At 39.1% G+C, this 144179-nt stretch overlaps 10 protein-coding genes, 1 long non-coding RNA gene and 1 pseudogene across 12 annotated transcripts; 11 read left to right on the top strand and 1 right to left on the bottom strand.

Moving 5' to 3' along the window:
- The first annotated feature begins 10562 nt into the window (after positions 1-10562).
- On the top strand, positions 10563-12252 carry LOC103974587 (2-oxoglutarate-dependent dioxygenase 11-like). The gene is made up of 4 exons (XM_065134042.1): positions 10563-10952; positions 11026-11273; positions 11369-11693; positions 11871-12252. Exons 1-4 carry the CDS (start codon positions 10698-10700, stop codon positions 12108-12110), a joined length of 1068 nt encoding a protein of 355 aa, XP_064990114.1. The 5' UTR covers positions 10563-10697; the 3' UTR covers positions 12111-12252.
- Positions 12253-16471: 4219 nt separating this feature from the next.
- LOC103970389 (GATA transcription factor 4) lies at positions 16472-18022 on the top strand. Its single transcript, XM_009384152.3, has 2 exons — positions 16472-16998; positions 17088-18022. The coding sequence occupies exons 1-2, from the start codon at positions 16654-16656 to the stop codon at positions 17745-17747; spliced, it is 1005 nt and encodes a 334-aa protein (XP_009382427.2). The 5' UTR covers positions 16472-16653; the 3' UTR covers positions 17748-18022.
- Positions 18023-25573: 7551 nt separating this feature from the next.
- On the top strand, positions 25574-63759 carry LOC103970388 (uncharacterized). Of its 2 annotated transcripts, none has more exons than XM_009384151.3 (51): positions 25574-25872; positions 26788-27082; positions 27185-27413; positions 27513-27852; positions 27989-28102; positions 28173-28301; positions 28381-28557; positions 28644-28835; positions 32560-32697; positions 32812-32937; positions 33047-33291; positions 36632-36735; positions 39925-40019; positions 40094-40333; positions 40724-40891; positions 41079-41175; positions 41366-41463; positions 41559-41704; positions 41811-41919; positions 42005-42151; positions 43125-43172; positions 43252-43380; positions 43556-43792; positions 43890-44066; positions 44592-44677; positions 44772-44877; positions 44979-45074; positions 45285-45437; positions 49706-49888; positions 49977-50218; positions 50304-50430; positions 50511-50633; positions 52461-52505; positions 52586-52663; positions 52738-52854; positions 53924-54050; positions 54279-54382; positions 54472-54597; positions 54696-54782; positions 57038-57184; positions 57263-57364; positions 57474-57521; positions 57609-57752; positions 57832-57893; positions 59496-59649; positions 59733-59924; positions 60036-60140; positions 60357-60488; positions 61527-61775; positions 63137-63238; positions 63332-63759. In XM_009384151.3, the coding sequence occupies exons 1-51, from the start codon at positions 25774-25776 to the stop codon at positions 63479-63481; spliced, it is 7266 nt and encodes a 2421-aa protein (XP_009382426.2). In that variant the 5' UTR covers positions 25574-25773; the 3' UTR covers positions 63482-63759. The 2 variants fall into 2 exon arrangements, with proteins under 2 accessions (XP_009382426.2, XP_009382425.2); XM_009384150.3 differs by having other exon boundaries at positions 25575-25872; positions 40679-40891.
- Positions 63760-64526: 767 nt separating this feature from the next.
- Positions 64527-68505, top strand: LOC135627215 (transcription factor UNE10-like; annotated as a pseudogene).
- A 1098-nt stretch (positions 68506-69603) lies between these two features.
- On the top strand, positions 69604-72902 carry LOC135627146 (WAT1-related protein At5g47470-like). Its single transcript, XM_065133138.1, has 7 exons — positions 69604-70002; positions 70079-70144; positions 70330-70446; positions 70930-71173; positions 71561-71722; positions 71813-71964; positions 72040-72902. Exons 1-7 carry the CDS (start codon positions 69803-69805, stop codon positions 72182-72184), a joined length of 1086 nt encoding a protein of 361 aa, XP_064989210.1. The 5' UTR covers positions 69604-69802; the 3' UTR covers positions 72185-72902.
- A 1748-nt stretch (positions 72903-74650) lies between these two features.
- LOC135626794 (peroxisome biogenesis protein 19-2-like) lies at positions 74651-80062 on the top strand. Its single transcript, XM_065132432.1, has 5 exons — positions 74651-74810; positions 74917-74962; positions 75032-75368; positions 77543-77859; positions 79847-80062. The coding sequence occupies exons 1-5, from the start codon at positions 74768-74770 to the stop codon at positions 79890-79892; spliced, it is 789 nt and encodes a 262-aa protein (XP_064988504.1). The 5' UTR covers positions 74651-74767; the 3' UTR covers positions 79893-80062.
- Positions 80063-93340: 13278 nt separating this feature from the next.
- Positions 93341-99011, top strand: LOC135627773 (putative glucuronosyltransferase PGSIP8). Its single transcript, XM_065134039.1, has 5 exons — positions 93341-93915; positions 94778-95036; positions 97410-97611; positions 97748-97895; positions 98122-99011. Exons 1-5 carry the CDS (start codon positions 93605-93607, stop codon positions 98663-98665), a joined length of 1464 nt encoding a protein of 487 aa, XP_064990111.1. The 5' UTR covers positions 93341-93604; the 3' UTR covers positions 98666-99011.
- Positions 99012-102316: 3305 nt separating this feature from the next.
- LOC108951742 (uncharacterized) lies at positions 102317-104618 on the top strand. Its single transcript, XR_001976276.2, has 3 exons — positions 102317-102511; positions 103510-103646; positions 103888-104618. It is a non-coding gene; the product is annotated as an uncharacterized LOC108951742 (long non-coding RNA).
- Positions 104619-107519: 2901 nt separating this feature from the next.
- Positions 107520-109614, top strand: LOC103970384 (probable aspartyl protease At4g16563). Its single transcript, XM_009384146.3, has one exon. It carries the CDS (start codon positions 107823-107825, stop codon positions 109332-109334), a length of 1512 nt encoding a protein of 503 aa, XP_009382421.2. The 5' UTR covers positions 107520-107822; the 3' UTR covers positions 109335-109614.
- Positions 109615-113656: 4042 nt separating this feature from the next.
- On the top strand, positions 113657-122692 carry LOC135627142 (vesicle-associated protein 1-1-like). The gene is made up of 8 exons (XM_065133134.1): positions 113657-113900; positions 114030-114100; positions 114238-114319; positions 114402-114517; positions 114615-114779; positions 114867-114914; positions 120797-120874; positions 122299-122692. The coding sequence occupies exons 1-8, from the start codon at positions 113849-113851 to the stop codon at positions 122404-122406; spliced, it is 720 nt and encodes a 239-aa protein (XP_064989206.1). The 5' UTR covers positions 113657-113848; the 3' UTR covers positions 122407-122692.
- Positions 122693-123135: 443 nt separating this feature from the next.
- On the bottom strand, positions 123136-129093 carry LOC135627143 (uncharacterized). The gene is made up of 2 exons (XM_065133135.1): positions 127138-129093; positions 123136-123376 (listed from the first exon to the last, which is right to left on the bottom strand). The coding sequence occupies exons 1-2, from the start codon at positions 127800-127802 to the stop codon at positions 123367-123369; spliced, it is 675 nt and encodes a 224-aa protein (XP_064989207.1). The 5' UTR covers positions 127803-129093; the 3' UTR covers positions 123136-123366.
- A 2479-nt stretch (positions 129094-131572) lies between these two features.
- On the top strand, positions 131573-134672 carry LOC103970380 (putative glycerol-3-phosphate transporter 1). Its single transcript, XM_009384143.3, has 3 exons — positions 131573-131732; positions 132441-133537; positions 133637-134672. The coding sequence occupies exons 2-3, from the start codon at positions 132541-132543 to the stop codon at positions 134188-134190; spliced, it is 1551 nt and encodes a 516-aa protein (XP_009382418.2). The 5' UTR covers positions 131573-131732; positions 132441-132540; the 3' UTR covers positions 134191-134672.
- Positions 134673-144179: the final 9507 nt, after the last annotated feature.

Genomic DNA, 144179 nt, shown 5'->3' with positions numbered 1-144179 from the left:
TATGCTGATGCGGACTTCGCTGGCTGTAAACTAGACAGAAAAAGCACATCAGGATCATGTCAATTTTTAGGACATGCCCTTGTATCCTGGTCATCTAAGAAACAAAACTCGGTTGCCCTATCAACAACCGAAGCTGAATACATTGCAGCAAGTGCATGCTGTGCACAAGTTGTATGGATGAAAAACACTTTAGAAGATTACAAAGTGATTCTTAAAGATATTCCCATTAAATGTGATAACACGAGTGCAATATGCTTAACTAAAAATCCTATACAACACTCAAGAACAAAACACATTGATATTAGACATCACTTTATACGTGATCATGTCACTAATCATGACGTGACCATAGAGTTTATTGATACCAAACATCAACTGGCTGATATCTTCACAAAACCCCTATGTGAAGAACAATTTAATTACATAAGAAGAGAATTAGGTATGTTGATGTGTCCAAATACTTAAACTAGTTAAAATTATTCTTCGGATGTTATTACATGCCTTGACAACGCTTGATCAAACAACATGTTGCAAATATTTTTTACCAAATGCATGTAAAAAGTTCATTTTTCGGGTTGTATGCTAAAAATGGGATGTTCCCGTACTCTCTTATGAAAACTCCTTGGAAAATGACTTTCCTCCGTCAAGCAAAAACAATAAAGTGATATATGTGTCATGACTTCCTTTATTTGCTTGATAATGCTATCATGCTTTTTGTTGATGACAAAGGGGGAGAAAAATATGAATTGATAAACACTATGTCATAGCTGAACTGTCATAATTATATCTATGTCATAGTTGCAAATACTTGAGTGATGCTATAAACAATGTTATGCCATCCTTGCATCACCATGAGATATGTGGAGAAAAATATGAATTGATATACACTATGTCATAGCTGAACTGCAATAATCATATCTATGTCATAGTTGTAAATACTTAAGTGATGCTATAAACAATGTTATGCCATCCTTGCATCACCAAGAGATATGTGAACATGTACTATAGTTTGCATCATATCCTGATATGATATTGTGAAGAAAATGCAAACTTACTAGAAAAATCTCAAATGTAAGCATCATGTAAATAGTCCTTCGTAGCTTTATATGATTGCATGATGATTGGTTACAAACACTATCATACAAACTTGTTGATGTATGTCATGTCTTGACATAATTCTTGAAGAGATACATCATGATAGGCATCATGATGGGAGCATTGATAAGTTTAACTGATCTAACTTATCAATGCGTCACTTGAATTCTTAGGTCTTGAATTCAAGGTTGACTTATCTCAACTATGGCATATAGATAGGGGGAGTTAAGGATAACTCCTTTATCAATTGATTGTCATCATCAAAAAGGGGGAGATTGTTGAATCTCGGATTTTGATGATGAAGTCAATTGTCATTTGTTATCTAATCTATGTGTTGAGATAAGTGTGCAGGATTAACTACGATGAGATTAAGACAAGCAGCAGGAGTTGCCCCGGAGTCAAGATCATGATCACGTTGGGAGTTCGGGAGTTCGACGGAAGTTCGGACGGTCGTCGGAGGTTCAGAGAGAACAGATCCGAGAAGTCCAGAATCTTGCCAAGCGAAGCTCGTCGGAACTCGCCAAGTGGATCGTCGCAAAGTCCAGGAGTATGCCGGATGTCCGCAGAAGGATCACCGAGGGTTGTCGGATGATCGACGGAAGTTGGCCGGAAACTCGCCGGAAGAAGCGATTGACGCATCGGAGCAAGCTGCAGAAGTTGTCTTAGAGATAATCGTAGTTAGCACGATGATTAAGCAGGAAAATGGGAGGTGAACCCATTAGCTTAATCTTGGGGCAATTGGGCCCCTGAAAAGATTCAAGTGGGTCGAATGGAGTGAACCATTCGGACCCTGATTGCACCAGGAGGTGCAACCGCCCCAGCCAGGAGGTGCAACCGCCTGGGCTGAGGGGTTGAGAGGTGCAACCGCCCCAGCCAGGAGGTGCAACCGCCTGGGCTGAGGGGTTGAGAGGTGCAACCGCCCCAGCCAGGAGGTGCAACCGCCTGGGCTGAGGGGCTGGGAGGTGCAACCGCCCCAGCCAGGAGGTGCAACCGCCAGGGCTGCACGGCTGGGAGGTGCAACCGCTCCAGCCAAGAGGTTGCACCGCCAGAGCTCAAGTTCCGAGCTCTGCCAGGCGATGCAACCACCAAGCTCAGTCTTCGAGCTTTGGCAGAGTGGTGCATCAGCCTGAGCTCAGTCTCGAGCTTTGCAAGGTGATGAATTCACCAAGCTCAGTCTTCGAGCTATGGCAGAATGGTGCATCAGCTTGAGCTCAGTTTGAAGCTCTGCCAAGTGATGCAACCACCGAGCTCAGATTTCGAGCTCTGCCAGGTGATGCAACCACCAAGCTCAGTCTTCGAGCTCTGCCAGGTGATGCAACCATCGAGCTCAGTCTTCGAGCTCTGGCAGAGAAGAAGCAATCGGCAGAGCTCAGTCTTCGAGCTCTGCCAGGCGGTGCCACCTCTCCAGTCGAGAGGTGCAACCGCCTGATCCCAGAAATTCTGGGATTAGATCGATTTGATCGTTTTGAGCTCGAATTTTGAACTGGGTTGGGGCCTATAAATACCCCACCCATTCAGCACTGAAAAGGCACAGACCTATACCAAAATTGTGATCTTTTCTGTGATTCTAAAGAGCTCAAACGTGTTGTAAAGCCTTGAGTCTCCTCCTTCTGTTCTTCAAGTTTTCAACTGTAAAGTGAGGAGAGAAAGGTCTGTAAAGGTTGTCTCCTAAGCCTGTCAAAAGGAGAGAAACTGTAAGAGGGAAGTTTGGCCTTCGCCCATTGAAGGAAGGCAGCTAGTTGACGTCGGCAACCTCACCGGTAGAGGAAGCCAAAAGTGGAGTAGGTCAAGGCTGACCGAACCACTATAAATCTCTGGTTTGCGTTTAATTTCGAGCACTTTATCATTACTGCAAACCTCCCTCATCACTACTGCTCTCTGCGCTTTCACGAACAAGTTCTAAGTGCTGTTCTTCCAAATCTGGATTCAGACGTAAACTCGTATTTTCGTACATTACAGTTTACGTTTACGTTTGATTCTGCAGAACTGTTTTCTGCGCTTTTACGAACGAGCTTCCTTGCAGTTTACGCTTGCATTTTAATCCTATTAATAACTGCAATCTGTCCTCTACGATTTTACGAACGAGTTTCAACATTTAGACGTAAAACTGCATTCGGACGTAAATCGGCTTTCTTCGCTCAATCATCAGATTTCAGTTTACGTTTACGTCTTGATTTCAACTGCATACTGCCTTCTGCGAATATACAAACGAGTTTCAAAGTTTAGACGTAAATCTGCGTCTAGACGTAAAACTGCGTTTAGACGTAAAACTGCGTTTAGACGTAAATCTGCGTTTAGACGTAAAACTACGTTTAGACGTAAAACTGCGTTTAGACGTAAATCTGCGTTTAGACGTAAAACTGCGTTTAGACGTAAAACTGCGTTTAGACGTAAAACTGAGTTTAGACGTAAATCTGCACTTAGACGCAATCTGCGCTTAGACGCAAAACTGCGCTTAGACGCAATCTGCGCTTAGACGCAAACTGCACTTAGATACAAACTGAGAATTTGCTTTTGCATCATAATCGTTTTTGAACGAACGCAGCTTTTTGTTTTTAAATTATTATAAGATTTCCGCTGCACTAATTCACCCCCCCCCCTCTTAGTGCTCTTGATCCTAACACTATGAACTATAACCAATCTATCATTTGATGTGGAAGGTTGAGATTCTATATGATCATGTGCGGAAACTATGTTCCTGAAATGATCACTCCCACTAATCACATCATCCTCAAGAAATTTAGCGTTTCTTGATTCCACAATCCTAGTTGTGTGAGATGGACAATAGAACCTATAACCTTTGGACTTTTCGACATATCCAATGAAATACCCACTAATAGTCCTCGGGTCCAGTTTCTTCTCTTGTGGATTATATATCCTGACTTCAGATAGACATCCCCAAACGCGCATATGTCACAAACTCGGTTTCCAACCTTTCTATAGTTCAAATGGTGTCTTTTGGGCAGTCTTTGTTGGAACTCGGTTTAATATATACACAGCCGTTTTTAATGCTTCAGTCCACAAGAACTTAGGAAGATTGGAGTTGCTAAGTATACTCCGCACCATGTCCAATAATGTTCGGTTTCTTCTTTCTACAACACCATTCTGGTCTGGAGAACCAGGCATAGTGTATTGGGCAATAATCCCATGTTCTTGAAGAAACTTAGCAAAAGGACCAAGTGCTTGTCCATTTTCAGTATATCTACCATAATATTCTCCACCCCTATCTGATCTCACAATTTTAATTTGCTTACCACATTGGTTCTCAACTTCAGCCTTAAAGACTTTGAAGGCATCCAATGCTTCATTTTTATTATGAAGCAAATATATATACATATATCGTGAGTAATCATCTATAAAGGAGATGAAGTATTTCTGACCATGTATGTCCATGTCTGGACAACATATATCAGTATGAATTATTTCTAATGAGTCTGAACTCCTATTAGCACCCCTTTTGGACTTATTGGTTTGTTTTCCTTTAATACAGTCCACACAAGTCTTAAAATTAGTAAAATCAAGAGTACTAAGTACCCCATCTTTAACTAATCTTTTAATTCTCTCTATGGAGATATGTCCTAATCTCCGATGCCATAATATAGAGGAGTCCTTATTAATATTACACCTCTTAATGCCAGCGTGAACATGCATTGAACCTTGAGTATTATCATTTTGTAATAAAATACGGTAAAGACCGTCAAACAAAATACCATTCCCAACACAATCAGATTTATATAATAAACGAAATGATGTGTCTTTAAAATTAAAGGAATATCCAAATGGTACGAGTCTGGAAACAGAAATTAAGTTTCGTGAGAAACTTGGTACATAAAAGGTTCTTTCCAATTTTAAAACAAAACCACTACTTAAAGTTAAAATGCATGTTCCAATTGCTTCCACATGTGAGCCCACCTTATTTCCTGATAAGATGCTTTGCTCACTTCCCACTGGCTTCCTTAGGTTTTGCATACCCTACAAAGAGTTTGCAATATGGATTGTTGATCCAGAGTCAATCCACCAGGTGTTAATATTAGCATTAACCATATTAGATTCATAACATACATATGAGGTTGGTTTACCTTTCTTTTCAAGCCATTGTTGGAATTTCGTACATTCCTTCTTCATGTGTCCCTTTCTTTTACAAAAGAAACACCTTGCTTCTTTCTTGATATCAGCTTGGGGTGGTATTTTACCTTTTCCCTACTGATAAGCTTTTTGATTGGCTTGATGTTTGTCAGTTTTGTTCTTCCCTCGAGTGGTTACCATCAATGCACTCTCACCCAATTCCATTACTAGCCTCTCTTCTTCTTGAACACACATGGTCATTAATTTATTAATTGACCATTTGTCCTTATGTGTATTGTATGAAATTTTAAAAGGGCTATATTGAGGTGGAAGGGTGTTCAGAATATAGTGCACCAGGAAGGATTCTGACATATTAACCTCAAGTTTCTTAAGTTGAGCCGTAATATCTCGAAATTGCATTATGTGCTCACGCACACCCTTTATGTTGGTGAGTCTAAGGGATGAAAATTTCATTATAAGGGTGCTTGCTAGTGCCTTATCCGAAGTGATGAATTATTCATCGATAGGCTTTAGCAAGTCTCGGACATTTTCATGCTGGTCAACAGAACCACGTATGCCAGCAGTTATCTTAGTTTTGATAAACATCACGCTGAGCCGATTGGATCGCTCTCATCGCTCATATAACGCGATCTCAGTTAGAGTGCTGGTATTAGTGACTACAGGTGGTTCGTCTTTTTTAATAGCATAATCAATATCCATCCACCCTAAATGGAGGAGAACTCTCTCCTTCCATATCTTATAGTTATCACCACTAAGTTCGGGAATATCACATCGAATATCAGAGAAATTAACAGTTTGAGAAACTGCATAAAATCAAACATGATTATGTCAAAATTTGAAGCTTAATAGACTAAATTACATGTTTTACCAATGTGAAACATGTCAAAAATATGAATCTCGTGACATAAAAATTGCCTGTGAGCTAAATTCTTAATTCAAATATATTTATATGGTCTTTATGATAAAACTATCAAATTATATTCCAATTCATAATCCCTGTGGGTAAATTATGAAAATAATCTAATATTTTATCCTGATTAATTATATTAAATATAATAAAAGATCCTATGGGATAACAATTATTATACGAAATATAATCAATCACAATATGATGTCTAATTACTTATGTGATCCTTATTTTAACTTTATATATAATTTTAATTAATTAAGGATGCTGTGCCTAATTCTTAATTAATTAAGATTATATGGATCACTAGACATTTTAAACATAAAAAATTTGCTCATAAACAGAATTTAATATAACTAAATATGCATACATAATATGAGCATTTTACCGACTAAAAATGTTGAAAATGATATTTCCTCATGATTTTCAACAAAATATATCAACTAAGTTTCCAAGAAGAAATCAAAATCAAATCATTTTCATGGCATAAAAATGAAAACTTTTTCATATCAAGGCAGAGGTCATTCGGCTCTGATACCAAATGGAAGAAATTTTAATGAAGCCAACTTGTGTTTCTAAATCATTGTAATAGAAACACACTAAAACTAATGCGGAAACGAAATAGCATACCTTCAGCGATTGTCGCCAAGAATTTCTGCAGAGGTTTCTTCTTGAACTTTGGTTCTTCTCGGCTCAGAACTCTCGCTTTAGATGGTGTAGGAAAGCCTTTCGCTTCAAAAAGATGATTGAGCCAAGGGACCAAAATCCTCATGTATATATAGATGTTCTCCCATCAAGAACATTTATCATCACCAACTCATAACGTTCAAGAATTAATTCAAATTTGTAACGTTTGAACCATAATGAAGAACTTAATGATATTAAATATTTAATTTAATAATAACGGTTTCATGCATAAAGAATAAGAAACCGAAATCATTAAAACCATAATAAATGAAGAAATTCTGAATTAAGAATCTGTTACATTATTATTAAATAAGATATTTAATAATAACCGTTACAGTGATAACTACAATCGATTGCTGAAACTGTCTGCTTGTGTAGATCAATAACGACTGGACTATGACTCGAAGAAACTGCAGAGCTATGTGAAGGAGAAATCCTTCTTGATCTCAGAAAGAGGAGCTCTTGCTGACTGGATCAGTCCTGCTATCCTTAGCTCCATGGTTGCGCTAAAAGACCCATCTAAGTAATTGTGTGTCCTGATCTGACATCACTCGTCCTTGTTGCCTTCTCCTTCCCTTCCCCTTCACATCTTTTCAATGAGACACAGTCGATTTGCAGTATAAACAGATGAATGTGTAATTATTATTACTCCCAGCTGCAACCTTTTACTGTTAAAATAGCTACTAGGGTTAGATCATCATACACCATTAGTATGTCTAGGGAACATGAACTTGTTGGAACATTGCATGATGTGATTGCTGTACTATCCGCAAGAAAAGCATGCGTGTAGACTATTCTTAGATCATCGTGCATCAAAGGTTGGATGCACGACTAAATAACTCAGGGTCTCGGATCGCATCGATGTCCAATCTCATTCATGTTAGTTTGTCTTATATGATTTAAAATATAGACACATAATTCTTACAAAGATTATCCATTTATATGGTGAGATAAAAATATATTTCTTCATGGCATGGAATGCTTGATCAATAATTTGGTGCGTTTTCTGTAGCAAGCGTCGGGTAAATATTTAATAATAATAATAATTTTATTTGACCAAGTATCTCTCTTGGCCAATTTCCTTTGTTGCACGATACATCTCAGAACCATCGATTCAACACATCCACCAATCCAAGGTCCGAGTACTGTGACAGCAATAGCATATATACATAATACGGAGAGAAGATATGGGAGTGTTGTCAACCACTAAGTGCAAATTTCTAAAGTAAGTGGGAAACAACACGAATACGATAAAACTTATACAACCATAAAATATTCCTGTAGAAGGCAACTATGTTCCTGTAGAAGGCAGCAGAAAGAAATTTCTTACGCAAGGAGACTGTCTTAATATTTTGATACGTTGTCATCAGCTGATGTGACAGAGTTATGGCCTATAATATTGGTTGGATCAGTACATTTCTAAGTAGCCATGCAGCGGAAAGACAATGTCTCATTTTCCACTCATCCCTTTGTAGTTTGATGTATGCTATTGGTACAAAAAGTTGACAGCAAATTACTACAATTTTAAAGTACATTGTAAACTCAAAGTCTCACTGGCGACTCTATCTGCATAAGCTACTGTTACAAAAAGGTCACAGCCAACTACTACAGTTGTCTTCAGGGGTTGGACGATGGCTGATGAGAAGACTGAATCCACTACAAATTGATGGCTGATGGTACTACCGTCAGAACTTTGATTTGTGGCCCATTAGTAGTACTGTTAATATTCTAAAATTTTAAAAAATTAAACTTTTAATTCTATTCTCGAAGTCTTTTAAGATTTATAAATATTTCACTTATACTTACTTCATAGAGTACAAATTCTTTAAGTATAAAATGATTGTAAACTCTTTTTTTTTAAATATTTATCTTTTTTTTTTTTAAGTTTAGAAGTGATTCTAAGTATTTTAAGAAGAGAAAAGCTATAAGAATAGTTAATCTTTACTCGTTAGAAAGAATATCGGTAATGAAAATCGATAACGTCGAAAGTAAAGAAATCGAAAACAAATATAGATCGGGAAGACTGAACAACTGTAAATCAATTTGCATCCCTTCTTTTGCCTCGCATGCAGTGTATGATTTTTCTTTGCTCTTCTTATATGTCCTTCTTCTGGTTGCAATCGAACAGCTGATTGTTTAATCATTATTACTCCCAGCTGCTACCTTTTACTGTTAATATAGCTAATAGGATTAGATCATCGTACACCATAGTGTGTCTGGGGTAGGGAAGATGAACTTGTTGGAATCTTGCACGATGATGATTTATGTGGTGTGTGATTGCTGTCCTATCCGCAAGAAAAGCATGTTTGCATCCAAGATTGGATGCACGACTTAACAGCTCAAGTTCTTGGAACGCACTGTTGTCCAATCTCATTTTTGTTAGTCTGTCTTATATGATTTAAAATCTAGACATACAATTCACACGAAGATTATCCATTCATATGATGATATAAAATATATTTCTTTTAACACGGAATGCTTATCAATAACTAGCTGCATATTCTGTAGCAAGCGTCACCGACAAGAAGCCAGACACTCGAATTGATAGAAATGAGAGAGGAATTTATTTAATGATAAGAATTTTATTTGACCTACTATCTCTCTTGTCCAATGATATTTCTGGGGTGACGCATGATGTCTTTTTTTTTCTATTTTTTAATGTAAGTGAAGAAGATGAAAGTTTAATGCAGGATGAATTCTTGAGCGTCCAATTTCCTTTGTTGCACGTTACATCTCAGAACCATCGATTCAACACATCCACTGTCTCAATATTTTGATACGTTGTCATCAGCTGATGTAGCAGAGTCATTGTCACATCTCGAATTTATAAAAATAATAATAAATCTGTAATTTATTATCCATAATTTACATAATATACTCTCTCATTTTCTTTTCATTCTTATTCGTTTTGAATTCAAATCATTATCTTTACAATAGTAAATATTCTATTAGCTAAAAAATTGACATCTTCTTCTTAGGGTCACAAGTCAATTCCACCCAAGTTTCAAATCAATTACACAATAGTAGATTATTCTGAAAATAAATATAAAATAAATATATATCAACAACCACATATGGTAGGAACCTCAGAAAAATTATAAAAATAATCTTCAATATTCATGAAAAAAAATATATATAAATAATTAAATATGAAAATATATCTATTCATCATAAAACTTATGCATTAGAAAAATGATGATAATTTCTTACATAATAAACAAAATCATGCATCAGCCACATACAACAAATACATAATAACAAAGGCGTACATCACCCAATGGTGCACTCTCCCAACAGTGGATGGTGAGACATATTCCACGGGATATATTCCTCCCGAAAGCGGATGAAGATAATCCATATCGCACTCCCAATAACGGATGGAGTGGTATCCCTAACCCGCCCAAGTGGGGACACATTCCTCCCAACAGCGAATGTAGGAACCGTCTAACCATCATGTCTGACGGCTCGCTAATCCCACACACTTGGATCAATAGAAATGAGAGAGACATTTATTTAGTGATAAGAATTTTTATAAAGATAAGTTACAAAAATAAGACTCCAATTCTTACTTTTATTTTTTATAATGAATCATCAAATTTTTACTAAGTTAGCTGATACTTTTAAAAGAAATTTTTTTCCTAAGTTAGCTGTTACAAAAAGGTCGCAGTGAACTACTAGAGTTTTCTTCGGTGGTAGGACGATGGCTGATGAGAAGACTGAGTCAACTACAAAGAGATAAGCTTCTTGGTAAGCTTATTGGTAGACAGTAATGGTGGGCAGATTAGTGGCTGAGAAGCAAGACAACTAAGCGAACCTTCTCTCTCTATAATTGTTGTCGAAGCTGCTACTTGCCCAAACCAGCCGAGCTGAGAGGTGTCAGTCTTCGTAAGCGGTGTCTGTGCGCGCTTGCTTGCTTCGCGAGATGGCCAAACCGAGCTTTCAGCGTCTGGGAACGTCCATTGACGTACCGAACGTCCAAGCTCTTGCAGCTTCCATCGCAAACCCGGCTGACGTCCCTCCTCGATACGTCAGGCCGGAAGCCAAGGCTGTTCCCGTCGTTAGCGACGGCCACAGCGAGCTTCCGGTCATCGATTTCTCCAGGCTCCTCCATCACCGTTTCTCTCGGGAAGAGTCTGCTAAGCTCCACCACGCCTGTGCAGACTGGGGCTTCTTCCAGGTCAGTCGATCTACGGATCGAAACCGTGTGATCCATAGCTGCAACATAACAAATCGTTGATGCTGACTAACAGTTGATAAATCACGGAGTTCCCGATCAAGTGATGGAGAACATGAAGGCTGATATAGTAGAATTCTTTAAGCTTCCCTTGGAAGAGAAGAAGGCATTTGCGCAGTTGCCGAACAGCTTGGAAGGTTACGGCCAAGCCTTCGTCGTGTCTGACGACCAAGAGCTGGACTGGGCGGACATGCTGTACCTCATAACTCGACCACTCCAGTCGAGGAACATCGATCTCTGGCCAGCTCAACCTCTCACTTTCAGGTTTATCTCGACTTCTTGTGCTGTCATCTACTCAGCGGTTCAGCTACGTACTTATTACGTACATGACGTCCTTTGCTGCCGCTTCATGCCGTCAGAGACTCTCTCTCTTGCTACTCCATGGAGCTGAAGGGCGTGGCAGGATCTTTGCTGGAGGTGATGGAGAAGAATCTGGGGGTCGCACCGGAGGAGTTCTCTACTATATTTCAGGACCAACCGCAGGGAGTGAGGATCAACTATTATCCCCCTTGTCCAAGAGCTGACGAGGTGTTGGGCCTCTCGCCACACACGGACGGCAGCGGCTTGACGTTGCTCCTACAGGTGAACGACGTTGAAGGACTCCATATCAGGAAGGGGGGGAATTGGTTCCCGGTGAAGCCACTCCCCGGCGCTCTCATCGCTAACATCGGTGATATCATCGAGGTCATTAACTCGACTCAAACTAGTCAGAATCAACATATAGCAAAAGTGCGATACTAATTCAATTCAAAAAAATTATTTATCTCAATATTTACTAATGTAAAATTATTATTATTATTATTTTTAATCTCTTCTTACGTATAAATATTTTCTAACAAAAACAAAAGACTTTCGGAATAGATATTGAGCAACGGCGTATACAAAAGCATCGAGCATCGGGCGATGATAAACGCCAAGGAAGAGCGCCTCTCAATCGCTACCTTCCATGGGCCAAGAGAAGATTCGGTGATTGGTCCTCTTGCAGAGATCGCGAAGGGATACAAGCCAAAGTATGTGTCGATGAGCTACAAAGAGTTCATGAAAGCTTACTTCTCCACAAAACTGGAAGGGAGGAGACTTATGGAAAGCCTCAAGTTATAAAAGTCTCTGATGTTAGAAAGTTCATGGTGTGTTGCTTGAACTTAATAATAAGTATGTTTTGGGATAATGTTATCTACTTTATCGAAGCATCAAATAAACATGTGTACATGAATCTTTGTATATTTAAAGTGTGTTGATTTCATATTAGGTTCTTCTCTTAATTTCTTTAGTAACATCATCATCCATCAAAACTTGGTCTAAGCTATAAAAAAACTTAACATGAGAAACACTCTAACAAAAATAATTACTTGATGACTTTAACACTTATTGATAGAGATGAAATTGTTATTAATTTACAGATTCCTCATACCCCACACACACTCTCTTTCTCTCTTGAGCTCGATCATTTCAAGAATGACCAAACCCCTATACGATAAGAATGATCTAGTCATCTAGCATCGGATGTCAAGCCAAGAGAAGATAGAGATTTCTTTCATCCAACCACGACAAACGTGGCTTTGCGAGAGATATTATCTCAAAAGCTTCCCTTGTGTGAGGAGAGGTGATGGTTTCTCATAATCATGAATCATGACATGTTAGTCTCGACAGCAAACATGAAATAAAATATGAAGTAAATATTTGATGGTAAAAATATATTATATTTTAATAAAAAAAATATATTGATGATCAATCATTATTCGACACCTAATCATCATGTAAAGGACATATAATTACCATGTGGAGATTGGTCCGATGGAAAAGGCTCATATCATTATTCACTTATCTATCTCCATTGACAAAAGTCCAAAAGAGATCATTTGAGCTTGTCTCTCTTTTGTGGTCCATGTAGACAAAATATAAAAGAAGACATTGAGATAATTAAAGGCCGCTTCTTAGTAAACTAAGTATAAAAACTAATCCCTAACATTATATCGAGGTCTCTCTTCCCGAAAAAAAAGCTCATATCCATTAAGTCCTCGATCATTAACTTAAGCATCAAAAGAATTAGATCGAAAATTTCTCATGACATCAATCTTAGTGCAGATAATGCCCTAAAAGATTGACCCTCTATCTCAAAATAATGTCAGAATTTCTTCAAAACCATTAAAAAGCCATCGTGGACTTTTGAATGTTCTTAAATTCAAAACTAAGGGTCCATAATTCTACATTACAACTTATAAAAAAAACTTCAAATATATTTAAAACATCGATTTGTACGATTGCACCATCACTTCTATTTATCTATTTTTAATACCATCGACATGATGGGATTTATTATTCATATTATATCCATTAATTTTATTTTCTAATTATTTCTTTGATAAAACTAAAATACTAAATATTCTCTTATACGTATAATCCTCATAGTTATCCATCATAAATTATAAAGGGGAGTAGGAAAATGACGGATATGACGGGAAGGGTTCTTCTTTCAGCTAGTTGATACAATATATAAATAGTATTTTATGATCATTTTCTTTTGTAGTTGCTAAGGAACACTTTGAATAAGTGTTACCTTTATCTTCAAAAGAGACTATTTTTATGATTTCAATCATAATCTTCAATCACAAATGATAAGAAATAAATAAACAAATACTGACTAATTTTAACTGTTGAATTAAAATCAAACGATAAGAACTGTGACTTTGATAATAATATTCTAACATAGAATATAAATAAATAAATAAATATCGGGCATAACATCCAATACACCAAACCCATCCAAGAAAAGATGGGGGCATGTCGGCCCAATACATGTCAAAGGGCCGAGCCGAAACTACAGCCCAATTCATGAGAGGTCAAACGATAACTAGGGTCGGATCTCAATCAGTAACAATGAGGATCCGATCCAAAATTAGAGCCGGACTTCCGACCAAAACCCGATACCGGATCCATCATCGAGATCCGATATCAACCGAGCGCCAGATCGATGACGTCGTCCCCGCTGCACCAAACTTCGTCTCTCTCTCTCTCTCTCGTTCTCTCTCTGACTAATTGCTTTGCTTGTGCAAATTCATCTTATATCAGAGTCTTAACATTTATATCCTTAATCTAGAGGGAGACTATAGTTTCGATCTGAGAACAGTTTTGACTTGAAATCATTGTTTTCTCAAGCAATGAAGATGTTACTTGGATTAAGAGATCAGGGTTGCTGAACTTGTACACATTTGCTCTGAAAGTTGTCGTTGAAATGTGTGGCAACAGCTCGTTCATTAACATTTCTTGTGGTTTCGCTTAAGCAGGACGGTCAAACCTTAGAGTAAAACGCAAGGATTTCAACGCTGGTGGACCATCGAGGAGCGGCGACGCTAAGCTTAGAAACGAGCTTAACGCTTGTCTTCTTCCTGTTCAATTATGTCTTCCCCATGACCTCGATCTGGAGAAATGGGGTTTTGACTTCGATCCGAGACCCAAACACGCACGACCATGTGCCGAGAGGAGGGATTGGCGGAGAAGCTCCTGGAACCTCGCGTGCTCGGTGGCTCCTTGCGATGAGCTCTCGCTTTGCTCATTGAACACATGAACTTGCAACAACAGCATCCGGTTCTTCTCCTTGCTCAGGTTTTAGATGCTATGGATGCAAGCAAGATTTAGGAAGGGGAGTTCTGGATGCTCCTCAGGCGTTGCTTTGCCACCAATTGTGCGTGCTGCTGTCTTGTGAGTGTTGTTTGGTGTCAAGCCACCGCTGGACGCATGCAAAGGCATGTGGTCCGAAGTTGACCTCATCCTCGGGCACACGTGGAATGCTTACGTTGGATGCACGCTTCGCCCCCACATGCGACTTCCCCCAAGGGCCTCAGCCAACTCCATCGGAATGTACCCCACGGACACCTGCCCTGTGGTTGGAGGCAACCATGTGGCCCCCAGATGAAACAACATTAAATGTCCCTTCTCCCATAGAATAAAAAAACGAAGCTGGTAAAACTTCGTCACGTGCAAGTCATATGAGTCAGCACGAGGGAGCACGTGCATGATTCCGTCTCCCTCCTCGGGATCCCCGTACGCCTCGCGTGATTCAATGCCCTTCTTTTGGCAGATTCGAGATGCGTCGTTTATGAGAGGAGAGAGAGGGAGCCGAAGACACCCAAAGGCACAGCTGGCCCCGCTTGGCTCGTCAACGACGAGCGAGGCAGCGGGACCCAACAGCAAGCATCGCATGTGGGTACGCGACCGGGGGTCTGGTGGCTCCTGTGTCTAGCCCGAGCACCCGGGCAGGGAAACACTGCCTTCTTATTGGTCAGCGCCTCATATGTCGGCCGACAGGTTTCCACGCGGCAGTCGCCTGTTAGCCTCCTCTCACCCGAACGAGATGACTGGAGTCATTTACAGGGCGCATTGCTTCGGTTGACGCAATGCTTGCATCCCAATTGTACAGGCGATCAGGTAAAACGATTCTTTCATCCTTCGTTCATCTCGGAACGCACAAGTGAATTGTCAGCGTACATTTGCGAATCATCCACTCTATTGAGATGTTGGGATTCGTTTCGGACGTGTACGGTTGCTCGATTATTATCCCTGGAGATTTCGTTAGCTGCTGTACGCCTGAAGTCAGCAGAAAACAAGGACGAGGCCGCAGGCGACCGGTAATTTAGACTGAAGGAGAACAGTAATAGGAAAAGTGACTACGGATAAACTTCGCTGTCATTTACTCATTAATGCAGCCAGCCGGGTGTAGAGTAATGATGTGTGAGCCCAGCAAGTAGCTCATAAAAAGACAGCATAATGACAGTTGGTTGGCGTTTCTGTGTTAACACGGTAAATAAATTTGGAACCTACGGCGAAGTGACATAAGAAGCTCCAAGAAAATTTTTCCTAGGGAGGTCCACGAAAAACATGGTGTGCAGTTTCCACCAGCGGCCTACTCTGACATGAGTGAGCCTACGAAAAAGCAAAAGTTACTCCCTCGCAGGCTCAAACGGGGAGAGCATCTGGGAGGAGATGATGAACCCGCCCTGGACCGATACCATTGTCACGGTGCTCTTCTCTCTCTTCAATGTGAGGAGGACTGTACTGGTTCATCACCCGAGTGGGGGGAATCACGATCCTCACGAGTCTGCTGATTGATCTCGCCGTGAGCAGTTCCCTCAGGAGAGGTAAACGCATCTATTAAACAATGGTTTTACTCACTGGGTGAGCATCGATCACGTCATACATGCACCGAAGTCACCGGGTAAGCTAGCAAAGGGGGGATGACGGTGAAAAAATATGCATTGGCCTCGAAATGGGTGAACTATATATTCCAGCTCTTGCGTACTCTAGATTCTAAAAGACGAGGCCGGATTAACATATGCCCCAATCACATGGGCGAAGGAAGGATGGATTTACGCGAGAGAGAGTTGAATGACGGACGAATGGCTTCAGAGGGAGGGGAGAGTGGTAGAATATAAAGAAAGCAGGGCGTGGGGGGTGGGGGAGGGGGAGGGGTAAAGGATGAGGACGTGAGGATGGATCGGGTGCAGAGAGCACATGAGCCACGTTGGTGTCAATGTCTTCCATAATGCAAGTGCCTCGTCGCTTGTATAATGCCCTTGTTTCGTTTCCATCATCGCCACCAACACCATCGTAGGAAGCGGAGCGGAAGCAGCGTCCTTTCTTTGCATTAATGGCGTGGGAGTGGGAGAGGACGCTGGGTATGGAGTTGGGAATGGGGATGGGAGATACTTCCTCTACTACGTCAGCTGCTGTTGCGCAACCGGAAGGTGCTGCTTCTTCTCCGGCGTATCTATCTGGTGCTCCAGCCGCCGCTGACACCGTCCGCGTCGACGACGTCCTCGACTTCTCCGGTCACCACATCTTCCCCGACTTCGGCACCACCGCCGCAACCGACGTCCAATTCTTCGCACCGACTAACCCCTTCTCCGCCGACGCAAGCCAGCCATTGCCTGCAGAAACGAACTCCTCGTCCGATTTCCAATGTCTCCAAGCTTCTTTCGACTTCTATATTCCGGTAATTAAGCACTGGTACAATTCCCCAAAGATGTTCGTTTCTCCCTTTGCCTAATGTTTGAGGTTGGGTTTGTTTCTCCTTGGTTGCAGCGCGAAGAGGAAGCAGAGCTGGAATGGCTTTCGCAGTTTGTAGAGGACTCGTTCTCGGACGTCCCTTGCCAGTATACCAGCCTCGCCGCCCCCTCCGACGACAGCCACCCCCGCGTGGACCAATGCATCAGCAGTCGCGCTGCTAGAAGCAAGCGGTCCAGGACCAGCAACCCTTCCGCTGTTTGGTCCTCGTTAACACCGCCGCCGCAGCCATCGCCGTCTTCCTCATCCTCGTCCTCTGATCTCCCGTCTTCGCTACCAACTTCGATTGGTGCTAAGAGCATTAGCAGTAGTGGTAGTAGAGGAAAGAAAAGTGGAGGAGGAGAGGGAGGTGGGGAGGGAGGAGGGGTGCGGCGGTGTACGCACTGCGCGTCAGAGAAGACGCCGCAGTGGCGGACGGGGCCGCTGGGGCCGAAGACGCTGTGCAACGCGTGCGGGGTGAGGTACAAGTCCGGGCGGCTCGTGCCGGAGTACCGGCCCGCGGCGAGCCCGACCTTCGTGCTCACCCAGCACTCCAACTCTCACCGCAAGGTCATGGAGCTCCGCCGCCAGAAGGAGTTCCTCTGCCTCCGCCACGAGAACCAACCGTCCCCTTCTTCCGCCGCCGCCGCCGCTGCAACGAGGCCGGAGCTCCTCCTCGATGACTACAGCGTCTGCTGACACCACAGCCCGCTGCCCCCGTCTCCGCTGTTGCTACTTCTTTAGAATCTTTCGTCTAAAAATCAAGACTGCGTTCATCGAACGGTTGGAATTCTAATGGCACGGCACGTGATGCTAGCTGGAAGAGAAGAAGGAACCTTCTCTGGCACGTTATGTATGATACTGGTAGGAGGGCACAGACGAGGGCTACGGGTTGTAACATGTAACTTGTATTGCAACTAGTTTCAACGTTGTGATGATTGCTTTTTGGATGAATGAATAAAAGTTATCATTCAGATTACCATGTCCAACTCCGAAACTATTCCATAACTATTTATGTAACATTTAAAGCAAAAGAGAGACTCAGCAGAGGAATAAGATGTCACCTCTAAATTGTTACATATATGCTATTTCCCATCACCATAGTATTAGGGAAAGACTGACAATTACAGATGCAGTAAGATCTCCTTAGGACTACCCAAAAAAAATTTATCTCCATGAGTTGAACATGTAGATTATTAATGTTGGTTTGTGATATATTAGATAAACGTAGACCATGTGATGCGTTAATTCATTATGGGATAAAAAAGTTGGAATATTTAGGTTTTAGAGGTTAAAAGAAGGGCCCAGTGTAGCATATTTAGGACATAGATGATGGTGGAGGTAGAACCTGCCGACACACGCTCTATGCCACGACAACCAAACCTTAATGAGTTAGATCCCACTTATATTTAAGATGGGGTCATCGGAAAAGTATGTTGGACTTGAGTTTAGGGTGCGTGTTGGTAGGTTTTGCCGACATGTCTAACATGACATCTTGTACCACATAGAGAGGAAACTAATTTTTTATTTTTATTAGGATAGATTTTGATTATCCGAATTGATTTGCATCTAATCTAATTTTTTTCCCCAGTCAACCTAAAAATGAAGTTTGTCAAGTGAAATGAAGTTTGTGGAGCGGTATCCTTAAGTCTTATAAAATTACATAACAAGTACTTCCAATAATATCCCTTCAAAACTTAAGCCAATCAAAAAATTGAACAAATCAAACTTAGGCCATTCAGAACGTTGAAACGTTCTCGATACTCCTTGTATAGTAAGGATTAAGAACAATTATGCCTGATCATTATGTAGTTCATGGAGACATGGAGTCCGGCTATAACTATTATTAACTTGTGCTAAACATAAGATTATACTATCCTTCTCCGTATGGCATTCATCGGGTATAGTTATTTAGCTTCACTTTATAAACAATAAATGTGATGCTAAATAATCAGTCAACTGGCTCTAACATGTCGACCAGCCAAGTAACTATAATATGTCAATCAAGTAAAACCTAATGGTCGATTGTGTGAAGCTATGTGTCTTTCACATGTCTTCAATGTGTCAACCTCACGAAGCCCACTCATTAATTTCGTCAAACTAATATACCCTCTACAAGGTATTAATGTGTAGAGGATATATTAACCTGACGTGCCCTCGACAAGGTGTCAACCACATGAAGCCCACTCATCAATTGATCATGTGGAGTCGTCTCGTCCACCATATGGATTCGTCGAATCGAACCCGACAACTCCATTGTGTTGACGTATCACGTCCGTCATTATTCTCGTAACACCTTAAAAAGAGAGGTCTCGAGAGTTCAAGATTTGTATGTACATTAATTAACACAGATATTGGTTAGTGGACAATCTACCAAAACCAACTTCTCAATAAATTGTTTTTTTAATACCTGACAGAAAGCTAACGAAACTCACATTCTGAGTTGAGCTGCACATAAGAGGTATAAGATCTCAATTGAGATGACAAGGCTCTATCCCCATCATAAGCCTATGACTCCTATGAGATTGGTTCCCAACAGGATTTTGTAGGTGTAGATGGACTTCAGCGACTAGACAACCTAGTGGAGCAGTTTTCTTGACGAAGGGCTGTCTCATATGGTAAAGCTCCCTACAGTCCACCTATGATTGTCTTGAAAAGAAAAATACTAGGAGGATCAAAGGACTAGCATACAGTACAATTCGTAAAGTTTTCTTTTTTCGAAGTACAATTCGTAAAGTTCAATCTCATGAAAGTGCATGCAATATCCCAAGCAGCAATTTCAGTACATGGCCTGTGATAAAGTACGCAAAATAGGAAACCAAAATTGATCGTGCCTATAGCATTTAGTATTACTCAGCAGGTGAAATCACTGTGACCATATGCGAGGAAGTGAAATATGCATATGATAATGAAAAATATGACCATGTCAGTCATGAAAGAATATGTTAAGTTGAGAGTAATTATAACAAAGGTGAAATCTGGATCACTGTGAGTCATGCTGACAAAGGTGAGACTAAACATAAAAAACAAATATGGCCATGTCAGTCATGAAAGTAAAGTTTCACTTGTATGGGTTGTTGACAAATAATGTAATTTAGTAATCTTTGCTAAGAATATGCTAAGTTCCACTGAGGACTTCTAATCAAGACTTCCATTTATATGAGAGTGCAAGACTGATAAACTGACCAAGCAAAATTATTGTGAGTATATACATTCAAAGAATGAAGTGTAAATATACAAATTCAACCAGGCAAATTTTCTCAACAAAGTTAAGGATGCAGGTACTTACCACACCAACCTGGCATAGTACAGCACCATGCTATACTGTGTGATGTCAATCCATGCCAGTACATATTGCTTGTTGTGTTAGGGCAAATGTCTTCAAGCCTGCCCAATTTAAAGTCACATAAATGTTAAGGTAATCCATAAAAAGTTGAATCACAAGTAATGATTCAAACAAGATGCAAAGGTAGATTTTAACCATTTCTAAAGTAGCAGTAAAGAAGTATTCCAATATCTAGATTTAATAGTTTCTTTAATGCTTAACATAAGTCTTTTTGTAAATTATCATTGAAAACAATGGTACCAGCTCTTGTTTGAGTTTATGATACCACACATTTCAGTTCATCTACATATGTTAAGAGGAATTAAATTTGTTGGCCTCAGTGGAACAAAGTGAGAGCCAATTGTAGGAAAAAACAGCATCTTCTCTTTTTTTTCTTTTTGAAAAAGCAGCATCTTAGAAACAAAAGAAAGGAAGATATGATTCTGAGGTGGGATACACAGCAGACACACCATTGCTTCTAAAGAACCATGGCTTTATAGGAGTTGCAATATCATTCTCAAATAATGCCCAGGCAAATCCAAAAACTTTAACCTTCAGTCCTAATGGAAGGAGTCAAAGCATATCCTATACCATTTGTCGCAGACTTAGCTTTTTAAAAGCTATGACATTGGACGTTCATTTGCCTATGTCCTATATAAAGAAACCAGCCGAACTCACAAGGTCACAGTTGCAAGGCGAAGTACCTTTGTTATTGCATTATAACAATTTGGAAACAATAAGCAATGGCACACAGGCTATGCATACAAATTGGAAATTTTACTAGGTAAATGAAAATTTTACAACTCGATATAGTCACCTACAGTCTATGCTATTTGATTACTGTAGCCAGTCCAAATTACAGCAACAAGCCTAATATTAACTAGGATTTGATATTCATCCAGATTAACCAAAGCAACTTCTAAACGGCATTCAAGATTTCATCTCTTTCTGACTCTTATCCAAGTAAGAAAGGCCACCTTGAATGTTTAAATCAACCTACTAAAAGATTATCAAAATTAAACATCCAGCACTTTGTTTCAGAAAATTTCATATACTGGAAATTCTTGGTATGTTCTCTTCTGACACAATATCTATGAATGTAAAATTCACCGAGCATTAACATGCAACACATCTGAATGTGGTTTTATTAGTTAGGAGAGAATAAATTGTACTAGTTTAACATTCTTGAAGACCAACAAAATAGCATCCATGAGCATTAACAATAACAATGAATCTCTAAAGAACATGACATAACCAAAAAATTTCTATCTGCAACATGATGATAGCTTAGGTGTAAACACTTGATGCCAGAGCACAAGAAGTCCTCCACATCATCCTGAGGAAAAGGCTGAGAAAGCTAATCAATTATGCTTCTCTCTGATAAGACACCTTCTCCTACATCAAAAAAGAAAGACACAAACCTAAGGAATCAAGACACTAACAAACGACAATAGGGGGGAAATGTGCATTTTGCAAAAGTTAAGTTTTCTCACATGCAATTTTGTGATCACCATGCTTTATTAATGGGAACAAAATAATGCAATGAAGTTGAACAAAAGCTCATTGGAATTGGACAGTTTGATAATCCTTCTGAGATTTAATCTCAATATGTATTGAGTGAACTGATTTAAATTTACTCAATGTCGACAACTATGCTTACCTTTTGCTTGAGAGAACCAGGATAAATGATCAAATTTGGTTTTTACGAAAAAATAGTTATGATATTGCTTCAGAAATACAAAAACAGAAAGAAGCCTCCCAATACTGTGACCTCAAATCAACAATATCAGGAGTGCATTCTTAAGATTTTCATGGACTGCACCATAGGAAAAAAAAAGAATGTAAAACACAAAAATACATATTAAATTTTCATATATAGATCCATGAAAATGACAACTTACCTTTTGGGATACTTGTAACCCACATATTTTACTGTAATTATGATAATTGATTCAAGAAAAAAACCTAGCGAAAGGCTTTCCTATTTTGAAACAAACTCATGAGTTACCACAAAATAGGATCCTCCCCAAAATTCTAATTCCAATGGAAATACCAATTGCTTAACCTTGGTAAAAGACCATCCTCGAGTATTGATTTTGAATATTCTATAAACATGACACTTCAAAGAATATTTGTTATGAAAATACATCACAAACCTTTTTTTTCCATGATTGGAAGCTAAACAAGGAGTCTCTAGTCTACCTCAATCGCATGATGCCTTCAGTGCAAAAGGCAAAAAAAGCAAAATGCGTCAATAAAATGTGTTCCCACAAAAAGAAAACAAGAATCTTGTCAAGAAAGCATAATGAATTTGTAGTAATCACAGTGTACATGATGCGTCATTCACAAATCATATTGACACGTCAGAAAGATCAGCAATTCTAGCTTCCATAACTGTGTTAAGGTGTAAAGAACATACAACCTGATACTTATAATATATAAAGCACTCAGCTGGCCATAAAAGCACTTACGTATGGTTATGCAGATAGAAGAGCTTTAACAGAGATGGCAGAAGTTCATCATGATGATTGCCAATGGTGCATCTTTTGGTCAGGTGCATGTGGTGGACAAAGAGTTAGCAGGTTGTGTGATGTTTGCTGAGATGTTGTAGCCTATATATGGAGTTTCCAGGAATTTAGAATTAACAATTAAAAGAAGGAAAAATTACAAATACTTGTACTGTGCATATTTTGAGCGTTCACAAATTAGTGACAAGTTTTCAAAAAAAGTACCCAAACAGAAAGAATTTAAAACATATAAAAAAAGTAGAGAAATTAAAATCTTCCGAAAAGGAATTGTCATGCGCCAATGCAAATCGAAGATCGTTACGATTGGCCATCTATCAATCTTATAATGCGTCCATTGCAGTTTCAGCTATACTTTCTTAACGGTCACGATTTCATCGAACTAAGTCAGACGGAGCAGGACAGGTGCATTCTAATGCAATAAGACGACCAGATGCGGCAACCCAGCAAGAAATCCTCGAATACCTTACTGGAACAACATTGAGATTAACGCGCAATCTCAGATCAAGAAACCTTGCAAGTAAAGGCGTGTCACCTTACCATCAACTTCCCAGAGACCATCTCTTCGGGGAATGCCGATCATCCAAAATCTCCATCGTACCTGCACCAGTATTGTAGAAACTGATGGGTAAAAATGAGAGAAAGCAAGCAGGAAGAAGATCAGGGTTTGGGATCGGAACCAACTGCGGCATTGGGAGGAAGCGCTGAAGACGGAAGCAGAGGCCACAGCGGCTTCACCAAGGGTCCGGATCCGGGCCGAGTGCTGATTGGCGGTGCGCCCGAGACGGCTTCCTCCTCATCGGCGGAGCCCAGGCGGAGGCGGGTGAGGGCGTGCATGTCCGCTTCTGTTCGATCGGCGAAACATCTTTGGGTTCCGTCCCATGTATACCGCCGGGCGATGCTTAATGGGCATCATTGTCAGGGGTGATTCGACCCTGAGACCATGTGCGGTGGCATCACTGAATGCGCCATTGACATAAATGAGGACAATACTTATAATTCATGATTGATGGGAGATAAGGAGGTGAATTGGACTCAAGGATTTTGATTCATATATCAAATATCCCCATTTATTAATATTGAATGTTACTAGGAATATTTTTCTTGAAATGCTTGTGAACTTTTATTTTTTTGATACTATGATGTATTCATGGCATTCATTTTATTGGTTTTGGGAAGTAATATATAGTCTTTTTTCTAATTTTTTTTATTAAGTATATTGGAAATCATATTAATAGAGTCTACTTCAGCACAACTCTCCAGCTCTTAAGAATATATACATTTTTTTTTTGTTTCTTCCATCATTTTGTCATTTCAAAATGTCGCGACCAATAAGATATAAGAAAATAATTAATCAAAATAGATTTAGTATAAGAAGAAAAATTCAAATCTCGAGAATAAAAGAATTTTCTTGTCTGATCATTAATTTTGTAAGTTGATTTTTTGTCTTTTTAAATTGACTATGTTAATACTAATAGATATATAAACGAAAAAGATAAAATGAACAACAAATTGATATTAGGAAGATTTAGTTAAGTATGTTAAAATTTGTCTTTTACATATTTACATGTATAGAGTTATATTAGTCTTCTGAGAGTTAAGACTTTTAGTTTGTGTATAAGTTGTTATCCATCAAGTATTCATTTTTTGGATTTAATCTATATAGTATTTGAGTTTTTTTTATTTGAAGAGAAAAAAATATATAAATTACTTCGATAAAATTCTTAGTGAATTAACATATGTTGCATGAATATATATATATATATATATATATATATATATATGAAGAACTAAAGCTTAGTCATTGAATCATTTGAGTCGTACTTCTATAAATCATTGGGTGAAGAAAAAGGATCGTAGGGATGTAATGATCTTTTTAGCGTAAGAATATATATATATATATATATATATATATATATATATTGATTCAACAAGATAAATAACATGTATAAAGCCAATAATGTAGTGGGATTTCAATGTAAAATATAGTAGGAGTACCATAATAAAACATGATGGATTATAGCATATCTAAATCTCATTTATCATCGTTAGGGGGTCCTTATAATTTAATATGAGTCTATCTAATACGTATAACAAAAACATAAGTTTTTGGGAGATATTTAAGAAAAATAAAATAAAATCATAAGTAAACTATATTTGAATATCCTTTGACCGAGCTTTTAGATACTTTCACTTATGGGCAAATTAATATTTACATTATGATTGGATTATGCTAGCAAAAAATACACTATTATGTATCATACCCAATAGATCAAACTTTCAGACCCAATTTGTCAAATTCGTTAGAGTCTTAGATATCAATTTATTGTATATTTGAGTCTATTTAACCCACTTAGATTATGTCATACTCATACTCGATGGTAGATAGTAACTCCTATTTTTTTTCTTGCTTGAGTTCTTGATAACATCATTAGAACGCTTTGAATATGCCTCAATTATGATATATATATGTATATATATTATTTTGCTGAGCAATTATATATATATATATATATAAAACGAGGCTTGACATATATAATTGATTCATAAGTTCTCCGTGAATGACCAATAGGAAGCCTCTTAAAAAGCGATGGTCACCGACACCCAAGGGACACCGGAGTGAGCATATCTCGTTTGGCATTTTATATCCCACCCCATCCCCATTAAAAGGGAGGTCGTCGCGAAACCTCTGATTCTCCGACTCTTGGAAGCCAAAAGCCATCTCCCCGTGTTTCCATCACCGAACACCCGACGCTCTCGCCTCTCTCGCTCTCTCCTCCCTTTGTCTCCCGACTCGAAACCCTCGCCCTTCTCGCCATCTCGAGCGGGGCAGAAACCCTAGTCCGGTTCCGCTGCCGTCGCCGCCTCCGCCGCGATGCTTCCCTTCTCTTCCACCGTCGCTGGAGAGATCCGGCTTCTGCTGCAGAGCGTGAACGACTCCAACTTCGATTCGATCTATCGCGAGCTCTGCCAGGTTCGAGAAACTCCGATCTTTCTAATTTCTTACGATTTTGTTGTTGCGCGCGTTGGTTTCTTCGTCCTGCCCGAGATGGTATTTGGTGAATAGCATCCTCCTTCCCTTCCAATGTGTCCGTAGCGAACTGATCGGAAGTCAGGCTGCATGCTCGTGCTTCATGGTTGTATATTAGCCCTCTTTCGCCTTTGATGGGCGGAGTGTACTGTGTTGCATGAAAACCCTAGCCTGGTGTTCTTTTTTTTATACTTCTCTGATATATTTTTCCTCGACGTGCCTCTCTGCTTTTGTGCTGCGAGGGTTTCCCTAATTCAGAACAGTTCGGATGGTTGTGTCAATCCGGTACTTGGGGGTTGTACGTGGTGAGGGAAAGTTACCTCCGGAAAAACAAATATCGATTGAACCTAATATTTACCCAATGGATACACTCTGATCATGGTAGGACTTCATTTGTGCCGATTTGGCACTTGTTGGTAACTACATTTTGAATTAGGAGAGCTTGGGGAAATGATAGCGATTATGTTTACGGCAAAAACAATCTTCTTCTGTGATGCTTCAGGTTGTTGTGGTGTTCAACTTCCTATTTTATGTGCAATATGTACGAAGCCTCTATGAAGTTCTTGATCATGTGTACTAAAATGAATTGAAATTGACGGAGAACTTGCCTCTGCATGCAGTTGTATGTTTTAGTTATTTTGTGTTTCTCAACATACAGCGTGAAACAAGTAGTACTTTGCTCAAAGTTTTAGGTTTTGTTTGTCGATGTGCATTGTTGTGCGGTTAACTTTATTTCTGGCAGATGCCTCCTTTTAGCCTGGAATCTGATAGTATGCCTGTTCATACAATGACATTCCAATTTCATTGTTTTTTATTGGCACTGTTTGCTCATGCATTGTTATCAATCTGTCTTTACAGTTTGTCGATTACGGAAGTGAAGTCAGCACTTTGTTGCTCCGGAGATGTTTGGATCAAATAATAGTTAAAGACGGGGAGACTTCACAACTGAAATGGGATCTTGTAACTGCAGTTGTAAGATATTTGCTGGACAGACCAAATTTTAGCACAAATCTTTGTGAAGCTTTGGATGGTATGCCAATAAGTGAAGGGTTCTTAGGAGATATTTCAAACACATTAGGTTTTTCAGTAACTGAGAAAATTGGTATTGGACTTGCTTTGTCGGATTGTGAAAATCCTGATCTGAGGATGAGAGGTAAGTTTGGTAATAACATTGGTTATGCTATTCTTTCTATTTTATTCCAGCAATGTTGTTTGTCTCCATTCTTGGTGTTTCAACTGCTTTCATGTTTTCTAGGGCAAAATTTTTGCATTGCTCAGATCGAGGAATTGTGTGCAAATCCATCGTCAATTTTAAATAGTGATCAAATTCAGGATATTGTTATGTTCCTCTATCGAACTGAAGGCCTTTCAAAGCACATGGATTCTTTTACCAAAATTTTATCTCTGCTCCAATTGAAAGGGTGCTCTTTCTTCTTATCAGCCCCATTGCTGACAAATGATATCAATGCAGCTAACAATTTGAGGTGGTTATGAATAGGTCTAGTGAAGTCTGTATTCATGCCTACTCCTTGTGACTCAAATTTCTTTTTATTCATTCGTACTTTCTTTTTATCTCTTTACAGGCATTTGGATCTATTTTCTGGATGCTCTGATAATGATTTTGATGCTGTATTAGCTGAAATTGAAAAGGAAATGAGCATGGCTGACATAGTGACAGAATTGGGGTATGGATGCACAGCTGACGCTTCGCATTGTAAAGAGATACTATCTCAATTTCAACCACTCAATGAAGTTACAGTTTCTAAGTTAATAGGCACAATTGTCCGGACTCATAGTGGTCTTGAGGATCCTCTCAACATTCATGCAACATTTTGTTCAGCTCTTGGTAGCAGCTTAACTAGTGATTCTTCATCATTGAACTCATGGGATTTTAATGTCCTTGTTGACACGATTAAGCAACTTGTGAGCCTAAATCTCTCTCTCTCTCTCTCTCCCTCTCTCTCTCTCTCTATTTCAGCTTAGGTTGTTATGCAGTAAGGCTAATAAAAAATTTGTAGGTAGTAATAAATATTTACCTCATAATTCAACTTATATGCAGGCTCCAAAGACAAATTGGGTGCTTGTCATGGAAAAACTTGACCATGAGGGTTTTCTACTTCCTGATGAAACTGCATTTTCACATCTAATGTCCATTTACAGGAGTGCGTGCCAGGTATTCTTAGGTTTGTGTATTTAAAACAGTTGCTTTTGATAGTATACTAACCCTTAAGTGTATTGCTCAGGATCCTTTTCCTCTCCATGCTATTTGTGGCTCTGTCTGGAAGAATGCAGAAGGCCAACTTTCTCTTTTGAGATATGCAGTGTCAGCCCCAACTGATGTGTTCACATTTGCGCATTGTTCAAGACAACTGGTATTCCTTAATAGATACTATTGTTTTATATTTGCAACTTAAATTGCTGCTGCATAATTGATGTGTTTTTTTATTTTAGATGTATGGTGATCTAGCACATTTCAAGCATGGAAATCAGGCATGGTGTTGTTTAGATCTTTTGGATGTTTTATGCCAGCTTGCAGAAAGAGGCCATGCCAGCTTGGTGCGACTCATACTAGATTTCCCTCTTAGTCAATGTCCAGAGGTTCTACTTATTGGAGTTGCCCACATTAATGTATGATTCCCAATACTTCCTGAGTATCTACTATCGGTGGTGTTTCTTTTTTAAATGAAGCTGATCGTTTATTTTTCTCTCTACAGACTGCGTACAATCTCATCCAGTATGAAGTATCTTCTTCAGTGTTTCCTGTAATACTAAAAGATTCTTCAAGGAACAACATTTTTCATCATCTCTGGTGTATAAATCCTAACCTGGTCCTTCGAGGATTTATAGAAACCCAGATTGATTCCAACAACCTTTTGAGGATTGTGGATATCTGTCAAGATCTGAAGGTAATATGTTCCAGCATTCAAAACATTATCTTTACTGGAATTGAATATTTATTTGATTTGCAACATATGTTGCATATAATAAATCCTTTCTAATTGAATGAGCTGGCGAGGTTTGAGCTACTGTTTTTATTTCAGTAGTTGAACATTATGGCTCCATATTTTGGGTCTGCATCAGTATTTTCCTTGTTGGTTTATTTTAATAGCTTTTATACTGATCATCTAGAGATATGATATCTGTGGAAATATTTGATGTTGTTAAAGTTCCATAATGGTTTCTTCATGTTGGCCAGAGGCTAGAGCTATTCAAATAGTAGATGGTTGATTGCTTTCTTATCTATATCGATGACAGATGAGGGGAATCTATTTAATATATTTAGACATCCATAGGGTACATCTCGATGCATCAACTTGACAAGGTTGTCGGTAAAATAAATGGTTCAAGGAGAGTTGATAGAAAAGTTTTAGGTAACTTGTCAATGAAAGAGTTTTAGTTACTCTTGTTTTTACTGATGATATTGTGCTTACGATATCTAAATGGTGGGAAAAGCTAAATGAAATTAATTTTGGAACTTTTGACTTAATGTTGTTTGTTCTTTGTTGTTTTTGGACGAGGAGGGTGAGTGGATAGAATTTGATAATTTTGATTGATGTATCAGCATCTACAGGCAGATATATGGAGATCAATCTTTAAATGTGCTAACTAAAAGATGATGTTCCTACCTGAAACTATTATTTTCTGTATGTTCCCCATTGTCTATACATTTTTTGAACATAATTAAAACTTAAGCCATTTTCACATTTCATGTTTACAATGGGTTGAAAAAATTTGATTTGATTTTGCATATTTTATTTTTGAAAGCATGCTACACAACTTGTGCTGTCCTTTTGACTCTGTCCTGCCTGGATAAAGGAGAATGGTTGTGTACTTCAGTTACATAGCTGACGTTTGACATCCCATATGAGGACGTATATGTTAGTTTATATATATGTAGTTTTTTCCTGATTGAGGGAGCGAGTTAAGGATAGTATCCATGTACCAGTAAACCAAGGTCTTTTTGCCTTTTATTTTCTAAATTTCTTAGTGAATATGATATTCTAAACTATTATGTCAGATTGTCTGTACTCTGTGTAATGCTTCACTGTTCATATGGTGTGATAACTTTGTTTTGCCTTTTAGCCATATAAGGTATGTGCCATTATATGAATCACACTGGCTCTTACTGCTTACAATGGGAAGACCTCAATTGGTTTTAGTGACTACATTGAACATGTGATTTGGCCTGTTTTAGGACTATCCAACCTAGTGCATGTAAGACTGGACTTGTGATCTAGAAAAAAAATAACTTGGTATAGCTCTAGTTGTTTTTTGAGTGTTTCAATTTACTAAAAATTTTACTAATCTACCTAGTAGCTAGTTGGACAACCAGATTTAATGATGGCTGATGCACCAAACAGGGACCTCGTAGGTGCCCTTTCTCCTGATATTTTTTTTAGTTTTGTGCCCCTTTTCTTGTTTTTTAGTTTTATTCTTTGTTCAACAACAAAGTTTTCTATCTCCTTTTTGTGATTTTAGATTAAGAGATCTATGAATGTGTTGAATGTAGATTTTTTTTTGTGGAGTCAAATGATGTGTGGATATTCTCATTTAAAACTTTTTTAGGAATTTAAATTCATTGAACTTATAATTACCTTTGCTGATATGTGATATTAAGTCGTTTACATGATAGACCTTCCTAGTATATGTTATTTGCCGATGATATTGTTTTAGTTGATGAGGGCCTAAGTAGATTCAATTGTAAACTTGAGCTATGGAGGTAATTTTTAGAAACTAAAGGTTTTAGATTAAGTAAGACTAAGACTGAATATATGAGATACAATTTTAGTAATTCTAATAATAGACAGGAGAATATAGTTAAGTTGGATGGACGAGAAATTTCTTTAAGTAAAAGTGGAGCGTTAGGAGTCTTGTGTGATTATCAGATACCTTTGAGATTAAAAGAAAAATTTGATAAGATAGTTGTGAGATTAACAATGCTTTATGGATTTGAGTATTGAGCAGTTATGAAATAACATATATAAAAAGCTTATATTGTTGAGATGAGAATATTAAGATGGATGTGCGAAGTGACTAAGAAAGATAGGAAAAGAGATACTTTTATTTGTGAACAACTAGGTATCGCCTTGATAGAGGATAATATGAGAGAAAATCGTTTAAGTTATTATGAGTATGTACTTAGGAGACCTCCCGATGCAATAGTCAGAAGAGATGAAATGATTAATGTTAGTGGTACAAGGAGAGATAGAGGAAGATCTAAAAAGACTTTAATAGAAACTATAAATAAAGATTTAAGTACTCTAAGCTTAACTAAACATATGAATTTTTATAGATCTCAATGACAACAATGGATCTATGTAGCTGATCCCAAATAGTTGGGATTATGGCTTTGCTATTGTTGTGTATGTGATACTAAGTAAATGCTTTCACAAATTCTAATTCAGTTTGATGGATGGGATTTTTCCATGTTCAAATTGTGATCCTTTGAAATGTCCTTTTTTTTGTGAATTGATATTCAAGGGTGGGGCTTGGGTTGGTGGATTCAAATATTCCTTCTCCTAGATGCATCAGGTTTTATCAATCTTATCTCTATTGGATTGGGTTGGATTAGATGTAATTTAGGTGTTACTTTATCTGTTATGGTGTCTTTAATCCGACGATGTGATTACCAATACGAGTTCTCATCCAGGCCAAGTAAAACTTAAAATCTGTTTGAATGATATTGGGTTTTCTTGGTTGGGACTAGAAATGAAGAAGGTTGTTATCAGTTGGCTTTTGGAAGGGTGGACTTTGGATGACTATGGTTGGATTCTTTTTTTGTTCTTTCATATCTCTACCCCACGCTAATGGCAACTTTTGCTTTAGCTTGGTCACATTCACTCTTTGCATACCAAGAGGTGATAATCCAGGATCTTACCTTTTAGAGGTTGCACCATGTATCTCAAGCAATTTTTCTGGATTTTCAAATTCGGTGATTATTTGCAACTGCATTGATAAATTAGCAACAGCCTGTTATGACTGTTGAGAAGAGGAGAAAGGGAAAGAGATAATGATGGGGGAAGACACTATTTGGCTAGAAGGGTTAGGGCATCTTGTATTTCCTATATGATATGTGATTGAACCTGTTTTTGTCAGTTTGTCCAAACCCGATTGTAACTTAATCCAGTTTGACTTCCATCAAAACAAGGCTTACTAAGCTAGGAAATTTAGCTCAAGCTTGAAGAAGAAGAGCTTGGTTTTGGCTTAGTGCTTTAGTTGCAAGTTAATCTTCCTTTCCAATGCGCTACATGTTTTGTAAATTCACTCATCCATGTTTCCACTATTTTTTCACGTATGCTAATATTTTAATTTTCTTTTCTGGCAAATATAGTGATCTGCAGAAAATTGGTGTTTGATCTTAGAAAAATGCTTTAAGGACTTAGAAACTGCTAGTTTTATGTTGTGGACTGACAATATATCATTTATTTTGGAGAGAGGGATTACTGATGTAGGGATTAAGATAATTTGCTTTTGGAATTCGTGCTTGCTACTTTTTAGGTATGTTCATGCATGCTTTGATGCATGCATGACGTACATTTCCCAGATTATCAAATTTTTGTTTATCTTGCTTTTTCTGCTTGCAGTAGTTTGTTTTTTATACATGTGAACTTATCCATTTTTCCATGACAGATCCTATCATCAGTGTTGGCTACAACTCCCTTTGCTTTTAGCATTAGACTGGCTGCCATTGCTTCTAGGAAAGATCATATGAATCTTGAGAATTGGTTGAATGAAAATTTGAGTGTATATAAAGATGTTTTTTTTGAGGTAACAAACCTGCCTTTTCTTATTCTTACACGTTCTAGTAAATGTCATAGGTTGTTAAAAGTCTTTCATTCTTGTTGCACGAGCTGTTGAGGTTAAGGAGTTTCATGATCCCAGGATTGTCTGAAGTTCTTAAAAGAGGTACTTGGCGATGGAACCAATGATGTATCAGATGGTTCTCTTCCACAGTCTCGACCAGCTGTTCTGAATGCCTACCGTGAGACATGCTCTGTATTTTTCAAGGTTCATTATGGACTTCTGTATTTCTATCAGCCATTGATATATATGATGCATTTTCTTGGGAGATGTTGCAAAAAATTAATGCAGGTAAAAAATTCATGTCATTATTCAGGTTCTTCAGGCCCATTCCGGACAGCTTGTTTCTCACCAGCTTTTTGAGGAAATGAAGAAGCTGCATATCTCATCTCCTCCAAAGACTCAAAATGCTGGAACAGTGGGTGGAGCAGTTTCAGAGGGCATCTCTGATGATATAGAGTCTGAAGCAAACGCTTACTTCCATCAAATGTTCGCTGGACAATTGTCCGTTGAGGCAATGGTTCAGATGCTTGCACGTTATAAAGAATCTTCTGACAAAAGGTCTGTCATTTTGATTTTTTTTTTTTTTTTCTGAATATGATTTTCATTCTGATTAAGCTTTTCATTTTATCTCCTTTTAGCATTTGTGGGTTGTTCAGTGATTATTCCAATTTGGGTTGTTTTTCCTGTAATTTGGTTGGTCCAGTTTTAACTTTAAGGAATTCCTGAATTACCATATTTGTTACATAATGTATTGTTATCATCTAATTTTGTGTTAAAACTTAAAATACATGATAATGTTAGGCTTACTGTCATGACCCAGTCCTATAGCGCTAGTTTGTTGTAATCCAATATATGAGCTTTTAACCACATGACTTAAATTGCTTACGTTGAGTTTGCTAGTGGTTGGCCCATTTGCTCATATATTCCATCATATGAATCTTCATGCTTTTGATGTGGGCCTGCTTTGTGGCATCATGTTCTCCTTCGTTTAGAGACTCAACGTCCTCATCAACGTCTAATACATAACCTAGAAACATTCCCTATTAGATGGCATGGTCACAAGCTCCATGTCATGATGTGCCTCTTGTATTATCTATGGATAGCCCTTTCTTTCTTGGAGTTGGTAGGTTTCTTTGGGACGAGCTGTCGTGTACCTTTTGATAAGCCCATTAGCTTAGTAAATTGGACATACAACCTTAAAGCACATTTCCGGAAATGTTTCCAGGTGTTCCTTGTGAGATTGTCTTAACCTTAAGCCCGATCATAATCTCTCTCCCGCTTTTGATGTGTGACTAAACAAGCTATTTATGTAAGTGTAAATGCCACTCCCTTATTTTTACGCCCAACAATAATTAGATCATCAAAGAGAACATGGTTGATTTGTCTCAGTAAGCAATAAAATGTTGGATGATCTTGATTTCGCTATCAATTCTTTACATAGATACTAGTAGTTTATCATGGCATGGTACTCCAAATAATCGTCACTTATATGTGAGTTGCTATTTTACATTGATTGACACACTTCAATTCAAGGGAAAATAATTTAATTGGTCTATTCTGCCTCAAGTATGACCAAGAGATAAGTTGTGGACGTCTAGATCTTGAAAATTTGATACTAGACCCTAGTGAAAAAGAGTTCTCCATAGGACCCACCTTAGTAGTGTTAATTGATCTTGTTTAAAAATCCAAACCATTTGATTTAGGGCGTGAACACTTTTTGATGACATAATATATCAACATTAAAATCCAAATATCATAGATTCTTGCTTTTAAGTGGAACTTGCTTTGCTAAGTGTTGCACATCTTGTGTTTCATCTTCTGTGCCTAGTTTTCACAATATCTTGAATCTTGGTCTCCTAGTTCATCTTGCATCTTCTATGACTTGTCATTCACTTGCACCAACATAAGTCTGTCTCCTCTTAGCATCCCTGATTATCAACACAATACTTGCTCTACAAACCAAGAGGTTTTTTGTTGACAGAATAGTTTCAAAAAGGCTAGATGGAAATTGGAACCAAAGATTGCAATTTTGGTCCGTACCGGTGTATCGAGCCTTGCTAGGTACGGTACGTACTCAGTTGTATTGACAATATGCCCAAAATCATCAGAAAAAAACCTCCAAAAATACCTGTAAAATAGAAAAAAGTTAGATTAAGGTTTGTAAGTTAGAAATAAATATAAATTTAGTATAATTTTAGCAAAAATAATGTAATTAGAAAATAATTGTCATATATTTTTCAGGTTTTGAGAAGTAGCTTTGTGGTATGTTTCGGATCGTCTTTTCGTTAATATTGAATTATCTACAAAAAAAAATTTAGTTGTTAGATTATTTTTTATACAACTTAAATTTTAAGATTCAAATGAATTAAGTAATCGATCGATGGATATACTAGCTTCTGCCACCAAAAAGGACGGGACTCCACGGACGATGGATTGTAGTCCTCGATCATATGTATTTGTATATCAATATGATATGTTTGTTGGACCAAATCCTGAAATTGGTCCCACGACATATTGCACTGATACACCGTATGTTATTGGTGTATCAATGTGATGATGGTCATAGTTTGATTGTTGTGAACCACATGTGTCTGATGCGGCTCCTGAGGCAAGGGCAAATGTGGCATGTTTTGGCCTCTTAATCCTCCCAAATTAGTCTCCTAAATTTGATCCAATCTATAAATCGTAGCTCTGTCGAGTTTAGACGAGTGAAAATGTGAGAATAAGAGAGAGATGTGAGTGAAAAAGAGTCTTAGAGAGTTTAAGAGATTGAGAGAGTAAAATGAGTTGAAAGAGGAGGGAGGAAAGGGTTTAAAAACCCTTTTCTACGCATCAAATGGTCAAATTGATCGTTTGAAATAGGGCAATCTTAGCCCTTGATTGGTAACGGTCGAAATCGTATCATTATCGATTGGTACAGGTCGGTAACGATCAGATTTTAACTATTACCGCCTGGTACAAACCTCGTATCGCCCGTATTGGTCAAGTGATCAGTATCGCTCAGTAGAGGGTGGTCCGCGTATCGGTATCCTATCGGATTGGCACGTACTGCTCATATCCGACCGTATGCATCGGTACAACAAACCCTGGTTTGAACACTATGGTGTCTAATGTCTAATCCCTAAAAACCCACAAGGCTACCAGGAATGTTAGAGGATCTGATCAGTTGTTTTTCAGATCAAATCTGAAAAGCAAGCCTCATGTATTCTTGAGCAACAAGTATACAGATCATCTTTCTCAACTTGAGCAAGAGAAAGAGTATGATGAGTGTGTGCACATGCGACAGATTATACTTACCTAAAGGTCTGATGAATGCCCATATTGTTGATATCTGAATTGTTTAGATTCCTTATGAAAATGATACACATGTCCTAGTATAAAGCATTTGTCCTGATAAATTCACAAGTACTTTATCATGCTTCTTTGGAACCTCTCAACAAGTTCTAGTTCATCAGATGGATCTCAAGCTTTTACTATGTATTAATGCTTCACTGGAGAAGGCACAACCCCATGACATATTCACATGGAGAAGGAATTTGCCAACACAGCATGTCCAAGAACATTATCGTTTCATGTTAGAGAAGCGTATTGTTACATCATTTTCGTCTATCTTCTGTATTGTTTTCATGTGTGAAATGCTTCAGATCCAGCTACATTTTGAAATCTACTAGATTACTAGTGTTTCTTTTTTCATTTGTGGCAGGTTTTCTTTTAAGAATAACAAGTTGTAAAATTCGAACTATGGTTGTCACCGGCCATTTTTTGGAATATCTGAGAATTCCAAGTGATTGCCTTAATTTTCCTTGCTAATGGTTACATTGTTGAGATCTCTTTACCTCTTTGTTTTTTCTTAAGATGCTGATTGATGAATATTCTTTACTTGTTCAATTAAATTCAGGGAACAGATGGTTTTTGAATGTATCATTGCAAACCTGTTTGAAGAGTACAAGTTCTTTCCCAAGTATCCTGACAGGCAATTAAAATTAGTTGCAGTGCTATTTGGTGAGAGTTTATTAATTGTCTGTTGCATTGGTTTTTCTTTTGATATTTATTCTTGTTCTAGAGTGTCTCTTTAACTCTTATTTCCTTTTTGCCAGGCTACCTATGAAATCTCGTTGTTCTTGACAAATGTTTGCATTGTCGCTTAAATTTTGATAGATTTCACTTGTGATGAAAGTTTAATACAAGATACAACTATATAGTTATTCTTTTCTGTTGTGGTTGTAGATTTCCTTTCTTTTTCATCATCATCATCATTTTCTTCTCTTTCTTTCCTTAGTGGTATCTTTGAGGGATAGTATTTTGCACACATCTTTCTCTTTGTCTGTTCACACTTAGAATGGAGTGTGATACATGTTTCTTCTGTGATGTTCTCGGATTCATTTGTGAGAAATCCTCTTTCTCTTATCTATCTTGTTATAAAACAGTTTAGTTATTCAACTGTAACTTATAATTAAAAAAGCATACTAACAGGTATTTTCAACATATGGGAGGTATCTAGTGATAAGGTGGTTAGATTCACGTGTTATGGCCACTAGCTAAAAAGAAATTTGAAGGCTTCGTCCCTCAACATTGTTAATTTTGGTGGTTATTAGGAAAGTTGAACCATTTCTCACTACCAAATTAAAGAAGTGGTTGGGTTTAAACATGCCATATTACATTAAGATTTAAGATGGTGCCTTGAAACAATTCTTGTTAGTGGCCTCAGCATGTGAACCGATTATTGTTAAGGGCCATAGTTTTTGTATAGAATAGGCAACCTTGTTTTGATATACCTAACTTAATAGTGAGACTGGATATACCTATTTTTATACTGAGGTGACCTTTAGTCCCTCAGGAAATAGCTCATGCAATGAACATCTTATCTAATTACTTGTTTATGAATTACATGCGTTATGTAGTGCTGCTACATGTGCAGTATCTAGGTAGGAATGTTAATACTATATCAAATAGCGAGAAGTTGGATGGTAACTGAAAATTTAGTGGCCAACAATTTTGTTTTAAATAGATCAACCAATATTTTATCTGGATTTGAAGGATCCAACCAGTATGGTCAAAAGGTGCTAGGCGATAAAATGTGCTAAGGTGTCCAAATGCTCGAGGTACTAGGTGCTCATTCGAGTGATGCAAGTCTCTACAACAATAACAACAGCAGCAACAAACCATAAGTTCCAACCATTTGGGGTTGGCTATATGGATCTTTTGCTGCCATTTAGATATATAAAAGCCATAGTTTAGTTAAGAGTATTTAAATCTGTGTATAGTTACTATTAAAAATCTTTTTAGGTTTTCCTCTTCCTCGTCTTGTACCACTAATGTTAATCATTTTTTGATGTGAGGCTCTCACATATATAATAATTTATAAAAAATATAATTAAGGATTATGAGGAGCGAGAGGGCATTTAGATCTATAAAAGCCATATGTTTAGTTAAAATTATTTAAATCTTTATTTATACTTACTATTACAAGTCTTTTTAGGTTTTTCTCTTCCTCGTCTCGTATTACTAATGCTAATCAATTTTTGATGTGAGGCTCTCACATATATAACAATTTATAAAAAATATAATTAAGGATTATGAGGAGCGAGAGGGCATTGTCGTGGTCTTGAGAGGGGGGTTGCTGTTGATTGGGAGGGCAGCATGGAGCTATTGAAAAGGATGAGGGAGAGGGGTTTCAAGGAGGCTCGATAGGGATGCGGAGGAGGCGATGACGGAGGAAGCTGATGCCTTGCAATGTGCTTGCAAAGCAGTAGCAGGAAATAAGAGCCTGAAAGGAACAAGAGCTAAGGAAGGAGTTCTGCAGCTTCCTTGTGCTCTTCCACATGAGAGAAAACCATAATTTATGTAATGTACAATATTCAATTTACAATCGAAGGAATCAATTTTTGGTTGTCGTGTTCACTGGATCAACATTTGGTGCAGTGTTATTCTATTGGTTGCAAACTTTGGAGTGTATTAACTAGAAGATAGGCTGTTATGCTAGATGATGTGATAGCTTCGGTACTACCATTCTTCTCAACTGAGATGCAAATCCTTCAAAATTGTAATCAACAGTTGGTTGTAGAATTGCAATTGTACAATCAATTTTAACTGGAGGACTTACTCAGCTGAATAAAGAAGTAATGATGTTCTGAATTCTGTTATCAAGATCCACGTTATTTTGGTATGGAACGACAATGTGTTGAACATAGAACAAGCATCCATAAATGTGATCCAAGTGAAGATGCGACCATGCCAAATTTGTAATTTGCTGTTTGGTGCCATTACCCTACATGCTCAGGTTTCAATATTGGTAGGAGGCCCGATCAATATGGGACAATTTTAGGGGCTAGAGAAAAAGACAGAAGAGGAGGAAGAGAGCGAGGAGGCATACCAGGAGGGGGACATATAGCAATAGTTGGTAGCAGTTATGTCCCAAGGTGGTAACAATGACCCTGTGAGCAGGGATTGTTACAAAGAGAAAGAGTGGTGATGATATTAAAGGGAAAAAACAATAAAAAAAAGTAGTGACAGATGCCAGAAATAAGAAAGATTCTGGTACTGGATCTACTTGGTATGTAGGCTGTCTGGCCTATGGATTCACAGATTTTGCATTGGATCTGTGCCACAGATTATTTGACCCACAGGTGATTAAAATTCAACAATGGAAATCTAAAGAAGAAAAATGGGCTTACTGCTTGGTTCATAGGGTTTCTGGGTGGTAAGTCCTGTACCACACGTGGATTCCTCAAAATTGGATAGTTCACTTGCAGGTTCGTGCTTGGACCGGTAAATACCAGCCAGTACACACTAGACTTAGTGAACCCTTGGTTTTGTATATGTTTTCGTGATATTTGTGCATGATACTCTTGTAACAGAGGCAACACAAATGCAGACGATATGACTAATAAACTAGCATTTCAGCCTCTACCTTACGAATCTTCTGGTTTAGGAGGCCTTGTTTCTTGTCACCTTTTTGTTATGCCATATTTTTTTATCTGGTAGACTTTTGGTTTCCTTATATGTGGTGCTTGTTGTAAAACATGACATGATTGCTGCAACTTTAGATTATGCTTGCCCAGGTGTTTGCCATATGGGCTCAGAAATAGTGTTCAATTTTTGACCATCAAGTGAACACTTTAAAAATGCTGTGTTCTTTCTTTACCTCAGTCTGTTCATAATCTTTTTTTTTGGTGTTCCCTATATGCGTAGGTTCTCTAATAAAGCACCAACTTGTGACTCATCTTGCGCTTGGTATTGCTTTGCGTGGGGTTCTTGATGCATTGCGGAAATCGGTGGATTCAAAAGTTCGTAAATTTTGTTTGAAGTTTCCTTTGTTTCCGTTGATCTTAGAACATAATGTGAGGTCTGTTTGGTTCAGATGTTTATGTTTGGTACCAAGGCCTTGGAGCAGTTCATGGATCGTCTTGTTGAGTGGCCACAATATTGCAATCATATATTACAGATATCTCATTTGCGTGGAACACATGCTGAGTTGGTTTCTTTTATTGAGAGGGAACTAACAAGAATTTCTTCTAGTCAGTCAGAGTCAAATAGTGTTAATGCAATGCCTGTTGATCAGCAACAAGGTTCGGGAACTGCTGCTACTGAAAGCGTGGAGGTATGTCCTGGGAGACCCCTATATGGCAACTTTAAGATTTCTTAAGGGCATCATCCTAGTTGCACATAATACAGGGAATTGGATATTGTGATTCAGTACTTTTTTTTTTGTGGCTCTTCTACTTTATGATGTCTCACCATGTTACTGCTAATTAGATGTCTTAGAGCTCAAAGACCTGAGTTATGGAAGGGGGAAAATTTTCTATTAAGTGTTAAGAAATATATATTATAATCTTGGATTCTGTTGCTTGCTATTATATTGCTTGCCATCCCTTTAAAATTTGATGTCTCCAGTTAAGGCAACTGGATTTCACTTCTCTGTTGAGCTTCTTGATTGTTTGCTCAGGCATCTGAAGCATCATGGCATTTGATGAGTTCCACTTCTACGCAGTTGGGACAGCAGTTTTCCTCTTTACAGCTTCAACAGAGGCATCAGGGTTTCCTCGGTGAAAGGACTAAAGCCTCTACCATGTCTGTCAGTTATACGAAACCGCTTCTATCCCATACTGGGCAATCTTCATTTCTATCTGGATCTGTTGAATCTGTCACAAATCAGAAGGTATTGTTTCTGTTCTTGTGATGGTCTTATAGGAGTGAGCTTGTTGTCTTCTGAATCGATTGGAAGCTGGAAAGATGGCTGACTATATACTGTTATTACTTTGTTTTATATCTACTGTCTTTCTTTAATGTTCTTTAACCCTTCCCACATCATTATGTTTGTCCTCATCATGGGAACTATTTTACAGCCTTTGCAAACCACATCATCGCACCATACTGCCACTGTGACAACTACTGTATCATCATCTCCTGGTTTTCTTCGTGCTCGAAGTGCAACACCTGCAGGTAAAATGAATGAATGAATGCTATATTATAGAGTTTGTTCTTTTACTGGTTCCTTATTCTCATCTCATCCCTTTGGCTAATGATAGATGGTGCAATATTTTGGATATTGATGTCCTTTTGTCTTGTTTGTTCTTTTCCTGTTGTCCTAATGTATTTCTGTACTTGAATGTGGTGGGCATTCTTTCTCTAGGCATGCTTCGGCAACCTTCTTACAGCACAGGTTTTGGGGCTGCATTGAACATCGAAACACTTGTTGCGGCAGCAGAGAGAAGAGATACACCGATAGAAGTTAGTTTTGCATGTTCTTACATGCCTTTTCTTGTTATCTTTGTTCTTTATTGTTTCTTTGTGGGCTTCATATGTGTTTCATGTCTTTTGTTCAGGCTCCCTCATCAGAAACTCAAGACAAGATCTTATTTATGATTAACAACATTTCAACTTCAAACATGGATGCAAAAGCAAAAGAGTTTGGTGAGATTCTCAAGGAGCAATACTATCCTTGGTTTGCGCAGTATATGGTGATGAAAAGGTGGAAAATTTGTCTGATAACATCTTTTGGAATTTCATGCTTTCACATTGATCACCAGAACTTTGAGTTATTTTGTACGCCTGTTTAACTTATGTTTCTCTTGCAGAGCGAGCATCGAACCAAACTTTCATGACTTGTATCTGAAGTTCTTGGATAAAGTTAACTCAAAATCACTAAATAAGGAGATTGTTAAAGCTACTTACGAGAACTGCAAGGTTATTTTTTCTATATCTGTTTGTCGGTCTCATGCTGTTGTCTTAACATTAATTGCCTTACTTTTCTGACTATTTTTTCTTTTAGGTCTTGCTAAGATCTGATCTTATAAAATCAAGTTCTGAAGAACGTTCTTTGCTTAAAAATCTTGGTAGCTGGCTTGGGAAGTTCACAATCGGTAGGAATCAAGCATTGCGTGCCAGAGAAATTGATCCAAAAGCTTTGATAATAGAGGTACACCTTGTTATACTTTTCTGGCTATAAAACTACTTGATCATGTGGATTTGGCTGACTAAAGCTTTAACGTAGTTCCTGGGATGAGCAACATGGCGAGATATTAAAAATATTTGGATTTGACAGGATTATGGATGTCTATAAAAAAGGTTATTGTAGTATTGCTTTCGCATTGAAATATGATCATATTTAAGGATTGGTATTCAGGAAAAGAGAATGGAGTAAAGAAGGATGGGCAGTGTTATATGCTGTTATGTTATTACAGTAAGGATTTCCAAATTAGTGTTACAGGAGAAGCTTCGAGCATAAAACAAGAGGAAAGTTCACAAGACAGTAGAAACTCTAATCATGAATGGAGTCCCTTTTAGGTCTTATTTTTTCAGATAACTGTGGCAAACTGGTTGCTAGGTGCTACCTTCATATAGGTGCTTGGGGTCACTGGGGTATCATAGCATTTATAAGTAAGCAAAATTCGGGAATGAAGGTCAGGAAAAATTTATGAGGTTCTGCACTTCATTGCATTCAACTTGGACTATTATGCCATTGGATGGTCCAAGTTGTTTGTCAAATGGGTATCTGGCTCTCTGACTGATTCATTAAGTCCTGAAGTAGCCAAGGGACTAGTGGCCTGTCATGACTTCATGAGTGAAAGCTGGATATCTCGATGAACAGAATACAAGGATAAAAATCAAATGAATTCTCATTATGTTATTTTCATTGACTAAATTACCCAACTGAAAGATGATAGAATTCTGAAGATAAAAGATTTTAATCACTCAGTGTGCAATGTGTAATAACTCATTGATATTCCATGTGGAATGGGATAATTGACATTGTCTGGGGTGTGCATTGGGCCATTTCCTTGTTGCTAATTTTTATTAGTCAGCCCTTTTTCTTAATGTAATGAAGGTTGGTTCTTTGTTGCTTTGAAATATTCCTTGGTGGTCTTATGTGAATCATGTTCTCTTGCTAGGCATACGAGAAGGGGCTGATGATTGCTGTGATCCCATTTACTTCAAAGGTATGTATTCTTTTAATTTATTAGTTGCTTATGGTATTGTTGTGATATAGTTAATGTTAAGGGACTAATATTACTGTAGATTCTGGAACCATGCCAATCGAGTGTAGCTTATCTACCTCCCAATCCTTGGACTATGGGCATCCTCAGTTTGCTTGCTGAGATCTATAATCTACCAAACCTCAAAATGAACCTGAAATTTGACATAGAGGTAATTGTTATTTGTCCCTTACATTGTCTGATTTCATGTAACCGAGACTTTGTTTACGATGGTGAAAAAAGATCAATGTAGCTGATCCCAGGTAGTTGGGAAATTATGACTTTTTGTTGTTGTTGTTGTCATTGTTCTATAAAGGACCATTTCCACTTTCATTCTTGTTTTGCAGGTTTTATTTAAGAACCTTGGCGTAGATATGAAAGAAGTTAAACCAACTGCACTTCTAAAAGATAAGATTCGTGAAGTAGAGGGGAATCCAGATTTTTCAAACAAGGACATCACTGCAGCACAACCACCATTTGTTGAAGTTAATTCAGGATTATTGCCTGCATTGAATCATGTAGAGTTGCAAGCTGAGGTCAATAATTCACCTCATCCAACAAGCCATCCAAATGCATTGACTCAGGTCATTGGTCATTTTGCCCTTATGTTAACTTACATCATCGTTTGACATTTGTTCTTAATCAAGTTTTGTGTTTTTTCCTGCTGTTAATCTGGTGCAGTATGCTGCTGCTCCACATCTGGCTTCAAATTCCGTTTTGGAGGATGACAAAATGGGGGTTATAAACATGCCTGAACGTGTTCCATCTGCTCAGGGTTTGACTCAAGTTACACCATCTCCATCACCATCTCCTTCGCCATCACCATCTCCTTCACCATCACCTTTTTCTTTGAGCCAGGTCTATTCTTTTTTCCAAGTTCATCCACCCGATCCTCTACATAATCTTTTTCTTTTTTAATACAAATGTTTGAAATCTTTGATAACATGCTCACATAAGGTTTTTAGCACAACCTAGGGCTTTACTTGTGACTTGAATGCTAATTTTTGTTGACTTTGTATACTGGTTAGGGGTTGTTCTATCATTGTTAAGTTTCTTTTTCAAAATGAATATTAATTTATGAAGTTTTGAATGACTCAGTTAGTAACTCATTTTGGAAAAAGCAATCAAAAAATTATCTAATTTGATAATTACATGAAACTGCATTTTTTTGACTTAGAAATCAAGTTGTAAGTAATTTGTATTAATTGATGTAAAAATATTTTTTTAATTAATATAAAAAAGGCTGAATTATGAACAAGTTATTTTATTAATAAATTATTTGTTTTTTATTCCAAAGTTATATTACAACATTCTTAGTTTAATTTTTTTCCCTATGCTTCATAATTTTTTTTTGTGTTTGTATAATTGTTTCATCTTTTGCAGCTTCTGACAATAATTCCAAACTCTGACTCTTACATCAATATTAATCCGAAGCTTAGTTCCATGGGCTCACATTTGCAATTTCATAGGTACCTGCTTTTAGCCTAATCTTTTTATCGACAATAAATCACATTTTTTCCACACATGTTTCTTGTCCTGAATTGGTATATTTTATTCTTGTAGAATTATTCAAGTGGCAATGGATAGGGCCATTAGAGAAATTGTGTCTCCTGTTATTCAGCGAAGTGTGACAATAGCTAGCAGGACGACCAAGGAACTCGTGCTGAAGGTTATTTCAGTTTCTTATTTCTTTTGTTTAGCAGTAAACTGAAGGCTTTTCTGCATTTGAGCTGAACACTTGTTCTTTATTCTGTTTCTCTGTAATCCTAGGATTATGCTATGGAGACGGATGACGGTGTCATATCACGATCTGCCCATCTAATGGTCGGCACTTTAGCTGGAAGTTTGGCTCATGTAACTTGCAAGGTTGTTTCTTCGGTCATAAATCACGGGGCCACTGATTTCTATAGCTAGCTTTATTTTCTTAAATGGCATGCATGGATTGACTTGGGGCATTAGTTATGGCTATGTTAGGATGCATCGATTGACTTGAAATGTTTCTGTTTATGATAAGTCCTTTATGGTACTATTTTTTGGTTTAATTGACGTTGCTAATTTACATGCGGAGTTTATCAGGAACCTCTTCGGGTGGCCCTTTCAACTCATCTTAGAAGTCTTCTTCAAACTTTGAGTGTTACTACTGATCGTATTGACCAAATAGTTCAGATTCTTACAACCGATCATCTAGATCTTGGTTGTGCAGTAATTGAAAATGTGGCATCAGAGAAGGTACACAATTGATTTTTCTTCTTATACTTGATATTGATATATCATTTCCATACTGTGTAAGTTTTTTTCTGCATATCTTTGTTGGTTTTTGATCCTCGTAGTTGTTGCGGTGGATTGCTTGTACCTGCATCTACCCAAGCTGCTTAAGTTGGAATAGGATACCTGTTAATTTGGTTTAGGGCGTGTATGAGTGGGAAAATTAGGTGCCTGAGTTGTGTTTGGGATGGTTTGCATATTTGGATAATTAATTGGGTTCGTTCTGGTCAAATTTGCTGGTAATGTGCCCATTGTCAGTGCATAAATGGCAGGGGCTTCATTGTCTTGGGTGTCAATGCCTACCCGACCCACTAAAGCCAGATTAGTGTACTTGTTAATTCAGTGGCGTTTACATGTAGGAAAATAGGTACCCTAGTTAGTTACCTATGTAGTTGAATTTGGATGATGGTTGGGTGAACTTTATGGGGACTGCATTCTTTGCAGGTTGTTGAAGTTCAGGTCAAAATAAATTTAAGATACTAAACATTTATGAATTATTCTAATAGCATAAAGACCAGTGATTTAAAAAGCGCTAGGCGCCAAGGTCCAAAAACACCCGAGAGCGCTCACCCGAGCGAAGCGAGGCTCTAAAATATAAAAATATATAATATAATTAATAAATATAATTATTTAAAATTTTAAATAAAAATATGCTATTAAATTAAGAAAGTCCAAGATACAAAATCACAATGTCACATTAACAAAAAGTTTCAAATAAATGAAAATTAACAGTATTAAAATCAAAATAATATATTATTAATCTATTAACAGTATTGAAAATTAATCATTTCAAATAAACTTAATAATATTAACAGTATATAGTATACGTATACTGTTAAAAGGAAGTGTAAAGGGGTGCTGAGCCTGCTGACTGAGAAAAGAGGAAGCGACAGCGGCGACAGCGGCAGCGGTGAGCAGCGGGAGGTGCGAGCGGCGACAGCGGCAGCGACATCGACATCGACGAGCAACGGCAGCGGGAGCAGGAGCGGCGAGTAGCGGGAGGCACGAGCGGCGACAGCGACAGTGTTTGCTAGCAGCGATAGCGGCAGCGTTTGCGAGCAGTGACAGCGGCGAGCAGCGGGATCGGGATCGGGATCGGGATCCGGATCGGCAGCAGCGAGGGTTAAGGTTCGATTGTCACTTATATCAGTTTTAGTTGGTTCGATTGAACCAACTAACCATCATAGACCGAACCAGGACTGAACCGGACCTAAAATCCTGGTTCGGTCGCCTTGGTTAACCCGGGTGCTCGCCCGAAGCGCCCAGCGCCTGGGCTCGGGTGAGTGCCCTGGCGGTGCCTGTTTGAAGCGCGTCGCTTGGGAGATTAGCAAGGCGCTCGGGCCTCACCTCGCCTCTCCCGAGCGCCTAGGCGAGCTCCCAAGCGCCTTTTAAAATCGCTGATAAAGACCTAAACAAATTATGAATTTACTAGCATTGCATTCTTTGCAGGTCTAAACATTTATGAATTCTTCTAATAGCATAAGGACCTAAACAAATTTATTTTGGACTGAGCTGAACTTGAGCCTAGGTAATTTATAATATTCATTTAACAAATTCAACTAAAAATGAGCTTGATTATTGCTGAAACTAGCCCTATTATAAGCTTAATTCAAACTTGTGTTAAGTTTTAATTTCTTTTCTTGATTTAGGGCTGAACCTAATGATTTAGTGTTTTGCTCTTAATGTACCTTGATTAAAGATTTTTACCATATGCTTTATATCTTAACAGATGTTTGAGGATAGAAATCAGTTTCTTCTTACAATATATGAGTACATATATTAACAACATGTACTAAATAAATTTCATGTCAAGCCCATTGGACCGATGCTAATTGAGAATGGGCTATGCTCATGCTTGGGTTGGAATTGATTTGCAGTCCAGTGTTGGATTTTAAATATGATCAACTGACATATAAACTGTGATTAATCAAATATGAACTGATGCAAGATCTCGCTGTCCAGTTGCAACTCATTTTATGTCAGTCCTTGTCATTCATAATTATGGGTATTTTTTTGCTAATACAGCAAGTATACTTGTTTTCACTCTCATTGCAGTCTTATCAGGAAGTAATCCTGATGTTCATGTTATAATACTTGAGATTTAAGTATGATTTAATTGCAGAAGGCAGAGTTGATTTGCCCCTTGTTGTTATCATTGTATTAGAAAAGGTTTATTGGTTGGATAGAGCTTCAGTTTGATGTTTGGGTAAATGTGATTGTGTGGATTGGACTTACAAATCATATTAAAAAGCAAAGAAATGGCACTGTGCATGCAACTCTTGTCAATGCAAGGTTTGATGGGAGTCGATCTAACCAACCTTATCCTTGCAAACAAAGAGACTGTTTTTGTTCTTTGATCTCCGGACACTTGGTTATCGTGGTGTCCAATCTAAACATCATCAGCCTTATCGTGGCACTAATGCTCATGCTTTTAAGAGATCCTGATTGAATGAGTAAATTAAAATTTGAAATGAATCTAACATTTCAAAAAGATAAATATATCAGGAAGGAGTTGTCTTTATGCTCTCCACCTTAGCCCATTGTTAATGAGCGATATTGTTTCGTGTTGCATCCCAACGCATTCCATACAATGTGTCTTTAGTTCCACGTGTGTTGGTTGTGACTCATGCAACTAAGTCTCATGTGCCATGTTAGTTCAACATCATCACCAAGACCATATTCTTTGAATGCATTGTGATAACCCGAAGTGAACGCTAGTTGCTACTCCTCAAGCTGAACTTTGACAACTATAGTCGAAGGGCTGCCGACTTATTACGTAATAGTAGTTGGACAACAGTTTCATCCTCTTGTTTCTGTTCCTATTCATACAAGTCCAATGGTTGTTGCACAACTAGCAATGAAAGTGTGAATTGGTCAATGTACAGGAAAGGAAAAATAGCGTTGTGAGATCATATATAGCCTATAATAAATTCTTTTTTATGTTAAGCTAAAACTATTATCATTAGAATTCTCTAAATACATAGATTGCATAAGCCCCAAAGTTGGTTGGGATTAAAAGTTTAAAGTGTCATAGTTCCCAAGGCTCCTGCCTTTCTGGGGTGAGAGAGGGTCATTGTATTCTCTCCTCTGACAGCTGGAAAGCTGTTTTGGTGACTAGATTGCTAGGAAGCAATCTTACAACAACTAAATTCATGATGGGTACTCTTCTTTTTATATTTTTCTTCTATTTTCAGCAATAATATTATCTAGTTTTCCTTGGGTTGTTTCTCTAAGGGTCTCTACTTTATGCATGGAACTAGTGTTTGCTAGGAAGCATCAGTCCTACTAGTTTGGTATTAGATCACAACTCGATTGACATACCAGCAAACTTCTTAGATGTCAACCATGGGTCAAGAATCCTTCATCATTGTTCGTGTTGAGAAAAACAGGTATCATGATAAAGGATGTTTTTAATTCAAATAACCAAGTTTGAGAAGGATTTATTTTGATTTGATTGTCATGCACTCCTAAGCATATCAGTGAGGTTATATTACAATCATTGCTTCTAATAGAGCATCATGAGTGGTTTGAAAGCAATAGAATACAATTGATGCCCATACCACAAGTTATCATTGTAAGATTCAACCACTATAACACCAAGAGGCAGTGGCCGACCAGACGAATCATGTAGATATCAGGCCAGTTTATCAAATCATCCCATGGTGGTCTTAAGATTCTCTGAATCATAGGTGGGTTTAACGAAGGAAGCTTCTAGATGACCTTATCATCTGATTTTAAATTACTGTCCAACTCGGCCAGTTTCAAGAATCTTTTTCATGTCTTGAAACCCACCATCTGACATAGAAAGCTAAAAAAAAATATTCAAAAACTTTAATTCATGTTCTGGGAGAAAAAAATCTATTGTGTTTTTAAGGACTAAGTTCAGAAGTTTAGATTAGCTTCCATTTAAGAGATGATAAGCATATTCTGAGTGCAGGTTGGTGTATGTTCTTTCGTGGTAAATGTAGCCATTGTGGCTTTCCTTTATTCCACCTTTTTTGGAAAGTGGTTGAGCTAGTTACTTTTATTGGGTTATTTGAAATGCCAGGTCTGAGAGAAAAAAATTATGATATATGTGTGTGTGTGGCACATTGTATTACATGTATAATACTGGGTGCTTTTCTTTAATATGCTATCCCTTTGCCTAATGCGTATCTGATACATTGCTAACTGTTGAGCCCTCTTTAAAATATTAAGTTTTATTGATGACTACTGGATTTTATTTTTGGCAGGCTGTGGAGCTGATTGATGGAGAGATAGGTCCTGCATTTGCTGCTATAAGAAAACAAAGAGAAGCAGCTGGATCTGCATATTTTGATGCTGTTACCTATGCACAAGGTTCATTTTCACGTATGCCAGAGGCACTTCGTCCAAAACCTGGCCGTCTCTCCCTTTCACAACAGCGAGTCTATGATGTAAAAACAAATCACTATTCCTAAAATTGCTTATGTAGTAGCATCTTTTTTGTTATTTTTGTACTAGTGTATTTCATTTCTTTTGCAGGATTTTATCAAGAATATTTGGCAAAACCAATCTGGTCAGAATTCAACTGCTGTCTCTCTTGGTGTTCCTTGTATGGGTGGTTCTGTCAATAATTCTTCCCTGTCACGTGTGTATGGTTCAAGTTCTGCTCCCACTAGTTCCAATGTGTACTCCACTTCCCAAGTGGTTCCCTTCAGCTCAGTAGCTCCACCGTTGGACCTTATCTCAGAAGAAACGGAACGTGGTTCAGCGCAGCTTTTTAGGTTTAATTTGATAATGTTTTCTGTCAAGCAAAGTAATAGTTTTTTTTTAAATAATTGTACTAGCTGTTTTGTTTTTATCTTGTAGTGTCTCCCCAACTTATGGTGGGTCTAATGATAGTCTCGTCCAACATGGTGGTGAAATGAATTCAGTTGTAGCTCCTGCTGTTACTTCTCCTGATCTGCATATGGTTGATCCAGCAGTTGTGTCCAAAGTTAGTTTTGGAAGCTTCAGTATTAATTTCATTCTAAGAACAACAGTGTGCTGCTTATCTAAAAAATACATTTGTATCAGGATTTGACAGCTGTTGTGCCACCATCTCCAACACCTTCTATAGATCGTCTGGGAACTGTTTTACCTGAATCATTGCTGAGCACTGGAGATGCATTAGAGAAGTACCAGCAAGTTGCTCAGAAGGTGCAAATGCCTCTAACCTATCTTCATAAGCTACAAAACACTATTTCTGCTACAAGAAAATTTGCTTCAGGGATTTAGTTATTTGTTTGTTGCGTGGGGGAGGTTTATTGCCCAACTTACTACCCATTTATTCCTTTGGTAGTGACGTGGTATATTCATGATTGACTTTAATACACTAATTCGTCTCTGTTACTTAGAATTGATGTGAAGACCTGGACTGTTTAATTTGTATTCCGACAGATCATTTTTCCAAATTTAGGATGCCTGATTCTCAACTAGGGAAATCGGAAAAAACATATGTGCCTTTAATATCAACTCTAGTTAGAAGGGGAGTCATAATTTCAAAGATAATCATTTTTTTAGTGCTTATGATATTTTCAGAATTAACATAAAAATTCAACAATTTGACGTATCGACTAATTTAATGCTGGGTTTTGCACTGTACTTTGTATATTAGTTTTTTGGTAAAATAATAAGAAGCCTTAATTAGCATGGTCTGTATTGCACAACCTTAAAGTAATTTCTGTAAGAAGCGAAACATTCTCTTTTGAAATGCAGTTGTGTTTGTTTGACAATTTTTTATGTATACTACTTGAAGGAACAATTCAAGTCTTCAATTGACAACTTATTTTGCAGCAGTCCAACCAACCATGATTAGGATTATGATATCAATTGATGGCACATTATTGCAAGTATTGTTCAGTTTTCATTTTGCTAAAACAAATAAAAATGATAAAAATGCTTAAACTTACTAAACAACTTCTTAGGCTTAAAAGGCAAAGTGGCTGAACCCGAACTTGATCCAGACCCTAGTCTTGGAATTTTACCTTCCTAAAATTTAATTAAAGTAAATATGTAATAGGGCCTGGGAGAGGAATGAATTGTGTGCAGGACTTGATAGTGTAATTCCTGCACCATTTTCTGTCTAAACTCTGAATGGCATGGCATGTCTCAGGTGATATATGTGAGGCAAGATGTGATACTTAAATCTCAGATGGAAAACTGTGTTCATTTCATATTAACCATTATATTATCATCTCTAGTACCTATTGAATTTTGAAATGGTTAGAATTTTCTTTCTAAAGTAATGGGAGGTCTCAAGTTTTCTGTCTTTTAGCATTTATTTTTGCTCTGTATTTGCTTGCAAGGAATCTTGTGAAAAGTGCCTTGGAAGAATCTGTTTCTATGAATACTAAGGCTATTTTTTTCTAATGATTCTAATCGAAAAAATAGACCAATGTTGACATGACATGACAGTAAGAGAAAGGAAGTCAAAGGAAATAGAAGAATGTCTGGATTGGATCCAATATAAATAGGCTTTGTGTTTGGGTTTATCGAATGTAATTTGGTTTTATTATCAAGTTTGTCCTATAATCAGGTTTGTGTCTGGGCTTGGGTATGGTGGTTTATCATGCCATCCATCACATTTTTGTCCATACCTGAATTATACAACCTCTTGAGGAGGTTGGAAGAATGTGAGTTTTTGTCTTTTGATGTGTATGAGTTCACACATTCATGTTTTCGACATGCCATGAGATATGGGCTGATCTAAGAGGAATGTGTTTTGGGTTTCTTTGTTGTGTGTTGGTCTTTAAAATTGTTGCTGAAGGGTGATAGAACTTTTAATGTTTGGTGGTTTAATTTAGTTGCTCCTTAGAAGATGAATCCTATTTAACTTTTTGCTTCAACCTTTATTTAGCTTTTATTCATTTTTGGATCTTTTTCTGGCCAGCCTTACTTTCGGAAATATGATTTTAGTCATCAGCGCTTTAATGCTTCTGTGAGCAATTTTCCAATCATGATTTTAACTAAATAAAATACTTTCAGTTGGAGGCCATGATTTCTACCGATGCCAGAGACATTGAAATTCAGGTTAGACTGTCTTTTTTATTCGTTGTTTTAATGGAGTTGACACAAAGTGTAATACCTCTGGTATTCATTTTTGTATTCAGGGAGTTGTTGCTGAGGTGCCAGATATCATACTAAAATGTGAAAGCCGAGATGAAGCTGCGTTGGCTGTAGCTCAAAAGGTTAATTTTCACTTAAGTTTGTTATACAGCTGTTTTTAGGATGATAGCTTCTCATGATGTGTATCATGATTCAGGTTTTCAAGAGCCTCTATGAAAATGCATCAAATGCTCTTCACATCGCATCCCATCTTGCAATTCTAGCTGCTATACGAGATGTTTGCAAGCTTGTTGTCAAAGAATTAACGAGCTGGGTATATGCTTATCTAACTTATTAGTGTTTTGTTGATGAAAAAAAATCCATCTTAGGATAATTACTGTTTGTCATGATCAAATTCATTTGATTCCTCTTATTTAAGTATTGATATATTTGATTTCAGGTGAAGAGTATGCTGTCATTTTTTTGCATGTAGCTTATTTCAAATTTCGATCAATAATTTGCTGTTAGATGTGTTACAGATAATTTTTGTTAGGTTGAGGTCCAAGGTTTCACATAGGCACTCAACATTTTCTTTCTAGTTGAGTTATGACTAGTTTGCTATGCTTTGCCTTATCTTTTTTTTTTGTTTGTACTTTGCCTTATCTTTGCTGTTGCCAACATGGAATGGTGCCCTTTGGCAAATATATATAATGGTTTGAACAGCTGATTATTTGGCGAGATTAGGACCATAACTAGGAGGTTTTGCCTATCGGCTTGATCTTTAGTGACAATGCGTCTTGAGAGTTCATTGAATTTAGTTCATTTTTTATATTTGTGTTCTTATTACCGTGGACCTTGAACCTTGTTCTGAATAAGCTTTTTCAAATGATTTCAAGAACACTTTCTTTGCATATCATATATTGAATGCCCATCTGCACCCAAATCGTGGGCCTTTTAGGTTGGCATCAATAGGTTTGATGCTTCTCTGTGGCAAAGTTGGCTGACCAATTGCATAGTTAAAAAAGCTTTTTTATTCGGACTATTTATTTCGAGTTTTTTTATGACTTACACTTGTGCTGATAATATATTGTTGTGGATCATCCTGGGCCCCAGTAATATGATTTTTAGTATTATACTATTAATAACTATACATTTTATTGACAAGTTGTTTCATATTTTTATCAAAATGCAATCTTCAGAGTTCAGACTATTGGTGATGCGGCAATAAGCTTTATTTTTTGTTATACTGTGCTGTCTTGTATTCTTTGCATTTGATGTATTTTTTGGAACTGAGCATGATATATTCTTGATTACAATTTTCACTCTTTCTTACATTTACCTTTTAATTTATGCCTATGTTGACTATTTTGTTTTATGATGACATAGTCTTTCCCATTCCACAGGTAATTTACTCAGATGAGGAGCGAAAGTTTAATAAAGAAATCACTGTAGGCCTCATTCGTTCTGAGTTGCTGAACCTGGCAGAGTACAACATCCATTTGGCAAAACTTATAGATGGGGGAAGGAACAGTATGTCTCAAAATACTAGCATTCTCTTTGGGAGACCAGATAACATTTTACTATGGTGATGCTTGGGCACCAAATTTGGTTGTTGTTTACACATGAATTGTGTGATATATCAACTTCAGAGAATGTTTTTGTTGTTTTATGAGTTGGGATTTTATGGGTTTGATGTTTGGTGCCTAAAGCATTGCTCAATTCGATTATTGAGACTAAAAAGCTTATGTTCATTTACAGAGGCTGCCACTGAATTTGCCATATCCCTTGTGCAAACTTTAGTTGTTCAAGAACCTGGAGTAAGCATGTCAGAATTGTACAATCTCATTGATGCCTTGACAAAGGTACTTCTGTATTTCTTTTTTTTTTTAAAGTGATATATGACCCGACAAGCTCTGGTATGTTCTCTTAAATGTTACTTTTATACCTGCAGCTGGCAATGAAGCCTGGGTCGCCTGAGTCATTGCAACAGTTGGTTGAGATTGCTAGGAGTAATGTAAGCTCTCCTAATGTAGCTGCTAACAAAGAAGAGAAGACCAGACAATTCAAGGATAAGAAGGTAATTCTTTGGAAAAGATCCTGTGTTTGGTACAACTTCAACAAGACATGCATTTGCATCATCTGCAATTCAACATCTTAATCTTATATTATAAACAGGTTCTTTCTGGTCGTTCCTTGACAAACAAAGAAGAGCTTGATTCAAATGAGCCAGCACTTGCTGATCCTGCTGGTTTCCGAGATCAGGTTTTCTTATATAGATAAAATTATATTTTACTTGTTTATCATGTCTCTGCTTACTTATTCTTGTATTACAATTGTAAATGCAGTCAAAAGAAATAAAGAGTAATGTGAAATGTTGTCGACTTGGTGGCGTAAAAGTATTTTCGTTTCGATATGTAGGGTCTTCCGCTGTTGGTCCATGTTTATTTTCTCGTAATAAAGATATAGTAGTAATGGAAACTGGAAAGATTGGTTCATCTCATACTTCAATTTATGAATCATTAGCATTGTAGGCATTGTCTTTGTGATAAAACTTTTGAAAGATCATGCATTTCTTTTCTAACATGGTATTTAAACAAGGTCGATTTTTTAAGTGAAAAATTTAGGTACATTGCTCTTTTATATAACAACTGAAAGGTAGCTGAATATTTTTTGGACTTTATTTAACCTTATAACATGTTTTTTAAATGATAACTATATATATGTTTCTTATATATATAACATCTCCCATATTTTGGTAGGACTTGCTACATGTAGCTTTGAAATTATCTAAATGCTTTCTGGTCGTATCCCAGAGATCAAGGATGTGATTTATATACGTCTCTCAGTGTGTTTGTCTTTTGTATATTGTTGTGGCTATCAGATTCATCCTTTTTAAGTTCTTTTTCTGCGGTCATAAATAACTACTCTGATAAATAAATAAATAAGACACCAGTAGTTATTTAAGACTAAAAAATTATAACCGTCAATGAGTGATGTTGAAAAATGCAATAAGCAAAATTATATGTTCTCTAGCATCTGATAGTGTTTGATTCAGTTTTTTCACATCATTATGAATTTGTTAGATTCAAAAATGTACATATGCAGTATGACTTGTGATTACATATACTTTGTCAACATATCAAATTTTCTGTTAACATGATTGACGTGTACAAGTTGATTTATCCTGTATTTACTCTTTCTGAAGTGATCCATTATTTTGGCTTATATGTGTGTGTGTGTGTGTGTGTGTGTGTGTGTGTATATGTGTGTATGTATGTATATATATAGATAGATACTGTGCAAGCTTCAAATATTGCATGTCTTTTTTATCCATCCAACTTTTTTTGTGGGCTTTGTCATGCCTTTTATAAAATCAAATTTCTGCAGGATTGACCAATTGAACAGGGAACTCATGGATATGTTGTGTCAGAGTTATATGGTTTTCTTGGTGGTTTGAGTGTGATATTGGATTTCTTTCAATCAAAATCCAATCAATTTGAGTTTTTTTGGTTCAAGTAATATGAATTTAATGGGCAGCAAAGTGACAATGACTAATAGAAGAAACAAATCCGTGTTGTTGTGCTAATTGCTACTATATCTGGATACTGATATGAATGTCCTTTTTTCATTGACTTGTTTTTTTGTATGTGATTAAATGTGTTTAATTGTGGAGCAAGTTGTCCTTGACATTTGATTTGCATTATGCATGTATGTTTGATATTTTCATTGATTTTGTATATATATGCATACTAATAAATGTAATATGTATAAATAAATATTATGGTCCAAACTAGATTAATCTATGCATATTTGAGGTTATCTACTAACTGGTGCCATCCCAGATATCAAGGCAATTGTGTTTGATAAAAAAATAATATTTGTAATTGTGTACTTGCACATGCATAAATTCCCAATTAGTTGTAGGCCATTAGGTTTTTGTGCAGACTTAACGTGTAAGACATTGGTTTGTTTTCTTATGCATGTTTATTATGTTTGTCTTTTGCTGGCTCGTTTATACTTTTGACACAGTTTTCTAGGGTTTATTTTAAATTGCCTACCCATATTTTTTGTAGGTGATGTGCCTTTTCAAGTTTTTTCCCTTTGTTGTACTTCATTCTTTATTATTGTGTCTAATTTGCATTTGTGGGAAATATCTGAATGAACTTGCTTCTAGAACTGGAACATGTTTTTCTCATCATCAGGGATCTTCTGATTACCATAAACAATTCTTATGAAATCATGATTTTTTGACAAATACTAGGGGACATGTGAGATGCCTGACTACGTCGTTTCAATTTTCTTGTCAACATCTGTTTCAAGTTTTGATTCTGAACTCTGTTGATCATGGAGAAATCTTGTTTCATCTCTTTTAATACTATTATAAGATTCTGTAGGGGCTGTTGACATTTTAGGTCCATTAATTTACTTATCTTATTCATTTTTTAGTTTTTTGTTTCCCCAATTTCTATAAAGTGCTACTTCTATGTTGTTGCTGAAACACATTTAATATTATGCAGGTTGCTGCTTACTTTGCTGATTGGTGTCGGCTTTGTGAGCTTCCAGCAGCAAATGAGTCAACGTATACTCATTACATTTCCCAGTTGCAACAAAATGGTTTGCTAAAGGGCGATGACATTACAGATCGGTTTTTCCGTATTCTCATGGTAGTCTAAGCTTTCCACTTGTTCTGGTTTATGTTCTACAAGTAATTTGCTTTTGCTAATTCATATATCATCTTCTAGGAGCTTTCTGTTACATATTGTCAAGTTGTCCATGAACAACCACAGCAGCTATCATTTTTTTCAATTGATTCATATGCGAAACTTGTGGTTCTAATTTTAAAGGTACGTTAATTGCATTCTCATTTTGAACTGCATAAGCATGTTCCACCCAAATAACTGTGACTGGGTTTGATTTATTTTTTTCAAATTCACTTTTTGTTTTTTTTTCCAGTACTCGTCTGTGGATCAAGGAGCAACTAAAGCTGTTCTCCTTCCCAAGGTCAAGCCTAAGACTTAAGGAGTTACTCATATCTTTCTTTAATCACTAGTCATTTCTATTACATATATTCTACATTTTTGTGGACAGATTTTGTCAGTGACTATAAGAGTCATTCAGAAAGATGCAGAAGAGAAAAAACTCTCATTTAACCCAAGGCCTTACTTCAGGTTGTTTATTAATTGGCTTTTGGACTTGACTTCCCCTGATGTAGTCGATAGTGCCAACTTTCAGGTTTGTGCTATTCTTAATTGTTTTTTATATTCTTCTCTCAGTTCTTCCTGTTTATATGATGTTGATATGTAACATTCAGGTCTTGACTTCTTTTGCAAATGCGTTCCACGCGTTGCAGCCTTTAAAAGTTCCTGGTTGGAGGTTTGTCACTTTACCTTCTGTGTTATGGTTAATCAAATATCTGGAAACATAGATTTGTGTGTATCTCAGATTCTACAGTTCCCAATTAACTTAAAAATTATAAATATATGGTGCGTGATAAGTGCCACCACATCAAAGACCAGTGGTATGCTGTCCTTGGATGCATAGGTGCATGTCTATCACAATTGGCAAGGATATGCCCATGTATCCTCAGCCTAGCATACCATTGTCATTGGTTTCTGGGTGGAATGATGAAGAATGCCTCGGGGCATTGGGTGAGATATGTAGCATATGTAGGGTCACCATTTGTGTAGTCATTTTGTAGCTCCTGGTGGTATCTGTCAATGGTTCCTTGTTGCAATGCATATAGTGCCACAATATATTCATTGTTCTCAAAGTCTCGAACTGTGTCATCACCTCTCTAGAGAGTTAATACCAAGTGGATCTCCCAACTTGCATTCAACACCACTTGTACCAGTGGTGGGCTAAAGTCGGAAGTTGCATGTTGGACTTTGTTTTATTTTAAATCTCCATGCAGTTGAACAATTATTCAGTCGTAAATAGCTAACTTGTTGGATCACCTCCATCAAACTTTGGGAAGTATATCTTCAGTTGCCTGCAGGTGATATTGGTGTTCTTTTGGGCCTATTTTCGAAATGGAAGAGGCAAAAATTATGGAGAATATGTTGTCTGAATTTTGAAGTTCCTGTTGGTAAGGTGTGCAAAAGCTTGCAGGCAGTCATTAGGTACTATTGTCCATTGTCCTTTGCTCCTGTGTAGGATTCCTTAGGCCTGATTATATCATAAAGTGAATCTGGAGGTACTGGTGGTGGAAGGAAGTTGTTGGCATCAATCAAAGGGATCACTTTAGCTTTAAAGTTATTGTAGTTGCCAGATCTAGTGCTTTTCTACTCTTAGTGGGGCTTGTCAGTTAGGGGTAATTGTCAGCTTCATTTGACTGAAATCACCATGGTATAGTTGTGCCATACTTAGATGCATAGTTGCCACAGTGATGCAAATTATATATCACCTGTGGCAATTGATTGCCTCGCCATGTGGTGAGCTGGTTGAGAGAGCACACTGGAGAGTCACTAAGGGTGTTGTCTCTGTTGGTGTGCAGAATGGTTGATCATGCCAGAAAGGATCCTTCAATGCTGGTTCCTTATTTCATGAATGCCCTTCCACTTAATCTGAAAAATTAAGCCCTTATTTTTTTGCACAAGTTGACAGTTTACTATGTTCACTATAATGACTTGCTTTTGGAAAGGTGTTGATGAAACATGCAGCTGAAGCCTATAGATATACTTCAATCCTCTTTTTTGTTGCTTATCTAGTAGCAATTTTGGAAACATATTTTATTAGTGTTGTCCTTTTGTAAATTTTGATTATTGGTCATTGATGATCTTTTGTGATAATATATGAGATGCATATTTTCAGATTTCAATCAAATGATCTTTGGCTGTTCATAAAGTGCACACATGTCCTGGGCTTTGCTTTTTTTAATAACTCAATCTGATCAAATTAATAATTTGGTCATTCTTCTTGCTCTTTCATCTCTATGTTTTCTTTAAGATGATTCCAATCTGATAATTGTGCTTTTAGTTTTGCATGGCTTGAGTTGGTGAGTCATAGAAGCTTCATGCCAAAATTGCTTACATGCAATTCACCAAAAGGTTGGCCATTTTTCCAGCGCCTGCTTGTTGATTTATTCAAATTCATGGAGCCATACTTGAGAAATGCAGAGCTGTCTGAGCCGGTTTGTTTTCTTCGTGTTTTCATATCTGGGTTTCAACTAAACAATTTAAAGTAATGTAGTAATTTTCCTGTGTATTATTGTAGGTGCAATTTTTATATAAAGGAACTCTGAGGGTGCTCCTTGTTCTGCTGCATGACTTTCCTGAGTTCCTCTGTGACTATCACTTTAGTTTCTGTGATGTGATTCCTCCCAGTTGCATCCAGATGCGTAATGTTATTCTGAGTGCGTTTCCCCGTAATATGAGGCTTCCTGATCCATCCACTCCCAACTTAAAGGTCATTTTTGCCTCTTGCTGCATGAATTATTGCTTGATTTGGCAATATTGACTGTTTAAATGGAGGGTAAGAATGACGATCATGGATGTAATGCTGATTGTTTTTTTGCAGATCGATCTGCTTGCTGAAATCAGCCAACCACCTCGCATTCTATCTGACGTTGATGGTGCTCTAAAAGCCAAGCAAATAAAGGCTGAGATTGATGACTACCTTAAGGTAGTGGGTTCAATTGGCCCGGGCTTATTCTCATATACAACTACAAATTTGTTTTGACTAGATTACTTCCAAAATGTTGCTTTGTATTTTTAGCATACCAATTCATAATTTTAGCATAACCTTAAGTATAGCTTTTAATTTGTGATGTAATTTGTGAGTACGCTCGTACATCAACTTGATTGGTTTTCTCACCCTCTTCTTCATCTAATGCTGCAGACAGCTGAAGGATCTTCTTTTTTAAGTGAACTAAAGCAGAGATTGCTGCTTCCTCAGAGTGAAGCAAACCTGGCCGGGACTCGTTACAATGTACCTTTGATCAATTCGCTTGTGCTTTACATAGGAATGCAGGTAATGCTTTCCTTGCATTATCTCACTCCAAATTGAACTGATTCTTGGAATTGTCACTCTTAAGTCTTTAAAATGATAACTTTTGCAGTCTCTGTTGTGACAAAAAATGATGTTTATGTTTGAATTTTTGAGCATGCACCATTCTGAAGATGTTATTACATCAAGGATGTGTTTAGTAGAGTGGGTTATTCTGTACAAAATATAATAGAAGTTTGAATCTTAAAAGAATCGTAACATGTGATCAACTAAAACAAAATTAAAATAATCAAGTTGAATCTTATCACGGAAACTGTTGTTTCATCGATGGCACATGCTTGCTAGGATTCCAACGAAAAGGTAGGATTTGTTATTCAGTGCGGCTTTGAACTGGATTACAAGATTAATGTTTTTGTAATGGTCTAACAGCATAGTTGATTACTGTGATGATCAGCTGTGGTGTTTGCAGTCTGAATTTTGCATCGGTTTACTTGTTTGCACAAACAGCATAATTGCACACTCATTTCCTGTTAAAAAGATTAAAATAGCAAGTTCTATTTTTTACTAGGACTTTGTATATTTGGTCCCTGGTTTTTTCTGTGCACAAACCAGTGTTTTGCTAAAGAAGGTTAGGTTGTTCATTGTATTGAAGGTGTCTGCCAAGTGTAAAAGAACAAACAAGTGCAAATTGGTTTATGATTTATGTGATTGCTCTTTGTGGCAACGGATGTCTCAGGTTGACTGCTTGCATGTGAATAGTGACAGTTGGGACCTGGTGTTGCATTATTTGCTAACTGTTGCCTTAGTGAATTGTTATACTTCCATCTAAATTCCAGTGTTGTTCTTACTCCATATATTATGTAGGAGATAATAGAACAGAGATTATACTATATTTCTTAGTGACTGTTTTATGCAACAGGTTGTTTGATTGACTGTCGCTGCTTGCAAGTGAATAGGATGCCTTTTTAATATTCTATGAAGCATTTGTGTGCCTTTCACTTTCTGTTTTTCTTTGGTTTATACAGATAGCTACCAATGTAACATTCTGTTTTGATGATGCAGGCTATACAACTGTTGCAGAGCAAGTCTACTGCTCAGCATCCATCTACCCAACAAGTGAACCACAGCCCTCCAATGGATCTTTTCTTAGTTAGCACACCTATGGATATCTTCCAGAGTTTGATTAATAATCTAGATTCAGAAGGCCGCTACCTCTTTCTAAATGCAGTTGCTAATCAGCTGCGGTACCCTAACAACCACACTCATTACTTCTCCTTTGTCCTGCTATACTTATTTGCTGAGGCGAAACAGGTAAGATTTATTATTTCATCATCTTGTATCTCCATCTCATTTATGTCAAATAGATATTGGCTCCTTTGATTTGCATCTGCTTCAATTTTTGACTTCTTGACAAAGTGGGTTGAAGATTTATGCACTAACTTCCAGAAGACGACACTTTGTAGTGAGTTTGTGCCACATTATTGTGAGATTTGTGGTCAATAACTAGTCATAATGGTAATATCTTCTATTGTTTTGGAATTATTTAAAATGACTAGGAAGACACTATAGCATGTGAGCACCGAGTATATGTCCACAACACTAGCAATATTCGAAAGCCAGGAGATGGTAATACCTTCATGCTGACTAAGGAATGAAACATCATACAAACGATTCAATCTAATGTAAGAATATATAGAGAACTGATCGTGTAATTTAGGCTGAAATAAGGAGGTATACTTGTAAAGCAAATATAGGCTGTGTAAAGATCTTTCTTGCTTAAGGTGACATTCTTTTCATGGAAAGAAACTAAATGAGTATTTATCATATAAAAAGTTCTTTGGTTGCTTATGAAGTTTCTGTATCTAGCACAAAAGAGTACCATTTTCCATGAGTTGGATATACTGAAACTCTATTAAGGATAATGAAAGCCTTTCTAGTGAGCATTACAAAGTAACTAAAAATGGATGATGGTTTGTCATGTTTAACTTCAACGTAACGTGCAATTTGTTGCCCAGTTTGGTTCATAATCATGACCCTGGTTCACTTTAATAGTTCAGCTATTTTTGACGTCACGATGGATCATGATCTGGCAACTTGATTAATGCTTTAACATAGTAATATAATATGCACACTCAGAAGATGTCTCTTGTCAGTGATGAATCTTATGAATCTGGAAAATAATAATTGTTAATATTGTGGATGTAAGTGATGAAATACTCTATTCTGTGCATCCTGATTTGGATGAATGTAGCTTAGGCTGTTGCAGAACTCAACCATATCTGATTTGTTTAGATACGCTGAATTTGTAGTCATTGTTTGTATAGTTTATTTTACTGGTTAATGTAATACCCTATTTTGAGCATCCTGATTTGCATGAATGTAGCTTAGGGACAGGTTGATTACTGTTAACATAAGTTGCTACTTCTTAGCTTGAATACCTTTTGGCTGCTGGTTTATGATGACCAATGAAGTTGGGTGTTTCTGACTCGATTTGAATTTAACATGAAAACACGTCGCCAGTAAGAGTAGACTTGTGCATGTGTATAATGTATGCTATCTGCTCTGTTTGGAAACAGCAGTACCTCAAATTTATTGCTTATATGCATTCTGGAGCGCTTGTTTAGTTGTTTTAATATGAAGAATGGACACCCATCTTTTTCATGCAATTGCAGGACATCATCCAGGAGCAGATAACTCGTGTACTGTTAGAGCGCCTGATAGTTAACCGACCTCATCCTTGGGGTTTGCTCATCACTTTTATTGAACTGATCAAGGTATTATTGTGGACATTAAACTAAAGGCTGCTGTAATTCATCTGCTGTTTTGTATCATTAGGTTCTTATTGTCCCAATATATTATACGTGCAGAACCCACGGTATGACTTCTGGAATCGTTCATTTACACGATCGGCACCTGAGATTGAGAAGTTGTTTGAATCAGTATCGAGGTCCTGTGGTGGTCCTAAAACTGTGAATGATGGGATGGTCTCTGCTGGTATCCGAGATGGTGGCCATTGACCCACATCACATATAATGGTGACTCATGTATTTGATTTCTAGTTGCGATTTTTGCAGCCATCTCAGATTTGTATATTTAGTGATGTATTTGTGCATGCAGTGATGTCTCAGATGTATCACAATATAATACTAATGCATAGTTACAAACAGTAAAATAGACAATTTAGACACTCAATTGTTGATAGCTTTACTAGATGTATTTCAGATGTCCAAATGATGAATTGTAGATTGTTTTCTCCAAAAGGTTCCATGATGTGCCAAGTAACATTATTGCTTAATGTCGCTGTCATGCTAGTGAGTTTAATTGCCAGAGTTGTGGTTGAGAATTCTTTTTTTCCTCGTGTAAGTACCGTCTCCCTTCAACATATTATCACACAAGAGAAGAGAAAAGTAGACGTGACGCGTCTCCCGAGAAGCGTATTCTCTAAGTACATGTAGGCAATCTTAAAAAAGACGGCATATCGCAGTGGCGATTAGCGTTTCTTGTCTCTCTAAAACATCTCTAGTTCCCTGAATACTGGAGGAAGGAGATGGAGGAATTCGAAATCATTGATTGGTGGCGGTACCGGACGCTCAAAGGGAATGTTGTGTGTGCCTCGCCGCAGAACCCTACCACGAGAAAACTGTACAATCCCCGGTGATTGCACTACCAGGTAAACATAAGCAGCTTGTGAGGCTTACCAGAGAGAGTGACTGCTCGTTTCCCTGCCAGAATCCTTTAAGCATTTGGAGGAGACGAAAAGGAGTCGGCGGAGTTGCCCCACCCCACACTGATGTTTACGAAACCGATGATTGGCTTTAGAAACTTCCATATTTTGATTGCAAAAGATAAAATAATTATTTTTATGTAGGTGCCTAAATTATTCATCAACAGTCTTACTTTCCGTCACAGTGTGGTCGTTTGCATTCATAGAGTTGCTATATGTGGTCACTCGAGTGATTGCCTGAGATACGGTAGAACAGGGATTAGACGGAGACAGGGTTATAGCCTGTGGAGAGGAAGCCACCTCTGAATCGTGAATCGTATCTAGTGTTTGACGACATAATTCATAACCTCTCGCCTGCTCGCACGCGGTGACCATGTAAACCTTCGTCTGACTCTTATCCACCGTATGACATGTTGAAGACGGCAGTTCTATTGGATCCCACTCGTTATATACTCCCTCTTGGCGTCCACACATGTACCCTGGAGGAGCAGGAAAAGGGATCTTGGAGGGAGGCGGAGGAGGACGAAGAAGGCGCCGCAGCAGTCTAGATGAGTCAGCGCGTGCCCAGTTGAGACATCGACGTCCCACCTCCCTTCCCCTCTTCCACCCTCCCCCTCCATCATTACCGTCCCTCCGGCTCTCTCGTCGGCTCCTTGTCTGTTCTCTCTCTCTCTCTCTCTCTCTCTCTCTAAGAGCTCATGTATGGTTATGTATTTAGGCACATCAGGTCCCAGTATGTGGTTGCGGAGCTCACGTGGGAGAACGGCCAGCTCGCGCTGCACGGCCTCGTGAAGCCTCGCACCGGCAAGCCCGCTCCTAAAAGCCCGTCAACCTCCGTAGTCGCCGTCTCCTCCACCTCCTGGAACAAGCACCGCCCCAGCGGCACGCTCGAGTCGGTGGTGAACCAGGTCACCGGCACCGCGCCGAGGAGCACCGACTTGGAGGACTGGCTCGGCGGGCTTGGCAGCTCGGCCTCGGTGGCGGTCGACGCGCTCGTCCCGTGCCGGGACGACGTAGCCGTCGACGGGAGGAAGCGTGCGCTGGTGGCTGGAGTGTGCTCGAGCCAGGGGAGCGCGGCGGGCTCCCTGGCCGGGCGCGTCGACAGCACCACACTGGTGACGCTCGACACGTGGAGGGAGGACGATCTTGGCCTGACCGCCACCACCACCACCACTGCCACGGCTACCAATTCCGCCTCGCCGGAAACGGAGAACACAAGCTCGAGCAAAAGGAAGGCGCCAGCTTTGGACGACCACGTATCCATCAGCCACAGGAGCTCCCAAACGAAGGTTATTCCCATGCACAAACCCATGCCATACAACGACGACTATTCGGATCGAAACCTTTCTTCTTAATTGCAATCACCTGATTCCTTTTCCTTTGACATCTTCTGGCTTCTCCGGACCTCGGATCACAAAGCATGATAGTTTGTCGGACGAAGAAGATAAGGGGAGCAGAAGAGAGGGGAAGAAGCCTTTTGCCTCCACCCAAAAAAGCAGAGCCGCAGCCGTCCATAACCAGTCCGAACGTGTAAGTACAAATGGATGATGATGATGATGATGACTGCTATCTCTAACTTAATCATTGTTAGGAATCACTTGCTACCTGCACAACACTGGAGAGCTCAATTGAGTCTTTCGGACTTATTTATCTTCCCCTTTAATTCATTCAATTCATTTCCATTATGCAATGCATAGACTATATTCAATCATTAATCATTATGCTATGCATAGACTATATTCAACCATTTTGTTGTTATTGTTGTTGTATATTTGATCATTTATTAATTACTCAAAAAATTCTTCAGAATGATTTTTTGAAAAGAATAAGTTCTTAAATGATCTTAGAAAACTAAAGTATTACTTGACTCTGAAAATTGAACTTGTTGATTACTTATTGTATTCAGAACACATTATTATATATATAGTTCTTTTTTTTTGTGTATTCAAGACTCATATTTTATTTTTCTGCGAGAAAGAAAAATTCATCGAGTATGAGTGCTGACTGGTCTTTGGAAAACATTTGTTGGTATCAATCGTCATGAAAGAGACATGCTATGTGAGGCTAAATTACATCATTTCCACTATGGCGCCCACCATCTGCCTCAATATCCATAACTCACGAGGTCATTTCTTACATATAAAATGCTCAATTTGTTATTTATTCTAATCTACCATATATATATATATATGTATATATATATATATATATATATATATATGTATGTATATATATATATATGTATGTATATATATATATATGTATGTATATATATATATATATGTATGTATATATATACATATATATATATATATACATATATATATATACATATATATATATATATACATATATATATATATATACATATATATATATATATATACATATATATATATATACATATATATATATATATACATATATATACATATATATATATATATATACATATATATATATATATATATATATATATATATATATATATACATATATATATATATATATATATATATATATATATATATATATTGGGATGAGATGAAAGTAATTTTGGATGGCCTTAATGTTAGATTATATCACCCTTTATAATTAAATAAAATATAATAATAAAACTAATTATATTCTGATGACAATCAATAGAAAAGAAGTTCATATTATAATAGGATTTCTTAAAGGATGTTCTTGATAGGAGGAACTCTCATAATAAATAGACATGATCTCTAGGAATTAAATGAGGTATATCATAGAAGATGCAGTTGAGAGATTACGATTTCTCTCTCAACTAAAAATGGTATTATGAAAAGATAGAAAGAAAAGAGAAAAAGATATTCAGATTTAGATTACATAAAGATCTTTTTTAGAAGATATTGAAAGGTACACATCATAAATCATAAATCCGATCTAATATTATTTGATTTCAATCTTGACATAAATTTTTTTTTAAGTTACATATACCATATCACACATTTTATTCTTATACTTAAACTCATTTTAATAATTTTGCATTCTAATGATTAATAAGAAATTAAGACGATGTGACTATAGATACTCATAAATAAGTACAATTATCAACACATAGAAGAAAAAAAAAGGATCGATTGTTGTAGGAGGTATCTTCACTTTGTAGGAAGAAATGGTTATTATCAATTTAGTGTTTGATAATTATGCTTGTTGTATTTTGTTTTCTTTCTTTTTCAAGTGAAAAATGATATTATTTTTTACTTACAGAAAAGGAGAGATAAGATCAACCAAAGGATGAAGACCTTACAAAAAATGGTTCCCAACTCGAGCAAGGTACATAAATTCTTTATACTTAAATCATATCGAGGAGATCATCGTTTGTGTACCAAAAACAAACTCTCTTACCTCCGTATATTAATCCTTCGTATTGACAAGAATTTCGTGCGGGTGTCTTTTAATTCGGCTAGTTCTTTTTTTCTCAAAATAAAAAAAAATATTACTTAAATAAATGAGTATAACATAGTTGACCAGTCAATTGACTACTCGATTTCCTTCTCTATATGCATGATTTATATATATGTATCAATATTGTCCAACAAAAATTAAATGTCATGCAAAGCATTATATATAGTTGAAGGAGCATAGCAGCTGCTATCAAAGCAATTAATTCTCAATACTATAATGAGACTAATCCTTTGCTATCTTCCCCGGTGGAAAAAGACCGGTAAGGCGTCGATGCTGGACGAGGTGATCGAGTACCTGAAGCAGCTACAAGCTCAGGTCCAGGTGATGAGCAACATGATGATGCCCATGGCGGTGCCGTTGATGCCGCACACGCCCCAGTTGCCTCACACGGCCATGGCCATCGGCATGATGATGGACGTGGCCTCGAGGGGGCGATCCATGCCTGCCTGCCACCTTACCTCTCCTCCACCCCACGACGTTGCTTCCGCTCGCCGCTCCCTCGCTCCTCGGATGGCACAGGAACATACATGCCCTGCTCGTAGTAGCTGCACCACCTTCAGCTGACAGCATAAGTTACGAAAGCGTACATAGTTCTTCCGGCGGCCGATGAGCTTGGAGGAGTACAGTAGGATAGCTGCTTGGATCCAACCGCTGCTTCAGCATAAGCCACCGGCCGTTCCCAAGTCGTAGGAGGTCGTGGAATTCCGTACTGCTCGAAGCACGTACATATATCGAGTACTAATGCCGTCAACGTCTCTCTTGGCGACCACATCATCATCCATTCTGTGAGTTCAAAGACAGCAACAGGCTTTCCTCTCTCTCTCTCTCTCTCTCTCTCTCTCTCCCCTCAAGAAATGCAATCTCGACATCAGAAAGACCCTTCTTCTCGAGGATCATAAAACTGAGGGACAAACAATCGACAGGTGGGTTGGCGACGACATCCTCAGTAGCGTAGGAGATTGGTATGATAGAAACTAAGCATTATCTCAATGCAATCTATCGTTCTCTGAGCAATCTAATGGAAATATGGCCATGATAGCAGCCGCTAGCGAACAGAGTTCGTCGGCCATTCTCTTAATACTACGTGCTTTAAGATTCGTGCCTTCACTCGATTGATGCGATCACAGCCGATAAGAATTTAGATCCGATAGATTCAGCCCAAGTCCAAATAGCTGGTTGACTAATTCTCAATGTTGGACCTCTTAGGAATATCCATATTGTTTTGCTTCCAAGTATCAAAATCCAACATGTATTTTATACGTGAAGGAAAAAAAATGCATTCAGAAGAGTCTGAGACGGCCTAATTAGTCGAATTAAATAATAGGTAAAGTAAAAAAAAGAAATCATAAATATCAACCGTTCTTGGATTCAATTGTCGGATTAGAATGTGAGTTTACGACGAATGCAAGTAGGATTTAGCTCTAAAATGACAACCCAACACGTGGACGATCGGATGTCACGCCATTGCTATCCTGACACCAACTCGGATGATTCATCAACTCAGCACGTCAACCAAAAACTCCATCAAATCAATCTGACGTGTAAAATTATATATTAACTGTGACGTCCAAAGGGTCGACAGATTCCGTACGTTCGAGTAGTAGTCAATGATTTCATACAATTGTCGTGAATCTGTTAAGAGGTATCTTTGCTGGTATTTCCCTGATATAATTTTGTAGAAAATTCGATTGGACTTCCAACATCGAGACTTACGACATGTTTTGACAACCAACCACCTAATCTCGACGTATCGACGATCAAAATCTGTCGTAACACAATCTTACTTCAGATATGTTTTAGATCGAAGAATAAGTACGACGAACGAGCATAATAAAACTTTAAGATTTGTGTCGGACGAGATAAATTAAGATTCCGTACGATGAGATGCATATGTTGGCACGAAAATGACTGCTTTACCCCTCATTCCAGCAAATAAAACCCGAAGCACGGCGACAACGCACGAACTAAAACTTCGAAGGGCGGTGTTTGGAAACGCGAGAGAGAGAGAGAGAGAGAGAGAGAGAGAGGTAAAGGGTGGTGTGCAATGAATTGATGTTCTCAGACCGGCGTCGCTCCCACACGCACAACCTCCCCTGTCACCGGAGGCGCCGCCGTCGGCCTGACGACCAGGCGGCCACCGCCGATCGCGGCGGACCGCTCTCCACGCGGTACATACGCAAGCATGCCGGGTTCCCGTAGGAAGGCGGTGGTGGAGGACGGTCTCGTCATTCTTGGCCTAGTCACGGTGCAACTCGTTGGTGCGGCCTACATGGTGTTCCTCGGCCCCGTCCTCTCCCTCGGCATCAAGCCTTTGTTCCTTGTCACCTTCGGCAGCTTCGTTACTGCAGCCCTTGTTTTCCCGTTCGCGGTCGCGCTCGAAAGGTGTGACTTTTTGATCTTGGAACGCGTCCCTCTCCTTTGATCCTTATGGGCAGTGTAAAATTAGTTCTATTTGCAGGGAGAAATGGCCGTCGAGGTTAAGTCCGATGTTGATGGCTCGATTCCTTTTGCTTGCTCTGGGAGGGTAACCATTCCCCTGTCTCTGTATAAGCTTTTTCACATTAGGATTAGGAATCCGATTTATCTCGGATAAAATTATCAATATTCATGATTGTTCTTGAAATTCCCTTTCTCTTTTCATAATCTGTAGAATTCTTCTCCTCCTATATGCATGAACAAACCGTTAATTTGTATCCACGATCTTTTTAGGGTGACCACATTTCAAGCCCTGTTGTTACTGGGAGTCAAGAAAACATCCCCATCTATTGCGTCTGCCATGCCCAACCTTGCTCCAGGCATCATCTTTATCATTGCAGCTTGTCTAAGGTACCAGCTTCTCCATCTACTATTAATTTGTTTTGAGTATCTAAATGTATTGATTCTTGATATTTTTTCTAATACAAGTGCATTGAGTTGCAACATGTGCAATGAGTCTCTTGGGCACAATCGCTTGACTTTGTGATTACAAGTTGAGCTTGATGCCTTCTTAGGGAAGATTGAGCATAAAATGTATCTCAGATAATTATTTTTGCCTTCATGCCATCAAAGCCAAGTCTTTGGGTTCCAATTGTTGTTGTGGTTGACCCAAATATTGCACTTGGGTAATTCTTCTGCCAGGGGATCAGTACCCCTGCATTATCTTCAAACCAAGGAAGAAGAAAAAAGAAACAAAAATGCCAACTTGGAACCATGCACACACATGAAGAACAATGAATAAAAAGAATCCAATAGATGCATTTGTGTGCTATTGGGTTCATCGAGGTCTTTCTCTATTTGTTTGCACAATGGTGATCGGATTAGTTTTTGCAGGTTTGAGAAAGTTGACATGATGTACTGGTACAGCAGAGCCAAGATACTAGGAACCTTGTTGTGCTTAGGTGGTGCAGTGGCCATGAGCTTATTGCAAAGCCCTTCTGTGCCACCTCCTGAGTCACCTCAAAGATTGCATCCCTTTGGTGAAAACTTGCTTGAGAACACCTACAAGGATTGGTTCATTGGTTGCCTATGCCTCTTCGGTGCAGTTTTGGTGATTTCTTGCACAATGGTGCTGCAGGTAAATTCAACTTTCAAGTAGTTCTCTCAGCTTTGCAGATCATCCATCTTCTAATTTTGACTAATATCCCAAAAAGTCTTCATAAACAAGATCAGAAACTATTAATGCTTTTGTGAGCAATGTGAGAAAAGCTGCATATACCAACACAAGACTAGCTAAATTTATAGCACGAATGTAAAATAAAAAAGAAACTGAGAAAATCCCTTATTGAGAATTTTGATTACTACAAAGTACAAGCCCTTCTTCATTTCCTAAAACTTATTCATGTCTCCTTGCAATGTTTAGATAAAGAAAAGAAGATCAATAGTCCATAAGGTGCCAACTTAGGTACTAATTGTGCTTATGCAATGACATTAACAGTGATAACATTGTGCATACACATTGCAGGCTGCTACCATGATGCAATTTGAAGCTCCTTTAACTTTGTGTTCCATAACCTCTTTGCTGGGAGCATTTCTTACAGCTGCTGTGCAATTCGTAGTCGAAGGAAGAATCAACATTGGCAATCCTGTCATCAAACTCGAGAGCATTGTCGCCATTGCAATCTTGGTATGCAGGAACATCCATCACATCTTCTTGTATATTTCTTGATGTATGGCAACTGCCAGAGATAAAGTCTTCAACGGTGGTTGCATGCAGGGAGGCATGACCACTGCTGCATGTATCGCATTCCAAACATGGGCTGTGAAGCGGAAGGGGCCAGTTTTTGTGTCCATGTTTAGCCCTGTTCAAACAGTGTGCTCCGGGATTCTATCAGCCATAGTATTACATCAAATGATCAAAGTGGAAAGGTATGCCATCGATCAAAGAAATCATAATTCTAGAAACTAATGGTGAAATTACTGTAGCCTGTTCTTGGAATGCAGCTTAATGGCCATGTTCTTCATGTTCTCTGGCCTTTACATGGTTCTTTGGGCGAAAGGGAAAGAAGATTTCCTTCTAACGGAGGTTGCATCCACAGCAATATCGACACAACTTGATGCAGACATCGAGAAACCCTTGTTATCTTAAATCTCTTTTCAGTACTTTTCCATACACATTACCAGTCCCATCCTCTTCTGTATATATATATGTATGTATGTATATGTATATGTATATATATATGTATACTTGTATATATGTATATGTATATATATACATATGCATATATATATATATACATATACATATACACATATATATATATATATACACATACATATATCGGTCATTTGAGCCTCTTTAAGAGTATGTATACGTGGCACACAACATTCAGTGGGATTGCGGGATGATATGGTTGGAAGTTGATGCCAAGAAAAACGACATTGCCTGGGACACAATGAGTATGGTTATCGTGGCAGATGATAAAGGGTTAAAGATCACAGAGATGCCTATCGAATCACCAAAGCCTCATGTTGTGAGGCTGGCATTAAGGAGTGCAAGAATCTGAAACTTAGATTGTGAGAAATTTTCCATGGGTTGCTTATATCACTGCCAAGCTTGCTGTCTCCATCGAAGAATAGATCTGGATTGAAGAATCTCCTGGCTTTTTATTCTCTAGTTTAATTGAGAAAGGTGATGTTATTGTAGTGTTCTGTTCTAAGCAATGAGGATGATGATTCTCAAGATTTAAGTGAAAAATATGATCACTTTTGATGATTATTTAATCGTCATGTAATTACTTTTTTATGTTGGTATTAGTGTTAGAAATAATTGTCAACTCAATGTAATGAAGTTGTTGGTTACCAAATGCTTATTAGCGTTCAACAATCATATGCGTCTGTTTCTTTTTATTTCACCTCCTTGCGGATGAGTTAGGTTGGGGTGTTTGTTCGACAAGATTCGTTCGATACCTATGTCAGCAAACAACTCAAAAGAAGAATTCAGAGAGTTGAGATGTAAGTGCACACTTGTAGTGACTCCTTTTGTGGGTCTCATGTATGTTGGGTATCAAGGAAGATTATTATTTCTTGGGTGTTATATGTTAGTTAGGCATATTTAGATAGTGCCACATTATCAACTTGTTGATTCGACAGACTTAGCTGTCCTCATGTTACCGTGATGTTATGTAGGTATTTATCATATTATCACCACGCTGATTAAACTCTCATGTCTCACTGGATTATATATATCGCTGCCTATTGTTACATATAGAGTTTTAATTTACTTTTAATTCTAGTCTTATCATTTTCAATAAACTTATTTAATTTTATATTTATCGAAAAGCAAGAAAATTAACGTCTCATAGGAATCAAGTATTATCTCTACCCTCAAATCAAAAGTACGTTCATGAGATTTCTAAGGGACAAAATAATGTAAGAATTTCCAAAAGTAAACAATTCATTACAAATGATTAAGCTAGATTAATGTGTTAATTAAATCCATTTGGGATGGGCATAAGCATGACAGTGAGTCGAATTCAAGAACATGGAATATAAAGTTGGTAGATGTTGCTTTTATGCAATGAATATTTTAAAAAGTAAAAAAAAATATTTGGGAATATCTCATTCGTATCTATTTCTAATTTTCTAAAGTCATAGATGTGCTTGACAATATGAATCCCAAATTTTTGTTGACTTTGACTCGAGCCATAATCTTCATCACAATCGGTGTTTTAATTAATCAAATCAGCCCATTACGATAAAGACGATAAAAATCACCCAAACTTGAAAATAGATTCCTCTTTAAATATGAAATAATTTTACAATCTATATCAATATTAACCAATTCTTAAACCCCTAAAATTTTGATAAATTATAATATCAAATATTTTTTGAATCATTTCAAAATATAAACGGATAAGGATCCCATAATATAAAATGACCTAAGGTTTTCTCTCCCTTTTTCAACTCCTTATATTCCATCTTTGAATCATATCACGTTAAAGTTGATTTGATAGTACTCTTGACATAGAAAGATACAAAGACAATCTCTTTGAAACATCCCTCCACAAACTATATCTTTATATTATTATTATATTAATTTTTGATATACAACATGATTTATAATTGGATTAGGTCTCCCTAATTTTCACTCTTCTCCCTAATCTCCCTTTCCCCTTCACTACGTTGAAAATTGCTATTAACAATCTCCTTGATCTCTCACCGTCACCCTGTTCCCTCAATTTTTCATCTATTCATTCCCTTTCTTCTTATCTTCTCTCATCTCTTATCGTCAATATCGTTTATACCATTCATCGTTCAAAAAAAAAATTAAAAAAATTAAAAAAATTAAAATGAAAGTGTAAATAGCAAAGAGTTGTCAATAGAAATCTCGAAGTAAAAATAAGAAAAGAAAAGAAAAGAAAGTCCTTTCTATGATAAAAGAATCAATTTTGGTTCTTAAGATGAAGATTCTTTAGGGTCCCACCTGTACATATCAACCCTCTATCTTTTTGTATCTGTGTTAATAATATCCACCTGTATTTCCTTTTTATTTGTGTGCTGATATTTATAATTCCAAAAACCAGTTGGTAATATTTAGGCCAGCAAATGTAAGCCACAGCGATGTATATATTATGCCCTCGAGGGCGGTGGCCACGCCGTGACCGACGGGCTCTCGCCGCCTCTCCCCACGCTTTCCTCTCCTCGCCTCCGCCTGTCCGTCCCTCTCGCCATGGCCGACCCTTCCTCCGACGACTTAGACCAACTCCTCGACAGTACTTCCCTCGTCTCCTCTCTCTCTCTCTCTCTCTCTCTCTCTCTATGTGTCTCCGTCGGTTCCTTCTTTTATATCCTGAATTCCGCGTCGATTCTTTGTTTCAGGCGCTTTGGACGACTTCACCAAGCTCGATCTCGCCCCCGCCCAGAGGTCCTACTCTCCCTCCGCTCTAGAAATTTTGCTCATACAATGCTAATTGTTGCTGTTAATGATTGATAGGAGCGGCGGCGGTGGAGATGGGAAAGAGGGAAGGGATGCGTTGCCCTCGTCGTCTTCTTCTCCTTCGGCGTCATCGGCTTCGGCAACCCCGGTGCGAGGATTGGGGATGGGGCTGCCCGACCTGGCCGCGAAGAGGAAAGGGAAGCAGGGTGCCCGGCCCAGGGGGTCCCACGCCTCGGAGGCCCTTGAGAAGCTGACGAAGGAGACCCGGGAGGCGGTGCGGGGTCTGGAGTCCGCCACAGGGGCCGCCACACTCAAGGGCGGCGATGCTCGGTTCGACAAGGAAGGGATGGTCGATGAGTTCGTCAAGCAGTTTGAGGAGCTCGCGGGCTCGCAGGTCTGCCTTCTCTTTTGATTGAAACATTCGTTCGTCGTATCTTTTCTTCCTGTCCAAGAAATAGGGAAAATTAATTAAAGTTTGATTCTTTAAAGCTATGAGATTTTAGAATCTTACTCTTATGGTGTTAAACTAGCGGAGGAAATAGATACCTATTGGGACAACTAGTTTCAATGCCAATCTCGTTTGCGATATGCTTCAAGGTTAAGTTTCAACGATCTAGGAGCCTGTCTAGTGAGGTTGATTTTGGTATCAGATGTGCACTATGTTATCAACTTGAATGAGATTGATGTCAATATTCTACCAAATGTTAAGATTAGTCGTTCAACAATTTATAGCATACTTAAAGAAAATTATTTCTAGAGCCTGAAAAATAAGATGCCTGTGAAGTTCTTTTGGCTGTGTACTTTTGTGTCAGTTGTAGAAAACAGAAGGTCCTTATTGTTCATAAACTGCAAACTTGCACAATAAAGAGATCCAAAATGTCACTGTGCGGTTGCGGAGGTTCTCTTCGGTCGTGAAATTGGTAATTACGCCCTGTGAACGAGCCTGTGAATTACAATAGTTATGGAATCCATCTTCAAACAAGAAACTTTTGGTGTCTAAATATGTTTTGTATCTAGAAGACTCTGTATATCGATTTTTTAAAATTTTCAACTATAAGGCAATCATTCTCTTTACTTGTGATTGATACTGTCAGATGCCATCATAGCTACAAGGGTGTGAACATGCACTTACATATATGTCTTGTTCGTTGTAACTAGGGGTCTTAACATAGCATCTGTTTTAGTGATTGACGGTGTTAGGCACTATATTGCATATGTTGCGAGCCGTATAGTAGTTTAAATTCATAGTATTCAGTACAATGGACAACAGATCATTATAGCAGCCGCTCTGCAATGGAGCCATAGCAGGCTCTTCAAGCCTACTGGTTTATCTAATCAGTGATTCCATATAAGTTGATAAAAAGGAAGGCTCAAGCTGACTCAAATGGTATTTGTTCTTAAATATTTTAAGCCCACATAAATAGGTCAAAAAAGTTCAATTTGATTGAATCTAATGCAAGTTTTAGATCTCAATGATTGATGTCCAAATATAAAAAATAGACTATATTTTAATCCTATCATCCCAATCCCACCTTTTCTCAAGGGAATGTCAACTGTTGTTGTTCTCATCTCTGTCTCTCTCTCTCTCTCTGACTTTTGGTCTCCTTCCTTGTCCTTTACATTCCTATGTTGTTTTCTATATATGTCTTTCTCTTTATAGCTCTTTTCGAAGATGATAAATGATACCATCGTCACTTAATTTTTATTAAACATTTTATTGTGCTTCCAATAGACTTGAGTATTATATTTCTCTATTTTTGATGATATAGTAGCCTGTGAAGGTCGCATCCATTTTGATATTTCATGTTATACAAATCACAAATGATTATGTGACACTGTTGTTTTGGTATTGCATAACAAAGTAGTTAATGACCGTGTGTAAACATTTGGTCATTGGATCTATACCATGTCAAAACACTTGACATCCTTGATAATATTAATAATGGCTCTATGTTGATGGTTTGCTTTGGGCTGATCGCCCCCATTATCTGCTGTCTACCATGAAGACCCTCTACAACAACATGCTCATTACATATTATTTACAACACGGATATTGCTTTATGCAACACTTAATAGTGTGGAAAATAATCTATGATCAAGAATATACTAAATCTGTTCTTATGTAGCCTCTACATTTTTTATTTTAGATGCTCTTTTCAGGACCAAATATTAGTTGAAAACAATGCTTTGTGTAGTTTATACTGCAACTCTATGTTTAGCCTCTCATGAAAGTAATAAGCTTGGTGATGGAGGTCCTTATACACACGTTTATTCATTTTATAGTTGAAAATTCTGATGCATTCTGGTGGCATTGCAACATTCACCTGAAGAAATTTTTTTTTTTTGTCAGCGGAAAAGTTTGTACTTCTTGTCCTTTAAGGGCACGTGTTAGCTCAACTGAAGTGCCATTGATCTATTTAAATGATGGACCCTTTTTTACTTTATAGATGTGTACATTTTGTTTTTGATCTAATATATTTTTGTAACATTCATTTGTTATTTTAATGTTCCAATTATTAGCCTATTGGCTTATAGGATCTTACATATGTCTCACATTTTCTTTTGCAGGATGTTGAATCTATTGTTGAAACTATGATGCAGCAGCTTTTGTCTAAAGAAATTCTCTATGAGCCCATGAAGGAAATTGGAGAAAGATATCCAAAGTGGTTGGAGGAGCACAAAGATACTCTGAAGAAGGAAGAATATGACCGCTATTATCATCAATATGAGCTTATAATAGAACTAAATGATGTTTATGACAGTGAGCCTGAAAACTTTTCCAAGATTGTTGATCTCATGCAGAAAATGCAGGAATGTGGTCAACCCCCAAGTGATATAGTCCAAGAGCTTGCCCCCGATCTTGATTTAAGCAACCTGGGCCAACTGTGAGTGTTCCATTTTAGTATTCTGCAATACCCAGTTGTTTTTGTTGACCAATAAGAGCAAATTCGTCATAATACTCTCTCCATGACAATCTGTTGAACTTGGAGACATGAGATGCTTTGATGGGTATGGTCACATGAATTATGTACGACTATGCATGTATATACTTACATACATATATGTACTTTTACTTACATATATGTGTAGAACGTGTCTATACATCTGTTTATATATGTTCATTTCCTTATTGTTTTCACTCTTAAATAAAGGATGTGATTCAACTATGTCTATTAACTTTTCTTGGCTTGAATTCTTGGAGAACTGGAGATGATCCAGCAAACATGAGTTCCTATAATTGTATACACTTTGAACATGATAAAAAACATCCCAAGTCTTTTACATGTATGGGTACAATTAGGAGATTAAGTAGCTGTTAGACCTTTGATTCTTTCATTTTCCAAGTGGTGTCACATTATCCGCCAGTTATATTAAACTGGTTTGCTATATAAGAGGATGCTATAGGAGTAAGTTCAAAAAGGATGCAGTGAGTGGTGAAATTGGAAGTTAATTTGAAGTTTACAAGGTTGCTTAAGCTCCGAAACTAGTCCTTTTATTTGGTGACATAGCTGAAGGCAATCAGCACCAAAAGACATGGACAGACATTTCTGTCAAGTCTGTAGATTTTTAGATATTGGAGAAGGCTTTTTGATGAGTATGCTAATGAGACATTTGCATCTCCAAGTTTTGACCTCTTGACAGTGGTCGATGGGCTTCAAGATGGCTACCAGTCAAGGTTTATAAAAATGAGGATGGTGATTGGGCATTTATAAGAATTAGGATTGGTATCTGTTGGAGCTGGTGATTGATTGAAGTTTCTGTAGAAAAATGAATGAAAAAATTGAGACCTTTAAATATCAGAAGAAATAAAAAGTCAAAGAAGAACAAAATTCATGAGTTCATGTTCTTTTAGTAGGATTTCCAGATCTCATAATCCAGGAACTTTTGGAAGATTGGATGGACTAGTTTAAGGAATAACAGTCAGTGAAAAGTTCTTCACAAGGGAATAAATGACTGCATTGAAAATAGATTGTGGATCTCAAAGCAGACATATATTTTGTGGCCATGAGGAGCGACAAAAATTGCTAATTGATTATAAATTTTGCCACATTGTAGATTATTCTAGTTGGCAATACATATTTGAAGGAAATAATAAACACATTGTGGGATATAAGAGTGGTCTGAACTATGGTCAAATTTTTTTTGTTTTTTCTCCTTTTCCTTCTTGCTAGGATCATAGCTATAGTAACAGTCCAGGATTGTGAAGTTATAGCAAGCGAAAGCTTAACCGTACAATAGAGATTAATGCTATAGATATATGTATAGGGAAATAGAATAAAAAACAGAATTGAAAAGGATGGTAGAACTAAATGATGGAATTTTGGGAGGACAAGAATACAATCTGTTAATGAGATGGAATGATAAACAACACAGAAGCCTATATATTAATGACATCATGTGTACAAAGTGATTTATTCAATTTATGGCCAAATGACTGAAGAATTTAAAGCAATCAGTTTTATTGTTGGAGTGTTTGTGGTGGAATTATGGAATTTTGAGAAGCATGTTATGTAGCTGGACAAAAATATTAGTCAAAGAGAACCATGGAATATATAATGTGGCTCAGAAACAGGGTGCCAAGCAGTTTTGCTTGATTTGCTGCACTCTGTCCTCCCTTTTGAACTTCTCAGATAAAAAAAGGAAAAGAGAAAATGGTGTGCAGTCTGCCGCTGTATAAGATAGATTTGCTTGATCTGCTGCACCCTGTCCATGATCTGAATATGCTTAATGAAGTTAGATGTGTACCTTAGACAGGACAACTACTCCTTTATTTTTATTTTTTCACTTTAGCTCATTGCATTTTACCTTTTGTTGCCTTTCTAGCTTAAGCTTGTTGACTCTAATATTTTGTTCCTTTGGCTATTGCTGCAGGTCTCCTGATCAACTAGATGCTACATCTAACTGTTGTATTATGTAAGATGTGGATTTGATCTTCATCATGGTAAACAATTTGCTCGCGTCTTCTTTCCTGTAAGATGTTTAAATTGTGTCATCTCTTCCATGGTTGTCAGCTTTCCAGTTATTATTTTATGTTTAAGAATTATTAGATGGCACTCTACTCAATAAATTAAGCCCTCATTTGAGTCATTTATCTGTCTATTATTTTTTACTTCTGTTTTGTGGCGCATGTCTGAGAAACCTCTCTTTGGCAATATCCTCGTGTGGTTATTTAGCTTTTATGAATGTTCAAATATAATCTATGAAACTTTGGTATCTCATCTTATGGTACAACAAAATTAGCGGGGTCTTCGAAGTGGAACATGGAGTCTCAGGCATCAAGCAACCAAGCGAGAGTGCTGAGGTGCCAAGGAGGAGTTAAGCATGGTGTAAGCAACCATTCGAGCTCATGAATCTACACAGATGCTGCTGCAGTACGGTGAATCACAGGTAGACTCCAGAGGACAATCTCAGGATGACTTCAATGCAACCCGGTGATTGTAATGATATCAATTCCTACTCCAAAGTCAGGAGGCTTATTGGTAAAACGCGGAGCTCATACTGTTCTGAAACATTGGGGAGTTGGATGCCTTTGTCTTTAAAGCAATTTTGCTTGGGTGAAGTCGGTCGTCGCGACTCCGCATTCCTTGCATATTGTTATCCACAGGTACGTCCTGAGCTCTTATAGGAAGATTCATGGTAAAAGTCTCTTCCTGCACTCATTTTTGTGAATTCTGTGAGTACAAACAAGTTCGTTCCTCCCTTCTTTTGTGGTACAAGGTTTCTGATATGGCTTTCAGTTTTTTTGTTTGGCAAACTAGTTCTACCATTCATCCAGTTTATGCAATTAGCCTGACATGTTCAAAAAGGTAAATTTTCTAAGATTGTCAGATGCGTTAGCAGTAGTCTTCATCTTCTTAAATGCATTAATTTTCTGTTTTTCAAGAAAAAATATTATAGCTTTCAAATGACAATTGTCAACTATTTCCCAAAGGTTAGTCCTTTTTTGGCTTTAAAATGGTATTCTTCATATTAAAAGGAAAAACATATGGGTGATGGGTTGACAATGTCAGCAACAAAGCTGAGTTAAATATCAGTGGAAACATGGAAAAAAGAACTCACTCCTTTTGTATGTAAGTATTATTTAGTCAATTGATATCTTGATATATTAATTGTAGATACGACACTCTCGCTCTTGCCGTTACTGAATAATAAGAACAATGCATAAAACAAAATGGGTGACCCTCTCTTTTGTCTTCTCAGCTAAAATAACCTTTACGACTATTGGGAGCCTTCTCCGAGAAGTCGCTCTCTTTGTAACCTCACTGGTTACGAAGCTCGGATGAGCCATGCAAAGCCGTTCCGTAAGCTCACTGACCACCTTTACCTTCTCGTCGTTTCTTTGTTGTCAGCTTGCATCGCTATCTCAGACATTTATTATGCACCATTTGTTCTTTTGTGTTTCTGAAAACAAAAAGAAGGAAAGAAAAAACAAAAACAAAACCCAAAAGTTTCTGGATTGAGCTTCAAAAAATGTTCAGAGTTGGTGGCGTTGAGGTTATGAAACTTATCCTTCGATTACACTAGGCTGTGGAGGTCGAGAAATTCGACCCCAGCTTTTGCCAAAGACACGGAAGTTGAGAAATCCAATCCTCTTCTTATATTGTGGGGGGTCAAACCTACAATGACCCAGGGAGGGAGGTCGGAAAACTCAACCCTCACTTTACGTCAAGGCATGAATATTAGGAAGCTCGACCACCGTCTTCGCTAAAGACGCCATGACACCTGATGAGGATAATAATGGCGATAAGACCCGGACGACGTCAACTGTCCCAGATGATGCCTCGCACCTCTGTAACCTGACAGCACTTGGTCAACGCAGATAGGACGACGACCGGGGCACGCCACGTCTTGTGCAAGCCCGGTCGTGCACGCCACGCCAACACCAATGTCAGATGCTACCATGAGTACGAGCTTGCCCCCTACAAGCGGGCACATCAGGAAACAGTAAGCTTCCCTATAAATACCCTCGCGTCCTGAACAAGAGGGAGGGAGGAAAAAAGGGAGATACTAAACCCCCTACGATCACTCACTAACTTGATTGTCGGAGGGGTTGGGTCGAGCTCTCCTGACCCGACTTGTGTGTAGGGACGAAGACGGAGCTCCTTCCCCCGAACACCCAAGCGAGGAACCTCCACCCCCCGGAGAAGCCCGGCGAGCTCAAACACGACCCGATCAGCACGACCGACCGCCTTGGCAACCCAGAGGAATGCCGAACAAGATCCCCCATCATTCGGACCCAAACTAAGCCGCGTCGACCCCGAGGCCACAGCTTAAAGTTGTTTACACTAACATTTTGGCGCTAGAAGGAGGGCCCGAATGTCAAGGGATCACCCGATCGACTCATACGTGCTCGCGACTGAGGGGTCACACCGGGTCGGAGCTCCGGGGGAACACCTCTCGCGTGAAGAACCTCGAGCTGAGCACCCCGCCGTGACCTCAGAGCGCCATTGGCGGTTATTCAACGACTCGAGCTGGTCGCCACCCGAAGGAGCCCCAGCTGACCCGTCGCTCGTCATCCGAGGCCTTTTAGGACCTCGCTCATCAAGTCCAAGCTCTGACGGGTATGGTGCAAACCATTATCCCGCTTGTTTCTCATCCGACGCACCCGCCTATGATCCAACCACTATGGCAACAGGAGCCGCCTGTTCGGGCCCACACGCCACTTCCAAATCTCCCCACTTTGCTTCGAGTCCGATCAGCCCCACTTGGGGATCGGGTGATGGCAAACCCGAGCGGCCGCCCGAAACCCAAGGCATTGTCTTCGGACTCAACGGACTCCCTATGAGCCCAGCTGCGCTTTGTTAGTCAATGGCTCGACGAAGTGGAGAAGGAGGTTCGCAGGTCAAAGGGAGAGCTCTGGGAGGATGCACACCAAGGGTCTCCGTTCGCGCCCGAGATACAAGATCAGACAGTCCTCCCGAACTTCCGGCTCCCCTCTCTGGACGCATATGACGGCTCCACCGACCCAGCGAATCACGACGTTTCCCACAACCCTGAGGGGGCCAGCCCGCACATGGTACAGCGGTATGAAGACTGGGATGATCTCCTCCTTTGATCAGCTCATCAAAGACTTCGAGCTTAGCTTCCTAGCCTACGCCCGACCAAAGTCGTCCGTTGCATTGCTCCTCGGACTCAACCAAAGGGAGGACGAGCCCCTCTCCCATTTTGTGAATCGCTTTACAACACAAATCCGAGGGTTGCCGAATGCTCACCCCTCTTTGTTAATGCAGGCATTTATGATAGGCCTACGACCTTCTAGATTCCTTTGGTCCCTCGTGGAGCGACCTCCCACCACGGTACCAGATATGCTCCAGCGGGCTAACCAGTACATCGCGGCGGAGCCCCTGGGTGGCCGTGAGGAGAAGGGACGGCTTTTGGCAACGAGCTCCATAGAAGAGGTCAAGCACCCGCGGTGGCTATTCGATGTAGTCCTTGTGAAAAGAAATCTAGGCCCTGCCTTAGTCTCTTCCGAGCGAAGGTTCAGTATCTACCTGACAGCCTCCCGGTTCGCGGTTAGCCCCGGCCTAACCCCTTTTGTTTCTACACGACTCGGCCACAGACTACCCGAGTCCACGCTTGCGCGGCTTGCCCGCCTGCGCCGTGCTCCTCGGCCGCATGTTGCCCGAGACCACGCCTGCGCGACCTGCCCGCCTGTGTCGTGCTCCTCGGCCGCATGTTGCCCGAGACCACGCCTGCGCGACCTGCCCGCCTGTGTTGTGCTCCTCGGCCGCATCTTGCCCGAGACCACGCCTACGCGGCCTGCCCACCTGCGTCGTGCTCCTCGGTCGCATATTGCCCGAGACCACACCTGCGCGGTCTACCCGCCAGCGTCGTGCTCCTCGGCCGCATGTTGCCCGAGACCACACCTGTGTGGCCTGCCCACCTGCGTCGTGCTCCTCGGCTGTGTGTTGCCCGAGACCACGCCCACGCAACCTGCCCGCCTGCGTCGTGCTCTTCGGCCGCATGTTCCCTGAGACCACGCTTGCGCGGCCTGCCCGCCTGAGCCACACTCCTCCGTCGCATGTTGCTCGAGACCACGCCTGTGCAGCCTGCTCGCCTGAGCTATACCCCTTGGCCGTAGCCCACCTGTGTCGTGCTCCTCGGCTGCGTGTTGCCTAAGACCACTACCTCTGCGCGGCCTGCCCGCCTGAGTCATACTCCTCGGCTGCATACTGCCCAGGACCACCGCTGCACGCCCAACCCTCCTTAGTTACTAAACTCCACGATTCTCGCACCCCCGGTAACGGACCGGCAACCACCCAACAGGGATAGTTTCTTAAAGCTAAAGCCATGCCTCGGACTCCCCTTTTACAACAACTGACGCATAGCTTCCTTCGAGGGGGGGGGGGGAATATGATGAGGGTAATAATAGCGATAAGACCCGGGAGACGTCAATTGCCCTAGATGACGCCTCGCACCTCTGTTAACCTGACAGCACCTGGTCAACGCAGATAGGACGACGACCGGGGCACGCCACGTCCTATGCAAGCCCAATCGTGCACGCCACGCCAACACCAGTGTCAGATGCTACCAGGAGTACGAGTCTGCCCCTGCAAGCGGGCACATCAGGAAACAGTAAGCTTCCCTATAAATACCCTCGCGTCCTGAACAAGAGGGAGGGGGGAAAAAAGGGAGATACTAAACCTCCTACGACTACTCACTAACTTGATCGTCGGAGGGGTCGGGCCGAGCTCTCCCGACCCAACCTGTGTGTAGGGACGAAGACGGAGCTCCTTCCCTCGAACACCCAGGCGAGGAACCTCCACCCCCCCGAGAAGCCCGGCGAGCTCCGACATGACTCGATCAACACGACCGACCACCTTGGCAACCCAGAGGGATGCTGAACAAGATTCCCCATCATTCGGACTCGAGGCCACGGCTTAAAGTTGTTTACACTAACAACACCCACCATGGGGGTCAAACCCATGACCTTTCGGGGAGGTTGGGAAACTCGATTCCTGCTTTCACTAAAGATAAAGTGGCACAGTGGGGGTCGAATCCTTGACCACCTTGGGAAGTCAGGAAACCTGCCCGCCACCTTACACTTAGGCATGAAGATTGAGAAGCCCGACCCCCACCTCTAGCAAAGACGAGGAGGTCGAAAAACTCGACTAGGTCGAGAAGAGATGGGAGGTAGGGAAACCTGATCTTGTCCGATTAAGGTGCATCTCTCGATAATACAAGGGGTAGGTCAATGATGGATCACTACCAACAATGCTCGAGCACGATGAACTAGACGTATCACGAGGCAAGCGATGGATCGAAGAGGTATAAGCTTGACATATCGGAGGAATTAGATGCTGCACTTTGAACCCCTTTTGCAAGAGCCCCAAAGAACGACTTGGGGGGTGGGAGGGGGAACAAATGATAGGGAGTACACCATTAGTCAAATTTTATTTGATACATGACCATCATGTGGTGTCCAGGATAAGAGAAGAGGATAAAGATCACCCTTCACCCATTTGCATTTGTGGGCAAGAGTCCAAGACAAACGGTTATGGACTGCCCCCCTTGTTGCTCATGTGGACATGTGAGCAAGGGTCTCAGGCACCTATGGCTAGCATATTCAAAGATTATTTCTAGATATTTTATTATCTATTTAGAAAATTTTAAAGGGGTATATATTTTATTACTATAATTATAATATGAGAATAATTAAATCTAGGAATGTAAGATTTCTAGAAAATAGCGAATCAGTGGGAGTAAAAATTTTAAAATTTAATCTTAACACTGAGGAAATATAAATTGATACTCCTTTATCATTTGATCTTGTAGAACAATCACAATCAATAGTTTTCTAAAATATCTCAAAGGAAAAGAAGATCTATCATTTCTAATTATTATGTGATACATCTACAAGAATTATATTATAATATATAAATCTAAATAATCTCTTAATGTTTTCACAAGTTATGGAAAGTAGCAATTCTGAAAAGTGTTATGATGCAATAAAACAAGAGTTAAAATCAAGTGCCAAACTAGTGTACGAGAACTCTACCATAGCTGTAAAAGAGTCTGTTATATAAATATGACTCAAAGAGTAATATCGAACGATATAAAAGTCAGACTTATGGTCAAATATTTTACTCATAAAAAATATATCGACCATAATGAGATTTTTTTTCTAGTTTTTAAATGAACTTATTAAGATTGATTGGGGATTTAGTTTTATATGGGTTAACCTAAATGATTCACAAAGAAAATAAAAAAATATAAAATTTGGTATACAAATTTAAGAAATCAATTTATAATTTTAAAAAAGCTTCTAGACAATAATATATAAAGTTTCTTAACATCATTACTTCCTTCATATTTAAGAAAAATACTATTGATTAGTATTTATATTTAAAGATTAGTGGGAGTAAATTTATTATATTAATCTTATATATGGAGAATATTATGCTTACTAGTAGTAATTTTGATTTATTATACTGAATAAAAAAAATTTCACTTAAAATTTTAAGATGGTTGATATGAATGAGGTATCTTATGTTATTATATTATTAGCATTGAGAAGTTCAGATCTCAAGGATTATTAGGAATATCTCAAAAAGGATATAGGAGAGATTTGTTCAACAAATGAAAAAAAAAAGAGTAAAAGTTTCAATCAAAACAAATATTTTTAAAAATAACTTTAAAAAATTATATAAAGAAAAATATTCTTTATGTACACATAGTTGAAAATCTATTTATACTCAAGTCTATGCTAGATCAGATATCAGTTTTATAGTTGGAATACTAAGTAGATACTAAAGTTATCGATGAATGAAAACACTAAAAGACTATAAAGTAAGTACTAAGATGTTTGGAAGAGACGAAGGATTATATACTCATATATATATATAATTAAATCAGCTTGAAATTATAATATTTTTCATGTGCTGATTCTGTATATTATCTCGACAACAAGAAGTCAACTTTATGATTTATATCTATATCAATTGGAGAAAAAATTTATAAGAAAAAATATAAAGTAATATATTATTGTATATTGACAATGGAAGTTGATTTTGTGGTATACTTTGAGGCCACTAATCAAACTTTATCAATGTAAAATTTTATCAAATGACTTGATATGGTCAAGCTTAATTGTCAAGTCGTTGAATATACTTTGTGATATATCGCAATAGCTTTCTTCTTTAAGAACGATAAGTACTATTACAATTATATGCATTATGGTATAAAGCATTGATGGTTAGAGAAAAGGAGTCTAGAAATAAATAATGTCAATTAATAACTTAAGTTTCATTATATTGATTGATGATCCATTCACTTGGACTTATAGCCTAAAATATTTCAAAGAATATGATTTGGTTTGTAAGCAACTCATAAAAGATATGATGATATATGTTCGAATGGATATTATAATTGATATTCTTACTTACATATTTAAAGTTATTTGTTTCTACTATCCTATTCACACTTATATATGTACATATTATAGTTGAATGTGATAACAGGATTGTCTTAATAAGATAAATTGTATACGTCATTTTGGACTCCAGTAGAAAAAGTTAATAGTATTGTATTACATAGAAGGAAGTATAAACATACACCCGCTATGACTCGCATTGATAATCAAACTTATTATAGTATTATTATATTTATTAGACATATTGGTCTATTTTTTAAATTCACATGTATAAATGATTTTCAAAAACTCAGAATCCAATTGAGTAAAATTATTTTTAAATAAATTTTATTTTATTTATTTTTAATTATAAATCCTTTTGTATCTTATCAAGTAATGGGCAAAGTGAGAGATATGTTAAGAAATTACATATATTCTTTTATATCATTTTAGTCACGTGAGTCAGTTAATAAAAGATTATATATCTTCTCTCATATTCTCTTTATGCTTAAATATATCGTTTATAGTAGTCTTGTGAACGATAGGAAGAAAGAAAAATGTGAGTTTAGTTCTCCTTACATAGCGGCATCGCTATAGATTTTGAATACGATGGCGGTATACTTACATATCAAATAAAGGTGATAGGGCACATTTTGGTATCGCCCACGTGGACCCAAGCAAGCAGACACAATGATGCAAATGTGAAAATTCAAGTCCAATGTGGTATGTAGCACACACGTGGCAAGCAGCCGCTTGTCACCCCCACCGTACGAACGACATCATCACGGTACAGTCGTCCCGGAAAGCTCGAGGCGATGCCGCATGACGTCGATCCATGCAGGTTGGTCGATGCTTACACAAAAGCTTAAGCCGGTTGCCTGAGAAGCCAGTTGTAGTTAATTGACTATGTATGACCAACTCATCCTCACAAGTATAAAAGTTAACCCTCCTTGATCAGGAGGAGGGGACTTCGAACACTCAACTCTCTCTCATTTCACCAAAAGCCGACTTAAGTTTCGGAGGGATCAAGTTAGGAAATCCCCCTCCCAACCTCGACCTTTGTGCAGGAACTGACAATGAAGTAGCAGCAACCCACTGAGCGAGAACCGCGCTCGGGAGATGACGCTTGGACCTAACCTGACCCGACCAACGCGACCCGAGCACCCGCATGGGCAACCTTCCGCATCGGGGATTGAACCGAGCCATGCTAACACCTCAGCCATGGCGTAAAAGTTTACTAATATTTTGATGCTAGAAGGAGGGCCCCAATGTCGTAAGATCATCCCCAGCCAAGCCTTGGAGAGGAGCCACTCCCAACACACTCAACTTTCGGATTTAGAGGACAACTCCCACCTCCTCCGAGCCTAGAAGAAAATGCCCCCACTGTGACCTTTGACAATCCTGCCCGAGTGCCTCCGAGCCCGACACATTGTCATCCAATTCGGCAGACTCTTTTTGGGCTTAGCTACGCTCGGTTAATCAACGTCTTGATAAGGTCCAAAAGGAGTTTCACAAATCTAAGGAAGAGCTCGGCGAGGCTCCCCCAATAAGATCCCCATTTGTGTAGGAGATTCAGGACAAGCCAACCCCGCAAAACTTCTACCTCTCTATGCTCGAGCCTTATAATAGTAGCTTCGACCTAATAGAGCATGTTGCTACATTTCGGGCCCAAATGGCCCTATACGACACTTTAAATGCCCTGATATGATGAGCATTTCCCACCACCCTCTTGAGGCCCCACTCTGATGTGGTACAATCGACTTAGGTCCATCTCGATTGTATCCTATGACCAGTTGGCAAAGGAGTTCAAGCATAACTTCCTAAGCAGCGCGTAGCTAAAGCCGTCTGCAACCATGCTCCTTGACCTCAATCGAAAACACGATGAGCTTTCTTGATGGGCTTGCGACCATCTAGATTCTTCTGGTCGTTGGTTGAGCGACCGACGACAACCGTCCCCGATATGCTCCATCGCACAAACCAGTATGTTGCTGTTGAGGCATTAGTAGCAAGAAAGCACAAAGAGCACAAGAGGCCCCGCGTAGAACCATCTCAAAGACCAGCCTCAAACCAGCCGAGAAGAAGGCTCGATTGGCCCGACCTACCGCTCCTGAAGCAACCCTCTGCTAGTCAGAAACTCTAGGACAAAAATTTTTTCGCCATAATTAAACTCACCCCAGTTGGTTTAGACGCCATGGACAGAGTAGTTGCTCGGTCAGCCATCCACAATGAGTTGTTGCTCGATTCAGTCTATCTCTAAGCAACTGCTCTGCCAAATAATACCTCATTGGTGCACCTTGGCCAAATAGTGCCCAAGTTGTGCACCTCGACCAAATAGTGTCTCATTGGTGCACCTCAGTCAAATAATGCCCGAGTTTTGCACCTCGGCCAAATAGTGCCTTAATGATTCTCCTCGACCAAACAATACCCGAGTTGTGCACCTCAACCAAACAATGCCTCAATGGTGCATCTCAGCCAAACAGTGCTCGTGTTGTGCACCTCAGCCAAACAGTGCCCGAGTTGTGCACCTTGGCCAAACAATGCCTAAGTTGGTGCACTTCAGTCAAACAGTGCCCAAGTTGTGCATCTCGGCCAAACAGTGCATTATTGGTGCACCTCAGCCAAACAGTGCCTCAATGGTGCACCTCGGCCAAACAATGTCCGAGTTGTGCACCTTAACCAAATAGTGCCTCATTAGTGCACCTCGGCCAAATAGTGCTCGAGTTGTGCTCCTCGGCCAAACAGTGCCCGAGTTGTGCACCTAGGCCAAAAAGTGCCTCAATGGTTCACCTCAGCGAAATAATGCTTCAATGGTGCACCTTGGCCAAACAGTGCCCAATGGTGCTCCTCGGCCAAATAGTGCCCAAGTTGTACACCTCAGCCAAACAATACCTCATTGGTGCACCTCGGCCAAACAATGCCCGAGTTGTGCGCCTCATCAAACAGTGCCTCATTGGTGCACCTCAGCCAAACAGTACCCGAGTTGTGCACCTCAACCAAACAATGCCTAAGTTGGTGCACCTCGGTCAAACAATGCCTAAGTTGGTGCACCTCATAAAGTCGTTTATAGTTTAAAATTCTGACATGTGCAAGAACCGATAATGAAGCAGTAGCAACCCGTTAAGAAAGAACCGTGCTCGGGAGACGATGCATGGACCTAACCCAACCCGATGTTGATGCAACCCGAGCACTTGCGTGGGCAACCTTACGCGTCAGAGACCGGACCGAGTCGTACTGACACCTCGACCACGGCGTAAAGGTTCACTGACAAAGGTTTTCCAAATAATATTAAAAGGTATGCATTATAAATTTAGACATATATTATTATTTAATTTCATATTTTTGATATTATTTTTTTATAAAAAAAATAATATGATTATGATTTTTATGCTTACAGGTCTCTGACCACTTCTGATTAAAGTTTAGATACTTTTTTATATTATTTTGGACCTCTAATTGGCTTAAGCATTACATAAATTTAGTTTGATATGCCGATGGCAACAATCCTATATCGAAATCACTTTTATAAAAGCTCATATCATCCTAGTCAAGAAAGTTGTTTAGACTTTAAAATTCTGACATGATTTAAAAAAAAAAATTAAATTAGATTGGATCAATTTTGACACATCCAGATGATGATCAAATTTAATGTTAATAGCAAACAAACCTTCGCATAATCCAGTCTTAAAATCTCATCCTTCTTTGAAATTATGAGATCATGACGCAATAAATACAAGCTTAGGGTTTTGCCAACCCGAAGGAGATGAAGCCGAACAGGAAAGCCTCTGCTATCACACGGTAGTTGACTACATGATGATGACTGCATGTTTCCGTTGCCGACCATAAGACATGGACAGCCCACGGTGATGGGACTTCCCTCAGACATGCTTTTGCCTCGCACAGCTCATGACATCTGTTCTCCAGTTGACCACCTTAAAGATGAGAAGGGTGGATAACACATTCACACCCTGCGGAGGTTGCAACCTCTCATCTCCTCCCCCCATAATAATATCTCGCTTTGACACCTGCATTCCAACACAAGCCAAATATGTTATTCGTAGGACTAATGAGCATCTTCGAAGGATGATACTAACAAAGATGCCATTTGATCCAATCTTCGGATTAACAAATGCGAGCTGACAGTCTATGCATTCAATAATCTTTTTGCCTCGCAAGTGGAGTTGCTCTCTCCCACCCCAAGCTTTGACCTTCACCGGGCCAGCTCTCGCCTGGTGCTGCGCGTTTACATGGACTTGGTGTTGCAGTTGACCTGCCGACCTCATGTCAGAGTGCATCTGAGGCGGAGGTGGAAGAAGACGGTCCTCGCCGCCCCACATCACGTGCCATGTGCGAATCGATCGATCGCTGGAGGTCTTCTCTCCCAGACTTTTGAGCAAAAGCTTTGCATTAAATCAATGCAATCCCACGAACAAGTTGGAGCTTACCATCCTTAATGTGTTGCATCCAAAATCTCAAGACCAAAACATGATGCTTTTCCATTTCCCATAACCCTAACAAGGCACCTTCTTGTTCTTATTATTAGTATTCCTATCGTAGAACAGTTTGGCCATGTTATAAGAAGGGACGGTGGGAGAAGCGGTGGATGGGGATGGGAAGATGAGAAGTCATCCACCAACCCATCCAAGATTCAACCAAGGACGAGTGGCTGACGACGATCCCAAACCACACTCTTTCCATGCCATCACGATTTACTTTGAATGATAATTTCTGCCATATTAATCCAAGTTATCAAAGAAGATAATTTTTTTTCAAAAATATTATAAATAAGGATTATTCATATCCCAAACCCCTCGTCGTTTTCATGGCCTAACAAATAATGCATGACATTTCTCGTGTAGCTGCATATGAAGCCATATATGAGCCTATCATCGTTCAAGACCATTCTTAAGAGTCGAGCTGTATCAACGCAAAGCGATAACTATGTACAACTGTTATCATTATTGTAGCTCATGCAAAATGTCATCTTTGACGCAACAGTGCTGAATGACCACTAGAATTGTACGATTAAATGCCTAATCCGATTTCTAGTCCAATAATTCCATGCAATTAATTCTTGGTATGTGCTTGCAAATATAACTAATGCATAGATTAACAAGGTAACATGTATATAGCTCTATATGGTTCACTCGCATTTAACGAGCTTCACAAAGCAACGTTTGCTTCAAAGGATTCGCCAAGCTTGTCCCAAAAAAAGGCAGATGGGATCCCATCCATTTATGATTTTAAATATGATCGCCAGGGCTTCCGTATCAGCGTCGTTCCGCTGAAACGGACGCGCCAGATTGAACCCGAATGGCCCGATCATATGAGCGCTCGTCCAGCATCTGAAGAGGATCCCATCTTTCTGATGTGGCACCCGCGTGGGTTCCACTTACAGCGGACGCCTCCATGCTGCGTCAGCACTAATTAACCCAACAAAAAAGCGATATAGCCGTGCGTATCTGGCCCATTAATTACTGTCTTCTACCTGCTCCAGCAACACCCGCTTGACGTACCGCAGCTGCATCCTGCCTTTCTCGCGTGGGTCCCATGGAGTACGTAAGTATTGTAGCCGGCTCCCTACTGCCCAAAAGCAGGTGGTAATCCGTGCGGGTTATATTCCGACGTCCACCGGACACAGATAGAACCTTGCGTGTTTTGCGCACTAGTTGACGTTTCGTACTCACTACCGGACTACCCGCCTCATGTACCGGCCAGGTTGCCTCTTCGCGCCTCCGACGGCGTCGCGCGATCCGTGTGTCGCGTAAAGCAGAAACGGATTAGCAAAGCATTTTTTCGTTATCTCCACTAAAAACGTGTTTTAAACTGCGCCCTTACGTTACGAAGGTATTTACGAATAGGGGCTGTTGTTGTTGGCGCACTTTAAGAAGTGCATCGAGCCGTCCGCGTCACTCTTAGATCTTGATGTGCGGCAAGTGTTAAGTTGTTTCGTGTTTCGCGAGATAAGCCGGTGAGCGAGCAGCCGCTAATTTTAATTCGGGCTCTCCTTTAGGCGCTTCCTCGGTGCGTTTCCTTGTTTCGTCGGAAACCCCCAAACGCCCCCGCCTCCCACTTATCTTCCACTTCTCTGGAATCTCCCATCGCCTCTTATCGGCTGTCTCCGGCAAGTCTTCGGCCGTTCCTACGGGATTTGGCGCTGTCCGGGTGGGTCCGACGGCCAGGGGACGGCTTGGGGTAGCGGCGCGGAGCTGTGCCGGTGAGGGGCGGCCGAGATCTGGAGACTGGGAAACTGGGAGGAGCGCCGAAGGTGGAGATCCGATATGTGGGCGCATAAAAATTCGTTTTTGTGCCGTTTTAGCTCACTTTTCTCGGGCGGCATAGACGGCGGAAGACGGCAGTGGTTCCTGGCGACGCTGGTGTTGACGCTGACGGCCGCTGTGGCTGCCGCGGAGGAGGCACCGGCGAGTCGGAGGCACGCGTACGCGGCGATGATGTACATGGGGACGCCGAGGGACTACGAGTTCTACGTGGCGACGAGAGTGATGATGAGGTCTCTCGCGAAGCTCAACGTCGACGCCGATCTCGTCGTCATCGCCTCCGTCGATGTCCCTGCACGATGGGTCCAAACGTTGTGAGATCTCCGTCGCTTCTTACCATCATCAGTCGCTCTCTCTCTCTCTCTCTCTCTCTCTCTTCTTTCTTAAGATTTGGTGATCAACCCAGGAAAAAAAAACGATTTTATTTGCTAGGTTTAACATCAGCTGGTTGGATGGCGTTCAGATGCTACAGATCCATTTGCCGTTTCTTTTGTTGGTTAAATACTAATTAATAGAATTAGATCACTGTTTGAGAAGAGTAAAATTAACGTATATGCAGAATAATAAACATCTTTTTATAGTCTTTGTTGAGCTGAGTCCCGATTGGGTTGTGGTTGTTCTGCGTACTAAATTTATTGTTATTTGCTGGCCTGCCATTGGGAGTATCGCTGTTCTCCATCTTTTTGACTTTTTAGTGCCTTGAAAGCAACAGGGCGCGTCAAGGAAACCGCTTATTCCTGATTTTGTCCCCTTCTATTCTGTTGAATAAAATAATTGACGGTCTGGGATCATAAGTTGACTTGAACAAGAAAGAATCCCCAGTCATTTGCGCTCAATTTTAGAAAATAATATTGGAATTAACATTATGTAGAGTTGCAATTTTATCTGATGACCCCCTGTCTAATTCTCAGATTGATTCATAAACACTGCTTACACGAAATTTATGTTCTTTAACTATCTTCATGTGAACTGTTTATATATATCATCAATCCCTGTTATCATGCTATTTTCTTGATTAACAGAGATATTTTTTATTAAGCCTAATTAGTTGAGTTGGTACCGCACCTAGGAGGACTCAGTTAGACTGCATTTTTTAGGACTAAAATGGCTAATAACTCAATTTGGCATAGTAATCTTTAATTGCTCACACCACATATTTGATGATTGGCATGACAGGCAAGAGGAGGATGGGGTGAAGGTTGTTGCTGTTGAGAATCTGAAGAATCCATATGAAAATCAAGGCAACTTCAACACCAGATTCAAGTTGACATTGAACAAGCTCTATGCGTGGAGTTTAGTTTCATATGATCGAGTCGTAATGCTTGATTCTGACAACATTTTCCTCCAGCGTACCGATGAGCTTTTCCAGTGCGGCCAGTTCTGTGCTGTCTTCATCAACCCCTGCATCTTTCATACTGGACTTTTTGTTCTTCAGGTACTACGCTTAGTACTCCATTTTGTAAATGCCAACTGTTTTCTTTTCATTGAATACCATATCTTGTATACATAAATGATCATTGATATAACCATAGGATAAAAGTAGGATTCATGGGTCGATTGCATTCAAATTTTTATCCTGGTATTAGCCCAAAAAATCGATTGTCAACCTTGATCATGGAGACGAGCCAACCTGGCTCCAAGCCCAAAGTTGATGCAAGCAAAGAACACCCTTGGTACGAATCTCGATGAATGATGAGGAGAATAAGGTGGAATCCCCAAGAGTCGAGCCTCCACACTTGCAATTGAAGATCGTCGACAGGAGTTTTTTGGTCCCTTCAATGTCCAAGTTAGAGAAATTTCCAAGGTGGAGAACAAAGAGAGTGTGTTAGAAGAGAGAGAACCCCCTTTGCTTTGGGAAATTCCTATTTATAACCTGAGGTTCCATAACCGCAAGTGGTTGTGGAAAATATTCTTCGAGTCATACGCAATTTGGAGAATATTGTATGTTGTGATCAGGGTTGACGTGACAGATCCACAACCAAATTTGTGGTCTCCTATCATGTCGATGCCTGCATGTCAAGTCTCCAGATGATGGAAATTCTGTCCTCATCACCTTGCATGTCAACAATTTACATGGAAGGTGATTTTTCCATTGTCTGGCAATAGGTCCTCAAGTTTTGCTGGACATTTAGGATAATGCTGTAATTACAATTAAGTTCCATGCTTAAAGGAGTTGCATCACTTCCATCTTATTTTCGTCAATCACTGTCTCATCGGGTGGCAGATTGTGGTATTGGAAAGTTAAAACAATGAGTCAATTTGGTTAGAATAATTGTGTCAATGGTTGACTAATGCAGAGGATTGTAGTAGTCTATAACTCATATCAAGCATATCAGGATTGATGGAGCTGTCAATAAGTGTTTTACAAGTTAGACTTCAGCAAAAGTCACTACCAAGTAAACAGAGTCAAATCTTTTCTGAGTTGTAACTTGTTTGGTTGTCAGCTTTGACATTTCATAATTTGAAGGTAATCTTGAGCATGCAAGGTTATTTTCCAGGTGGCACCTGATTTTGCCAAATAAACATAGGACAATTCAAACCTACTAACTAATGTATGATGAGAAATATTAACATGGGTGACAAATTAGAATATGTCTAATTTTTTGTTGAAACAAGATTCGTGATCTTTAGGCTTGTTAGATCCTTTTTGGATACTATCAGATAATATGGTAAATTAGCAAGACAAAAGAGTCAGTTTAAGATTCATCGAGTAATTGTTGCATAAAGGGAAACTACATGACTCTCTTAGCTGTTAGTTTGACATGCCTGAATTTATGAGACTAATGATGCCTAGCGAAGCTAAATGCAGCTCATATCTCTTCTAAATCTCTCCATTTCTCATGAAATAATTGCATTAATATGGGAGGTTAGAGTTAACTCTTCATATCATAGTGTATTTACATGAAAAAGCTCAAACTATTCCCTGGACTTTCCTTTGATTCAACACCACATCCGAATGCTGTAATGGAGCAATATAATTTGAGCCATCCATTTTATGCTGAAAAGTCATTAACCAAAGATCTGCAATGCCATTGATGAGTTTGGCACTGAATATAATATGATCTAAGATTGCAGTATTCAGGCAGCTGTGTCAATTTCTGATGAGCAATCATATGATTTTCTGTTACCCTCACAAAGCATCTTTTTAGTCTGACATTCATGGACATGGTGGGGATGATATAGCATTGTTAGGTGGTAGATCAAAACTCAACATGCATACATATTAGTTGCATACTAAAAGAAGATATTAACAAGTAATAATAGCATATCAGCATTAAGAAGTAAATACTAGTGAGATCGCCGTACAATGATTTACAACGATTGTTACATGGACAGCATCTATATATTTCACTGATATCATCACTGAATAGAATAAACTAAACAGTTTGTACTTAATAACTTGATATTAAATGTGTTAGCTAGCTTAACTGGTAAGACTTTGATGGTTAATTTCAAGGTCATGGGCTCAAATCCTGCATTTGTCATTTATCTTTAAAAATGTTAAAAAAACCTGATATTTCCATTTTAGAGAATGGTAATTTAAACTTTAATTGCTGCGTCATATGCTACAAAATCATGTCGGTTTTGGCTATAAAGATAGCAGTCCTATCTCTACAGAATTTGAAGTCATCAATTTCTTAGCTTCAAGTATAATTGAATTTTCCACTCTTACCCTTTTGCACAAAGTATAATTGAATTTCATCTTTCATTGTGCTTGTCAATTAGGTAATTCCTAAAAGTAGCTTATGCCGTGAAAGTTCAATAATACTTGTATATTCTAATCATAATCCTTTCTGTTGCCTTGCAGCCTTCAATGAATGTATTCAAGAACATGCTGCATGAGCTAGAAATTGGACGTGAAAACCCTGATGGTGCAGATCAGGGTTTCCTCGCAAGCTACTTTCCTGACTTGCTTGATCAGCCAATGTTCCATCCACCTACTAATGGTACAAAGCTTGATGGTGCCTATCGCCTGCCTTTGGGTTACCAGATGGATGCTTCATATTACTGTGAGTGCAGAAACTGACCTTTCTACACCTGTTTTTGTTTCCTATACTTGATGTAAAGCCACTTTCTAATAGTATTGCACTGCCTTTAGGTTTACAAGACTCGAATGGGTTTTATGATGACTTGTTTTTATTGCAGATCTGAAACTCCGGTGGAGCATACCATGTGGACCAAATAGTGTAATTACATTCCCCAGTGCCCCGTGGTTAAAACCTTGGTATTGGTGGTCTTGGCCTGTCTTACCATTGGGCCTTTCATGGCATGAGCAACGTCGGAAGAATCTTGGGTAAGTATTTAACAACTTGTAGAATTGTCAGCTGTGACCATACTTTAGGAATCACAGGTTAACCCTGATTCTTTTTGCAATATTTTTTTAATTTTATTTTTCATTCTCTTCTATATACCCATGTTGGAAGGCCAATATTACTGAAAGTCACATCATCTTTGACCCGAAAATTGGCATACTTCTTCTGGCTCTAATATGCGACACCTTTGCTTTGAATCCTGAGCAGGTATGGTTCAGAGGTGCCAGTGTTGCTGATCCAGGCAGTAATCTATTTTGGAATCATAGCAATCACCCGATTGGCACGACCAAGCTTGTCAAAGCTTTGTTATAACCGGCGTCCAGAAAAGAGTATTGTAATCCTACACACCACACTCAAAGTGGCAGCAATGTGGTCCATTTTTGCTGCATACACTGTCCCATTTTTCCTCATCCCACGGACAGTGCATCCCCTTTTGGGCTGGCCCCTTTATGTTCTTGGAGTTGCTTCTCTTTCTTCAATCGTGATCAATGTCTTCCTGCTCCCACCTTTGCCAGTCCTCACAGTGTTACTGGGGATATCGGGTTCACTGTTTGTGATGGCATTCCCTTGGTATCGCGATGGTGTCATTAGAGCTCTGGCAGTGTTTACTTATGCCTTCTGCTGTTCTCCAGTGGCATGGGCATCCTTGATGAAAGTATCGAGTTCCTTGCAGAACCTACTTGAAAGGGAGGCATTCTTTCCGAGACTGGGGGAGTCCCCACAACTGTCTGAGTTGAACAAACTGTATTAATCTGCACATATAACCAGCTAGTCCTATTTATTTAGATGATTTTGCCGTTCACTTGTATCGGTTCGATGTAACCCTGTATGGTAGTATTAAATACCATATAGAAGAAGAGGCAAAGGACTGGCTGGCAAAGATGGGAGTGGTGATTTTGTGGAGCAAGTTCACCTAGGGTTGCTCTGGTGTTCAGGGGACACAATGAATGGTGATTGACATTTGATCTCTCCCCTCTTGAATGTGAAACACTTCAATTTGGAAAAATGTCTGTGTGTTCTTGATCTATAATTTTAGCATGAAGATGACAATTATGTGCTGTGTTGTCTACGCATATCAATGAAAAACTTTAGCAGTATCATGAATTCATGATGTATTTAACTGGGGCAGATTTAGCAAAACATGGTGCTGCTAAAAGAATTGAACCCTAATCTTTTATGTTTCTGGCAATTCAGCTAATAATTCATTGTCATAAGTATTATTCATTTATTGAATGATAAAGAAAAACTCTGTTGTGCTTGCAGTCTATTCTTTGTTACATCTATGGTGGATTTGACAAGGACAGAGAACAAAATACCAGTTTCAACAGAGTTGGGACTTTTGTGTATTATCAGATGACAAGTCCATTAAATGATATTGTGAAATTGATTTTAGATGTCTGGTTAATAAAATAGTTTAATTATTTGTCAAAAACATAAAAAGAAGGTATATGTTTGTAACAGAGAAAGAGTAAAACAAGAACTTTTCGCTTTGAAAATTATTAGAGTAATAACCTTATAGATTACAAGTATATAGTAAGCCTTTGAATAGCCTAAGTATCTGTTCAGCAACCTTGTGACAAAGATTACAATAGCATAAATGTCAACTTTGTGTTGTGAATGATCGAGTCTTACAAGCCCCATGCGAACAGATTGACTGCAAGTCTTATGATCTAATTCAGCTACAAGTTTTGGCACTTTTGGAACATCAAATTTACATGATCTCCTTTTGTTATACAATTTAAAAGAAAAAACAAGGAGAAATGGATGTGCAAAAGCTGTTGATACCAACTTGACCATCCTACTTTGTCTTGCTCTTTGTTTGTGGTACTGAGAGACAAACTTCATCTTTTTGTTCTGTTTTTGTTTTCCAAAAGATAACAACATGTTTGGTGGTGGGAGCAGTATAGGAAATTTTTATTAGGTAAGAGGGGAGCCATAGAAAAAGTATTCTGTCAACAGTCCTAATCTTGTTGTTTTGTTTTCTATTTCCAAGTTCTTGGAAATAAAAAATGAAATATTTCTCAATAATAAAAGGGCACTATTTGCAATACAATTTACATCTCAATATGAAGATCACAATATTAAGATGCCAAATGGGGCCTAAACTAATGCATTTAAATCATAGCCAGCTTATCACTTGAATGGTTCTCCTCAAATCAACTTCTCCTGTAATTTTGTATGACTGAACTGTTGTATATTGTTCAGTTGTAATTGATGTGGTTGATTGTCTTTCCTTTTTATCTTCTTTTGTTACTTCATTAAACAGGCAGAGAACAATTTGATTGGAAACAGAGGGGGCTCAAGGAATTGATACACATGTTTGAAAGAATCTCAATATCACAGGTTGATTAGCTTGTCTAATTGGTTTGAAATGAATTCTATGCATTTGTGTCATCTTGATTGCTTAGGTATTGTTGCTTTTAGATTGGCATGAAAAGAAATTTATATTCAAGATAAAAGCAAATACTAATAGATATCATTCCATAAGCTTGAAATTTAAGCTCCAAAAGCATAACATTTAGCAGAACTAAGCAGCCTGTTGTATATGCTGTAATACACTCCTCTCTCTCTCTCTCTCTCTCTCTCTCTCTCTCTCTCATGCTTTCAAGGTAACTCCATGCAGTGAGTGTTGTGTGTTCTGGAAGGAAGCATGTCAACCTGATTACTAGCAAGAAGAAAATAAACTGTTGACTTCTCATGGTTGTAGTAACTTTGCATGCTTTTGGTAGATGAGTGAAGTAAACCGCAGAGAAGAACAGAGGAGATTGTGGAGCTCATTATTTATCCCCAGCAAAGGCTTGCCATGAATTATAGCACAGAACTGAATGCATTCGGATGAACACGAATGAGTCCACATCCCTCTTCTCACGTAACTATGTAAATATCATGCTAAATTCTAGAGAAGGTATTCTTCTCTAGATGTCAAGGCTCGAAAGGCCACACAAAAGCAGAACTTGATGTCAAGGCTCGTCTTCCATCCAAAGAGAAAGGGATGATGAGATGGACTTATAGTGCTAGCATCGAGATGGCATTCAAGGTCTCCTCGTTGGTCCGCTGCAGGCCGGCGGCGACGGCTCGCTCGTGCAGCAGCCGGAGGGCCCGCTCCCACCGCCCGTGCCTCTGCTGCGCCGCGGTGGGCTCGTCGAGGAAGATGCGGGCGAGGCGGAAGGCGAAGAGGCGGAGGGAGAGGAGGAGGTCGGCGCCGGAGGAGGAGAGGCAGGTGGCGGCGAAGGGGAGCTTGAGGGCGAAGGGGCAGAGGAGGGAGACGAGGAGCTTCCAGTGGCTGTGGCCGCCCCCAGTGAGGAGCTTCAGCTTGCTCAGTACCACCAAGTGGAACGCCATCTTGCGCTTCGCGGTGGCCGCGCCTTTCCCCCTTCGCCCTTCTCCCTCCTTAATTGCTGTTCTTGCTTTAAATGGACTATATTGCCCTTTTACTGCTGCTGCGCCAACAGCACGCGGTTCGACCGGTTCATTGTTCGATGCGGATCGGATTACTTTTGTGAGTCTGTGGTAACATGTCATGCGTGAGAAATATCAGCCCGGTTCAACATCCCGGTCCATTCGGGGTATTTGGATCATTTACCGTGCGCCTCGGACCGGCTCAAAGATGCTACTGGGAGGGGCAGGATCCAAAGCCTCCGCGGTCCCACGACGTGGCCGGACCCCCCCGGCAAAGATCCTGGACCCCGCATCGATCCCCCACAGGACGGTGTACACGTCACCGAACGCGGCGGGCTTCCTGGAAGATTCAATCTGGTCCGTCATTGTCGTTGGAGGCATCATAATTTGAATATAAATGTATGTTAATGTTGATGCATATAGCCAATTTGTTCTTCGACGAATAACATCATTAAATCAAACTTCAAAATACATATTACTATACGGCATTCAAGAATAATTTGTACTTGCGTCTTCATTGGCAACAAAAGATACAGCCAGCCGTTCAACATAAATTTCCTGACATTGACCGTATTTGGTTTGTCTTCATCATCGAGTGATCGACGTACACTGTGGCATGAAAATAATGATACGTCCTAATTAATTTAAGACTTTGGCCGTATCAGGAACGTACATGTTAATTAATACGTCCGGAGGAAAGCTTGCAATAATGTTGATTAATTAGCTTAATCTTAGTGATAGAAACAAACCTGATGCTATTCTCCTTTGTAATCGTTGATCCGACCCGAAATCCGCCGGATTCGGGTTGACGCTCACCCCGGCTCGTGTCTTGGTCCGCAAGTGAGATCTTCGTACGTGTGATGCGTTGGCTCCGTTAATGGATCGACATCGCCTTTCCCACACGTGAATCCCAGCTGGGGACCTGGGCCGTGTTGAGAGGGGCCCACATGTGGGTCTATACGAGGTTTTCGAATCGGAAGACAGGTGTCGGAGAAGAGTAGGATGAGAGTACGGGATCGCCTGACCGAAACCCTCGCGATTGAGATCGAGCGAAGCGGAGGCGCAGGCGGGAGAGATGCCGAATAGGGAGCTATTTGCCCGACCCAACGTCTCGTCGTCGGCGTCCGCCGAAGGGAACCGCATGGCCTTCCTCAACTGGTCCGGTGGAGCTCGCTTCGATCAGCACCTCGACGCCGAGGTCTAAATTTGGTCACGAAAATGATTTCTTTTTTGTTGTGTCTCGTCTAATTTCTTGATTGCATTGAGTGCCTCTTTCTTTCGTTCTCTTTGCTCATGTTTGATTTGCTAAGAGGAATGAGTGAGCATAAAGATATCACTACTGGACTTGTTATTTTTGATGATAATAGACAAATAAGATGAAATTAGCCAAAGTTTGACTGCAAAATTAATGGAGAAATGACGATGGTTCAGCCAAATGCTACCTAAATCGTGCTTATGTGCCTACGATAGCTATTAAACAACATTGGCTGTGTTGGTATACTTTGTTGGAGTAGTTTTGTGAATACTGAAGCTATAAGGTCAATACCTAATACCTCATTACCATGTGGCTCATATCTCGGTACCACATCGCTCACACTTTATTGCTATTTGTCTTCATTGTACTTTTGATAAACTTGCACCAGATTTGTTGCCACTTGGGCCATGAGCAAACTCACAACCATAATTCTCAAGGTAGCCCACATGGGAAGAATGTCAAGTTAGTAAGTTGGATCAAGACCTTGTTTCTCAAGAAAGGATGCACTTATTTTTGTCTTCATTGTAGCACTGCTCTGTGGCTTTGAGTAACAAGGAAGACATTACCATGACATTGACTGCAAGATAATATTGTCTATAATTTCTTTTGGCTAGAAGCTATCCTATATAACAAGGTTCTATCTAGAAAGCAGAGAGTAAAAGTGTAAAACGACACTCCTTTATTGCATCACATAATTATCTCCACTTGGTGAAGGTTAATAGCTATAGCTCCTAGAATCAGCAGGAATTTAATAATTGAAGGGTTCGAGAGGGACAACTGAAAGGAGCAAGCTCGATTTCGTGAAGAGTTGTAAGAGAGAGGTATGCTGGCAAAGACAAGGGAGTTAAATGGAACCGAGGAAATGTTATTGAGCTAGAGAATGTGTAGTTTCTTATGATAAGGTTTAGTTTGCCCTCATTAGAAAACTTGTCTTACTGCAGCATGCAGGTGCAAGATCAGAAAGCATTTCTTCCTCTGAGAAGTTGCCATGATGCATGTATCTGTGATCACTTCTGTTCTCGTGCAGATCAATATTGGAGGATACACTAAAATGAGACAGTCAACTGGAATTATCGAGGTAAATTGCCCATTTTTCCCTATGAATGTCATAAATTCAAAAAATAATAATTTTGGAGAAAACTGGATGTAATGGTTCTAAAGAAGCAGAATTCCAAATAAACTTCCATCCGAAAGACCAAAATGGCTAATGGTCGACATTGATTTCATAGATAGGAAGAAGTGTTTTGAACTTTTTAGCTGAACATTCATTGGTATGTAAACCACATGATGATTGTGAACCCCTGTGCACATGCTTGCAGGTGACTCTTCAGGAAACCCCAAGAAAACTCAAAATCGCTTCATATCACAGTAAGATGTGCCAGGAAGGCTGCTGGGAATGAATTCTCATTGTGAACTACATTCTTCATCAGAGGAACTGGATCTTAACAGATATCTAACTCGCTTAGAACTAAGTCTACTCCTTTTACCAAGGGAAATCAATCATGTACAGAACCAGCTTGACGGGACTTCATGTTGAGCCGACAATTCCACATTGGCAAAATTCATCGGTCCTTGCATTATTGCATGCAATGCTCGTCGGCAGGACTTCATTATAAGTTGAATCTGTAGGTTAGCAAATTAATGGACATGACATTTTTTGAAGTCTGAAAAATATCTTAGACTGTGTCCCATTGTGGTGGGTGAGATGGGCCTGTCTCAATCAATCATTTGTGACCAAGCAATCTGCATGCCTCCTGCTGCTTCTGCTTGTGAATCATCTGCTGGAGCTTGATGGCACTTGAGAAGAAGATACCACCAAGACCAGGAGCGGCTTGTGGCCCCTCAGCGGCTGTTTAATATGGGATCTTTAAGGTGTTCTTGTTGAGTAGGTGTATGTCTAAAGGATAAAGCAGATGATAATTATTATGTTAGATGATGTTTATTATGCTTGATCCTGTGGGGACCTGGTTACCTCTTTTATTAGCTTCTGTATATATGATTACTAGGTTCATTGGAGGTAGTAATACCCAAAGACATGACTAGTTTAATATCAAAGGCAAAGTTACATGATGGCCACACATACTCTTTTGACCAAAGCATTCTATTTATATATTCCTAATACCTTCAATCATTTGTGCCTAATTTGCTTTTCCTTAATGATTATATACACACCAACTATGTCAGCTAATGTAATCATCATCATCAGGACCAATATATCAAGTCAAATATGGGAGTTGATTTAATCACCATTAATCATGTACACATAAAAAATCGATCCGGTGAGGATTTAAAAAATATCAAAAGTCGACGGTCTAAAACATCACCTAATAAAATTTTATATCTAAAACATTAGTTTGATAATAATATAATTTATCCATTGATCATCTCGCAAATTTTTACACTTTGAATTAAAAATGTCATTCAATAATTTTTTAAAAAATATCAGTTAACCTAACTAGTGAAGATCAAATTCTATATGACCATATGAAGCATTTGATTGATAATTTGAAATAAACAAATTCAACTTTTATATTAAAAAAAAAATATTTTTTTATTTTATTTTTGGATTCTTAGGTGAGAAGAGGGAGTGGTTCGAGGAAACTCCTTTTGAGATGTATGGGGGTGAGAGGAAGAAGAGAGAACAAAAAGAGCAACAGGAGCTACAGGACCGATGATGGATTCCAGGCTTTCTATAGATCTTTCGTGTTATCGAGTTTCATGCTTAGCTGTCGCAGTTTGGACGCTTCCGTGTCGCCTTGGGACACACAAACCTCAGTTCCCGTTTGCAGTATGCAGTGGAGGAGATCTAAAGCCAGACTCAGGTTTGCTAATTAATCTCTCACTCTCAATCAATCTGCTTTTTAATTCCGTCGTTCATAGTAATATTAGGAATTTGACGATCAAAATTCAAACAAAAAAATAATAATAATGTGACAACAAAGACAACCAAAAGGGAAAGTTAAGCAGACAAGACACAGAGAGAGAGAACAAAGGGCAATAAATGGTACAGTGGAATTATGAGTTGGATAATACACTATTTTTTCTCGAAAAAATCGAAAGATATTTTGATCAATATGTAAGAAACGATTACCGATTTTTCTGATCCGGGGAGAAAAAACTCTGCGCAAGAAGAGGCAAATGCTGTACGGTAAGATAGCCGAAATAGACAGGAAATTGAATTTGAGATTTCAAATCTCGAATGGTGTATCTGTATGCCGCTCCACGACATGGCTACTCGGAGAAGGGAACCCGTCTCGTCGTCCGTGGCGTCTTCTTCGCTCGAAGCCAGTGGAACCGATCCCTGGCTCGGTCATCGCCTCCGACCATCCGTACTCGCAGCGCTGTACGGAGAGATCGACGTGGCGGTCATGTCTCTACTCTGCCACCTCCACGCGAGCGGAGTAAGCCGTGCCCAACTCAGCCTTCCAGCTGTATTTCTCCCCCACCTTTTTACATGTTCTCAAAAGATTTGTCTTTTTATTATTATTATTATTTTTTTTTAATATTTCTAAATTACTCCTTTGTAAATAAGCCTAAGTTAAATTTAAAGAAAGAAAAAAATCTGATATGACATATTTTGAGCCTCTCATGTCACAACCAACGTCGCGCCATATCATCGTCAGATAAAAAAGAAAAATATTCTCATGTCCCGTCCCAATAAACTTGGGACAACGCCGAATAATAAGACTTCAATCAGAAACATAGAGTCGACACTTGAGTATGTCTCCACTTAAGCTGGTATTCTGGATGATTCATTGCTGTGGTCTCTGGTACTGTTGATTGGGTGGTGGCCACGGGAAATTTGACGCCCAGAACCTTGAAGAAGAAAGAAGAAGAAGAAGAAGAAGGATCAGCCCCATCATCACTCGATTGTTCATGAGAACCGACCACCGGTGATGGGTACGTAACTCTTGTTCGTGCTTGTGGACCCTTCCGACTTCAGAAGAAACTTTGGCTCCATGATGACGCTCACTTCCACCAGCCTGCAATGCATTGGATTAATCGTCTCATGTTGCTCTTTTATGACTTGGCTAATATTCACGCATCTCTGTATGGATGGCGAAAACCTTTGGTTATGTATAGACAGAAGCTACCTTCAGTATATCAATCCTACTGGTCTCCGGAAAACTATGGGGGGAAGTGCATAGAAAGCAGTGAAGGACCAAAGGGGGATAAGAATTCCCAGTGCAGCAGTCAGCCACACCAATAATGTGGGCGCTCACCATGGTCTTTGTTTAGGCTTCATGGCTTTGCTCCTTTTCCCTGTTCGGAAGACAGGTTGGAAGCTCTTGTCATCTGGCAGCTGTTGATCCCCACCGAGGTTGGATTCTTCTGTGGCCTGTGAAGAATTGGATGAGTGTTCCTGATAATGTCATAGATGTTTACATTAGGAAAAGTTGCACGAGGATTAGTGAGAACAGCTTACTGTGCTTCAGTTAAAGATGAGATGGAAGGGAGTCTTCATCTGAGTTGGACACTTGTGGATCACCTTGAGATTCTGCACTCACAGGGTTGGAAGGACAGCCGACTCTTTATGGTTTGAGATCAAATCATGTCAGTGGAAACCATTTTAGCTCCTCCTCATAAAGCTGTGTCATTTTTCAGGTGTAAGAGGTGTACGGGGTTAAGTCATGACAGCAAAACCAGTCGAAAGATATCTTGTCAAGTTCAATTTCATGTTTTCTCCCCTGTTCCATTGTCCTCCAACCCATGATGGCCTTCCCATTAACACAAGTCTGCTGTTTGGGTGGCATAACTTGGCCATTAAGCATGACTGTCTCTCTCTCTCCTCCGAAGTCTGGAACCCTCTTCCCCTCATTTACACTCCACCTGGGTGCTGGTATTACTTGGTCATTAAACATCACCTTTCTTGACTATATGAAGGCTGCAACACTCTTCTCCTTCGCATTTAAACTCAATGCAAGGAAGAGAAGGGAGTAATGGGCAGCATGCCGATTGTGTGGCATCCAAGATGAGCACTGCACAAAGAGACACACGTGTTAAGTGAATACATATTACGAATGCTGCTCCTGTCCAGTTTGAATTATCCATTCAAACTCATCGGCTGATGCAGCTTCTGTTCATTTATAAGCTGCAGCACCAGCTAATGTGTTGGAAACTTCCTCCTTTGCCCCACTGGTTGCCTCCACCACCCATCACGTCGCGCCCCACCCAAACCCCTTCTTAAGCCCCCTTCCTCTCCCTCGGCTTCCTTGCTTCAAGGTCTCAGCTTTTCCACAGCCGTGCGCCAAACATGTCGATCCTTTCAGCTCCCCTGCTCCTTCTCTGTACTCTCCTCTCTCTCCAGTTCCCGATCCTTGATGGTTTTCAGTCCAATCCCCTGGTTCTGCCGCTGACCCACTCCCTCTCCCATTCCCAAAATCCCAACTTTACGGTCCTCCACCACCTCAAGTCATGCGCCCTCCACTCGGCCGCTCGCCACCGCCATCGCCGCCACCTTCCCGACCGGCGCAAACAAGTGTCCTTGCCTCTGTCCTCCGGCAGCGACTACACGTTCACCGCCTCAGTTGGTGTGCCATCCGCCCCCACCGTCGTCACCCTCTACATGGACACCGGCAGCGACGTTGTCTGGTTCCCCTGCTCCCCCTTCGAGTGCATCCTGTGCGAAGGCAAGCCGTCGTACCCCTTCGCAACCCCTCCGCCTCCTCCGCCGCCGGCATCCCGCCCCGTCACCTGCGGCGGCGCAGCCTGCTCCGCTGCTCACTCCGGCCTCCCTGCCTCTGACCTCTGCGCCGTGGCTGCCTGCTCCCTGGACGACATCGAGACCTCCTCGTGCTCCGCCCCCTGCCCCCCCTTCTACTACGCCTACGGCGACGGCAGTCTGATAGCTCGCCTCCGCCGCGGTCCCCTCTCCCTCCCGGGTTCCGCCGTGCCCGCTGCCGCCTCCTCCGCCGCGGCGCTCCACCTCAAAAACTTCACCTTTGCGTGCGCGCACTCCGCGCTGGCGGAGCCAATCGGAGTCGCGGGCTTCGGCCGCGGCCCGCTCTCCCTCCCTGCCCAGCTCGCGGCCCTCTCCCCGTCCCTGGCTGCCCGCTTCTCCTACTGCCTCGTCTCCCACTCCTTCAAGTCGGACCGCCTCCTCCGACCGAGCCCCCTCATACTGGGCCGCACGGAACCCAAGCCATCCGAACCTGACCAAAACCCACCCTTCGTCTACACTCCTCTCCTCCATAACCCCAAACACCCTTACTTCTACTCCGTCGGCCTCGAGTCCCTTTCCGTCGGGCCGAGCCGAATACCGGCTTCGTCCATTCTGAGGTCCGTGGATCGAAAGGGGAACGGAGGGATGGTGGTTGACTCCGGAACCACCTTCACCATGCTCCCGAGCGATACCTACACAAACCTGGCAAACGAGTTCGACCGCCAGATGAGCCGAGCCGGGTTCGAGCGGGCGGCCGAGGCGGAGGACGAAACCGGGCTCCGGCCGTGCTACTACTACGAGGATCGGAAGCAGTGGCGGCGGAGGGTGCCGGGGCTGGCGCTCCACTTCTCCGGGAACGCGAGTGTGGCGTTGCCCCGCAGGAACTACTTCATGGGGTTAGAGAGCGGGGGGAGGCGGCTGGGGTGCCTGATGGTGACGAGCGGCGGCGACGCGTCCGGCGAGGAGGACTACGGCGGGCCGGCGGGCACGCTGGGCAACTTCCAGCAGCAGGGGTTCGAGGTGGTCTACGACCTGCAAGCGAAGCGGGTGGGGTTCGCGCGGCGGCGCTGTGCGGCGCTGTGGGAGGAGATGTCACGTGCGTGAGGACGGGCCTCGCTCGCGCCTCGGTGCCTATGGGTGTTGACCTGGAATCAGGGATCGCTATCCCGCACGTGCGGGGTATGGCGCGTCACGTCTTTTTGTCCTGTTGTAACAGTTGTCAAGCACTATACGTGCAGTTGTAGATATCTTTCCGCGCTCTAGAAGTCTCTGGAAGGGATCGCAGGTAATAATGTAAATGAATGTGATTTCAACATCCTGTAAATGTGTGTAAACATCGTGACGCATGTAATCAAACTCCGATGCCATATGGATTTTAGTGTCATGAGCTGGACGATTTGGACTATCCAAGAGGGTACATTAAACCATGGATGCCTAATCAATGCCATATGGTCCACAACATTAACAACAGCAGAGATATTTATTTATCGTGACAGTAATGTATATATCACTTGAAATGTGGGACAATTCATGGCACATTTCTCTCCTCCCCGTTGCCAAACTCCGGGAGGTGAATTGGCACGGCACTGGACATTCTCTGCAAGACAATACCAGCATGAATGTCTATTAATCATGTTTTCTATGTGTATTCCAATGAAGTATATATTTAATTTTGACGCCAACGTCATTGTAGGAGTCCAGCTGTGAATGGTTGGAAAGGGTGACATCGACCGCACATCGAAGAGGATCTTCTCACGCTTTTTAAAGCATCGTGCTGTGTGATTGCGAAACACCACGTAAACCGTGGTCGGGTTCGACCCGTTCACTCGAAGGTGGCGGCTTTGGGGCGACAATGCCGCGGTCGGCAGAGCGGCTCTTGATTGGCTGCGGCGAGCCAAGTGGGATTAAATTTAGACCCACGCGGCACGTCTAACCACGAGCGTCGCTAATCTCAAAGCACCGTGCGAAATTTCTAATAGGAGCGTTGGCTCCGAGGCAGGGGAGGACGACGCCATCCTCATCTGAAATCTCATCCGTCCATTTGAGTTTCCCCGCACGTAGCACGCAAATTAACATGCTTCCATTCCAATTCCAATTTCTGGTTGGGCTGTTACATCCGGTCCGACGAAGCCCATAGGAAGAATCCGCTAATACGACGTCATAAGGTATACTCTGCACAAACACCATAGCCCGCCAAACATCAAGAATCTAAATTTAGTTTATTGCAGATATATCCGGAAGCCTGCGTTCTGATGCATTGCTTTCCATGCCGCCAGCTGTTGTTCCCTTACAAGTATCATCACAGCAGCACCTAACATCCCATTATTCTTCCTGCACTCTTTGACTACCAATTGAAAGACTTGCAGGGATACAGCTAATATCTCTCTCTCTCTACAGTGATTGAATGTACCAAGGAAACTATGATGCTGACTCGAAGGTCCCCTACACCCATACTTCCGCAAGAAACATGATCATAAAACCGATGAGACTGAACCCAACAAGCATAAAGAAACATGAAATTTCCAATGGTCCCTAATTCCATGGCGAACACAAATCAACATAGACTTGTTTCGACGTGTATATGAAGCATATAAATAAGGTAATGTGTTTCTTGAGTCCTACCACTGTGGCTACTAGCTGTCTTCTTGCGTAAACTTCTCGTATGTCTCCTTTCCATCTATTATTTCTGGTCACTGGAGCTACTGCTCTTACGACAATGGCGATGACGAGGTCTCTCGGTGCCGGCATCGTGGAGCCACCTTCTTCTGGTGCAGTTTCGGGCATCGGAGTGCCGTCAGCAGCCGCCGATGTGCCAGACGCACAGCCGGTGAACAACAGTCGGCCGGACAAGTCGATTGCCGGAGCAGAAGTGATCCTGGGGGGCTTCGCAGCTGCTGTTCTTGCTGTCATATCTTGCTACATTCGAGTCCTAGGAAACAATGCGAAGAGAAGGCATAGATTGGATCAGTAATATCTCTTTCTTCTGGAAGAAGTCTATTTATAGTGTGTATCATCGTAAAGAGTTGTTTGGTTACGTAGAAATCCTAGATGGAGACAAAGTACAAATCTAGGTACAGTTCCATCTTCTCTCTCTCTCTCTCATCTCCTTTGTTGTGTAGTGGAAGGTAGGGCATTCAACTGTTTTCATGCATCATCTTGTTCATTACTGGTACGAGAGTGGTGTTGATGAAGGGGCTTTATCTCAGGTTAACAATGATGACATGATACATTTATCATTTAGTGGCTTGGTCTACAGGTCATGACATGGCCCGGAACAAGTCTGCAAACATCAATATGAAGAGAGAAATAAGAGTTTGTAATCACAGAGACCAGATTGTTCACTGTTTCTTGTCATCCTTCTTTCATGTCAGTGGTGAAACATCAATCTGGTGTTGTTCATAATGGATGTAGGTTTAATGAGGAGATGGATTGCAGGGCCATTGAAGGAATGAAAATTCTTGGCAAGCTTAAAAGCCTTTGAGATCCTCCATCTGACATTTATCTTTCATCTCAATCATCTACCTATTCTGAACAAAAACATCATAAAACTGATCTCATCAAAAATACGTTTAATTTATAATCCAGCCTAGACAATGTCTGGTGGGACATTTTTAGCTAGATGAGGTCATATTGTTTCCCATGGACCAAAGAATTCACTCTATTCTGATCCCAATGTATTACTACTAAATTTAATATTTGAAATTTGAGTTACATGGTATGTTGGAATTAGAAAACTCAAAACTCTAAAGGGAGAAAAAGAGGAGAGTTAAGGAAATTTAATTGGGATAATCCAGGACTTTGTGTTTATTGTTGTGTTCATATAGTTTAAAGTACATAAAGGACAAGATAATTTGATAGATTGAAAAGCTCCAAATGTGGCCTTGGCAAAGGACACTAGAACTGCATTTTTTGAGGTTCTAATGGACATTAATTATGGGGAGAACTGATAGATTTGAAATGTAAACCAACTAAGTCTATATCACATCTAATCCATACCCTTATCCAAGAATTAAGAAGTCACAATAATCTCTCTATCTTTCAGTGAAAAGAATAGAGAAACAACACCACCAACTCATGTGTGTGTGTGTGTCAATATATATATACATTTTTATTTTTTTTAACATTAAGTCTCCAAATCTTTGACTAATTTGATATTAAATAGGGTGAATTTTGGAAGAAAAAAAACTATTTTTTTTTGGGTTTTTTTATCTAATATCTAGAATATTTTTTTCTTCTTTTTCTATAAACTGGTCCATAAGGTTAATGGATCCGATTATAATATTTTTAATAATATAAAAAATATATTATCGTAAAAATACTATAACATAATTTTTTATAAATATACTATTATAATATAATCTTTATAATATTATTACACTATATTACAGTGTTTTCACTCTATGTTATAATTTTTTTTAGTAACATTAGCAAAACATTGTAATACAATGATAGGCATTATATTTTTGTATGCCTTATAATGTTTTTGTGATATTACTAAAATTGCTATAATAAAAGTATAAAAATATTATAACAAAAGTCGTTATGAATATACGTATTGGGTGAAACATGGTAGGTTGTTAGGGAATTATAAAAATAGGAAATATTTTTTGAGAAAACTTAAAAATAAATTTATTAGTTATGATTGAGGAGCCAAAGTCTTTTTAAAGTTATGGTAAAGGTCATTTAACGAGTTCCATCACTAAAATAGTATGAGCAACGTAGCTTAGTAGAGAATTATTCGGTAGAAGAAAAGAATTTACCTTGATAAGGCATATTTTGGATCTCAATCACATCACAACCTACGCCACATCACGCCCCTATCAACTCAGTACGAGGGCTACCTTTCCACACCAAGCCGAAGCTTGTATAGGGAGATGCCCCCTCGGCAAGTCTCGTCCCAGAAAGCTCAAGACGACGTCGTATGACGCAGTTCCATGCATACCGGATGTCGATCGCATAAAAGTACCATCTCGTCACTCGGAGGATCGATCGTCATGTCAAATCCACGTACCATCGATCCTCGGGCAGTAGTATAAGAGCCCTTGACCGACGCCTGACCAGGGGACGAAAAAAAAAGAAAAGAAAAAATCACTTGACTTAATATATGATTGGTCAAAGTCGGGAACCCCCTGACCAGGGCTTGTGTGCAGGAACTCGACCACCCCCGGAGGCACGATCATCCCGACCCCTGATCCAGCTCGACCTCAGTGGTTCTTCCACCCGACCGAGTGATGTAGCCCCGAGCATCAGAAACTTGGATCATAATATGGATATGATATAATATAAATTAGGGAAAATATTCCATAACGGCTAATATTTTATAAGATGATGTAAATGGACAAGTAAATAATTATTTTTCTTACATTTAATTAGAAAAGATTGCCATTGGCAGAAGAGGCCAATTAAGTTTAATTAATGAGAAAGGATAGCCACCTTCCCCATTTCCACGTTCGCGCTCGCTTCGTCCTCCGTGACTCGACTCCCTCGAGCCCGAAGGAGTTCGATTTCCGTTTCCTTTTCCTACCTTTTACCTCGTATTTTTCTTTTGATTCTCCGCTCTCTTCGTTCTTCCTACGTTTTTTGGCCCGCGTGGTGGGTGGGCTGAAGGCGAACCCGACATGAGTTCCGGAGGGTTGCTCGAAATCGATCCCCTGGAGCTCAAGTTCCCTTGTGAGTTCGATTCCCCTTCCTTCTTTTGGTGACTTTCTGGAGTTTTCAGAAGACTGTTTGCGCGTCTAGGGTTGTTATTTGCTTTCTGATCTTTGGTTGTTTTTTCTTTCTGTGATTTGATCGGAGAAGTCGAAGTTAAGAAGCAGATCTCGTGCTCGCTGCAGTTAACCAACAAGTCGGATGATTACGTCGCGTTTAAGGTTGTCGATTTAGGTTTTTTTTGGCCCTTTTTTCCCATTTTGTGTGCTACATTTTGTGGAACCCTAGAAAGCTGTAATCTTTTTATCGTTTCTTGGAATTTTCTTTTGTAAAGTTGGAATCTTTGATTTGTATATAGGTGAAGACGACAAGCCCAAAGAAGTACTGTGTCAGGCCGAATGCTGGAATCGTGCTGCCTCGATCCACATGTGATTTAATTGGTAGGCTTCGCTGCCCTGGATTTCCGTACTTGGAAGGAAGCAACTGCATATTTTCTTCTAAGAAGGATACAATTTGCTTTAGTTACAATGCAATCACAGCGTGAAGCTCCTCCTGACATGCAATGCAAAGACAAGTTCCTTGTCCAGAGTGTCATCATTGACCAAACCGCTACTACAAAAGACATCACCACGGAAATGGTACTTGTGGTTGCCAGCAATTATATTACAGCAGTTGCAATTGTGGTGATGTATGTATTGTCTTGAGGATTGACAAATGTCTTCATTCTTGGTTTAGTTTGCAAAGGAGTCGGGGAATGTGGTGGATGAGGTGAAATTGCGAGTGACCTATGTCTCACCACCTCAACCACCTTCGCCAGTACCTGAGGGTTCGGAAGAGGGCTCATCACCTAGGCCTTCTGTCTCAGAGAATGGGAATCTGAATTCTTCAGAATTACTTGCTGTGAGTATTTAGCATGACAAGTTTATGCACACATTTCTTTGGTGTGTTCTTTTAATTTAAAGGATATTGGTCATAATATGATCTCAGGCAACAAGAGCATATGCTGAAAATATTCAGCAAGAAAAATCTTCTGAGGTGAGTTCTCTTCTTCTTTTTATGGAGTTCTAATTAATTTTATTATTCAAGTATTGTCGATAGTGTGCTGTTCGATTTCTTTTTTGACAGTTGACTTTTATATTTTTATGTTGTTTTTTTTTTAACAAAAGAACCAAAACATCTATTAATAAAGTAGCCAGAGGTTACAAAAGAGATGGGTAAAGAAACCTAGTCAAAAGTCTCACCCCTCCCCCCAGGAATGAAAACCTCCCTGGGTTCTTCCCCAATTAGCCAGTCTGTGAGCATTTCCATTTCAGGTCTGATTAATATGTATGAAAAGCTTAGCATTGGCTTCCCTAGCCAAGCTTAAAATATCCTTGTACAAGGATTGCAAATCCCAAGGGATGGATACAAAAGTATTCACAAAATTGATCCACTCCTTAGAATCCGACCAGATCTTTACCCCTTGCCATCCTTCAGCTTTCATTCGTTGTAGTGCACTAAGGATAGCCATGCCTTCAGCTTGTACCAGGCTGGCCACACAGCAATCCGCACACCCTGCAGCTATAATCTGCCCTCCTGCCTCCTTGGTTATAAAATTACTTGCACTTTGACACCTTGCTGCAGTGCGCTAAGGAACGAGGACCACTCAATTTTTTTTGACACCCTGCAGCTCAATTTCTCCAATATCTATCTCCAATACATGAGATAGATGTGCAAAATAAGATGGGAAACATTACAAAATGCTCGGGGGTGCCAATTTCTTTTTTGCTTACTTTTGTTGTATTGTAAGCAATAAGTTACTTTCTTTATAAACCTTATATGGTAAAAACTTGTGGAACACTGAGATCCATAAAATATTATTGGTTTCATAATTATTTTATAATTTTTTTCTTTTAATCTCAAAGGTATTCAATGATCACACAAGCCTGATGCCCTCCGTCATTTTAATTATCCTATTTTTACTCTATAAATAATAGATCCATCAATCTCTCAATCTTGTTGAATAATTGATCCAAGATACCTAAAGCTTTTACTTAAAAGATTTCTTGTCCATCCAATTCAACTATATTCTCTTGTCTATTTCTAGAATTATTAAAATTATATTTTATATATTCAATTTTATTCGTACTTAATCTTAAACTTTTAGTTTCTAAGACTTGCATCCATAGCTCAAGTTTAAATTAATTTTACTTAGGCTCTCATAACTAAGTTAATATCATCAGCAAATAATATATACCATGGAAGCCTATCATATAAATGACTAGTAGGTTCATCCATTATCAATGTAAAAAGGTTGAGACTTAATACGAATCCTTGATGGAATCCTATGCTAGTAGGAAACTCACTAGACACACTTCCTATAGTTGACACTAGTAGCTACATTATCATACATATCTTTAATAACATCAATATAATTAATGAATAGCTTTTCTTTTCTAAAATTCACTATAATAAATCTCTAGGAACTCTTTTAGAGGCTTTCTCCAAGTCAATAAAAATCATATGCAAATATTTCTCTTTCTCCATATACTTTTTCATTGATTGTCTTAATAAATAAATAGCGTCTATGGTTGATCTTCCAAGCATAAAATCAAATTGATTTTCAAAGATATTTGTTTCAAGCTTTATCCTACATTCGATTACTCTTTCGCAAAGTTTTATAGTATGTCTCATGATCTTAATTCCTCTATAATATAAATAATTTTGTATGTCACCCTTATTTTTGAAAATTGACACTAAAATACTCTTTCTTTATTCGTCAAGCAGCCTTCCGAATCCCATGATTTTGTTAAATAAGTTAGTTAACCAAGCTACTATCTTGTTCTATAAACTTTTCTAGATAATAGGAATATTGTTAGGCCTCACACTCTTAGTTATTTTATAACTTTTTTAATGCATCTTTTACTTCATTAGTTTTAATTTTATGAACAAATCCATTATTATTTATTGTTAAATATTTATTAAATAATTTAAAAAATAATTTTTATCTTTTCTTAATCTTGTTATCATTAATAAGTATTCTTTAATCTTCGTCTTTAATGCATATGATAACCTAAATCCTTACACCTTCTTTTCCTAGCTTTAGCAATTCGATATATATCTTTTTTACCATATTTAATATCTAATTTATTATAAAAAATATTATAAGCTTTATATCTTTCCATACTAATCGCTTTTATAGCCACTTTTTTAGATTTTTTATATCTTTTAATTTTTTTTCTCATTTTTATAATTTTATCAATCTTTAAAATACGATCATTTAGTAGAAATTATTTTTTGAACTTCCTTACACCACCACCAACAATCTCTTAAGATTACACTGTTGAATCTCGGATTTTGATGATGACGTCAATTGTTATTTGTTATCTAATCCATATGTTGAGATAAGTGTGCAGGATTAACTACGATAAAAGTAAGACATGTAGTAGGAGTTGCGCCGGAGTCAAGACTATGATCACGTTGGGAGTTCGAGAGCTCGACGGAAGTCCGAACGGTCGTCGGAGGTTCTGCGGGAACAAATCCAAGAAGTCCCGGAGCTTGCCAAAGAAGCTCGTCGGAACTTGCCAAGTGGATCGTCGCAAGTCCAGGAGTTTGCTGGAAGTTCGCAGGAGCATCACCGAGGGTTCATCGAATGATCGCCGGAAGCTCGTCGGAAGAAGCGATTGACGCACCGGAGCAAGTTGCAGTAAATGTCTTAAGAAATTCGTAGTTAGCACGATGATTAAGTTAGAAATGGGAGGTGATCTCATTAACTTAATCTTGGGGCAATTGGGCCCTTGACAGACCCAAATTGGGCCAAATGGATCAGCCCATTCGGACCCAGATTACTTGGCCAGAGGTGGCACCGCCTGGGTCGGCGGTGGCACCGCCCAGGGCTCAGTCTCCGAGCTCTAGCTGGGCGGTGCAGCCGCCTCTAACAGAGGTGCAACTGCCTGAGCTCGGTCTCCGAGCTCTGGCAAGAGGTGCAACCGCCCCTAACAAGAGGTGCAACCGCCCAGAGGCTCAGTCTTCGAGCTCTGCCAGGCGGTGCAACCGCCAGACCCCAAAATTCTGGGAATTGACAGTTTTGAGCTCGGAATTCAAACTGGTTTGGGGCCTATAAATACCCCACTCTTTCAGCAATGAAAGAGTAACCAAAAACCACCGAAATCCTGATCTTACTCTGTGATTTTTAGAGCTCAAAAGTGTTGTATGAGTTAAAAGTTCTCCTTCCTCTTTTCTTCTAAGTTTTGATCTGTCAAGAGAGGAAAGAAAATTCTGTAAGGGTTGTCTCCTAAGCCCGTCAAAAGGAGTGAAACTATAAAAAGGCGGTTGGCCTTCGCCTATTGAAGGAAGGCCTCTAGTGGACGTCGGTGACCTCGTCAGTGGAGGAAGCCAAAAGTGGATGTAGGTTAAGATTGACCGAACCACTCTAAATCTCGGTTTGCATTTACTTTGAGCATATTATCTTTACTGCAAACCTCCTCAATAGCTTACTGCCTTCTACACATTTACGATCGTGTTTCAAAGTTCAGTATTTTCCGAATCGGCGTTTAGACGTAAATCAGTTTTATCGTACGAACATCATATTTTAGTTTACGCTTACATTCTAATTTCCATCATAACTGCAAACTGCCTTCATAGACTTGCTTTAACTGCATCTTGCTTGATCACAAGTTAAAGTGATTTATGAATCGGCTTTTCTACCGAAATCGCTCTTATCGTACGAACGCAGTTTTAATCATCGAAAATTTTCCGCTGCACTAATTCACCCCCCCCCCCCCCCCCTCTTAGTGCTCATGATCCTAACATACACCTCTATCATTAGTTTCACCAAAATTTTCCTTTGTTAAGCTTCTAATTTTTTTAGTCATCGTAGTCTAAATAATATTAATATTATCCTTATCTAAGTTCCAAGTCGTCTCTCTTTCCATCTTATTCTTAAAAGTGTTTACATTATCATCTTTAAAATTCCACCATCTAGTCCTTATAAATTTTTCTATTATCTTTTTCTTCTTTCAATTTTTACAGTAAATATTTAATGGCATCAATCTATATTGATTTATCGAACTTTCACTAGGTATAGCTTTATATTTCTTACAAATAACTTTATTTATCTTTATAGTGAGAAAAAAAAATTATTTGATTATAGTGGTGGCCACTCTTATAAGTAATTAAATGTTCAGCTCTCTTCTTAAAGTGAGTATTTGCAATTATAAAATCATACGAAGATGTAAAATCTAAAATCATACCATCATCTTCATTTCTCTCTCTATAACCAAAGCCCCTATGCGCCCATTTATATTTATCATATGATTTTCCTATATGACCATTCAAATCTCTTCCAATTATAGTTTTTTGATTATAGGCATTCCTTGAATGATATCATCTAAGCTTTCCCAAAATTCTCTTTCGGTTTGATTATTCAATCCGACTTGAGGGGCGTAAGCACTAATGTCATTCAAAGCATCTTATCCTTTCACAAATTTTAGAACTATAATTTTATTTTTAAATCCTTTTATATCTAGAACATTGTTTTTAAGATCCTTATTAACAACAATTCCTACATTATTTTTGTGTTTAACTTTTCCACTATACCAAATTTTAAAATTAGATTTTTTTCCTACCCACTTAGTCTCTTGTAAGCAAATAATATTTATTCTTCTTATGATCATATTGTCTATTATTTATAATCCCTTCCCTAAAAGTGTTCTCATATTCCAAGTTGTTAACCTAATCCTCTGTTCTTGGACTAATTTCTTTACTCCCATTAATCCAAAATAATAAGAGAACTCTTGCCTACTTGACACCCCATTTGGGCACGATGTGATAGGCCGCTTCCGGGCAACATCCTAGCCCACCATTTGCAATTCCGAACCTCTAGGTGGTGAAGGTGCCTTGCGTCACTTCCGGGTGACAACCTAGCTCTATATTGAAATCGGTTAAGATCCCATGTTCATGAGATCTGATATAGTTTTACACATGGTTCGTCTGATTGGTATATTAGTACGATACGTACTTCTGTACCAACACATGGTACGGTGGAGCATATCGATAAACCAATATATACCACCTATACCAGTCTCTTATCGGATCTGTACGTACCACTTGTATCATGTGGTATGCCACGGGATGACAAACTTTGGGTTTACGCTGATTTTCAATGACCTAACGCAACCTTTTATCTTTTTCATATGGGCTTGGGATCGACGTTGGCACCAGTAAATGTCTGCGTACTAAATGGAATGAGGTGGGTCCAACTACTCTATGACAGCAATATATGTGTGCAAGGATATTTCTTATTAATATGTAATTAACTGGTTTTAAGTTCACTTAGGCAAGCTAATGATTCAAGCACAGATGTAGATTTGTTCATGTGCCTGCATCTTATCTCTGAAAACTTAGGGGTTTTTATGTGAATTGGCATGTGAAATACAAGAAAAGTAAAACATTATATCTACAAGACTGATGTACGAAGGATGAAATCTCCCATGCTTAATAACTGGTAAACATTTCTTTGGTACCGTCAAATTGATTCTGGAGTTGCAATTGGTTATCCTACCAGATGGGCAACTTATCTCCTCAATCTGAACAAGTTACATGATCTTTTGGTATTTTGACAAATATATAGCCAGCTAACCAAACCAGGAGAATATTTTCAAATTATACATCAAATCTACATGCATAATTGCTGGTCATCATCTTTGCACTCTCTCTGCAGTGGCTATATGGTTCTTACTTGGAAGTATTGCTTCTTTATGTACAGAAAAATTCTACTTTTGTGTTCCATGATTAGTTTATCCTTATCTGATGCATGTTTCTATCATGCACTCAAAACACTCCTCATTTGTGTTTTACTAGAAAGTTTGACCGCTGCCTCTTGCCGTCATGGATTAAGTTACTTGAGTGATCTTTAATCGACTTTTTTTTTAATACAGAATTTGGCTATAATTTCAAGGTTGGCTGAGGAGAAGACCACTGCTATCCAACAGAACAATAAACTTCGACAAGAACTGGTAAACACTGGCATGGATAATCATGTGACAGGACTCTTTTTCATGCTATTAAATCAAATCTTGTTGCATATGGCATACATCATAGAACAAGGTAATAGTTTAACAGATATTTTGATAAGAAGCTTGTACAGAATTCTGACGTAAGCTCCGGAACTCTTGAACAGATTCTCTTCCTGTTTATATGATGCCTTCTTTTGCTTGATGCTTCAATTTTTATGTACTCGAAAGTTCCTAATGCTTATTTGCTGGTGTTAGGTGCCATACAGACCCATTATTGTTAATATTACATAGTTTGTTGTCTTTTGGTACAGCTAAAATATTTTCCACTGACATATTCCAGTTGCAAAGGCTAATAACCATGGTAACAAAGTCAGATCTATTATGTTCTTGATGACCTCCATTCATTTGTATATATCGAAAAGCAGTGATACAACAATCATGAACATTCTGTTTCTTTGGTTCAAGTAAGTCAGTACTAGGTTTCACTACCAGGACCCACGTAGGTTGTGATCTGGCTGTCGTCAACTTTCTTAATCTAAAATAGATTTGAGGTGTAATAGCACTTTAGTTTACATGTATTTGTGTGTTTATGCAAGTTAACCTCTCTTTGGGAAGTTTGTTCCCTTTATTGCATCCTGATAATGTTAACCTAGATACTTTATTTATAGAACAGTTCTATTGTCTGTCCATTAGATAAAGGGGTTACTTATGATGCATATATATGGATTGAATCAACTCCTTGATTCAAGTTGGATTGTGTTGGTGGGTCCATGAATAAAAACTGAAAAACTTTAGATTATATTGCCAACAGATGGGATTACAGAAAATGTTGAAGTATCATATTCTATCTCTTGAATTAACAAAATATAAATGGGACACTCTGTAGGTTTGGCCCTTGTTCAGATTGTTGTTGTTTGGCGTCGCTCCATTCAAGGAATTGACAAAGCTTTCTTTGCTTACCTTCTGCCCTTTGATTGTTTTCAGATTCCATCGATGGTGTGTTCCCTGCCTGTAATAATGGTTATGGACCTTTTTTAATTATAGTACTGAGTAAATTGTGCAGCATGTTCTGTTTGTTTTGCATGGTCAAAAGTCAGAGCGAAATTATAACAAGTTATCTCATTTGACAAAACATTCAGCTATCCTAAATCCCTGATCTCTTGATGAAGCTTGCGAAACCAGGATTTATGGTTTCAATCGTCATCATTACAAGTACTTTCTGTATGTGGTAGGAAGCGAAAGGAATTTTGGCATTGGTTGAAGATATGCACTTAGACATGAAGATGAACTGCATTCGTTGCAATTCCAGAACATGAGAATCGTACATATTATTGTTAATGAGTCAGTTTTATGCAGTGAGCATGGGTGGCTTCATCAGAGTTTATAGACATTCTGCAACAATTCTTTCTTTTCATTGAATGCAGGAACTTGTGAGGCGAGAAGTCAGCAAGCAACAAGGTGGCTTCTCATTCATGTTTGTGGTGATTATTGCGTTGCTTGGAATTTTTATGGGGTACATGTTCAAGAAGTAAGATTCAATTGTGTAGCCCTTCTCATTGATTCGACTGCCATAGATTGTGTTAGGTTCCTTGTAGGATTTTAGTGATGGCTCACCTAAGGTGTGATGGGTTCATCTGTGTAACATCTGCTGCTATGGTGTGTGATTTCAGAGTGCTTTGCCTCTTTTTTGTATTTCATACTAATGTGTAGAAGAACTTGTCATTGTAATAACTTGTTTGTGAGCAAGTTCTATGAAGAATCTCAAACATCGAATTCGTGATTAAGAGTACAACTAGCGCTGGAAAAGCTTTGATTTCACGACATCCATCCATCTTCGGTTTCTTTATTCATTTAAGCTCTATGAAATCTATTGAGGTTGATGTTTTAAAGACATGATTATTCAGAAGAAAATGAAAAATTCAAGTAATTCAAGCTATTTCAATTTTGAGATTTATAATGATATTAGTCGGATAAATTTATTTATTTATTAAAATTGTATTTAATTAAATTTATAGATAAAATATTAAAATAGTGATGTACCAAACTCTCTCATTAAAGGTTGAAAGGTTTGAGACTTTGTAGGACAAATTTAGGATTGTAAAATTATATTAAGGTATTTTATCGATATTTGGATTGATATATATCAACATGTACTAATGTAGCAATACATGACACATCAATATATATTAAAAAAAGATGAAAAAGAGAAAAATAAAAGATGGAAAACCTAATTGAAAGAGAAGTCGTTTGAAGCCAAATAATTTCATAACAAACCGAGGACATACCTCTATATTCAGCTTTAGTAGAAGATGTAGATACTCTCTCTCTCTCTCTCTCTCTCTCTCTCTCTCTCTCTCTCTCTCTCTTATTTTTTGCATTTTCATGAAACAAAGAGCATCACCAAGATATATACACCAACTCGTTGTAGATTGATGAGAATCTGAACACTCTGTCCAATGAGCGTCGCTATAAGCTTGGAGGGTAAGAGAAAATCAAAGCTTCCTGCAATAAAAAAAAAAGAAAACAATTTGTTTAGGAAAAATAGTCATATAAAACGATACATGAACAGTTATGTGGACAATGATCTCCCACGGCAGCAACCATCAAATCTGGACATCCCTATCATATGCTAGAGACCCAAGGAAAGTAAGAACTAAAATATTTTTCAAGATGCAAAAACACTGATATAAAGGCTGACATAAAAGCTGCAACCATGCAAGAACTCACAAAACCATCTTGTCATTTGGCTTATCAGGATCTTAGTTACAACTTTAATGTACACCTGTCCAACCATTGTCTATGATCTCCTCCAAATAGATTCTTAATATCTTATATATTGCACTTCTGGTAAGTTTGCTGTTTGATCCTTGAGGCTTGTCTTGCAACTGAAAATTTTTCTTCCAGCAATAGCTGGCACAGGAAGACTAGAATAAACTTAAGTCATACCATTTGCAGTATCCACAATGGAACATACAGCTCACTGACAGTATCATGTATTTCACCATGACACAACAATTTGGTAACTGATTGAAGTCTTCTTATCATGTGATGCATTCCCAGTGGTCAAGCCTTAGGGTGACCAGACCTGAGACGCAAACCAGAAGCCATACCAACATGATGCTTATTTCACATAATCATCCATTATGTCTCTAACTGAGATTCATTCTTAGATAAATTTTGCACAACATATTACGAAAAAAATTAAGGGACTGACAACCAACCCACTGACAATCCCATCCATCTGCAAGCACAATGTTTTTTTTACCCTTGTCTGGTTTTTCCATCACATGCTTCGTGTATCATAAGTTGTGGAAATACCTCAGGATATGTTTTGAAATGTTACTTGCCTAGTCCTAAAGATCCTAGGCTTAAGCAATCATAACTTGCATCAGACCTTATTGCCCATGAGGTTTCTAACTTTTGAAGCTTATCCACGCTATTTAGAACTTCTTTAGGTGTATTTGTTATATTCCACTATCTTGAAGGCTATCACAGAAATTACCCTGGCATCTTGTTCTGTATAGGTAACTCCCTATGATGAAAAATATGATTTGAAGGAAGCAAAGTTTAAAAAATTAGTGTAGTAATTTTACATTTTCCTCTTGCATATACAACAAAGTGGATGATCATTTGGGGTGGATGTGTTAAGAGGGTTTTCCCTGCTATAAATTCTTCACTGACCTAACAAACTCAGGTTACATGAAATTGTTCTCAAAGAATAAACATTGTTTTGGTTTCTGATGAGATTAGCAAGTATTAAAAGTCCAATTTAGCTAAATAGTATCATACAATAAAAAACTAAGCAAAGAATTTATGACAAAAGGTCGATGGCAAAGGCAAAACTCCCACTGACTTCCCTTTATTTTACTTCAATTACTCTTGGATAAAAATTCTGGAAGCTGAGTGAATTTCAGCCTCGACAAAAACTGGTTCCAGACAAAACCAACTTAACTGCTTGACACTGGCAGGAACTTCACTTCATAGCCATAAAACTGACAAAGTAGGTAAATTGATACTTGAAGCTCCACAGGAAACATACACAAACATATATGGATACACAGAGATGCATGCCGACAAGTGCTGGAGCTCACAGATGCATTCATATGTGCATGCACCATTCAGCCAATATGCATGAACAAAAACTAAGTCAGCATTTGCTATTGATGTATACCTAAAGGAAGACTTCCATGCAGAGAAAAAAACAAACAGAATGAAGAGAGAACAGAATACGACATGTAGCCTGACATAAAACAAAGGAAGCTCTAGAGGTAAGGAATTCCTGAGAAGAAGGAACACCTAAAAATATGAACTATGTTAGAATATTGAGAAGTTAGAATTTTGAATTATGAGGCCATGACAACAAATAGCATGCCATGATTCTAGCTTTCTTACAAAACATATGCATGTAAATGGTATTTGTTGTAGACCTCACAAGATTGCAACCCAAACAGGTCGACATCTACATGGAACAACAAACAACCTCGTAAGACTTATTTCAGTTTGTATAAACCATGAAATCAGCTATGAGATCTAATATATTTAGTTTTAACTTAAGCATGCAACTTTCCACCAAGCACTGTAACAATTTCTCCATCATTCTACAAAAACCTAATTCTTCTACTATAGCAAATATATGCTCCATTTCAAGAATATGTAATCTTCTATAATCAAATTTTCATCCTGCTAAAGATCTATGGTCATAGTCATGGTGAGAGCAGAACCTTTCAGATGCTCATCATGCCTATGCTTTTGTACTGTTGTCATTGATTTTTATAATTTTTATTTGGCTATTTAAACTATCTCGAAATGCCAATCTAAAGAAAATTGCTAGACAGCAAAGATGACACAAACAATCCTATGTTGAAATCATTGGTTCATCTAGAGAATTCAATTCTCCCTTTTTCTTCCGTTACATGGCCTGAAATATATACCACATACTCACGAAACTTAGGTCTATTATGGCAAATGACCAAAATATCTATCAACTTTTTTTTGCAGTACTGTCCTTTGTTATGACTAACAATGTTAATCAATTAGAAAGACTAGCACTGTTATATGCATAGCTACAAAAATCATAAAGTTTAAGTCTAGAAGAAATTCCTTCCTGAGTTTCAAGCAGTATAAAATTTTCACTCTATACTGGAGACCTTAATATAGGACACCATGAAATATGATACATAACCAAGGATGGCAACAAGTACTTTAAGAAGCCAGTCAAACGCTTGCATCAAAGTTTCCATGTATATAGTATACATTTAATAATTCTAGATTAATTTTAAAAAAAATCCTGAGCTTAAGACACTGCCTCCAATATGCCTCCAATATTTCATATAAGGATTCACATTTGAATTTTAGATATAAGGCTGCATATATTGTCCCTCCTAATCCCGCATTGGCGGAAACCTCATGCACTGGGTACATCCTTTTCTTATTCTCATTTGATGTTTAAGCTAAAATGTTCAAAATTGTCCTATGCTAATCTCCACATTAACAATAAGGCTGCATATATTGTCCCTCCTAATCCCGCATTGGCGGAAACCTCATGCACTAGGTACATCCTTTTCTTATTCTCATTTGAAGTTTAAGCTAAAATGTTCAAAATTGTCCTATGCTAATCTCCACATTAACAATTGCTTCTTTGGAAAGACTTCGCCACAAGTTCAATTACAAAAAGTTACTAAATTGAAGCTCATAAGACATCACTCCTTTCATGCCAAAACCAAAAGATGGAATATGATTCCCACGGTTTTCACCACCAAAAACTCTTTTGGCTTCTAAATGTCCCAACCACTTTTCCAACATGCAAAACATAAGACCTTAAGATTTCTTCTTTCCCTACCAGTCGGACAAGATACATTCAAGGGACAGTGCATTAAAGTTATTAATGGATAACCATACAAAAGGGAAACTTCTCCTTCTTATTGATTAGAAACCAACAAACTTTTTCAAATTTGATAGCTTAAGAAAGCATGTGCATCAGTACGCAGTTCAAATTCAATCACCTTTCAGGTATCAACAATCAACATTTCGCACTTCTATAAACAAGTGCAAAAGAAAATAAAAAGTACCTAAATGTAATCTGTAGTGGCAAATTAGCATCAAAAAGTCGACAAAACAATATGATATCTTGTGCCAAAACCTTGGTTCATATAAGGAAAAGACAGTTCACATGTAGGGAAAAATAAACAGTTAATCAAAATGTTAACAAGGGATAAAGCACCATTTATGACTGTTGTAAGAGAAGTATTTTGATGATGTCTCACCTTGAAAACCCTCGATCAGGACCATTTTTCCGTGTGGCAGCCAGAAGCGCCCGCTCCCTCCCCTTTTCTTTCTTCTCTCGCTTGATCCTCTCCTCCCTCAGCTCCTCTATCGTCTTCTTCCCTGCAGTCTTCTTCCCGGAAACACTAGCAACCCTGGAACCGCCAATTTCTTCATCAACGACCTCCGACGACATGGCCGACGGCCGTGAGAGGTACCATGGAGCCTTCACCCCCTTCCCGACCAGCCCATACCCCAGCTTATACTTCTCGTCCTCCGGCGCCACCGGCACTGGCGCATCCTCTCTCCGCCGCTTCTTGGAGCTCTTGGAACCACCCTCTTCGGCCTCCTCCTTCTTGAATCTCTTGCCGTCACGGGTGGCCGCTTTGTCCTGGGCGCCACCGAGGGAGGAGAAGTCAGAAACGCCGTCGAAGAGGTTGAAGTGGCGGGAATCGTCGACGGAGGGGGGTTGTTGGTGGTGAAGGCCACGGGCACGCCGAAGGCGGTCGAGGCGGAACTCGGCGTCACGGCGGCGGGACTGCTCGCGCTGGAGCTGCTCCTCGCGAGCTGCGGCCTCCTCGTCCTTACGGACCTTCTCGCGGTTCTCGTAGTTGTAGACGTTCCACCGCTTCTGCGGCAATATGTTGAGCCCTCCATGTCCTCCCATGGATCGATCGAGCGAATATTGGGGGTTTCGAAAGGAAGGGATCGGCGAAGATAGTTAGGGTTTGGTCTCCCGATCGATCTCGTACGGGGAAGAAGCAAAAGGAAATACTTGTAGCGTTTTATATGGTAACGCTAACAATATAACGCATGTTACAATAATCCCGTCATATTCCTCCAATAGATTGGAAAGCCAATTGGACTGTCTCATAAAATAATACATTAGTTTTTTTCTTTTCTTTAAATATTGTGCAATCAATCGTAGAATTGCCTCTCTATCTCTCTCTTTTCCTTACATGTATCAGTTATGGTATAGCTATGTATTTAAGCATATGATTATGAACATATAATGCAATAATAATTAGAATGTATTCTCGGGAATAATTGCATAAGATGTCCATCCACGAAAATTAAAGCAGATTTGGAGGATGAACATAATCTGCTATTTTCTCTAATTAGCTTGCAAATGAATACTGTGAGAATAATATCATGAGCCTAAGGTATTATTACACAAGTAATAAATATTTATATTCGAATTTAATAAAATAATATGAAAATATATTGTTTCCTTCTTTCCTTTGCTTCTTTCGACCAAAAAAGATTTATATTCTGAAGAAAAGATGTGCATGTATAATTATTTTGTCTTGCTAATTCATGCTTGACAAAATCTGATAGAATTATGCAAGCTGAGATAACCTGTAGAACTCTACATAACTTTGAAGATATTATATTGGTTGGTGGATTTGGGTTGGGCCCAACTCAGCCCAGCCTTTTACCTGTTCGTTGATGCAATATTATCACCTTACGGTCACCCTCATAATTTGTAATGTTTTATTTAACTTATATTATAATAATATATCACATCACGAAGAAAAAAAACTATATTTATATGCACTGCAAATTCACCAAAATATTTTTTTATTTTTTATCGATTAGTTCTCCTTTTTTATTTATTCACGTAGAGTATCTCTTTTTTTAAAAATATAAAATTGATACGGCGACAATTGATACGGCGAAAATCAAAATATTTTTAAAAAAAATAAAAAAAATTCCAATGGAAAATAAATAAAATATATTAATAAAAAATGAATACTTTTTTTATATAAAAAATTTACCCTTAAATGTACTGCACATGCATCATTGGAAACTGAAGCACCTGAAAGCCGACGAAGAAGTCACCTGAGAGGTTTTCTAGACCAGCTGAGGATGAGGACAAGGGAAGAACCAAAATGGTAAAAGTGTCCCCATAGTTTCCCCAGCCCACACAATCTGAGCAGTCCCTGTGATGGGCAGCTCCAAAGAGGATGTGATCTCTGCTGCCAAGTTTTCCACTGGATGTGCCAACTGCTGATTTATATCAAGAGTCGAAGGATATGAGGTTGATGTCTGCATGCAGACCGCGCCACAAAACCTGGAAGTGGACTTGGCATCTAAGCTCATTTGCTGTCAATTATGTCTAAAGTCCTCCACTGTAATCGAGACGACAGCGATGGATGGACAGCTACGAGAGGACAAAAGATGGCGTGGATGTGTAGTGTAAGCCACGGACATATAATGTGCTGTCATGCCCCTTCGTGGAAGTAAAGGGTTGCATGCATGCTGCAATGTTAGTGCTATTGTGCAGCAAAAATATTCCATCGACCAAGCATAATAGTCTACTTTGGATGTGTGAGACTGATTCCAAGTTGCACTTAAATAATAAGAAGGAATTAAAGAGTTAGGTCCAACCACATTACAATTAAAATAATAAATTAATTTAACTGTCAATATCATAATATTCTTATACACATAAATATAACTTTGCATGCGTTTACAATTACGATGGCAAAGGCAATTCATTGGTCTACTCCAAACGAATTAAGTGATTGAATTTTCTGTTCTTTCCAATCAAAATATATTGTGCTCGAGGCATAATAAAGTCAAAATAGGAAACACATAGCATAAGGAAGTTAAACCAAGTCGGCTCTTATTGAACGGGTCCAACCGGTCCGGTTTGGACCTGTTCAATAATTGTGCCTGAGATCGTGAGGTAGATAGACACCCATACAAAGTGTGCAATGTTTGCCACACCATTATTATTATTATTTTATAAAAATAAAAAAAATAGAAAATATTATGAAAGAAAGGATGCAACTACATTTGATCTTTTATCTTATCAGTGACACTTGAGAGTTCGATGTGTCGTCAAGCAGTAGAGATTTCTCCATCTTTTTGTGCTGTCAGCGAGGTCATTTCTGAGATGTTGTAGTGCCTCAGTTTCTGCTGGATAACGTACCCACTAGTTCATGATAAGTAGGGTTTTCTTGCACACTCAACTTGGGATGGGTGAAGAGACATATTTTTTGGTATGGTTGCAGTGGGAAAAAACAAGAGAGAGAGAGAGCATCAACTTTCCATGGCATTATTCTTTGGCGGTTCCTTTATCTGAGTGAAAACAAACGATCTGATGCATGCAAAGATCACAAAGTATTTCGCAAGCTGACCGTCAAATCTCAAACCCACACGCAGCTTGCCGATGAGCAGCTTCAGATCGAGGCGGGAGGCAGAGATCAACCATGGCAAGGAAGGAATCCAGTAAGGCATATTCCAGATTCTACCTTAGCGGAAGCAAAAGTAGACGAGTGAGAGAAAGGAGAGACGATGATAAACGTCTTCGTGAAGCAGCTCGATTGTTGTCAAGTGCAGTCGGGCCCGTCGATCGCTATAGTCTCTCGGTGGCCCCTCCACTGCAGAGGACAGCGGGGTGGCGTGCGGGAAGAAACCACGGCGGGATGGGATTAGCCCCGTCGATGAAAAGAAGGACCGGATGACGGAGTTAACGTAGACGTATCGGCCACGGAAAGCCACGTACTAGAAAACACGGCGCGTACGTCACCTGTTTCGTGAACGTAAACAGCCCCACCACCGACCGTGCTTTCCTTTTCTTTTCCTGAGGACCCTTTTCCTAACTCTCAATCCATTGTCTGGACGTCCCGCGCGGGACCCACAACCTGAATCACGAGATTTGAGTTCCGTGGTCCAATCTCAACTGCGGGTCGATTTGGATTCGTGGGTCCAATTATCAATTAATATGGTCCGTCTGATGTGTTCGATGATATTAGTGGCTCAAGTTGGCCACCGCATTGTATCATTCAATACTTTAGTTATCCACATGATCTGTCAGCTTTACATTGTTTGATATTTTATATTCTCACGTAATTATCTGATACATTGAGATACGAGCCTATACTATACTACGTACACGTACAAACTCCATAGTCCAAGTATGAGGGGATCAAGCTTCAGACTAGTGAAGGAAGCAACATTACTGTATCATCCAAGGGCCAATAATTTCTTTTCCATCTCCCAAGAAACACAATCGAGTCGCTTGGAAACCTACCCTAGATAGGACCATCGACGTCAAACCAACGCCAACGAAGTTATCATAAAATAATAGAGATGTAAATGTTGTATTAATGATTTTTTTATTTTTAATCTTTCTTTTTTGTTTTTACAAGGGCTTGGGATACATATTACGTGGTGGTGTTTCACTGGGTTTGTGGTAGAGTGGCGTGTCCATTTTAGCACAGCCAATCCGTGGTAAGGATCTGCGACTTGTCGACCCCACAGCAATGGGGAGAAGGAATATGCGGGCGGCACGGCGGGTATTATGCCAAGGAATATCCGCGGAATATATCGAGGTTGTCACGCACAGGGCAGTGAACGGTCGATAAAGCCCCTCGGCAGTAGGAACCAACGAGGCCACCTCGGAGGGGCACCCCCGTGATTTGGCGCACCGACAGCACCGCTGGCTGCCGCAGCCTCGCGTGCCTACAAATCCCCGCATCAACCCCTGCCATCTTCTTCCTCGGAGCGAGCTAGCGGCTGAGCTGCATCCACCGTCAGCAAACGAGAGGGAGAGACTAGTGGAGTTTGATAAGATCATCTCATCCAGGTAACAACACCCCCTGACAAAGAATCCATTTCATGCAACCCATGTTGTGTTGTATTAGGAAACAGTTCGTGATCCAGTACGCAATCTAGCGAGATGCTGCGGGTAGATTAGGATGGGATCTTTGTTGTGTCTCTTATATCGATACAGTTCATGCAGTTTAGCGAATGGTTGAAATCTGAATTCTTCTGTGACCGATTCTATTTAGAACACAGACGTTTGACTTTTTCCAGACGTTCCTCTTCATGGATCCGTTTTCTCGTTATAAATAGGATGTAATTTTGTTTTGGTGGTAAAAGGAGAAAGTCTTGCTGTAAGCGATTCTGATACCTTTCTTGACGGGGATAGTTAGAGTGTTCTTTGGTGAAATCTTCGGTTGACAGACTTGCGTGATTCCTTCGTTTTCAATCTGCATGGCTTCGGTTCAGCTATCTTGATTGCCATCGGTCATGTTTCTGCATCGGAGTAGCAGTTTCTTGATCGTTTACTCTGGATGTTCTACTGTTCTGTGGTTCCCCTGCTTCTGTGTTCTTGGATCATGCTAATGGCGTAACGTAACTTTGTTTGTAGATTATGATTAGCTCTCTCGATTAAATCATGATGTCCGATGCATCTACTTTAAGAAATTGTAATACTCTGTTGAATCGGAACATCGAGCAAATCACAGTAAAGGCGTGGTTCTAAATTTTTGAGTTGCGTGTGGCTTTTCAGATGGCGATATCCTTATAGCAGAGGAAGAAGACAACTCTCTTGGAAGACCTTCGCGTCTGCTTCACTGCTTTTGGAAGATAAAGACGTACGTCAATCATTCATGGGTTCAGCAGGGGAACAGAGAAATGAAACCCAACACCACAGGCCCGTCGGCGTTCGATTCTTGGAGTACATTAGAGGCACTCCATTCACCTTCAGAACATACCAAGCGATCGTTCTGGTGTTAACGTTCTTCGCGTACGCCAGTTTCCATGCGACTCGGAAGACCACGAGCATCGTCAAAAGCGTCCTCGATCCGCAGACAACTGAGCTGGGATTTACCCACTGGTCAAGGTTCTACTTCCTCGGAACAGTCGAGGGGGCTCAACGGAATCCGGGACTCAACGCTGGCTGGGCTCCGTTCGACACTTCAGATGGCACGGCCATGCTCGGACAGATCGATGTTGCCTTCCTTTCCATCTACTCTCTCGGGATGTACTTCGCAGGGCATTTAGGCGATCGGTTCGATCTGAGAGTCCTTCTGGCCCTTGGAATGGCAGGGACTGGAATATTCACTTCCCTCTTCGGTGCTGGCTACTGGATGAACATACATAGTTTCTACTACTTCCTGGTGGTTCAGATGTTGGCCGGACTGTTTCAGTCCACAGGATGGCCGTCGGTGGTGGCTGTCGTCGGGAATTGGTTTGGAAAGAAGAAGAGGGGACTGATCATGGGGATATGGAACGCACACACCTCAATAGGAAACATATCTGGATCATTGATCGCTTCTGCGCTACTGAAGTATGGTTGGGGCTACTCCTTTGCTGTTCCCGGCCTTATCATCGCACTTTTCGGGTTGACGGTGTTCTTGTTCTTGCCCGTTAGTCCTGGGAAAATGGGGATCGAAAACGAGGAAGAAAGCCAGTTGAAATCCCCCGAGAAAGATGGGATCACTCAGCCTCTGTTGGAAGGAAGACCCAACGAAAAGGGAAGAGCGGTGGGCTTCGTGGAGGCATGGGGGATTCCTGGCGTTGCACCGTTTGCTCTCTGTCTCTTCTTCTCCAAGCTTGTGGCTTACACCTTCCTTTACTGGCTCCCTTTCTACATCAGCCATACAGGTATCTCTTCATTGATCTTATGAACTGTTTCGATGCTGCATTCCAGTCTCTCTAATCAATCGTTGTGTGTTCTAACGCCACATGATCTTCATCATGCAGCTATCGATGGAAAGTACTTATCTGATTCAACAGCCGGAACGCTGTCATCATTGTTCGACGTTGGAGGTGTCGTCGGGGGAATCCTCGCAGGTCACATCTCCGACCGACTCGATGCCCGCGCACTGACAGCGGCAAGCTTCATGTACTGCGCCATCCCAGCCCTCTTCTTCTACCGCATTTACGGGAGCATCTCCCTGTACTGGAATGTAGCGCTCATGTTCGTCGCCGGCATGTTTGTCAATGGCCCCTATGCATTGATAACAACGGCAGTATCGGCGGACCTGGGAACGCACAGTTCCCTGAAGGGGAACTCCCGGGCCTTGGCCACCGTCACTGCGATAATAGACGGGACAGGGTCAGTGGGCGCCGCCATTGGCCCCCTTGTCACGGGCTATATATCAGCCAACAGCTGGAGTGCAGTGTTCACCATGCTCATGGCAGCGGCACTGGTGGCTGGTTTGCTCTTGACGAAGCTTGTGGTGGCCGAGGTGACGGCAAAAATGGAGTCTGGTGGTTTGCCACAGAGGTCCTCTGTACCTGAGACCCTTGTATAGCGTAAGGATGGATATGCTGTTCATAATTTAGGATGTGGAAATATTAGAGCAGGTCCTCTAATTTTTGCAAGAGGAGCAGCTCCTTGTTGCTCGACGTGAATAAGGGCAATGGATGGCTCAGGTGTTATGGTCCTTCAACAACAACATGCCCCTCCCTCTTTGCAACACAAGGGGAGCTATTGGTGGTGGTAGAGATGGGAGTGCACTCACCAGGTTCCATGTCTAGGGACATGGCTTTTGAGCTATTTGAGGGTGCACTTCATTGAAATATGATCGAGTTTGTCCTTTGTACTGCATTGTTTGGAAAGTGTAGCAGATATATTATTTTGTGGTGTTAACAAGTTAGCTTTGGAGACAGCAAAGGGTGGCTGGTAACCCTCTGTTATATTTGTAGTCTGAATCCAGGAGTTGGAACATCGAACTAGGTAAAATTTTAGAGGATGATTGATTTATAATATGAATTTTCATTGAAATTTTTAATATGTGATGAATCATACTATTAGTATACTTTTGGGCTTTTTTTCTTAGTTTACTCTCCCTTAAGGATACTTTTGAAAATAAATTCTTGCTTACTTAAAAAATCTTTAAATGATTTTTTAGAAATAAATTTAGTAAAAATATCTATGATATTATTTTTGTTCTTGATCTTTATGATTTTAATAGCTTTTTGAAGCATCTTTTTCTGAATGAAATGATATTTAATTTAAATATGTTCGGTTCTTGTATAAAACTTTAGACTTGTAATTAATTTTAAGATACTTTAATTATTACATTACAAAATAATTGATTTATTAATTTGATAACAAACATCCTCGATTAAATGTTTTAATCATAGACAAGTCTTATACTCAGAAAGAAAGAAAGATTGATTATTATTTCTTACTACATTATGAGATATAAACATAGTCATATAAAAAGATATAATTAGAAATAGATTTACGATAATCCAAATGACCTCCTAGATCATCTATATATGTCCTTCTTATATAATAATCTCAAATCAAAGATTTGACTTTCTTTGAGATTATACTAAATGACTTTCTTAGTATATTATCAGATATAAAGAACCATATAAAAAATGTATAAATAGAAGTAGATTTACGATAATCCAAATGACCTCCAAGATCATCTGCATAATTATATAATTCAGAATATATGTCCTTATATAATAATCTCAAATCAAAGGTAGAATTCATATATTTTAAAATTCTTTTTGCTGCATCAAGATTTAACTTCCTTTGAGATTGTACTAAATGACTTACAAGAATAATTGAAAATACAATATTTGGTCTTGTGATTGTTAAGTAAATGAGATTACCAATAAGAACATAAAAAGAAAGAACTTTGCCATCATTACAACTTAGCTTTATATTTGCATCTAAGTGCGATAGAATCCTTCTTACTTTTATTAATTCTAAACCTTTCAATTTGTATAACTTGTTTGAGAGATAAATATATTTTATTTTATATTTATAATATCTAAACTATGAAAAATATTAAGCTTCCCCAAAACTTTTATTTCAAATTAGAGAGAAAAAACACCATGTAACTTTAAAATATCTATTTTGATCATACATAGAAGAATAATAATATGTAGACTTTCTTAATAAATAAGCTAAGAAAAATAACTACAAAATGTAAGTATTAAGTATTTTTTTCGTATCATACTCTAGAAACTTGTTTTAACTCCTAAAGAGTTTTTTTGAGCTTGTAAATAAAAGTATACCTCGGTGGTTGTTTCTGTTGGGCTGATGGCCCATATTCAGCCCATGTGGGCTTTATCAGCCCACAGCCCACACCCCCTCTTAACCTAACCCTAATTAAGATTAGGGGGTGTGGTGGCTGCGTTTTAGAGGCAGATTAAAGCTATAAAAAGGCAGCAATGAGGCAGATCTTTGGTGCCACGAGATTCCAAAGAGAAGAAGGAGAACAAGGCAGAAAAGGAAGAGAAAGAAAGGGAAGAAGACAAGGACAACGCAGAGAGACTGTTCACAATCATCTAGTAGTATTCTCATCTCAGGTTAGATCAAATCTACAGTAGACTCTTGCTGTGATTACTTGGGGAGGTTTTAGATATTGTGGGCAGTGACGTGATCCTTGTATCCTAGTTATTCTCTCGTGGTTGTTGCTAGGGTTTTGGGCAAGAGATTGAGATTTGTATATTCATTATTCTCATAGTGGATTATCTCTAGTTTGCCCCGTGGTTTTTACCCTTCACATTGAAGGGGTTTTCCACGTATATCTTGGTGTTCTGTTTGATTGTGTTTCCATTTTATTCCGCTGCGTATTTTGGTCTTCTAGTATTTGTTCCTATACAAAGATTATTCCTGTTTATATCTCCATCAACTGGTATCAAAGTAGGGTTTTGGTGATTTAATTTTTGTATTTGAACATGGAGGCCAGTAATGTTTCTCGCATGATTAGTTTGAATGGAAACAATTAGATGATATGGAAACCAAGAATGGAAGATCTCTTGTATTGCAAAGATTTGTATGGACCTTTGCAGGGGGATAGTGCAAAACCTACAACTATGACAGATGATGAGTAGAAGAGGTTAGATCGAAAAACAATTGGGTTTATTAGACAGTGGCTTGATGATAGTGTCTTTCATCATGTTTCTACTGAAATTTCTGCATATTCTCTTTGGAAAAAATTGGAAAGTCTCTATGAAAGAAAAACAGTTGGCAACAAAGCTTTTTTGATCAGAAAACTTATGAACCTAAAATATATAGAGGGTGCTTCTATTCTTGAGCATTTGAATGAAATGCAGAGTATTACTAACCAGTTATCCTCTATGAAAATATCTCTTGATGATGAGTTGTAGGCATTGTTACTTCTCAGTTCATTACCAGAAAGTTGGGAGACACTGGTGGTTTCCCTTAGTAATTCTGTGCCATATGGTATTGTCACTATGAGTCAAGTAACAAGCAGTTTGTTGAATGAGGAGTGGAGAAGAAAGAGTTCGGCAACATCTCAGAATGATTCACAAGCACTTGTATCCCAGTTATTCTCTTGTGGTTGTTGCTAGGGTTTTGGGCAAGAGATTGATATTTGTATATTCATTATTCTCATAGTGGATTATCTTTAGTTTGCCCCGTGGTTTTTACCCTTCACATTGAAGGGGTTTTCCACGTATATCTTGGTGTTCTGTTTGATTGTGTTTCCATTTTATTCCGCTGTGTATTTTGGTCTTCTAGTATTTGTTCCTATACAAAGATTATTCCTGTTTATATCCCCATCAACTGGTATTAGAGCAGGGTTTTGGTGATTTAATTTTTGTATTTGAACATGGAGGCCAATAATGTTTCTCGCATGATTAGTTTGAATGGAAACAATTGGATGATATGGAAACCAAGAATGGAAGATCTCTTGTATTGCAAAGATTTGTATGGACCTTTGCAGAGGGATAGTGCAAAACCTACAACTATGACAGATGATGAGTGGAAGAGGTTAGATCGAAAAACAATTGGGTTTATTAGACAGTGGCTTGATGATAGTGTCTTTCACCATGTTTCTACTGAAATTTCTGCATATTTTCTTTGGAAAAAATTGGAAAGTCTCTATGAAAGAAAAACAGTTGGCAACAAAGCTTTTTTGATCAGAAAACTTGTGAACCTAAAATATAGAGAGGGTGCTTCTATTCCTGAGCATTTGAATGAAATGCAGAGTATAACTAACCAGTTATCCTCTATGAAAATGTCTCTTGATGATGAGTTGCAGGCATTGTTACTTCTCAGTTCATTACCAGAAAGTTGGGAGACACTAGTGGTTTCCCTTAGTAATTCTGCGCCAGATGGTATTGTCACTATGAGTCAAGTAACAAGCAGTTTGTTGAATGAGGAGTTGAGAAGAAAGAGTTCAGCAACATCTCAGAATGATTCACAAGCACTTATCTCAAAGAACAGAGGAAGGTTAAAGTCTAGAAGCAGTTCACGTATGGGTAGGAGCAAGTCAAGATCAAGAAAAGATATTGTTTGATATAACTGTGGTGAGAAAGGAAATTACAAGAACCAATGTAAACAACCTAAGAAGAACAAGAAAAAGGGAAAAGAAGTGGAGTCTACAGAGTCAAAGGATAATACTACAGCTATAGTGCAGGGTGGTGATTATTTGATTTTGTCTCCTTCTGATGATATTTTTTCTTGTGTGTGTCAGGATCTTGAGTGGGTGATTGACACAGGTGCTTCTTATCATGCTACACCTCGGAGAGAGTTTTTTGCTACATACAGGTCTGGAAACTTTGGTGTTGTCAAGATGGGCAACTATGACAGAGCAGACATCGTTGGCATGGGTGATATCCATTTAAAGACCAACCTTGGCTGCAAGTTGGTACTTAAGGATGTGAGGCATGTGGTTGACTTGAGGCTGAATTTAATTTCAGTTGGAAGACTAGATGATGAAGAGTATGAAAGCAGATTTCACAAAGGGCAATGAAAGCTCAGTAAGGGTTCTCTTGTTATAGTTAATGAAAAGAAATGTCATACTTTGTACAGGTTGCAGGCTAAAGCTTATGGTGAGCAGTTAAATGCTACAGAGAAAGACTTCAGTATGGAGTTGTGGCATAGGCGATTGGGACACATGAGCGAGAAGGGGCTGCAAGCTCTTTCCAAGAGAGAGGTATTGCCAGATCTCAGAGGTATACATCTGAACCCTTGTATTGATTGTTTGGCTGGTAAACAACATAGAGTTTCATTTGTTAGTGCTGCTTTGTCTAGAAAAATGCATGCCTTAGACCATGTTTATACAGATGTATGTGGTCCTTTGAGGACAAAAACTCCTGGTGGATCTGTTGATGTTCTTGGTATAAGTGGTGCACTTTATTTTGTCACTTTTATAGATAATTTTTTCAGGAAAGTTTGGGCTTATGCTTTGAAGACCAAAGATCATGTTATTAATGTCTTCAAAGAGTTTCATGCCAGGGTTGAAAGGGAGACAGAAACGAAAATGAAATGCATAAGATCAGATAATGGTGGTGAGTATACGGGATTGTTTAATGACTTTTGCAGGTCAGATGGGATCCAACATGAGATGACAGTTCCCAGTACACCTCAGCATAATGCAATTGCAGAGAGGATGAACCGCACCATCATGGAAAAGATCAGATGTATGCTTTCACAGGCCAAGCTACCCAAAAGGTTTTGGGATGAGGCTTTGAGGACTGCAGTTGATATGATCAACTTATCACCATGTACAGCCCTAGATGGTGATGTTGCAGAGCATGTATGGTCAGGGAAAGATGTTTCCTACAGGCATTTGAGAGTGTTTGGTTGTCATGCATAGAAGTCCAAGCTGGATGGTAAGTCTAAAGAATGTATTTTTCTTGGTTACTCACATGATCAGTTTGGTTACAGGCTTTGGGATCCAGAAAAGCATAAGGTGTTCAGGAGCAGAGATGTGGTCTTCTTTGAGGATCAAACCTTTGAGGATTTGAAGAAGAAGGCACCAGCCAAGACTTCTATAGAAGGATTAGCAGATTGTGACCCAGTTATTCCTCCAGTATATCAGGGTGATGGGGGAGATGTGCAGGAAAATAGTGTAGAGCCTGATGTTGATTTACCTGCAGGACATGTTGAGCAAGAAGAAGTAGGAGAGGAAGTTCCCGCAGAACCTCAGTTGAGAAGATCTTTTAGACAACGTCAACCTTCCAGAAGATACTCTACAGATGAGTATGTGATGCTTACTGATGCAGGTGAACTAGAGAGTTACCAGGAAGCAGTTGAGAGTGAGCATAAAGAGAAGTGGTTAGTTGCTATGCAGGAAGAGATGGATGCTCTTCAGAAGAACCACACTTATGATTTGGTGCTGCTACCAAATGGAATGAAGACCTTGAAGAACAAATGGGTTTTTAGGTTGAAGACTCAAGAATATTGTTCTCAGCCAAAGTACAAAGCTAGATTGGTTGTGAAAGGCTTTGGTCAAAAGAAAGGTATTGACTTTGAAGAGATATTTTCTCCTGTTGTTAAAATGTCTTCTATTCGTGTTGCTCTTGGTATTGCTGCTAGCCAGGACTTGGAGGTTGAGCAGTTAGATGTGAAGACAGCTTTCCTTCATGGTGATTTAGAGGAGGAAATTTATATGGAGCAACCAGAAGGCTTCAAAGTCAAAGGTAAAGATAATTTTGTCTGCAAGTTGAAGAAGAGCTTGTATGGGCTAAAGCAAGTTCCAAGACAGTGGTACAGAAAGTTTGATTCATTTATGACAGAAAATGGATACAAAAGAACGGCTTCAAATCATTGTGTGTACATCAAATGGTTTGGTGAGGATTTTATTATTCTCTTACTTTATGTTGATGACATGCTTATTCTTGGGAAAGATATGTCTAAAATTGACAGGTTGAAGAAGGAACTAAGTGAGTCTTTTGCAATGAAGGACATGGGGCCAGCAAAGCAAATACTAGGGATGCAGATTTCTCGTGACAGGAAAAACAAGAAGATTTGGTTGTCACAGGAGAAATACATCGAGAAGGTATTGGAAAGATTCAGTATGAGCAATGCTAAGCCAGTTAGTTCTCCTCTTGCAGGTCACTTCAAGTTGTGCTCAGAACAGAGTCCGTCAAGTGATGAGGAGAAGGAGAAAATGCAAAAGGTTCCTTATGCTTCAGCAGTTGGAAGTTTAATGTATGCAATGGTATGTACGAGGCCGGACATCGCATATGCAGTGGGTGTTACTAGCAGATTTCTTGCAAATCCAAGCAAAGAGCACTGGGCAGCAGTGAAGTGGATTTTTAGATATCTCAGAGGGAGCTCTAAGGTTTGTTTAAGCTTTGAAGGTGGACCACCTGTGTTAACATGTTACACAGATACAGATATGGCAAGAGATATAGATACGAGGAAGTCTACTTCAGGTTATGTACTTACTTTTGCATGGGGAGCTGTGTCATGGCAATCCAGGTTACAAATGTGTATTGCTCTCTCCACTACAGAAGCAGAATATATTGCTGCTATAGAGGTATGCAAAGAAATGTTATGGATGAAAGAATTCTTACAAGAATTGGGGCTGAAACAGGAAAATTATGTGGTGCATTGTGACAGCCAGAGTGCCATTCCAAGTCAAAGCATATAGATGTCAGATACCACTGGATTCGAAATGTATTTGAAGAGAAGTAGTTGCAGCTTCAGAAAATTCATACAGATGACAACGGAGCAGACATGTTGACGAAGACCTTACCAAAAGAAAGATAGGAGATATGCCGACAGTTGGTCGGTATTGCTTCACATTAAGGAGTCATGGGACAGCCTCCCTTATGGGCTGAAGGGGGAGGTTGTTGGGCTGATGGCCCATATTCAGCCCATGTGGGCTCTATCAGCCCACAGCCCACACCCCCTCTTAACCTAACCCTAATTAAGATTATGGGGTGTGGTGGTTGCGTTTTAGAGGCAGATTAAAGCTATAAAAAGGCAGCAACGAGGCAGATCTTTGGTGCCACGAGATTCCAAAGAGAAGAAGGAGAACAAGGCAGAAAAGGAAGAGAAAGAAAGGGAAGAAGACAAGGACAACGCAGAGAAACTGTTCACAATCATCTAGCAGTGTTCTCATCTCAGGTTAGATCAAATCTACAGTAGACTCTTGCTGTGATTACTTGGGGAGGTTTTAGATATTGTGGGCAGTGACGTGATCCTTGTATCCCAGTTATTCTCTTGTGGTTGTTGCTAGGGTTTTGGGCAAGAGATTGAGATTTGTATATTCATTATTCTTTATCTCTAGTTTGCCCCGTGGTTTTTACCCTTCACATTGAAGGGGTTTTCCACGTATATCTTGGTGTTCTGTTTGATTGTGTTTCCATTTTATTCCGCTGCGTATTTTGGTCTTCTAGTATTTGTTCCTATATAAAGATTATTCCTGTTTATATCCCCATCAGTTTCATATAAATATCTTTACCAATTCAAGACATTTTTCATATCATGTTATCAAAGCTTCCATCTAAGATTTGTTATCAGTGCAATTTTCATGATATTTTTTAGAAAATTCCCTTGCAACAAGTGTAATTAGATTCACATTTATAAGCTTTGGCACAAGATCCAAATTTTTATTTTTATAAAAAGTCTTCATTTCTTCGTTAGTGGCATCCTTCCACTCCTTAGCTTTGACATATGAACATAGCATAGAAAACTAAATACTCTTAAATGTTTAACATTTGATTTTTTTTTTTACCAAATATGAGCTCATACAGACTTTAGATTGACTGAACTAAGAAGAGTCTGATTAATAATATAAGTTACAAGTCCAACACTTAGGTTTTGGATAAATCCAATACTTACAAGTCTTCACGAGACTTTAGATAAATTTTTTTATTCTGTCACACTATTTTGTTATGGTGTATTTAATGTCATATTTTTTGCAAAAGGAGAAGAATATATCAAAAGTGAATTCCTCGTAATTAGTAGTGTGTAATCTTTTAATTTTTCTTTCACAAATACTTTCAACTGTTAAGTTAAATTTTTAAAATTTTAAAAAAAACTTTTACTTTTTTCTTTACAAAGTAGACCTAACCGAATCTTGTAAAAACATCGATAAAGAAAAATATATAATTAAAACCTGAATAAGATTTAAGTAAGACCCATTAGATTGTTGTAAATAAGTTTTAAGAAAAATTTATACCTTAAAAGTGATATACTAAAAGGTTGTATACTTTATCATATTGACAACCTTCACAAACTTTATTAATACTAAAAGTAGTAAGATGGGGAAGATCATTAATTAGACTTTTCTGCATTATAATATTTAATTTAAGAAAATTTATATGATTAAATCTAGCATGCCAGATTGATACACCATCATTTATACTCATCCTATCAACATAAGAGTTAGATACTAATAAAATATATAAATCTTTGACTATTTTATGAGTATGTATTATATTTGTATTTAATTCCTTTAAGTTATGAAGAAACTTGACTTACTTAAAAATATATATAATTTCTAGTATCAATTACATTTATAACAAAAAGTATATTTTTCTTGAACATGATACATACTTTTATATATAATATATATAATAGGATCATTATCTTTATCTGAGATTATAATGGTGTCTTTCTTCTTCACTTGATGAACAATATTATATAATTATATCATTACATTCATATTGACGAAAATTTAATATTATCATCTGTAAAATATCATGGTCTTAGGAGTTTAAGCCATAAAATATTTGTCCTAATCTTCATATGTAGCATTGGAATAATTTTTTTTATTTATAATATTTTCTTCTTTAATCTTAATATGACCTAACTTGCATGCTTATAATACTTGATATTCTTTCGATTTCTACCATTATTCCAAAAAGACTTTTCTTTTTTATCTTTATCATTATCCTTTTTCTTATTTGTAAAAAAGAATATCTCCGTCTCCCGTGAAGTAGAAAACCCTATCATTTAATAGATATAATATAAGGAATATATTTTTTAAAAAAATATGAATAATATAATGTTTCATTCATACATCAGAAATAGATTGATCTGGAATACCAAACCCACCAACTCAACCATCATAATCCATAGTCAAAAAATATTATTTTCTTTACCAAAAAGATTTTGAAATATAGATAACCTTCATTATGGCTCAAGTACTATATGAAGAAATATATATATCACATGAAGTAAAACTCTTGATTCAAATAGTAGTACCGAGGTATTACTAGCTCAAGATCAAACCATACAAAAGAAGAGGAACCCAAGGCAAAAGTTAAAAAAAAAAAAATTATATTAAACTTCTAAATGAGAAAAAAAAATACTTGCAAGATCTTAAACTACTCTCTAACTTAAGTTTTTATTTTTGTATGAAATTGACACATGCAAAATGAAATGAATTTGTGACCAGGAAACAGGAAATTCTACAACTTTAAAGTATGATAAATATGCAAAACCTTAAAATAAGTTACATTCCCATCAGCATGTTGCTTGCTATTTCATTATAGCTAAACTTCAGTCCTCCCTATGTTCAAAGATGCATCACCTTTCTTTCCCTTTAAGAACAAGTCATTTGTTCTT

Source organism: Musa acuminata, chromosome BXJ2-11 (genome assembly GCF_036884655.1).
Source record: "Musa acuminata AAA Group cultivar baxijiao chromosome BXJ2-11, Cavendish_Baxijiao_AAA, whole genome shotgun sequence".
NCBI classification, from domain to species: Eukaryota; Viridiplantae; Streptophyta; class Magnoliopsida; order Zingiberales; family Musaceae; genus Musa; species Musa acuminata.
The sequence above is the reverse complement of the archived record's forward strand: the minus strand, read 5'-3'. Positions and strand labels throughout refer to the sequence as shown.

Excerpts from the sequence above, each read along its gene's own strand:
- LOC103974587 (XM_065134042.1), top strand. The coding sequence starts at position 10,698 with ATGGCCAAACCGAGCTTTCAGCGTCTGGGAACGTCCATTGACGTACCG. Across the intron at positions 10,953-11,025 it reads CAGACTGGGGCTTCTTCCAG|TTGATAAATCACGGAGTTCC; the intron begins GTCAGTCGATCT and ends GCTGACTAACAG. Across the intron at positions 11,274-11,368 it reads GCTCAACCTCTCACTTTCAG|AGACTCTCTCTCTTGCTACT; the intron begins GTTTATCTCGAC and ends TCATGCCGTCAG.
- LOC103970389 (XM_009384152.3), top strand. The coding sequence starts at position 16,654 with ATGGCGTGGGAGTGGGAGAGGACGCTGGGTATGGAGTTGGGAATGGGG. Across the intron at positions 16,999-17,087 it reads CTTTCGACTTCTATATTCCG|CGCGAAGAGGAAGCAGAGCT; the intron begins GTAATTAAGCAC and ends CCTTGGTTGCAG.
- LOC103970388 (XM_009384150.3), top strand. The coding sequence starts at position 25,774 with ATGCTTCCCTTCTCTTCCACCGTCGCTGGAGAGATCCGGCTTCTGCTG. Across the intron at positions 28,103-28,172 it reads TTTACAGGAGTGCGTGCCAG|GATCCTTTTCCTCTCCATGC; the intron begins GTATTCTTAGGT and ends TGTATTGCTCAG. Across the intron at positions 57,894-59,495 it reads TTAAAAGTTCCTGGTTGGAG|TTTTGCATGGCTTGAGTTGG; the intron begins GTTTGTCACTTT and ends TTGTGCTTTTAG.
- LOC135627146 (XM_065133138.1), top strand. The coding sequence starts at position 69,803 with ATGCCGGGTTCCCGTAGGAAGGCGGTGGTGGAGGACGGTCTCGTCATT. Across the intron at positions 71,174-71,560 it reads CTTGCACAATGGTGCTGCAG|GCTGCTACCATGATGCAATT; the intron begins GTAAATTCAACT and ends TACACATTGCAG. Across the intron at positions 71,723-71,812 it reads TTGTCGCCATTGCAATCTTG|GGAGGCATGACCACTGCTGC; the intron begins GTATGCAGGAAC and ends GGTTGCATGCAG.
- LOC135626794 (XM_065132432.1), top strand. The coding sequence starts at position 74,768 with ATGGCCGACCCTTCCTCCGACGACTTAGACCAACTCCTCGACA. Across the intron at positions 74,811-74,916 it reads CTTAGACCAACTCCTCGACA|GCGCTTTGGACGACTTCACC; the intron begins GTACTTCCCTCG and ends TCTTTGTTTCAG. Across the intron at positions 75,369-77,542 it reads AGGAGCTCGCGGGCTCGCAG|GATGTTGAATCTATTGTTGA; the intron begins GTCTGCCTTCTC and ends TTTCTTTTGCAG.
- LOC135627773 (XM_065134039.1), top strand. The coding sequence starts at position 93,605 with ATGTGGGCGCATAAAAATTCGTTTTTGTGCCGTTTTAGCTCACTTTTC. Across the intron at positions 95,037-97,409 it reads CTGGACTTTTTGTTCTTCAG|CCTTCAATGAATGTATTCAA; the intron begins GTACTACGCTTA and ends GTTGCCTTGCAG. Across the intron at positions 97,612-97,747 it reads GATGGATGCTTCATATTACT|ATCTGAAACTCCGGTGGAGC; the intron begins GTGAGTGCAGAA and ends TTTTTATTGCAG.
- LOC103970384 (XM_009384146.3), top strand. The coding sequence starts at position 107,823 with ATGTCGATCCTTTCAGCTCCCCTGCTCCTTCTCTGTACTCTCCTCTCT.
- LOC135627142 (XM_065133134.1), top strand. The coding sequence starts at position 113,849 with ATGAGTTCCGGAGGGTTGCTCGAAATCGATCCCCTGGAGCTCAAGTTC. Across the intron at positions 114,780-114,866 it reads ATTCTTCAGAATTACTTGCT|GCAACAAGAGCATATGCTGA; the intron begins GTGAGTATTTAG and ends ATATGATCTCAG. Across the intron at positions 114,915-120,796 it reads AGCAAGAAAAATCTTCTGAG|AATTTGGCTATAATTTCAAG; the intron begins GTGAGTTCTCTT and ends TTTTTAATACAG.
- LOC135627143 (XM_065133135.1), bottom strand. The coding sequence starts at position 127,802 with ATGGGAGGACATGGAGGGCTCAACATATTGCCGCAGAAGCGGTGGAAC.
- LOC103970380 (XM_009384143.3), top strand. The coding sequence starts at position 132,541 with ATGGGTTCAGCAGGGGAACAGAGAAATGAAACCCAACACCACAGGCCC. Across the intron at positions 133,538-133,636 it reads TTTCTACATCAGCCATACAG|CTATCGATGGAAAGTACTTA; the intron begins GTATCTCTTCAT and ends TTCATCATGCAG.